Source organism: Rhipicephalus microplus, chromosome 5 (assembly GCF_043290135.1).
Source record: "Rhipicephalus microplus isolate Deutch F79 chromosome 5, USDA_Rmic, whole genome shotgun sequence".
Lineage (NCBI taxonomy): Eukaryota > Metazoa > Arthropoda > Arachnida > Ixodida > Ixodidae > Rhipicephalus > Rhipicephalus microplus.
In genome coordinates, this window is record NC_134704.1 from 165,355,287 (window position 1) to 165,499,465 (window position 144,179).

Below are 144,179 nucleotides of genomic sequence, written 5' to 3' on the forward strand. Positions count from 1 at the left end.
TGATGTGATTATGAAGAATGCCGTAGATAACGTCTCCAAAAATTTAAGCCACCTGGCCTTGTTTATTGTTCACCTAAATGAAAAATGCGAGCCTCGAGAATTCTTCGCTGTTTAGAGGATGCGACGGCATTGGCCGGAATTCAATCCTGTTACTTTCTGGTTAGCAGTCTGGTACCATAGCCACTGGACCACCTTCTAAGTGCATTTTTAATTTATTTTCTTAAAAGAATAGACTGTATACAAAGAATATTCTGAATATATTTTTTAATACTGTTCTCAACACGGATGCCGTTGCAGTGTGTTCGCTTTCAGCGTCTCGAGCATACCATTTCAATGTGTCGTAACTGTATGGTAAGCAATCCTTATTTTTTTAATTTGCATACTGCAGATTCAAGATGTTATTACTGGCACTTCTGCTTTCCTCAAGGGGAGTTGTGTCAGCCTTCGCTCGTGTAAGTCAAACTCACGAAACAGGCTGCTTGGTAAATGGTGCAATTTTGATTTCTTTGTAATAGGAGAATACAAATTAAATAGGATCTTTTAATCACTTATTCGGAATATTTTGTAGCTGATCAACGTAATAATGACTAGGATGCTTCATCAAAAAGGCCGCGAATCAGGCGTACTCGAAGTGCACACCTTCCTTTTCTTGCTTATATAAAAAATTTGGTTTATGCGTCTGACAAAACAAGAATTGTCCAATGAATGTTTTGGGTCAATATGTCCTCAATTATTCCTGTTTATTGGAGTAATAGAAGCATCTGTGTTCACTGGCAGTGTTACAGAATACATACTCCAATTGAAGTGGACGAGAAAGTGACTTCCATCACAGCTCATAAGGTTGCGTAATCAGTCGCGTATATCGAAGATGTTGAGTACTTATCCTGCCGACGGATGAGATAACTGTTTATCAAGTATGAATTTCAATTTAATTTAAGTCTTACTTATTACACCGCTGTTAATGAGAAAAGTTGATGCCTCCTTTGTCTTCCCGGGCTCAACTGTCTGTCGAATTGATTTGGTTGTGTCTTGTAAGAGCAACGAGTTAAAAAAAATTGGCCATCTATCGTACCACACAATCTGCTCCCACTGCAATGGCACACACCATACCAGCTGTCACAACTCAACACTACGTTGCACGCACGCAGGGTGATGTCCCGTCATACCGAGAGCCGTGGCCCATTCCGGCGTTTATCCAGACCAGCGACGAGTACTGGCTGCTGCGACCGTCGAACTTCACCATCAGTGTGCTCCCGAGGTGAGTACAACCTGGTCCTGCTGGAAGGGTGGTTGCCAGATTGCTAAAAGAAAGACTTCTACCAGGGGCGATGCAAGCGGGGGACGCAAGAGAGGGGGGGTGGAGTTCCTTTCTCCAAAACTTTCACCAGCCACCCAACCTTGGCCAGGTGGCACAGCGGCGTGCGTCACCCCATTCCCGCATTATGAGTGTGCTCCCTCAACTCGTTCACGTGCTCTGCACGCGCGGTTGTCTCGTCACCCTGCACGTGCAGCCTCCCCTGTGAATTCCTCCAAGGTTTCAGAAGGAAGGAAGGAAAAACTATTTTCGCAAGGGCTTGGGACAGGGCTCATGAGCTTGGTGGGTGGGGCCTCAAGTTCAGGGCTTTACTGGCTGCTGCAGCCTGCCTGACGTGACGCAGAAGTGCAAGCTGCACCTCTGGGTAACAGCTGGCGAGCTGTGCCTCCCATTCATCGAAGTTATAAGAGCTTGTGCTGACTTGAAAAGGTATGTAAACTTGGTGGTCCGTTTAGGTATCCCCACGAAATGCGGTAGAGTGATGACGAGCCACAAGACGGACAGGCATGCCCATACAGCGTTGAAAAAACATTGAAGGTTGAGAAAGGCTCCCGTTTGAAATATGCGGAGGTCAATTGCATCGTCCCCTTCAAAGTATTTGTGGGAGGAGCTGTATTTTTATCGCGGGCCTCGTTGGTTAGCAAGAATTTCGCGAGGGGCCATTCTTGTAGAGTCGGTATCCTCTTCGATAGCTTCCTTCTGGAGGGTTTCAAAGGATCGAAAGTGCTGTCGAGACTCTGCTCGGTTCGTGAGCCCTCGAGCAAAAGCGTCGACACTTTAGTTCCCCTGTAGGCCTGCGTGTACTGTACACCAGATCACCCTTTATTTGTTCGTTATTCTCCTGCCTACTAATTTGCCCATTTTTATTGAAAGGCGCCCTGTTAAAAAGTAACGGCGCGCTTCGTGCGAGTCGGAGAGAATAATTGTCTGTGGTTCATCTTTCTGTTCCAGCGCATTGATTTCAATAATAATGACAAAACATTCCGCCTTGGTGATCGAGGCTATGTACAGCGATGCACATGTCACCATACTGTTATCGTTGCTAAACACTGATGCAACTGACCATTTAAAATTATACAAACCAAATGTTTTGTATGTGGCCGCTTCGAGGTATAATCTTAAAAGGTTTGACCCAGCACGGTGGTCTAGTGGCTAAGGTACTCGGCTGCTGACCCGCAGGTCACGGGATCAAATCCCGGCTGTGGCGGCTCTATTTTCAATAGAAGCGAAAATGCGTGTGCTCAGATTTTGGTGCACGTTAAAGGACCCCAGGTGGTCAAAATTTCTGGAGCACTCCACTGCGGCATCCCTCATAATAATATCGTTGTTTTGGGACATTAAACCCCACATATCAATCAATATAATAATTTAAATAGGTTTCAGAATATTTGCGACATATAAAAATCTGTTTGTGGCGTCAAGCTCTCGTGAACCAAGAGCGATTCGTCGACAGCCTTTGCGGGACCGAGAAATTAAGTCATCAAAGAGGATGTGTTTCAGCGAGTGCAATGTGCGTGTCTATGGTCAACAGCCTTAATGCTATGACAATAATATTGAGGTGGTGGTGCAAATTCTGTGAGTATGTTACCGGTAAAACACTAATTTGCTGTGGCAGTCATGTCTTCTCAGGGCTGATGCCATACCACCATGCTTTCACGTGCGTTTGTATAGAGTGCTCGGTATTTGATTTCTTGGATGCCAAGTTTGTGGTGAAGCTTTAAATAGATGAGTATGAAGAGCATAAACCTACGTCGGCCCTTTGAGTCGCTTGGACCATTGAAATGCGCAGTGTTCAGTTTCATATGAGTTTCCTTTTGCCGTGGTTTTCATCGGAGGATAACAACGCCGTATGGATTTTTTAAAACTTCCTTTTAGTCATTTTTTCCAATTATTTATCTCCGGTTTTATCACTTACATATAAATATTTTGAACTACCATAACTTCCATTATAATTTTCATTTTGTTCATTTTGTTTTATTTGCTTGCTGTTTTTTCCTTAGTTGCCAATTTTTGTTCTATATTTTTATACATGAATTCACGGGAGGTCTCTTTGACAGTTTTTAGTTTGGGACCTCCTTCTGTATTATATCAACTTTTTACTTGCACTCTATTGTACTGAATAAACTTCAAAACTTCAAAAAAAAGCATGATGATGAGCACAAAATTGGCAGATCCCACGTACAGTGGGAATCGATGATATGCGAAGAACAAATGAGAAATGTTCATATGTCACTTTAAAATCAACACAACGTTACGAGGTGGAGATAAATAATGCCGCACATAACTTTCGTGTCATGATTATCATGTTTGAATGTGTCGTTTAGCTTCGTCCTCTATTCACGTCACGTGATACGAAATTAAGTATATGTGGAGCTAGCGAAACGGCCGCGACCACGCTATGAGCATGGTTTGTTGTCATGTTCTTACATGACACGCGTGTCATGATTATCATGTTTGCACCAGTCATATATTTCGACATCCATTGACGTTACGTAGCACCAAATTTGGTAAATGTGGAGCCAGCAAAACGGCCACCAGCACATCATAAAAGGCCCAATATACTCCAATGTAACATTGACGCACGCACGCCGGGCACAGTGACGCTACGTTAGAAAAACGCGAGCAGTTTATAGTCTGACCCCAGGCGCGACCAATGTTGATCAGCACGACCCGACGGCAACCAGCGCGTAATACGACATGCTGCATTTCGCGCCGATTGGTTACCGTGACAACACTGCGTCTCCCTCTTTTCGTGACGGTGGGACGCCGGGTGCGCTGAAACGCGCAGCGTCAAAGCAACTCAGCGTTGCGCACACCTGCGAGCATATGGCAGGACCAGCGCCTGCCGTGGCAACGCTAGCGTGACGCGACGAAACGAACGCCGGCGAGCACGTGCACCGCGTCACGTCGAAATGTTTTGGCGCCATGACTGTGACATGTAGTCATCTTCTCACATGACATTCATCTCATGATTATCATGTTTGTACCATTCACATACCGTTGTCACCTATTGGCGTCACGTAATACTAAATTTGGCATATGTGAAGCTAGCGAAACGGCCGCGAGCGCATCATCAGTGTGGCATGTGGTCATGTTGTTACATGACAAGCATATCGTGATTAATATGTTTGAATGTGTCATTTACCTATGTCGTCCGTTCACGTCGCGTAATGCTGAGTTTGGTACATGTGAAGCTAGCGAAACAGCCACGAGCGCATCATGAGCGTAGCATGTAGCCATGTTGTTACATGATACGCATATCAGGTTTGTCATGTTTGCACCAGTATCATAGCTTCGTCATCCATTCACGTGATATAATACCAAATTTGGTATAAGTGAAGGTATCAAAGTGGCCGTCAGCGCATTATGAGCGTCCCATGTAGTCATGTTGTTGCATGACACGCCTCTCATGATTATCCTGTTTGCACCAGTCACATACTTTTGTCATTCATTCACGTACTGTAATACCTAGTTTGGTGTATGTGGCACTAGCGAAACGGCCGCAAATGCATCAAGAGCGTGTTATGTGGTCATGTCGTTACATGACTAGCATGTCATGATTTTCATGTTAGGGTTGGTCGCTTGTGTTCGTCACGCAATCATGTCATACCATCCAGTTTTGCAGTATGTCATGTGGACGAAACCACCGCAAGAGCTGCAGGACCATGAAATGTAAATAATGACATTCTTCACTACATATCGTGATTTTCAAGTTGTGACTAGTCAAATATGTTTTTCATGCAGTGATTTATGCCATACTTAGTATAGCATAGATACCATTATCGACACGGCCAGGAAAGCTAAATGTCGTAGGCGGCTAGATAGATAGATAGATAGATAGATAGATAGATAGATAGATAGATAGATAGATAGATAGATAGATGGATAGATAGATAGATAGATAGATAGATAGATAGATAGATAGATAGATAGATAGACAGACAGGAAGGTAGACAGATAGATAGATAGATAGATAGATAGATAGATAGATAGATAGATAGATAGATAGATACATAGATAGATAGATAGATAGATAGATAGATAGATAGATAGATAGATAGATAGATAGATAGATAGATAGATAGATAGATAGATAGATAGATAGATAGATAGATAGATAGATACGCTCAAAGTCACCGAAGTTCGCTAAGAAATGCTTCGCATTTAAAAAGCATTTTACGCCGCTTTGACGATGTATGTATCCTGCAGCTCATGTTTCGTTTCGAATAATATCCAAGACTGATGACGCAGCGTGCTTGCCGAATAAAATGTTGCCTTAGTTGTTTTGACAGTTCGCTTGACCTTCATAACGTACAATACCCACTAGGATCGAACATGTTCATGGTTACATCGAGATTCGCCTCTGCTAACCAAGCCTGATTTCAGAAAACCTTCGAAAATGGTATTGCTGCTTTCGTTTTTTTTTCAGCTCGTATTCATAGCAGCGGTTGTATACCGCCCGTGGCTCAGGTGCATGTGAGGATATAATACTTTTCGTGGCAAAACCATAGCATAAGGAGGGACGCCATAGTGTAAGACTCCAGACTGATTCCGGCCAACTGAGAAAACATTTTCTAACGATGGAAATGCGAAGGTTAGGTTAGGTTGAGTTATATTAGTTTAAGCTATGTAGCGCCGTGAAACCACCAAAAACGACGTCATCTAAAGAGATAGTGTTGTTTTGTTGCGAGTACGAAACTGCGATAGGTGAAATATTGTGAAAGCACACAAAACGGCATGAACTAGCCACGTACTGCGTCTTGTACCGTTACAAGTGCGAAACTGCTATATTGTGTTATTCTCGTGAAAGCGCATGCAAGCATCGTGAAACCTTAAAGAACGATGTCATTTAGCGAGATACAGCGTTCTGTACTATACTAAGTTGCTGAAAAACTCTGAGGTCATGCAAATACCTTAATTGTGAATGAAACAGTGTAATAGAGCGTTTTTAGATACAAGTGCGAAGGTTAGGTTAGGTTAAGATATAAAGCGTCATAAAACCGCCTTGAACAATGTCAGCTAGTGAGATGCAGTGTTTTTCACCATTACAAGTCGGAAACTGCGATATCTAATGTGAAAGCGCATTAAACCGTTGTAATGTTGCAGAAAGCATTGTAATGTAGCGAGTAAAACAATTTCTAACGATAGAAGTGCGTAGGTTAGGTTAGGTTGAGTTATGCTAGTTTAAGCTAGGTAGCGTCGTGAAACCACCAAAAACAACGCTATCTAACGAGATAGTGTTGTTTTGTTGCGAGTATGAAACTGCGATAGGTGAAATATTGTGAAAGCACACAAAACGGCATGAACTAGCCAGATACTGCGTCTTGTACCGTAACAAGTGCGAAACGGCTATATTGTGATATTGATACGATGACAACAATGACAACAACGATGACATGATACGATGACAACGGACAAAAGGTGCGCATACACCAAGCCCCACTTCTGTTCACATTGAGCGTTATCCTAGCTTACGCTTCGACTATCCTAAACCAACAGGCCTTCTCTGCCATTCTTACGCCTAAATCTAAGCACACTGGTGTTAGTATTTTAAGGCAACGTTTTGGCTGCAAGACACCTCTTTTACTTGCCGAGCCTCTGCCCCACAACACAGGTCAGACTGATGATGATGAGTATGTACATGTGGTAAGATGACGCGTATGACTAATGTTCACACCTATTTCCCACCCACGCGTGAGCAGCCAGCCAGGACGCGTCTTAGACGGAAACGGAACGTCGAACGAATGGCTTCAGACGTTATAGGTGGACAATCTCCGAACCACGACAGCGATGATCCGAAGAAAGGTCGGTGGGAGTGACACGATAGTTCACTGGGGACGTTTGTTCATTCATTGTATAGGGCCCAATGAAGCGTGACTGAAACTTGTCACACAATCCTGGAGTACGAATGGGCGTCCAAAGCAACACTTCATCCCCCGGACTGAAGGAGACGTCAGGATGAGAGCTGTCGCAGCGTTGCTTGCGGTCTTGCTGATTAGCTTCTGTATTAAGGCGAGCTCGTTGCCGACAATCTTCGAGCCTTGTGATGAACTGCTCTGATACGGTTGCGGAGGCGTTGGTTGGCACATTAAGGAAAGTGATGTCGATGGTGAATGCCGGTGAACGGCCGTACACGAGGTAAAAAGGTGAGTAGCCAGTAGTTATTTGAACAGTGGTGTTGTGGGCAAACGTCACAAAAGGCAAAATGGTATCCCAGTTGTCGTGGTTTGGTGCGATCTACATCGACAGCATGTCTATTAGTGTCCGATGAAATCTCTCTGTCAGCCCATTAGTTTGGGGGTGGTAGGCTGACGTCGTCTTATGTACTGTACCACAGGTTGTGAGCAGGGTTTCGATTATGGTGGACAGGAACGTCTTGCCGCGATCACTCAGGAGAACGCGAGGTGCACCGTGACGCAATACAAAGGCGTTGAGAAAGAAGTCTACGGCGTCTGAAGCAGAACTTGTGCGTAGTGCAGCAGTCTCTTCGTACCTTGTCAGGTGGTCGACAGCAGTCACAATCCAACGATTACCTGCTGGCGTGATGGGGAGAGTTCCGAGTAGGTCTATGCCAATGATGGCAAAAGGAGTCTCGGGACACGGGATAGGTTGCAGAAGGCCAGCACGAGACGAAGTTGGTCGCTTCCGCTGTTGACACAGATGGCAAGATGCAACGTACTTGGCCACAAAGGTAGAGATGCCTCGCCAGAAGAAACGGTTTCTGATGCAGCTTTGTGTTTTGTGAAATCCCAAGTGGCCTGCACATGGGTCGTCGTGAAAGGCTTCGAGGACTTGATGACGTAGAGAACGCGGAAGTACTGGAACCCAGCGGTGTCCATCAGTAGTGTAAACGTAATGATGGAGCACATTCTTATCGAGCTTAAATTGCCGTAGTTGTCGGCGCAATCTAGCATTAGGAGTAGTTGATGTGCCATTTAGGCGTTGGATAATGCGATTGCACTATGGATCATCACGCTGGCGTGTGGCGAACTCGGTGTAGCGATTTGAAGCCGGCGTTTCGATAACCGTAAGGTGTGATAATGTGAGGGGTGACGCAGTGCCTTGCCCACCAGACGAGCAATCAGCTGACGTACTTGATGATGACAGTGGAAGGGGGCAGCGAGAGAGAGCATCTGCATCTTGGTGTCTTTTGCCAGACTTATAGATGACGTCAAAATCGTACTCTTGCAGGCGGAGCACCCAACGACCGAGGCGACCAGACAAGTTTCTCAGTGTCGATAGCCAGCACAAGGCTTGGTGGTCTGTAATCACTGTGAAGTGGCGTCCGTAAAGATACGGTCGAAATGTTTGTATGGCCCAAACCACAGCGAGGCACTCCTGCTCAGTTATGGTGTAGTTCTGTTACGCAGCCGTAAGAGCACAACTAGCATACGCTATAACTCTTTCCCGTACAGTGGCATCCCGCTGTAGAAGAACTGCACCAATGCCATGGCCGCTCGCGTCGGTGTGCAGACATGTAGGTGCGTTCTCGTCGAAATGACACATAACTGGGTCAGACGTTAAAGCATTCTCGAGGGCTTGAAAGGCACGCTCACCGTCGTCGTTCCAAGCGAAAGTTGATCCGGATGTCAGCAGCTTGTGAAGTGGCAACGCGATGGCAGCAAAATGACTAATGAAGCGGCGGAAGTAGGATGCCAGTCTCTGGAAACTTTGTAGGTGTTTCTGATTTTCTGGCCGAGGGAAGCGTATCACGGCAGCAAGCTTGTGAGGATCCGGACAAACGCCCTCTTTGCTGACAAGGTGGCCCAACTTGTTGGCGAAATGGCATTTTTTGTGTTTAGCTGAAGTCCAGCACTGGAAATACACGTCAAAACTTCGTCCAAACAATCAAGATGCTGACGAAAAGAAGATGAGAGAATGACGATGTCATCAAAATAGCAGAGACATGATTTTCATTTTAGGCCGCGTAGAACTGTGTCCATCATGCGTTCGAACCTGGCAGAAGCGTTACATAAACCGAATGGCATGACGTTGAATTCGTGCAGCCCGTCTGGTGTTGCAAAGGCAGTTTTTTCTTTGTCCGCTTCGTGCATAGGTATTTGCCAATAACCAGACCGTAAATCGAGGCTGGAGAAAAATTCAGCGCCTTGCAGAGAGTCAAGTGCGCGTCGACTCGTGGCATCGGGTAGACGTCTCTGCGCGTGATCTTATTAAGAGCTCGATAATCGACGCAGAATCGCACCGAACCATCCTTTCGGACTAGCACCACAAGGCGATGACCACGAGCTGGACGAAGGCCGGATAACATATCGTTTGAGCATATTGCCACCTGGCCATGAACTGCGGCGAGCACGAGCCCGCATCGAGGAGAAGAAACGAGGAAGAAGTTGTTGGGCTAGCGCGCTCTCGCCGAGGCTTTTGTTTTTTGGTTGTGGTGTCCCTGACCTGCGCCTCTGTGACTACGCGGTATTCTTTACCTGAAGTCCCTCTTGTTCACGCGCGACAACTGGTGGAGTCGCTGGGTATTCCCAGTCAATGATCCAAACGCCTCCTGGGAGCCCTATACCCGCAGTCGCAACACCTGTCCACCGGGCCAGCCGGAGAATCCGAGGATTGTCCCCCGAGCGTGAACCTCTACCGGAGATGGCATCAACTGCACCACCCCAGAGCGGTACGGAAAATATTCCGATGGCTAATTACACGCTGCAGAAGCCACGAGTGCCGAAGGTGTTCCGTGGCTCCATGTTGGAGGATGTTGTGGACTGGTTGGCTCACTTTGAACGCGTTGCGGCTTTCAACGAATGGACCGACGCCAACAAGCTGCGGAATGTATATTTCAGCCTTGAGGACGGAGCTCGTACTTGGTACGAGAACCGCGAACCCTTCTCGTCGTGGACGATGTTTTGCCGTCAGCTGCTGGCAAGTTACGCTGACCCCCATCGCCGTGAACGAGCGGAACGGGCCATCCAATCACGCATCCAAATGCCGAACGAGAGCGTGATGGCGTACGTGGAGGACATGACGAGCCTTTTCCGTCGCGCTGACCCAGGTATGGGAGAAGACAAGAAGTTGCGCCACCTAATGCGAGGAGTTAAGGAGCAACTCTTCGCTGGTCTCGTGCGAAGTCCCCCGAATACTGTGGCAGAGTTTTTAACTGAAGCAACGACAATGGAAAACATGCTGCAGCAGCGATCAGCTGTGTACGACCGCCACGTGAATGTTGCCTCGCCGGTGGACCAGATTGGAGTTGCGGGGAGTAACGTCAATCTCGAAGCTCTCTGCGACCTCATCAGATCGGTGGTACGCGACGAGCTGCAGAAGATTCACGGGCCGCCTCCACCTGCTGCGGGATCCATCTCCAGCCTCATCAGGCGTGAAGTACAGCAGGCTTTGCAAGTCCCGCTGTCCAACGATGCTTCCCCGCCTGTACCGATCGAGCCTCACCGTGCATCTTATGCCGAGGCTGTGAGCTGTTACGTCGCTCCTGCATCGTACGCCGAAGCTGCGAGTCGTTACGCTCCTCCACGCCGTTTCGTACACCCTGCACATCGCGATCCACTCCCAGCAGTTCAACCAGTCCAGCATTTCGAGAATCGGCAGCTCCTCCCGCGGAAATCGGACGTATGGCGCACACCGGACAGGCGGCCGCTGTGCTACCACTGTGGCGAAGCCGGACACGTGTACCGCGAATGCCAGTACCGTCGCCTCGGACTTCAGGGTTTCGCCGTCGACTCACCCAGGCCAAGATTTGGCGAAAGACCCAGAGCGATTGAGGAGTACCTGTCCGAGCAGCGCATGCCACTGCTCCCGCGGCGCCAGTCACGATCACCATCTCCAAGAAGGTCTTCGTCAAGTGTCCCGAACTACCCAGGGGCGGCGCCAGCACGGCCGCTCAGCCCTAGGCGGGAAAACTAACGACAGCGACCTTCGGGGGCGGGGCCGCTGATAAACGACACGAACAAGGGCCCCAATCCATGCGAGTACGTACCAGCAGTGGTTCAACGACGACAGCTCCCGAATCAGAAAGCCGACTTTCCCTAGATATACCTGTAGTGCTCGACGGCCGCCACGATATTACAGCTTTATTAGACACAGGGGCCGACTACTCCATCATGAGCAGAAAACTGGCGACGCATCTCAAGAAAGTGGGTACGCCGTGGTACGAGACACGAATCCGTACAGCCGGCGGGCACGTCGTCACCCCTCTCGGTATCTGCACGATTAGAGTCGGCATTCGCAAACGCACATTTCTCTGCAGCTGCCTTATACTTCCTGAATGCTCCCGAGACCTCATCCTAGGCGTCGACTTTTTACGTGAATACGGCGCTATCATTGACCTCCGACAGCGCACAGTGACGTTCTCTACAGACAAAGCAGAAAAGCCTGATGACAGCCATCTCAGTTCGCTTCGTGTTTCGGCCGACATAATCACGTTGCCTCCACGTTCAAGCATCCTGGTTGAAGTCGTGTGTGACGAGATACGTGACGGTGAGGCAGTCGCCGAAGGCAACTTGACACTTTTGTTTAGCATAGGTGTCTGCGCAGCCCGCAGCCTCATTACGCTTCACGACAGACGTGCCACGCTGCTTGTGACAAATTTTAGTAATGAGCAGCGGCACCTGTTTCGACGCACCGCTATCGCTTTCGCCTACCCCATCGAAGACGTTGCTGAATGTTTTTCTGCCGCATCAATAAATAGTGGGCTACAATCGACATCGACCGGCGTTTCTAAGGCTCTTGAAAAGGTGGACATCAATTCGAGCCTCACGCAGAAAGAACGCACAGCGCTGCAGGAGCTGTTGCTTGAATTTCAAGAGTGTTTCGCTTCATCCTCAAAGGTGCGTCAAACGCCCCTTATGAAACACCGGATTATTATACACACCGATGTCTCGCCCATAAAGCAACAACCCTACCGAGTTTCTGCCAAAGAACGTGACGCGATCAATGCTCAAGTCGAAGAGATGCTTCAGGATGATGTTATACAGCCGTCCAATAGTCCATGGTCATCGCCAGTCGTTCTTGTAAAGAAAAAGGACGGAACGTTGCGTTTCTGCGTGGACTACAGAAAGCTGAACGACGTGACAAAAAAAGACGTGTATCCTCTGCCACGCATCGATGATTCACTAGACAGACTACGGCGAGCAAGGTATTTTTCATCCATAGACTTGAAAAGCGGATACTGGCAGATTGAGGTTGATGAAAGAGACCGAGAAAAAACTGCTTTTGTTACACCGGACGGCCTGTATGAATTCAAGGTGCTTCCCTTCGGCCTGTGTTCTGCACCAGCGACATTCCAAAGAATGATGGACACTGTTCTTACCGGTCTGAAGTGGAACACCTGCTTAGTTTATCTCGATGATGTCGTCGTATTTTCGGTCACTTTCGAGGAACACTTGAAACGTCTGCAGGCTGTTCTGGAAGCACTCCACTCTGCGAACCTCACGCTGAAGCCAGAAAAATGCCACTTTGGCTATAAAGAACTTAAATTTCTGGGGCATGTTGTGAGCGCAGACGGTGTTCGACCTGACCCCGACAAGACAACCGCCGTAGCCTCCTTTCCCGTTCCCCGTGACAAGAAAGCAGTACGCCGCTTCCTCGGTCTGTGCGCCTACTATCGTCGCTTCATCGCCAATTTTTCTAGAATTGCCGAGCCTCTGACTCGTCTCACACGTGACGACGTACCATTCGTTTGGAATGAAGAACAGAACGCGGCTTTTATCGATCTACGTGAGCGTATGCAGGCACCACCAGTTCTTGCTCACTTCGACGAGGATGCTGCCACGGAAGTTCATACCGACGCGAGCAATGTAGGTCTCGGCGCCGTGCTTGTCCAACATCAAGAAGGCACCGAGCGCGTGATAGCTTACGCCAGCCGTGCCCTGTCTCGCGCCGAGATGAACTATTCCACCTCGGAGAAAGAGTGCCTAGCAGTAGTGTGGGCCACTATGAAATTCAGGCCTTACCTCTACGGTCGTCACTTTAAAGTAGTTACTGATCATCACTCATTGTGCTGGTTAGCCAATTTACGAGACCCGTCTGGGCGTCTGGCACGATGGAGCCTTCGTTTGCAAGAGTTTGACCTTACCATTGTCTATAAATCAGGCCGCAAGCACGAAGATGCTGATTCCTTGTCACGTGCACCTACCGGAGTTTGTGATCCCGACAATGACGATGACTGCGGCTTTCTCGGAGTCCTCACTGCAACAGACTTGATCGCACGACAACACGATGACGTCGAGATTCGCGCAATCATTGACCAACTAGAAGGACGCAACACACCCGTACCTCGGCACATCTCTCGCAATCTCTCTTCGTTCTGCCTGCGGAACGGTGTCTTGTATAAATCAAACTCGAACGGCAATGGAAAAGCCTACTTGCTAGTGGTCCCATCTGACATGCGAGACGACATTCTTCTGGCCTGCCACGACGAACCCACATCCGGGCATCTAGGTTCTTCACGAACTCTCGCCAGAGTTCAACAGGCGTACTACTGGCCGAGACTTGCTATGTACGTCAAGAGATATGTGAAAAGCTGCCGTGAATGTCAACGCCGCAAATCTCCGCCACTGAAGCCTGCAGGCCTGCTGCAACCAATCACACCACCAAGGTCGCCGTTCGATCAAATAGGCATGGATTTACTGGGGCCGTTTCCTCTGTCATCTGCCGGTAACAAATGGATAGTTGTAGCGACAGATTATCTAACGAGATACGCCGAGACAAGAGCCCTGCAACGAGCTACAGCTTCCGATGTTGCCCAGTTTTTCGTCGAACAGATCGTTCTTCGCCATGGCGCCCCGTCTTGCGTCATCACTGATCGCGGAACAGCTTTCACGGCTCAGCTCATTGACGATGTATTCAAGCTAAGCTTCACGAGCCATCGCAAGACGACGGCGTATCATCCGCAGACTAACGGCCTGACGGAACGACTTAACAAGACCATCGCCGATATGTTGTCCATGTATGTAGACGTTCAACACAAGACGTGGGATCAGGTCCTTCCATACGTAACATTCGCCTACAACACTGCCATCCAAGAAACGACACGATTCACACCGTTCCGTCTCGTCTATGGGCGTGAGGTCCAGACCATGTTGGACGCTATGTTGCCACACGATTACGACGGGTCGCTCACACCTGACGCTGAGCAGCTTGCTCAGTTTGCCGAAGAAGCTCGACAGTTGGCACGCCTGCATATTACGCAACAACAAACTGCAGATGCACGCCGCTACAATCTTCGCCATCGACAGGTCGAATACCACCCAGGAGATCTAGTTTGGGTATGGACTCCGGTTCGCCGCCAAGGGTTGTCCGAAAAGCTCCTGAGTCGCTACTTTGGACCCTACAAAGTAGTGCGTCGCATCAGTGACGTGAATTATGAGGTGGTTCCATATGGAACCATGTCACCCCAGCGTCGAAAGCACTACCCAGAGATTGTTCACGTTGTACGGCTCAAGCCGTACTTCGTACGTTAGTGGGACCGTACCTCAGCCTTGTTCTTTTGTTGTTGTTTTTTTTTTCTTAAGTGTGCCCACAGTGTGCATGTCTGCTTTACTTCCGCTTATCCACTACCATTCGCGCGAGCATCGGGGCGATGCTTTTTTTTCAGTGGGGGAATAATGCCACCTGGCCATGAACTGCGGCGAGCACGAGCCCGCATCGAGGAGAAGAAACGAGGAAGAAGTTGTTGGGCTAGCGCGCTCTCGCCGAGGCTTTTGTTTTTTGGTTGTGGTGTCCCTGACCTGCGCCTCTGTGACTACGCGGTATTCTTTACCTGAAGTCCCTCTTGTTCACGCGCGACAATATTAGCAACGTTGTCCTCGATGATTTTCCGCTCTGCGGACGACACTCGATATGGGCGGCGGCGTACGATTGTATTGCCTTCAGTTTTAATTTGATGCATGGCGACAGAAGTGCGACCCAGAAACTTGGAATATACATCAAATGAAGCGCTGTGTTTTTAAAGCACACCCAAAAGATCTTGCTTTTGCGCTGACGTGAGATCGGGATTTGTTGTGGCTTTTAAAGCACCCGTTGCAGCGTGGTCATCAGTACTCGTAGAAAAAGAGGGCGAGTCTCCGTGAAGGGGCACCAGAGAAAGTGGTTCGGTATCTGTGAAGCAAACCCCACTGGTGCCTTGGGGCAGTGCAACAGGCAATGAAGTGGGGTTAACTGCCGTAACTAATGCTCTGCCATCACGAAAGCGCACCAGGCTAGGAGTGATGGTAAGTCCACCAGAGATGTAACATTCACACGGTGCTAGGAACACATCACAAGTATCGATCTTATCTGATGTCAGGGTCAGAATATGCTCACTACTGGGAAGAATAAAACAGTCATCAGTGGTGACGAAACGCTGGCTATGGGTATAGTTATCAGACGAAAGCGCAGTATCTGACATGTGAATGACCCTCTGACGGCAAGATATCACGGCTGAAGCTGAGGAGAGAAAGTCCCATCATAAAATGAGCGGATTGGTACACGATGACAGAACAAGTAGCTGTATATGGTAAAGGATGCCCTCAATAAAAACTCGTAACGTGCAAACACCAGAAGACTGAACAAAAACCGCATTAGCACAGCGAAGGGGAGGGCCATCATACGGTGTCTTCACTTTGCGCAAACGGGCACACAAGTCCACACTAATAACTGAGAGCGATGCACCTGTGTCCACCAAGGCTTCAGTCCATCTACCCTCAACACACACTGAAAGTACATTTGAGGGGCGTTCCGGAGGAGTTCGATGCAGTCCGCCAAATGCAGCTTTCCCCCCTGAAGCTGCACTGTTTAGTTTTCCGGGCGATGATCAGACGCCGTGGTAGCCAGGCGAAGTGGTGACGAGGAATGGCGCATAGGTGACGGCGAGCGACAGCGCGAGGAGCTGTAGATACTGGCTGCATCGAAGTGCTGCGGAGAGGGTGAGCGGCGTTGGTAAAGTTGGTATGGGTGACGATGTTGTGGAGAGGGGCCAAACTCATCCCTCTCGTAGTCACCATAGCCCCGCCTTTTGTCTTGTTGACGTCGACGACAGAACCGTGAGATGTGGCCGCGTATTCCGCAATAATAGCAAATGGGTCGAGATGGACGCCAGGCTTGAAACGAAAGAGGCGTTGCTCTTTGGGCAAGGACATTCAGTGAAGGCTGCATAGTTGATACATACTGCGGTGATTGCTGAGGAGGTGACGCTGCAACCACCTGAGCGTACGTCGGCTTTGGAGTGGTATGCGAGCTCGGGACTTGCTCACACGTCATGGACGCTAGTTCCTCCCTCACAATGTTCCGGAGGCTGCCTGAAGGCGTCATGCGGAGCTCATAAGATGACGAGGTGGCTTGGAGTTGCAGCTCCTCGCGGATCATAGACCGCATCAACGCATGGAGCTCACCGTCATGCGTTGGCCTGATATCTGCTGTTTCAGGTTGCAAACGTATAGGTTGAAGGTCATCGAGTCGCTGACACGTACTGATCATATCGGCAACCGTGGTCGGGTTCCTTGCCGCCAGAGGGGTAAATGCGACGGCGCCTATGCCCTTGAGCAAATGGCGAACGCGGTCATGCTCCGCGATCGAGCTGTCAACGCGACGGCATAGGGCGAGGACATCTTCAATGTACGATGTATAGGACTCGCCGGAGTGCTGGACACGTTCAGCAAGCTTCCGTTTGGCGATGTCCGCACGTACAGAAGGGTTGGCAAATATCTGACAGAGCTGCTGCTTAAAGGTAGGCCATTCTGGGAAATCCAGCTGATGGTTGAGAAACCATGTCTTAGCGACACCCGTCAGGTAGAAAGGTACACGGGACAGCTTCACAGAATCATGCCAATAGTTGAGCGCACTCACACGGTCGTACTCATCCAATCAGTCTTCAACGTCTTCACCGCGAAGGCCGGAGAACATCGGGGGATCTTTTTGAGGGGCGGTGACAGTTCAAGAAGGCGTGGCCAAGGGTGCAGGCGGGGTGGATGGAGCCGTATTGTTGTGCTCGTCTTGCGACATGACCGTAGGCTGACTACGCTAATGGCGACCCGACCGGAGCTCCAGGGATGATTTGTTGTCGAAGATAACGAAAAGGCGCTGCAGGGAGAGAAGCAGGGGATCGGAAAGCACTCTCCACCACTTGTAAGGCAACGTTTTGGCTGCAAGACACCTCTCTTACTTGCCGAGCCTCTGCCGCACAACACAGGTCAGACTGATGATGATGAGTATGTACATATGGTTATGAGATGACGCGTATGAATAATGCTCATAGTATACGTTTCGCTTCTATGGAAACGCAGCTGGCTTATGCGGTAATTGAACTCCCTTCTTCGATCCTTGCATCGCAACACCTTAACCAGCTAACTAATGGGTGGTTGATGCTTGAAATGTACAGTGGTTGTCCATTTGCTGTAGCTTCAGTTTACAAACGCACTTCCTTTTTATATGAATCTAACCATCGTGTTTGTCCCATAAACAGTTGGTAATATTGTGCATTACAAAAAATTCTTGAAAGTGACGGAAGTATCGGCGAACTGCCATATTGCACTCTTGACGCCTTTGAAAACTTGACAAGCAGTTATTTCTAGCTCTCCGTGATTTTTAAACTATTGCAGCAGCTCACAATGCAGCAGCAGTTCGTGCCTTCTTTCCAGGATGACGAAGGAGAGGCGCCCTTAGCGTGTGAAATGTGACATAGGAGCCCCAAGGAACATGTTTTCGTGTGCGCAATAGGAAAACCAAGCAAGCGTGGGCTGTTCGAGCGACCGGAGTTTTGCCCTTTTTTCAGGGCGGTGGACGGCACTGTGCAAACTGAAGCCTGTCTACCAAAGCCCCCCCTTATGAACAAACACAGCGAAAACAGAACGCACAAGTTACTCGCCTTCGTGCCCCCCGTCCCCCCCTGTAGACGAACTTCTGACTGCCTGCAGTATTAACAGTAGTGGATGATTGAGTATGCTGTTGAAGGCTCATGATGAAACTGGCGAAATATGCACGAAGAGCTTCGTCCTGTGTTTTTCGTGCGTATCGCGCTACTTTGATCACGAGCAGATGAAGTATCCGGAATAGGGAATTGCATTGGTAAGCAGTCATGCTCATTGCGATTTCCTGGTGACGTTTCGTGTGTAGAGAGAAATCTTTATAATATTTTTCTTAGGCGGTGTGAGTGTTGTAGTTCCTTAGTGTTAGCTTAACATGCAAGTAAATGATAAAGCGTTACGTGAAGCACACGTGTGACTTTTGAATAAGTTTTATGAGCCTCACTGATATATGTTCATTAGAGGGTTGATGAAGGCAATATATTGCATTCATCAAGCCTATAATGCAAACACGCGCTAGCCCTTGTCATTAGACGCGTATCATATTGTGATGCGAGATGACGCACTGTGAGACGATGAAATACGTTTGTGAAACTAATAGTATTCTGTTGCACTGATATAGTATAGCGTCATTTATTACAAATAGTTGGCTGCAAACTAGGGAAATCTATAGTTTGAGGGCAGCTGACATTTGTACACATATACAGGTCTTACTTACAGGATTTTAGCTCCAGCAGCAGGAATCCAGATATTGCCACGTTCCATTTCACAAGTTTTTGTTATCGTTCCGAAACACCACACGATTCTTGGCGCAAACCGCGCCTGCAGGTTTCGAGAAGGTTCCGGACTGTAGTAGATCATTTCGATAAGATCACGCCCACTGTGCGAACGGTACAGATTGTTCAGGAACCTACGCCACCGCCAGCGATAACGCTAGAACATTCGACGGCTATTGTATAAATGCCGACGCACTTCGCCGCTTGTCAGTTGTTGATCGAAGGCCGACGCTGCGTTCACCGCTATCAGTCCGAGACTGCTATCTGTGCAAGACTGCTGCTGTAATTAGACTTTCCCTTTACCGGGCACAGGTTCGCCCAAATAAACAGTTAAATCCCAACACGAAGTTTTCTGTCTTTGGCCACGTCACGACCTCGTGACATCTGGTGGAGGTGCTGCTTCGTTCATGTACCGGACGCCCCCGTCAAGCAGTGAACCCAGCCCTCGTCGCGGAAAAGACACCGACGCCAACCAAGAGCAGCGAACGAGCCGCCGACAGCAAGCTCTCCCACCGAAGTACGGCCTTCTACAAGACAAGGTGCGGAAGACCAAGACCATGACCTCGACTGCAGCGACAATGAGAAGCGGAGCGTCCCAGCCCGCGATCGTCATTCATCAACCCAGGGAACCACCAACGTTCCATGGCTCATCGTTTGAAGACCCGGAAACCTGGCTAGAAACGTACGACCGTGTGGCCGCCCTCAACCACTGGGACAACGAAGAAAAGCTCCGTCTTGTGTACTTCTACCTGGAAGACACCGCAAGGACCTGGCTAGAGAATCGGGAGTCCACGCTCCGAACATGGGATGTCTTCTGCGGCGCATTTCTGCAAACGTTCGCAAGCGTCACTCGCAAAGAGAGGGCCGCTGCTCTGCTCGAGACCCCAATCACGAAACATCGAATCATAACCGAAGAAAATGCCAGACCACTCCGTCAGAGACCGTACAGGGTTTCGACGCGAGAACGTGAGGCAATGAAGAGACAAGTTGATGAAATGCTGCGAGATGACATTATCCAGCCGTCCAAGAGTCCGTGGGCATCCCCCGTGGTGTTAGTGAAGAAAAAAGATGGGACCCTACGTTTCTGCGTCGACTATCGCCACCTGAACAAAATCACAAGAAAGGACGTGTATTCTCTCCCACGAATAGACGACGCACTTGATCGGCTCCATAACGCCAAGTACTTCTCGTCAATGGAAACCAAGACTGGCTATTGGCAAATCGAAGTCGACGAAAGAGACCGAGGGAAGACGGCATTTATAACACCGGATGGCCTCTTCAAGTTTAAGGTGATGCCCTTCGGCCTTTGCTCAGCGCCTGCAACTTTTCAACGCGTTATGGATACAGTACTGGCAAAATTGAAGTGGCAGACTTGCCTTGTGTACTTGGACGACGTCGTCGTGTTTTCCTCGAGTTTCGACGAGCATCTTCGGCGCCTTGAAGCTGTACTTCAAGCCATCAAGACGTCCTGACTCACACTGAAGCCAGAAAAGTGCAGATTTGCGTATGAGAAGCTCTCATTTCTGGGGCACGTTATCAGCAAGTCTGGAGTTCGTCCCGATCCACGGAAAACAGCCGCCATCGCCGACTTCCCGCCGCCCACTGACAAGAAGGCCGTGCGCCGATTTCTGGGCCTGTGCGCCTATTATAGGCGGTTCGTGAAAAACTTCGCCCGCATCGCCGATCCTCTCACTAACCTTACCAAGGCCGACTCGGATTTCAAGTGGGAAACGCCACAGGAACATGCTTTCCAGGAGCTTAAACATCGCCTCCAGACGCCTCCGTTACTTGCCCATTTCGACGAATTCGCCGAGAAAGAAATACATACTGACGCAAGCAGCGTAGGTCTTGGCGCCGTTCTTGTGCAGAGGGCTGACGGACTTGAAAGGGTTATTAGTTACGCCAGCCGATCACTATCCAAAGCAGAAGCAAGTTATTCCACAACAGAAAAGGAGTGCCTCGCCATCATCTGGGCTACGTCGAAATTTCGCCCCTACCCCTATGGCAGGCCCTTCAAAATTGTGAGCGACCACCACGCCTTGTGTTGGCTAGCCGCCTTGAAGGACCCTTCAGGTCGCCTCGCACGATGGAGCCTGAGACTTCAAGAATATGACATTACTGTCATTTACATGTCCAGCAAAAAACACTCCGACGCTGACTGTCTCTCTCGTGCGCCTGTCGACCAACCGCTACCCGGCGACTCGGATGACGACTACTTCTTGGGAACGATAACTACCGACGACTTCGCTGAACGACAGCGGGCCGACCCGGAACTTAAAGCCCTAATAGAATACCTCGAAGGCAGGACCGCCGAAGTCCCGAAGGTATTCAAGCGCGCCCTTGCGTCGTTCTTTCTACGAAACGGTCTTCTACAAAAGAAAAACTTCTCACCGCTTCGAGCTAAGTACCTACTTGTGGTGCCTTCAGCTCTGCGACCAGAACTCCTGCAGGCCCTGCACGACGATCCGACGGCAGGGCACCTCGGTGTTTCCCGCACGCTCGCGAGGATACAAGAAAGGTACTACTGGCCACGTCTTACCACCGACGTCACTCGTTATGTGAGGACATGCCGGGACTGTCAGCGACGCAAGACACCGCCGACAAGGCCAGCGGGACGTCTGCAGCCAATTGATCCACCGTGCCGACCTTTCCAGCAGATTGGTATGGACCTACTGGGGCCGTTCCCGACGTCGGCTTTCGGAAACAAGTGGATCGTGGTAGCTACCGACTACCTCACCCGCTACGCCGAGACAAAAGCCCTGCCAAAAAGCAGTGCATCCGAGGTAGCGAAGTTCTTCGTCGAAAATATCGTCCTACGTCACGGCGCCCCGGAGATCCTTATCACCGACAGAGGAACGGCATTCACTGCCGACTTAACTCAAGCGTTCTTGGCATACAGCCAAACAAACCACCGCCGGACGACAGCGTACCACCCACAGACCAACGGCCTCACCGAGCGGCTTAACAAGATGATCGCCGACATGCTGTCAATGTACGTCGATGTCGAACACAAGACGTGGGACGCCATTCTTCCGAATGTGACCTTCGCATACAACACGGCGGTGCAGGAGACGACGCAGATATCTCCATACAAATTGGTCTACGGAAGGAGCCCGGCAACAACGCTCGATGCCATGTTACCCAACGTCACCGACAAAGAAAACCTCGATGTGAGCGAGTACCTTCAACGCGCCGAAGAAGCCCGACAACTTGCGCGTCTCCGTATCAAGAATCAACAGACGACCAACAGCCACCGTTACAACCTTCGACGACGCTTCGTGGAATACCAGCCCGGTGAACGTGTTTGGGTGTGGACGCCGATACGCCGACGTGGACTAAGTGAAAAGCTTCTGCGACGGTACTTCGGACCGTACAAGGTGGTTCGACGTCTCGGCCCACTTGATTACGAGGTTGTCCCCGACGGCATCACGAACTCTGAACGACGCCGATCGCGACCTGAAGTCGTCCATGTCGCGCGCCTCAAGCCGTTTCATGCACGTTAACAAATTGAAACAGTGTTTCTTGTATTATTGTTGTATTGTAATTTATTCATTGTACTTTCATCATTATTGTATCTTCATCTTTAGTTAAAGCATCGGGACGATGACTTTTTCAGAGGGGGGCAATGCCACGTTTCATTTCACAAGTTTTTGTTATCGTTCCGAAACACCACACGATTCTCGGCGCAAACCGCGCCTGCAGGTTTCGAGAAGGTTCCGGACTGTAGTAGATCATTTCGATAAGATCACGCCCACTGTGCGAACGGTACAGATTGTTCTGGAACCTACGCCACCGCCTGCGATAACGCTAGAACATTCGACGGCAAGGGTATAAATGCCGACGCGCTTCGCCGCTTGTCAGTTGTTGATCGAAGGCCGACGCTGCGTTAGCCGCTATCAGTCCGAGACTGCTATCTGTGCAAGACTGCTGCTGTAATTAGACTTTCCCTTTACTGGGCACAGGTTCGCCCAAATAAACAGTTAAATCCCAACACGAAGTTTCCTGTCTTTGGCCACGTCACTACCTCGGGACAATATTATATTCGTATTGAAGCTGGTCTCGTCACCTAATTTTGAAACCTCAATATTTTTTGCGCAGGACGCCAACTCAGGCATGCATGTCTTAATCCGTCTCTTTTAGAGCAATGTTCCTAATGGCAACAGCAAAAAAATATAAAACATGGAAATGAGAGGGACACTAACACAAAGTGCCTCGTGTCACTCGCACAGTTGCTCATATCGTGTGGTGGCCTTGAACGATATTGTAAGGTTGAGAAAAGCACGCTTCACATTCCGCTGCAATCGCTGCAGCTCACTGAAGCCTGGCACTCGGTGTCCCATCGTGGAAGCTGCTGCTGTGCGCTACGAGTCAATATTCAATCGCGCCGAGTGCCTGCGAAACTCTGCCCAGGTGAGCCCACGAGCATGTTGCAGGAACTTTACTCAAGACTATATATAAAGCTCCACCTAATCTTAGGTAATAGACTACCTGGTCCTGCTCAACTTGATATGCTAGTGGCGATTAGTGATGTTGCTGGAAAAACTTTTCCCTAACCTGCAAAAAGTTGGGAGACAATAATTTGTAACTTGCGTGTTTTCGTACGTTTATAGAGCACATCAATCAAAATCCAACTACAGCAATACACTTGTCATACTATTGTTGTTCCTTCTCATTGAGAGTGGCCGTATTTTTTGGCCTAAGCCCCGAATTCCATGCTTTGTATTTGCTTCACCATTCAGTTATACTAACGTTATTTATTTTGACCAAGGTATGACAAACACGATGCCCCTTTATTTATTTCATGAAGGTGATAAAAACCAGTTTGCGGCCCAACTTACTATATCACACTTTTATCTTGCGCGCAGTGGCTGTTTACGTCCATGCTTTTGCACATGCTTGCAGGCCGTGGAAGCGTACCGTCAGAAAAGCATCGGTTACCTGAGCCACCTGGTGGTGACGCTGCTCGGGGCGTGCGAAAGATTTCCCGAGCCGCTCATGGACGAGCACTGTGAGTGTAGTTTTCTACAATGAAGCTGCATACGGCTAAGATGAGGGCAGTGTGCAGGAAGCCTTGCTTCCTTAGGCTCGCCGAGATAGCGGTGGTCATCCTAGAAGGATACACGCTGAAGTTAAAGAACCTTAGCTGCTACTACCACGCCGGGCGTGCGAATAGTTCACAATTAATAACATAATAATAAAGTAACTTTTTCCGCTAGGGCGAAGCTATGAATGTGATAGCCCCAACTTGTAACGTAAAGCTGAGAATAGCAAGCAGATTGAAACGCACTGCGCGCTGATCATTTACAAATAACGCATAAAAATAACACATACTAGACGAGAGCCAACTAACAGCGTTTAAAGCTCGACACTTAACGCGCCGTTTAAACACAAACGAGGCATGAAACGTGATCACCGGTACATTATGAGTGTGAACTAACAATTACGCCAGCTTTTACTTCACTGTCTTTAAAAAGTGCGCTCTTTTCGCAAGCGGGCCTGTCCAGCGAGCGAAGTGATCTTTGTGCGCCCGGCAATTAAACGCAATTGTTCCAGTCAAAGCCGAAAGCGTGTGATTCTCCCTCACCGCAGGATAAGTGCGCAAATAAGGCCCCTCTATCTCGGTGCATCGCGGTGAGCACGGAGAAAGGAAAGGTAGGGGAGGGAATGTCCAGCCGGCCAACGTTTCTAGACTTGGTAAGTTGCGAAACTCCCCACGTTTCACTACTCATCACACGGCGCAGGAACAGCTTCCGGTTTGGTGGCACTGGCAGCGCAACAAGCTTCCGCTAGCCGACGAAAACGCGTAGTCGTCGTGGCAAGACGCCGTGGCGGCCGTTCTGAAAGAGCTTTTCCAACAGTATATTATTGTAATTTGTTGATGCTGCCGCAGAAACTTAATACTGCGTAATACTTAGCGGTGTAGGGCAAATACAGTATAATTATGGTTTCCTGAACTGCCCACAACGAACAACGCTTGATATATATAACATACGAGTCTGTCGGTTAGTTGCTAGTTGTTGTACGTTTGCAATAGATTTTTAGACGCAAAAAACCCAATTACAATGTCTCGTATTCTCTTTTGTGGCTGTGTTTTTCGGGCTTGAAAATAAATTACAACTATGTGGCACAATCTCGTGGCTTTTGTCTGGTTATGTAGTCAGCTTTTTGTTTTCATGTCCGTCACATTCTTTAGCAACTTAGACCGTCGAAAAACAACGCGTGTGGCCATTTTCTTCAGCATGTCTTCCCTCTGCTTCTTCTGGAGTTCCTCTAATGAAACCCGTTAACACAGCTGCAGCCAAAGCTTCGAGCCGAGAACGCACATTGGGGTATCGGTGAGCACTTCGTAGTCATTACTCACGAGTCTGCCTGCTGACGCATTGGGACAACATGAACACAGTTGCAGCTTTTCTATGTCCTCCAGAAGTTCGGCCCATTGGGTGATGGTATCTGCATTGCCAGGCGACTTGGCTAAGAGATGGTGACGGCTGCTAATGGTGACTGTCATGTATTCTGCGACGACAACGTATTTATCCACAAATAGCGCTTTTTTTTTCTTTGAGCCCTACAAACACCACAAGACAAGACGTCTTGAGGTGTTTCTCACCATTTTTAACATCTTTCCGCTAGCATGCAAACAAGCGTTGTCTATGTCTTGAAGCGAAATGACGCCACTAGTTCACGGCATGTCGGGACTTCTTTCGCTGTCTTCTAGCACAGTGCTCGGAGATAGTCTTTTTTTTGCCTATTATATTCTGGAAAATACCACACTCCTATCGGGCAGCTTTCGCTTCTTTGTCGCGGGCCCCGCGACAAATGTAAGAGGGCGAATTCGGGAATATTCGTGGAACGCATCTTTCGACGTGGCTCACTTTCCTCTTGCGATTTGTACCTTCTTACCATATGACGTGAGTGAAAGTCTTTAGGATGTCCTTCTAATGAAAGGGCATATCACACACACGTGAGGTGCTGGACAGTTTCTTATTCGCACGACGAATAACGTGGTGCCATACCTCTCGCTGCTCAGGTACAGGTGGGCACAAAATAAATGTCGTGGTGTCTCTCATTTCCTGTAGCTACTCTACAGGCGAGAACGCAACATCTGGGCATGATGAATGACGCAACACATACAAAGCAGAACAGGGTGCGCTGAAGTACAAAACTGTTCACGCAGAAAGAAGCCTCCACAGATATCAACGCACTGCAACATGCACAGGCGATGGAGGTTACGGGATTGACACGAGTAAGCTAGGTGTTCTGTGAGCGAGCATGCAGTGAGTGAATCTGGATGCGACAGCGCCACATTTGTCGCTGGCAGCGGCGGCGCCGCGCAACATCGCTCAGTTTTGCAACTTACCTAGTCTAGAAACGTTGCAGCCGGCGCGTTGCACGAAAAGTGTGGAGGAAATAATATCATAGCAGCCATATTCACCGGGCACAATGGCGGCGTTGCTACGATTACGTGTTGCTCAGTAGAGCCGGTCTAGCAGTGAGCGGCCGCGGCTGGCGGTGGCATGTGTGCCTCCCCAGGTCTCGTGCTGAGCCGTGACGGACAATATCCATGCTCTGCGCCGCGTTATTGGTTACGTAGTGTTCTCTTGGCAGTTACTGTATTCTTAGCAACGTTTACAAATCCTTTTGTCCATCAAGGGGCTTCAACAGTGCGTAAGACGAGTGCATATCAATGTGTCGTGCGACGGGTGCCGCGGATGAAGCAATTAGTGTTTAGCGGAATTGCATTGGGCACCATGACGAAGCGGAACGACGACGAACGCCTTGCAGGTCAGCGACGGTTGGGCAGTGCTCCTGCTTGTGACAATGAACGACACAGCTGAGCCCAGCAAGACACAATGAGAACCATGTGCACATACGTACTTTCGTGTTGTGTGTGTACAATAACAACTTGCATGTGCGTATTAACGCACCTTTTCTGTTCCACTTCGTATACTCTCCCCCAGCATTGCATGTAATCTGAGCGTAACAGCAACCGCGTTCAGGTGTCACTTGCACCGTGCTCAGTCACGACGGTCGCAGAATGCTGACGTCGGCGAGTTTCACGCGGAACACGGACACAGTGGCTGGACGCTGCGTCGGCCGCGTGGCGGAATGCAACCGTAGAAGGCGCACGACCACTCGTGTTGTCTGTGCAGTTGCCGAATTAATTACGCGAAAACACTCGCCGTTGTGAGTGCATCAAGCACGCGTTCTCTTGCACTTGCTTCGTTGTCGTTGAGCTGTTACTCCCTGGTAATACTCGGACGAAATGATTTTGCCGAAGGTGTCGCACTGGCCCAGCGTGGTGAGCTCCGTTCCATTCGTTTCGGATCGTCACGACACGCGCGCTGCGCAGATTATGTGCTTTCCGAGCCGGAGAGAGAGTCGTGCCTTCTACTCACATTCGGATGTAAACAAGAGAGTACAAGTTGCCCAGTCAATGTGGCCGACTTGCGGCTTCATCGCGGCTTCACAACGAGTGACGTCAGGGCCTCTCCTACCTTTTCTTCCTCCGTGGCGGTGAGCTGTGCGCCAAACTTTACTCTGAGCTAAAGTCCCTCTATCTACGACCTTACTCTGAGCGCGCTCGTTGCGCCACCTTGCTGGTAAGGCTGGAAACACGCTATTTCTCCTACGGGCTCCAAGATTGCGGGCGCATGATTGGTTTCTCCCTGGCCATCCCAATCGTACGGAGAGCACATGTTTCTAGAGGTGGGCGTGGCCCGCTGTTTTTTCGCATGGCGGAGCTCTTTCTTTCGGTCGAAAAGACTGCCCCGCTGTTGGTAAAATTTTTACGTGGCAAGGAAAAAATGGTTTCGCGCTTTTATATAACTTTGTGCTCATTTAAAAATGTTGAGCCAAGGTGTACGAGACGCGAAGTCAATGCTTGGGCGTATATATTCTCCAATTGACTTGTTTTGCTGTAGACTTGCGCCACCCATATTAGAGCGCTTATAGTTGTGATACCTCCGCAAGAGATCCTGATGTGCTGGAAAGTTACAGTACTTCGAAGTTTGGAGGTTGTATAGTAGAGAGGGCACTGACAAAAAAAAAAACTGACAGCGTAATCAACAAGTGAATTCAGAAGAGTACTACGCTTTATTCCCATGGGTTACACTCGATGAAAGGGGTTGACTTTTCTTTCCTTGAATCAGCGCTGCTCTTCATTATAACGCTATTTAAAGAATCTTCCTACCGAGCCGCAGAAGCAGGATACAGGGAGGAGGGTGCAGTGGCTGTCATGCGTCTAGACTATGTCAAGACTTAACGTCACCAGTTCTGCGACGACCACTGGCTGGTTACGGGCATGTTTTAGTCATCTATGGCCCTGTGAATTTTAGGGTGTTCAATGAACACGTTGGACAATGTAAAAACGAACATCAAAATGCTTTGCTTGTAGTCTACTTCAGCGAATACTTAGTTGTCATTAGAAAGACGCTATTTTGCTACTTGTTTGACCCTTGGATTTGTATGCAGTCGAGAGTACTGATATTGCTATTGTGTGACCAAAACATAATCATAGTTCAGATGACAAAAAAGAGACGATCACAACTCAGGCACCTTCAGGGTTAAAACGTGGGGTGTAAATGTAGGTTGGCTAATCGAAGCCTTCTACAATATTCTGGCAAAATTACTTTTCACGTACCTTACTTCAATGACAGGAACTGGACACTCAGTCACCTAGAGCGTAACTGCGCTTCGGTTGACCACCTCCTAAATATTCGTGTGTGATATAACAGTAAAATTATGAGACAGGATTCCAGAACAATATAATCAACTTTGATAATTAGCCCAGTTTTTCCTATAGAAGTTTCCAGATAGGAGGAATGCTAGAATGCCTCTATATTTCTTAAACCGAGGTGTTTAGCAGCAAGCCGGAATGGACCGTAATGAAAAAAAGTAATACTGCCACAGACGAATTAATACCTCCTTACAAGTACTTATCAGGAAAATCCTGCAGTTTCCGTGCTTTTCTTCGTAAATGGGACCTAAATAAATGCAGTAGCGAAAAAAAAAATACCTTCCTTCAGTTCAACCAGAAGATTCTGGCGGTGATTCTTGCTCGTAAGCGAAAAAAAAAAAAATGCGCCCACTGGAATCTTATGCGTTTTGCTGTCTGCCATGGTGTCCGCCGAAAAATACTTTTCTTCGGTTCATCCCGAAGATTCTGGTGATGATTCTTGCTCGTACGTGGGAAAAAAAAAGAAGAAAAAAAAACACGTGCACGCTGGAATCCCATGCACTGTGCTGTCAGCCGCGGTGTTCGCCGTTGCCAGAATCCGCGCCCTCTCGCGGTATCCAGGCGCGCAAGGCGATACTGGTCTATTTTGCTGGGGAGCGCGGTGATTGGAACAGCCGGAGAGAAACGCGCGCGCGCCCGCTATCTCGGAGGCCATGTTTCTCTCGTGGTAGCTTGCCGTTTCAACGTTGAAGGAGGTAGTTCGTGACTCAGCGGCTAACGCCACGCGCTCAAGAATGAAAGGTCGGGTGTTCGATTCAGCACCCCGAAGTCTTTTTCTGGATCATTTTTGTTGCTTGCGTATTCATATATATAGATCACGTACATATACAGTGCATGACGCCGACGCCGGTGGCAACATCCAGCCGAGACACTTCATATAATTGCTATCGTATTAAAAAGGTCCGAGTCCCTAGAGCCCTCATGTCTTAATACAAAAAAAGATACGTAGTCCATAAAGCAAGTCTTACCAGCAATGCATCTGTGTGAAAAAAGAAGCCGACTTCAAACCTTTTGGACACGGATCAAGATTGATGACGCCTAAATAGATTAAACATACATAATTTCATGCGGAAGTTGTGTACACCTATACTCAAACAAAGTATTAGCTAATAATAAACTACAGAAAATTTTATAGCATTTTGTAAAAGAAAAATTTTCTACTCCTTCGACAGTCAATCATGCTGTAGCTATTCCGTTCAAGAACAAAATCAACAACCGATTGAAATTAGATACGATATATCGGTACATTCAAATTAGATCGGTATCTAATTGCTGCAAGCGTTCGAAAATTGTAGAAAAAAACTGAGTCCCGCCAAAGCACTGTACGTCCACCGTCTCTTTATACATTGTATGGCATTCAGCAAAGCGGTTGTGTCTAGCAAAGTATCTCAACGAAAAGTGAATCAAACTAACTTTAGGCAAGAACAATAATCAGTTTACAATCAGTTCAGTGTTTTTGGTCACCTTTGCCAATACTACCCTGAAGTGGCAGAAGTAAGTTGGGTCTTCAAATGAGGACACCGAATCGCAAAAGGTTTATTTGACCGGTATAAGCTTTATTATAGCATGCAAGTACTCATTGGCGGCATGGTGCCTTATGCGTACTTAGAAGCACAAAGATGCAAGGGTAAAAAGACGCGTTGACAAGAGAGGGCTTGACAGTTGAATACCAGTATGCTAAATCACAAGGTTTATAAATTGATTAGTAAGAGGTGAATGAACATTAAAGAGTAATGTGTGAGATCATTCTAGACCTCATGCAACGTGCCTTGTTATTAGTACATTTTCTTACTTCGAAGTTTGGAAGCTGGCTCCCATAACGTCGTTCCCCACATCCTGTGGTGCAGAGAACCCTACTGATGAAGCGAGCAATCACCTACGCTGAAGTACAGTGACATAACTGAAACCGGCAGGGTTTGGGTGCAGCGTCCCGTACAAAAAGGCTTAAAGAGATGAACTACAAAAACTTTTCTGTCCTCTATCTCTCCTAACGTTTTTGTGCTTGGCGCTGCATGCCCAGGCCCTACAATGAAATACCAGCTAATCTGAATTGACATTCTTGAAACCAGGAGATCGTGAGTAGCGCATTCTGTTTCTACTCTGCAGCAGCTATGGGAAGGACCGCGCATATACATGAAGAAGTGTAAAAAAAAAGACGTAACGCTAAAAGCCATCATTAGGTATAATTTGAGTATAATCGCTTAATGTGCGCCTCAATGGCACTGTGGTAGCCCATGTGTCTCTGCACACTCTGTGCATTGTTTTGAACTTTGATGGACATGCTCACAACCTGTTCTTTCATATCAAAGTGGTATCCGCCATGTTACTTAATGTGGTATGCTACGCAGCTTCGTTGGGCATCTAACTGAACAGACTCACATTTGTTCCTAAATCTGTCGGCATAGTTTTCTTTCAGGCAGTGCGGGCAAAAAATCTTAAAGTAGCTGCTACCAGTAGAATGGTTGAAACAGCATTGGAGCGAATGTAACCGCATGTATTTTCCTAAACTTCTTCCTTTGGTTTGTAAAGCTCGTCATTTTAGGATTGAAAGTTTGTTCTTTCTGCAGTTCACGCTGCTTTATCAATTTAGGCACAATCGGACGATACACTCCTCAAAAGGGGCGTAGGAATTTCGGCGTTTAGAATCGATTAAAAAATTTTGCCAATGAAGACAGAAGCAGCTTGTTAGTATTCAGGGAAACTAAAGCAGAATAATGACTGACGACCAAATCAAGAAGTCAGCAAAATTCACTTGCTCATTGTGATCACAATTTTAAGCTTAACGGCAACATCTTTACAGTAACCCTTGGCTAACATTTGCGGGAAGCTTAGTAAAGTTCAGTACTTCTTGAAAGTTCTTGTGGCAATGTGTCACAGTTCATCGTTTATTCTGTGCGCAGATATCCTGCGCATTACCTCTAAACCGAAGAAAAACGTACTGCTCGCCAACTCACCATGGGGTCTCCTTCGAGGCCTGGAAACCTTTTCTCAGCTTGTATACGGCCTTTCCAGTGACCTTGTAAGTGTACTGCTGCTTGGTTTATTGGCTCGTGAGGAAGCTGTGGAGTCGGGGCGATGTACACTCCCACTATATACCTGTGGTTTGCCGTATGCTTTTATATATAGTACGAGACAAGAAGCTGACGTCACAAGGTGACTTGTGTTAAAAATACAGATATACTTAAAATAATAGAAGCGGAGTAGAGGTACTTCCCGATAAGAGAAACAGCAGAAGCAGTTGCGAACATTTGTTAAGTGAAAATTATAACAGGGCGGTTTGCAGGTGTGGGGTTCTCATAGACCTTGGTTAAACATAGGATTTCATGTAGTTAAAATTCTACAAATATATTTTTTCTCTTACCTTCGGTAATGCCTATCACAAATAAACATATTTAAGCGGATGTCAGCAGGTAATTACTTAGCTAAAAGCTTGTCGAGGATTTCAGTCACAGCAGAAAATTTTTAGGCTTAGCGGTAACGATAATATTTCCATTCCTGTCTTCAAGATATCTGAAACCAATGCTGACGATGATATTGACCAAGTGAAATTTATAGTAATTTTCCTTTTCACAGTTCACAACGAAACTCTCGCGAACTGTTAACGTCACCTGCCAGACTGACAAACATTCAGCGCCTGCATGAGGTTTTATTTGGCATGAAGGGGTTGCATAAGCTATTACATAATACACAGCTGTCTACTGCATGCGGACCGGATGGTGTTCCGGCAGCTAATTTTCAAAATTGTGTTGGGAAATTGTTTTTACTCTTTCTGTTCACTTATAAATGATTATATGCAACTTCAATGAAGCATGATTGGAAGCTGGCACATGTTGCATCAATTGACAATTGTGGGTCGGAAAATGCACTGTAAATGTAGAGGCCAGTGTGTTTGACTAGTATAACATATCAACTAACTGAGAACGTAACTTACACTTCGATCATGTCATATTTAGCAAAAAAACAAAACAACCTTTTGCGCTCTTATCAGCGTGGTTTTCGACAAGGGCATTCATGCTTTGCCCAAACGGTCAGATTTTTTCACGTTTAGGCTTCAGCAACATATAAAACGCCAATAAGAGATTGCATATTCCTGGATTTCAGAATAGCTTTTGTGGCGCAAAATTTCAGTGGCGCACAATCTTGTAATTTCAGAACTTCGATTGTAGAAGCTGGACGATAGTATGGGTTGCCGAATATCTCCGTTCAAGGTGGCAGTCTGTGCTGCTCAATGGTTTCTCTTTTGCATACGCTCCAGTAATTTTATGTGTTCCGCAGAGATAAGTTCTCGGTCCGCTTCCGTTTCTTTTTTTGTTGTAACGACATCCCAAAAGACATCAAATGTTTATTTAGAGCGTTGGCGGATGGCTGTGCAATCATAGAGTTAGACATAAAGTGGCATTACCTTACTTCAGGCTGATGTGGACGTAATATTATCAAGTAGCGATAAAGAGTAAATGTCCTTATATATACAGAAATTCGCTCACGCCTTCTTTTCAAGAAAACGTGGATTTTGGTCCTACACATATATAATGAATAGGATCACCTAAAAATGCGGAAAATTATCAATATCTTGGTAATCTTATATCTTCTGATTGAGGGTGAAATAGGCACATTTCGCACTATAAGAATAAGGCAATAAGTCCGCTGAGTTTTATTCACCGTAATTGAGGTCAGTAACCAGAAAAATTAAAATAGCAGCTGTATTTTACGTACGTTCTCAGTGTACTGCATTACGGGTCTGTATGATAGAATCGAACGCAGCTGTTCTCGCGAAGAAGTTTGAAAAGGTGCGAAGTAGGATAGTAAGGTTTGTTCTACAACCATAGTAGAACCCTATGTATGATGGAAAGCAGACGTAACTTATCATGGCAGGCTTTGAAAATTAGGCGGGAAAACCTAAGACTAAAATGTTTTTACGGTGTTTATCATTATAAAACTGCCATTGAGCATGAAACACGTACCTAGTTGCACACATATGTGTTGTTGAGTCGTGACCACGCACCGAAATTTCGTAAATTTCTTTTGAAAGGTGAAGTGTTCAGGCATTTTTTTCACTTGCCATTGGAGAGTGAAATGGTCTATCGCCTGATATTGTGAGCCCTTTGAACAATTAGGTGTTTTACTACACTTTGTGCGTGCAATTACCTAGTTCCCTTTTTACCGTAACCTATCCTTCTGCCGTAATGCTCTTTGGGTGACGCAGGTATGTAATCAATGAATATAAATAAATAAATAAATAAATAAATAGGCATATTTATGAATGATTCTATTTTCAGGTGGGAAAGCAATTGTTTCAGCAGCACAGCACTCGATAAAGCTTTTCTTTAAAGAGCGTGTAGTACATTGAGAAAACGTTTTCTCTACAGTCTCGTGGTCTAGATTGAATGAAAGCGCTATTTCACCAGAAATCTCATTAATACTTTAGAGAGTAGAGTATGTTCAATTGAGGCACAAAGTTGGGAGAGTTTTTTTATGCACGCTATGGGAAAGAAGCAAACAATGACAATCAAGGTGAACGACTTGAAGATAACTTCTTAAGTTGACTTGAATGATTTGCTTTTTGTTTACACTCATCTGCAGTTCGCTGTCAATAGCACCTACATACGGGACTACCCGCGTTTCCCTCACCGTGGCCTTCGGATCGACACTTCGCATCATTTCCTCTCCCTGAGAGCCATCAAGAAAACGCTGGTGGGTGCTGTGATAATCTGGGGCTGTGATATAAATAGAACGAACGACAAGGTTGTGTGAATTAGGGAGTTTTCGAATAAGGGCCCCAAATGTGGGGGGCCCCAAAGCGCTTTGCGTATGAACGCTTTGGGTCAAGCAGAAGAGATGAGTTTTCGAATAGGGTCTGTGGCGCTTGGGACACTACCCCTATTTCGTGTCACTTTAGTTTTGGCCAAGAGCTGTCACTTCAGCGGTTTCCGTCACGTTTGTCTGACCCAAAGCTTTTGGGGCAGGTTTGGGGCTCCCACTAAATTAAAAAAATAACGTCGCCAACCAAAACCTAAACGCGATTTGGGCCTTGCGCAGTGACCTTGACACTCAATCTTTGGGACCCGAAACATTTGGGGCCCCTATTTGAAAGCTCCCTCTTAACAATGCACGACGCTAGGGTGCACAAACCTGCTTCTTGCTTTTAATGAAAGAAAGAAAGAAAGAAGGAAAGAAAGCAATAAAAGGCTATGTAGGACACAGAAACGATAGTCCTTATGTGTGAAATTCGAAAACATAACAAAAAATGCTCACAAAAACATTTAAACAGCTACAGCTATCGACTATACGTGAAAACTTGTATCTCCAGAGGGACACTGAAGATAAACAATGAATTAAATTACTTGGGTAACTCACGTTCTAAAATTCTGATGACGTCAATTTCGCTATCATGCATTCATTGATACCGGATAAATGAAGGCTAAAGGAGCACTTTTCAATATCGCACTAAAATTTCCACGCGCGACGTCGCATTCGTTAAAGTACTGTTATGCCGACATCGGCTGAACAAAATTTTCAGAAACAAGATAGGTATTTCCAGTCTCTGGCACCACCGGAGGGCGTCCTATTATACGCAGCGTCTGAACGAAATTGCCAAAAACAAGACATTTTAAGTCTCTGGCACCATCGGAGCATGCCCTAATATACGCGGTCGAAAGTTGTAATGACACGGTAATTGGCGCTAGAAGTTCAAGGTGGCGTCACCGCCATCATTTTCTTATTGAGTGTTCTATCGTTTGACAAGCGTGTTCTCTCGGCAAGCGTGGTGATTTTTGCATTGCGAAAGAGTAATTTACTCTGATGGGTGACATAATTTTTCTGTTTAGTGTCATTCTTAATTTCTCTGTTCAAACTGACGCAGGACGCCATGGTGATGAACAAGATGAACGTGCTGCAGTGGAAAATGGTTGGAAACGACTCGTTTCCGCTGAGGATGACCAGCCTGCTCGAGCTGAGCTCCAAGGTGAGCACAGAGATGTGTGAATACACTGCACTTCAGTAAAAAGCAAGAAGCAGAGTGTACTGCAGGCACGTTCGCTTCAGGTATGAAACTGTATAGTATTCTGAAGCTGCTGCATGGTATCACTGCCTATGAGCCAAAAAGAAAATGAAAATAATGAATTTCACGTGTTATTTGGCAATTAGCGTTTCTGAGAACACATAGTCTGGCTCTTTGTCTCCTTATCATTGCCGTTTATTACCATGTATAAATTTGTCCTTTGCTTAAATGAGCAGAGAAAGTAAATTTTGCTCAATACAAGACAGAAACATTGTTGCTTTATGATGTGTAACGCCAAAAATTTTCGAAAGATGCCGTGAATGAAAGAATAAAACGTAGAGGGCTTGTTACTGTTTATTTGACACAACCTAGTGAGCACTAGTAGATTATTAATGCAATGAAGACGTACGGTTAATTAAGTTTACTTTTTCAGGTGTATTGTTATAATTTCAATATACAGGCGGATTTAGTAACGTGAACACAAAGACAACCTCCCACCTTCAAGGACTGAATTTATGACCTTTGAATTACTGACCCAATGTCAACTTAGCTACGGCCAGCTGCTAAAGAAGATAATGTTCTACACTCGCCGTCATGTGTACGAGCAGTAAAGACTAATACTTCTGCGTTCGCGTGCACGTAAATAGACCTCACAATGTGGATGAGCATGCGACCGCCACTGTGGCTGAACTGCTAAGGGACTACTAGGGAACTGCTAAGGGCAATTGAGCTGTATTTTCGATTTTCATCTACTTGAGTTTCTTCACTTCTACATCAAAATTACTATGAAGGACTTTTCAAATAGTGCAATATACGTCCTAACCGAAAAGACTATCGACATCATCGGACGTTGAATTCTTTATTATTAAACAGATTCAAGAGCAAAGACCATTAGATTGATTTCGAAAATTGCATTATTCTTGGCCTAACATATCTCAGGGTGTTTTGATTTCTGTGCACTCCACAGTCTGACAAAGTTGATATATGTCAATTGGAATACGAGCTAACAAGAGTGTCATCCGCAGAATTTTCCATTACATTGCTCGTTATCTAATTTCTCTTGTTGTCTTATCTCAAAATACAACACCTATATTGTTGCGTTGCATCATTCGCGTTGTGGCTAACTGCTCGAGTATATTTTTTTTCATTCGATACTGCTGCGTCATATGTTAATAATACTCAGAACGCAATGGTTTCCGATTCGTTATAGCAATAAACTGCCATTTATCAAGAAATAATTAGAGGAAATTAAAGAATATGTAGCTATAATAAAACTTAGGGTGTTGCACTTCTGTGTGCCTTACCATTACCAGTCCTTCAGTACGGCGTTCCCCTACGACACGGTGTACAGAGAGACTGGCCATGAATTTTGGGAACCCGAGGTGTTCTTTAACGTTGTGGTAATCGACAAGACCCTCTGCTTTGGTGTTTGTCAGTAAATCTCTCTGGAGTCTTTATGGGAGCTCAGCGCGGTGCCATACCCAACATGGCGTGTGTTCGAACAGTCCGAGAACAAACGTCTGCTACTCTACTCCTCTTCGTCTTTCAGTTTGTGTCGCGTCCGATTTCCTACATCCTACGCCGCAACGATTTCACTAACCTCTAACAGGCAGCCTTCAACTAACCTTTAAAAGGCAGCCTTTAACTAACCTTCAACAGGCAGCTTTTAACAGTCCATTACGTTCTTTCTCAAATTCTCCCCACAACAATTAGCGCTCAGCTACGGTTTTCCCGTTATATGCACGAGCATAGGAAAGCCTTAAAATAATATATCTCAACGGCATCTACGTCAGTTAATCACTAACTGTCTTGAACATTACAACCTTATCGGAATATAAAACTATGCGTGAAAAAAAAAACGGGAAGCCGTCAGAGATGCGTTATTCCTGTGTCACTGGGCAGTTATGCACAGCTCTAATAGACACACGTTTAACGATTGCAATATAAGCTTTCACGGTACAGTATTCTCCCACGAACACAGACAGAACACTGTTGACGTTGTTGACTTCACAGCTGCGACCGGGACACCCTATCTAAGGTGTTGTTGCTGTTGAGACAGCATTGAGTCGAAATTTCGAGCACACACCACGTGTCTTGAGCACTTCCTGACCACACTGGCCCTGTCGAAGTAGCTCAATTATCACGTAGCTCCTCGATATGATCAATACCACGATCATGAAGAATGTTCTAGCAGACGTCATGCGAAATAAGGTGTGTGCATCACTCGTCTGGGTGCCGCAATGTGTGACCTTTCACCTTGCCCGTAGTAGTTGTGATGGCGACAAAAGGTTAGGCACAAACAGTCTCGGTCATCAACTGCCTTTGAAAGCTCGTCCTTAAAGAACTGAAATGATTTATACGAAGAGGCGCAAAACGCAACTGAAGTGCTTGTTGTGTACCTGTTTCGTGAATAACTTCTTCCAACTTGCTATCAGCGGTGATTTCTTCGACACGTCTGTGCTTGTGTTGCTTCGTGGGATTGCCGTAATGTTCAATGACTTTTTTCTTCATTTTGTCGTTATGTTCAATGTTGACATCAAGATTGTCAACCAAGTTGCGCTCCTCTGATGTCCTTGATAGCGCAACTTCATCGCGACCCTGTTGGAAATTGTAAATTACGCTGAAATTTCTCACATCGATGTCTTCTCGCTTCAGGCTCGTTTCTTCAACATATGTACAGTCTCAAGGGCATTAAGCTCCGAAAACCGTTGTAATAAAAAAGGGGGTCCTTCTTCCTGTGCACACGTGTTCGTAAGACGCACATATGACCACCTGCATACTGTCTGCATTGCTCCTCAACGGATGATGGTTCTTGGAGAGTCCACCCCATTTTTGTTCTGATGGCGATTAACGCTCTGTTATCGAAGGCCCACCGGACTGCGCTGTTATTTGGCATTAAATATCACAACTGGTCGAATCTAATTAGAAGACTTACTCCGGGTTAACCGGTTACGCTTGAAAAAACAACTGCATCCAGCAATGGTTGACCTTCTGCAACGATGACTTCGTGAAGTTTATTCGTCTTTGAAGATTGGCTGATGTCGTTAAAGGTGAAAGGAATGGAGACAGCTTCTACCTGCACTTAAGTGCTGTCGTATTGACTCCGAAGTGTAACGCTGACAGCCTTCGCGTGTCAAGTAAGTTGAGGTTGCTCCGTCCAAACGCGCTTGTGACCAAGCCTATCTCCTCAATAGGAGTGAGCTTGAGCTTCCTGTAAACGCCTTCTCGTAGGATTGTTATCAGACCCCCGTTATCCAAAACACCACGTACGTAACATCAATGTCCCGATGTCATCTGCCAAGTGCGAACAGTTTGAAAGAGAACGTCAGACAAGAATGTAGGAGATGGTCCGTTCGTAGGGATATGCATGGTAGCGTCATAGGCACTTTCGATTTTTGCACGAGTACTGTAATTTGCCCCTGTGGCACAGGTTGTAGACGCATGACGACCTTCGCATACCTTGTATTGTACTCTGCGGCGGCATTCTCATGCCAGGTATCCTTTGGCGGTACACTAGTAGCAACGACCATTCTCTCTGAGTGATTCTATGCGACGCTGATGTGGCTATTGCATTCTTCAGTAGTGTGGTCAGTTGCCGCACAGAAAACGCAGGTCATGTTAGAAACACTTGTCCTATTGTGAATCATCTTCACAGCCGGAGGTGACGGAGGCTTGCGAAAGCTCTGAGTGGTATCGCTACGATTGTTCATAAAACCTCGAGTCGATATCAGTGTGCGTCTGTCGCGACACTCAACTTAAATGTGAAGATATTGAAGCAAGTGATCGACTCGTCACTTCTTACTAGGATTGGGTACAGCTGGCCTCCGTTGAGACTAAACCTGAGCCTAGGCTCTCGTTTTTGCATATTCAGCTACGCTATCTGCGGGAAGGACTTTCAGCGGTGCCTCGTTCAGCATGGGAGTGTATGATGTATTGCTCACTCCAAGACCAGCAAGTCTCCTCTGATTGATTTGAACCTCGTTGTACAACTGCCGTAAGGCGACCACATCGCTCGATGACCGAACATACTTCAGGGGGCGGAACCTTTGAAGATGTTTCTGCTCAAATCTCCTCGAACTTCCGAATCACCGTTTCAATATGTCAAGTGCACCGTGGTACGTTAAATCCGCGAATTTACGCCGGGAACGGCTTGAGCAGCGGCTCCGTCACGTAGAGAGACCCAATAGTGAAACAGATCTACATTAGACAAGCTTGTGCTATCATAAATGGAGTGGCGGAATGTGCTCCAAAATGGCTGCCCCAGAGTTTAGCTGCCATTGAATTGCAAGAGATCTAGCTCAAGCAATCTCACACGAAACTCAGGTTGAGGTCATGGCGTGGTTGTTGCCGAGGTCGTTGGCGCGTCCCCATCAGCAAATTCGCCGTCGAAAGGAGGGCGGAAACCTTGAGCCTGTCTGTGTGATGCTCCAGCAGGGCCAACGTGCTGGTAGTAGCGTCTTCATATTCAATGACGCCATTGCAACCGCCTGCCACTTCCTCTTCTGTCAGGAAAGCTTTCAGCTCGGCGTTCAGCACGGCTAACTCATTTTGGGCCGCCTTTCATCGGCTGTAGAGCACATCAAGCGTCGAGAGGTTGAACTGTTTATACGGTATTAGCTGGCTCATCTCACTGATAATTCTCGTACTCTGCGCTCGACGAGAATCTCACTTGTTCTTTGCACGCTCCATGACGGTATGGCAGCAGAAAGACGTCCTAGGTCAGAAGCAACAGCTCGGGGAGATGAAGGCCTGCTTCGCGGTTTTTTGCACCAAAAACGATGTGGGAACATCTGTGTAGAGAATTTTTGACGCTCAGTGCAGTGCTCGCAAAGAAGTGACTTATATATAGGGCCAATTGGGACGAAAATTGGACGCGATAATGACAACACCTGCATTCTTTCAGCAGTTGTAAAAAGATAGAATATAACTAGTTTACCTATAACTCAAAAAGTTTTTATTATCTATATGATCGGAACTAAAATATTGTTCGTGTAATTTATTGCTGTGCCCAAAATGAAATTGTTTTCAATGAGCGCAAGGGCGTTTTGATATGGCGGCTGGCATTTCGCATAGCAGACGACACCATTGTCGTCTGATTATGCGTCGTAGCTATAGACTCCGTTCGCTCAGCAGGCCCCTTGCTCAATTTCTCTCGTTTGCATATAAGTAGGTGCAGTAAACTACATATACAAGCTCACAAGTATCTTGCATACTTACTTTAGTAGGTAGTAATGCCGCATAAAGGCCAAGCGAAATGGCAATGCTGATCACAAAAGCCTGCAGCGATAAATAATTTTATGGTGAGTCAATCGGTCGATGTTTAAATAAAATAAAGGCCACGTAAGTACTGTTTTAGCAAGTTCAACAGTGAACAATATAAATGCATCAGCGTTCATGTGCAAACGCGGTGCGTACTACGCATAGCCCCAGCGCAGATGCCCGGAGCACAGAAGCTGTCCAGCGCTGGTTGATATTCCCATCGAACTGCACAAAACCTTCGCTGGTGTAAGTAAAGGTACACCGCTAACGTCCCTGCACTTGTGTAGATGAAGATGATTTCACAACAACTCGTCGACAGTGTTCGGTAAGCTTTCTGTAATTGGTATCAAAATATCTGCGTGCCTTTCACGAGCAGTGCAGCGCGACTATTTGTTTTCTGGTCCCTGGTGCCACCTAAAGTGCGTCACTTTCCAATTTTCTACACGTTCAAGGTATGCCTGCTTCTGAGTGCCTATAATTAAATGAGAAATGATTTTTATGCTAACCACTTTCAAGTATTACAAAAAAAAATGGTCGAAAAAAATGTTTCGTTCGGTTCCGTTTACCTACGCATGGCAGTACGCTGTCGTCGTTTCTATGGGGGTGGCACATGAAGGCCCGGGAACGAAGCTCGTAACATGCCACTGGCTTGGTGCTGTCCCTAATGATCGAACAGTCCGAGAACAAAGAACAATCTGCTCCATTACTCTTCTTCGTCTTCAAGTCCGTGTCGCACGCGATTTTCCACAGCGGCTTTGCACCCAGCTAGCGTGATGTACCGTTACGCACGGCTCGGCCGCCGGGAGCAGGCGTTAGACGATCACATGGTGGTCATGACTCATGATTAAGACGTCGTGCCTCATCATTCGGTGCAAGCCGTGTTTCCATCTTATCGGCGTTCAGATATCAAGGCGATGCACTGCGCACGCCGCATTGTTACTGCGTTGCGCCTGCCCTCATTGTACCTCAATACAAGTTCACAGATATTTTGCACTTTAGCCGCTCCTAAATGCGGTCGGTCAACTTGGCTTTCTGAGGGAGTCGGTTGAATGCATCAAGATGTGACATAGCGCAAGCCATGAACACGATCATCATGGCAGAGCGCATAATGCAAGTGTAAGGGCTTAATTATCACACCATTCTAGTCGTTAAAGTAAACAGTACGTAAAAGGAATGTTTGTGAGTATGGGTTCAATTATATGTAGGAATCAATTTCTATTATTTTTTGTACCTACTCCTGTAAGAGCCTGTAAAGGCTTACTGTATGCAATAATAATAATAACAACAATAATAATAATAATAATAGTAATAATAATAATATTAATAATAATAATAATAATAATACTTGTACTCAGAGCAATGCTCTGTTTCCTTGAATTACTGACGCAGGGTGCCTTCCGCCTTGGTTCCCACGAGTACCGGGCTGAAGACGTCGCCAACGTGATCGAGTATGCGCGACTGCGGGGCGTGCGAATTGTTCCTGAGGTGCACAGCATGGGTTCGTGTCCTTTCCTGCCATTCTCTTAAGCGCCTCTCTCTGGGAACTTAAAAAATTACTGAATTTTCGGCACTGACGGACGTCTAAGAAGCACGCTACTTTTTATTTTTCTTTCATCAGTTAGAGGCAGTACTAAGCTTAGCTGACGAGCTAAATTTTCTGCCAGGGGATAAGTGAATTTGCCTATTATTACGCTGAAGTCACCATGTACGACTTTTAAAATGATGTGAGAATTCATTGACATGGGATTTGCTTTTCTGTCTCTTTTTTTCAAAAAAGTAAGAAAATAGTATTCGTGCATTCAAACTCGCTGAATGAAGAAAATGTGTGCGGAAAGAAATGCGCATGCCTAAAAATGCAGCACGCGAAATATTTCTAGTTTACAGGACAAGAAGTACTCTACCTGTCATTTGAAAATGGGCATGAATCGCCACATCAGATTTTGATATAATTAAGGTAAATGGTAAGAGAAACATGCAATATCGAAGCAATGGTAAAACTTTGCAACATGCTGGTGTTCCCGCTGCTGGCTCCCGTTACATGCCGAGTTCAAATCATTTTCCATGTCGTCATACGTACCAACTTCCTTTAGCAGAAGTGGCACAATAATTAAGTTGTTTAATATACCTAGCCAGCTATTGAGGCGGAAACTTCAAAACACGTAAGTTGTTTTTGGAAGTGCACCGTTAAATCGTTTATTCTATCTGAAGCGCTTATTTTGAGATTGCTGTAATTGTAGGAATTTTTGGCTGTCTCTGGAGGAACTCCAGGGCGTGGGTTCGAATCCCGGCTGCGGCGGCTGCATTTCCGATGGAGGCGGAAATGTTGTAGGCCCGTGTGCTCAGATTTTGGTGCACGTTAAAGAACCCCAGGTGGTCTAAATTTCCGGAGCCCTCCACTACGGCGTCTCTCATAATCATATAGTGGTTTTGGGACGTTAAACCCCACATATCAATCAATCAATCTGGAGGAACTCCCAGGCTTTCGACGTTGGTAGCTATTGACACCACAGGTTCAGTATTTGCTTCACTTCAACTGCGACGGGGTGATGCTTCATTGATAAGCAATTTTAATGCCGTCACACGTTATCCCTGACGTCAGTTGGTGCAAGATTATTACGTACTTGTCACCAAAAACTTTGAATTTTTTTTGTGTTAGTTGAGCGTCTCAACTACTGGCTCTGAAAAGACAGAATTTTTTAGATGCGGAGCATCTTATACTCGCGCCTTGTAGTGCGCCGTCCGCGCCGTCGGCACCGCTTCTCGAACATTCGACAGCTGACGCGCGCGCATGCGCCGTCGCGCCGTCGCCCACTCTTCCACCATCTGTGCATCCCTTCCTCCTCTACACACCGCGCGTGCTTCACTCCTCCACCATCTGTGCACCCTTCCTCCTCTACACACCGCGTTCGACATCTACAATTCTCCTGATTCTCCAGTGGACGCGCATGTGGCGTCGCGCTTCGAGAACATTCAACAGCTGACAGTGCATGCGCCGTCGAGCTGTATATATACTCAAGGTCGGCGCTCGCTCGCTCAGTTGCCGCTCGTCGGTTGGTTTGTACGGCGCGTCGACGTCCAAGGTCGCGGTGAAATGAATTCCAACGAATCCACAAACACAATGATCGACGTCCCTTCGACCAGCGCCGCCCTTTCGCATACGTGTGTACGTGTTCACTCATTTCACACCCCCTCCTACAACCACGTTAACCAATTTAGCCATCGACCCAAGTAAGTCGCAATTTAACACCCCATTTCACAACCACGTTAACCAATTTAGCCATCGACCCAAGTAAGTCGCACTTTAACACCCCGTTAACCAATTATATGCTCCGCATCCTCCTCAGTGTTCCCCCGAGGGAAGCTGCGGGCAATTTTTTTTAAACAGCAAAGTGGAAAGTCTGCCCTACTTAGCAAGCAGGGCATACTTAGCCAGCCATTAAGAAAATGTTGATTTAATCACGAAAATTCTCGCAGTTTGTGCTAAAGATTGATATGTGAGTTTTAACGTTCCAAAACCACCATATGATTATGAGAGACGCCGTAGTGAAAGGCTCCGGAAATTTCGACCACCTGCGATTCTTTAACGTGCACCCAAATCTGAGCACACGGGCCTACAACATTTCCGCCTTTATCGGAAATGCAGCCGCCACAGCCGGGATTCAATCCCGCGATGTGCGGGTTAGCAGCCAAGTACCTTAGCCACTAGACCACCACGGCAGTGCGCAGCTTGCGCTAATTGGTTCAAGGCTGGGTCACAGCAGAGCTGATAGATACCTAGCCACTTCTGGTTTGGCTAGGCTTTCACCATCTCTTTCGCTATGCTATATAATGTAATGTACTGTACTGCACTTTACATTGATACGCTAGCTCGTTTTCTATTTAGTATGTTCCTCTACCTCCGTAAGTGTATTTATTTGCCCATTCTTAACAGGAACGTGGAATGCCAAGGTCTATCATAATTTTAGGGACGTATTTTCGTCACGAGTATGGCTATCATAAATTGGGTGCTACCAAATAAAAAAAAACTATGGGGAAGACTTTCCCAGCCTGGAATGAAACCTCTCACTGCCTGGCCTGCGATGATAAGCACCCGGTGCTGTGCCCATGGAGCTATCTGGGACATGCGAGGCGGGGAACAAATGCTCCTTATATTTCTGACCTAATCCCGACAAATCAGTAAATAAAGATTGCGTGGAGCCGACATTATGACAAGCTTGTTAAAGCGTTGGCTTGACGCAAGCCCTTTTTGCGGATTTTTTTTATGGCAAGCTTCCACTTTCCCCCTCCTACCATGTTTTTTTTTCATTCACACATTCTCTGTCGCACAGTGCTCTTTATTAGCGCAGGGGCGGTGCCATCGTCTGTGAGTGATTACGAAAAGTAAGGTGAAATAATAGTGGCGCTGACGAAGAACGATGTGTCGATCATGCCGTTAAAGCATTGCGTCCGAGATTCTGCACCAGCTTGCAGTCCCAAACGTCATGGTGAATGCGTCTCGATAGCCACAAAAACACAGGACGCCCTCGCATTAGAGAGTCAAGAAGGGCATGCCGTCGAGTACCAGTGTTTATTACGGTCTTGTCGATGCCACCTTTGTGGGGCATTCACGATACGCTGTGTTCAGGTATAGGTTAACGGCTTCAGCTACCACAACAGATAAATCATGTTCATGAGTGTTAGTCGTTGTGATGAAGATGTACCATTAGGCGTCAATAGAGATGCATTCATTTCAAACAATGCCGGAAACCGATATAAGCTGTAAAAACTCCTATAATCCCTAGATATTGAGCACTGATTCTGTAAGAATAGTTTTCTTCTCTCCTGATAACAATTTGTGTGAGAGAGAGATTAGTCACATTATTTTTTCTGCCTTTCTTTTCTCTCATTCTCTTTCTCTTTAGGTGTTTCTTCTACACTGTGTAGTCGTTCTTTTGTCTTTTATCTTCTCTTTATATATATTTCTTTTTTTCTGCCTTTTCTCTCGTTCTCCTTTATTTCTTTCTCTTTTGCTCCACGTAACATTCCATTCGCTCCCCCTTGCTATGCCATAGAATTCAAGGCGGGGGTGACTGCAGGGCTGTGCGTTTAGTTTTTGCTTATTAACTACGACTACGGAATTCGGAGCTGATTGAGTGCATGCCGGTTCATGATAATAATTTTGTATATACAAGACATGGCAAACCTTGACCGTAACAGCTCTGCTGCCAAGGATTTGCAGTGAGAAGTATAAGAAAGTACATATGTGTAAAGCCAACCTGAATGTAAAGTTGGGAGTGACAGGGCAGGTGCAGTGCGCAACTGATCTGCGAACTTTGGGGGTTCATTCGATACGCTCAGCAAGAGAGAAACAAATTTAGCAGACATTGTATACTAACTAGATATTATTGTCGAGATGTTGTGGTTTGTATGTAGTCGTCCTTTTTGAGCTATTATTGTCCTTAAGCACAGTGCAAGAATAACAGTAATACCTGGTGATTTATGCAACAATACTATACGAATATTAGAGGCGTTGTAGTTGAGGGCTTCGGAGATTTTGGCCGTTTGTTGTTCCATAACGTGCACTGACAGCCCTCAGAACACGGGCTTCTAGCCTACCGCCTCAATGGAAATGCGACTGAAACCATTAGAATAGAACACGCGGCTTTCAGGTGAGCAGCTGAGCATCATAAGCACTTAATTATCCGCAGTGGCGAACGAGCTACAAAAAGTGTGGTAATATACCGCATCCATAATGTGGTTTGGTTAGCGTTGTGTGTGGCTAATTTGTCAATCGCCTTCATTGAAATTCTTTCGCTGCATAAAGAGTGGAAAGCCAAGCGTGACGGTCCAATAAAAATGCCTGCCTTTACTGAGCCTGTATGTCAGGCTACACAACTACCTCTATATTGGATACAGCTTACGAAAGTCGCCCCAACCACTCAGTGGCATTTTGAAATGGCTTTTTGATTACTGCCTTCAACAGCATTTATGCTGACTGCAGAATTCGCACTAACGAGTAAGTACATACAAAGGGCTCCAGACGGGGGAAAAAGTAACAGAAAAACATCTTGGATAGCCCAGGTGCTTTTCGCTCAGTCTGTCGTTAAATTATTGGTTAGTAACTCACGTAGAACTTCGCTATTGACGCATTTTATTCGTTAAGCGAGTTTGAATGCACGAGTACTCTTTGGTGACTTATTTGAAAAGAGGGAAAGACAGTCAGCTCTTAAGTTCTTCTGTTCATTCACCTGAGACGACTCGAAAGTAAACGTCGTCCTCTTTTTTTTTTTCACGGAAAGCGGATCAATTCGCTCGACACTCTCCTCCCCCTGAGAGCTTTCTGCTCCTCAACTGCTTTTGCGTTGCCTCTGGGGTCAACACACTTTCTACAGTGGTGCAATTCTGTGTGATGACATAATTTTCTGACATCATAATTGCGTCACAATGAACAATACGTAATGTCAAGATGTATTGTAAATGGCGCAGCTAAGAATGTCACCTTAAAAACCGCGTGTACCTCCCCCCATAAGGTTACGCATCACAATCCACAGAAATACGAGGGATGTTATACAGCTACACGTCACAAGACCGCATAACTGCAGAACAAAAACAACAACGAAAAAAAGAAGCAACCACAGGAGTGTGAAGTTGCCGCAGACTGGGACTGTGCCACTATATCTTCGAACCAAGCAACTATGTCTAAAGACGTCGGTGCATAGATAAGTATTGACAGTACGCTTGGTAGAAAACATAACCATAACGTGCTGGCTCGTGCCCACAAATATTAACTAAACAACGACAAAAGTTCGCAAGAGTTCGCTTACTTTGCCATATGTTCGTCAAATATTCTATTATTAAGAATGCTTCATATCATCTGAGCACTTAATGTTCTCAGTCGATTTTGAAACTACTAGTAGATTTCTGAGTGGTACGTAGGTAAATATTCAAGTAATCTGTTAATCTGAAGTGTTCCAATACCTGACTGTGCAAACGTGTTTTTTATGGCCGCAAGTAAAATTAAAAGTACAGTTCAAGCATTGCATGGGGTAGAGTGATGTTTGAGTGTGGTAATGGTGTTGGTTTTGCGACACTTTGCTTAGACACCTCCATGCACTGCGTGGTGCAGATAGCATGGCTTCAGTGGGGCGTAGCCACCCAGAATTGCTGTGCAATGACTCTGGCTTGCTGGACCCGACCCACAAGGACGCCATAAGCTTCACGCGCGTGCTGTACGCCGAGCTGGCCCGCCTGTTCCCCGACCAGATGGTGCACCTCGGTGGACAGGACTTCTCGCCCTCATGCTGGTCAGTAGAAACTGAGTAGCACAGTAGAGCAGTCCACCTGGTACCGCTTCATCATACACAGTACCAAATTAATGCGGAAACTAAGAAATATAAAATATGGTACCCCTGATGACCCCCATGCATAGGTGGTTTGTGACAGCATCAGTGGTCCCACGGAGAAAAATGTTTGAGACCAGTAACGTCTGCGTAGCTCGGGAACGTATTAAGGCAAACTAAAACAAAGAATAATAAAGTGTGGGGCGAGTGGCTACTGAGATGTTAGCGGGCCACGTGTTCGAAACTCCTGTGCTATATGATCTAGTTGTTAAAGTGAAAAACTGTGGCAAGAAAGATCAATGAAAACAAGCAATGCTCTTTACCTGTTTGGTCTTTCTTGTCTCCGTTACTTTGCGCCGTTTTCTGTTATGATACTCTATACCAAGAAGTAAGCACCTGAAATTTTGAAGTTTTATCTGTTCGCTTATCATGGCAGTACTGATACAGATACTATGTCATCGATTTGCCCCCAGGAATAACGCCATCCCATGCATTTTCGAAATATAGGTGCCAGCCACAAAGTCAGTTTGATGCTCATCAGCACCAGCGGCAATGACCCAGTAAAGGAATCGTAGCAGGTGACTCGTCCGAAGCTGCACTTGTCAACTGGTTGTCCTTGCAACGCTAGCTTTATCAGGCACCAAAGGTGGCGCCCGTCGGAGCGCTTTCACGGGCACTCGTGCTCTCCTGAGCAGTGAATAGAACCCTACCTAGTATTTACCGAAAAACGAGTTGCCTTTGCAATTACATTACTTTCGAAAACAACCTGTGCACACACAACGTAGACATCACCGGTTAGAAAACTCCTACGCACGTTGACTCCTGGTGTCACATGAAGAAATATTGAAAGATATTGCCTGATTGCTTTGTGCGCACCGAACGGAATAATGCGAATATTGCGACGATTCCCAGGAACAACAATTCTGACCTGCAGAGACGGATTGAGGAGTCCAGAGGGAGCGTGAAGGCGTATTCTACGCTCTTTTTTGACTCGTAAGTTTTTATTCAGTGCTTCGTTTGATTTTTGTAATATATCAGACAGTAGGCTCACACAGCGAACAAGGATCATTCGTGTTTCTATGGAAATACAGTTTGACAGTTGAATGTCAGCATGCCTATTTCTAGGAAGAATATAACGATATTCCTGTGGAATGCAAAGTATAGGATGGTATGTCTGATCAAGTTCTAACTTAATTTTAGCGGACTGGGTACAGCTTGTAGTAATTCAACAATTTGTTTTCAAGGCGGCAGTAGTGTCACCGGCAGATATGTTCAATGTGTTTATATATTCGCCGTTGGAAGACGTGCAGATTGACCTAAGTAATTTTTTTCGATATTCTGAGTAGCAGTACATATTTCACAACAGCGGTATGCGAACGATACTATTTTTTTAGAACAGTAAGTCTAGCTTTTTAGGTAACATACAAGTTTGCGGTCTTTATTGCGAGTCTGAATATATAGGTTAGGCAAAAATATTGGGGAGGGTAGCCGTTCGCACTGATGTGCGAAGCATGTAACGCTCATCTCTGCAGTGATAACTGTCACTGTGTCTTACTTACCAAAGCTATGTTTCTGCAGATTATTCCAGATTCCCAATCGTTTGCACAAGGCCGCTGTGGTAGCAGACGAAATTATTGAACGCTGGAACATAACGGTAAGTTGTCTCCGTCACGTTTCTAATTATAGAATTGACAAGTAGTAAACACAAAAATAGCTGAACGTTACAGTAATACACGACCAAATGCATCTTCAGGGAATATTCAACAAAGCTTGAAGGCCTGGTAAATGTGTAAGGAATATACCGCGATAATTTCAACTCGTTCAGCCCGTACTCAAGAGCCTCAAAGATAATCTCACCAGATCCAGAAGACGTTTGTAGTGGATGTTGGCGCATAATAGAAAAGTGAAAACGAAAATAAAATAAATGCCGAAAGAAACAAGCGGAAGCTAGCACAATGCTTCGAGTTTCGGAACGAAAACTGCAGCTACATCTCACGTGTCTAAGAGGTCCCAAAGCAATTTCCGTCACACATGACGACCGTACCAATAGACGGCCACGTCTTCAGTAATCATATCGATCCCAGAATTCCTGTCCTTTTATGAGTACTTGTAAATCCCTTCAAGTGGGGAAGCTTCAGATTTACTGCAAGTGTATTTACTAACCTGATAGTATATGCTATCACTTTTTAGTCTATGCAATAATTTCTGCGATTAAATTATGAAGAGCCTTCTTGAAAATGTATGGCTATTTGCTGGTCAGCTGCTAAACAATGTGAAGTTATTTTTTTCTGAGAAACCTGTGTGCTTCTTTGAGGGAGTATGGCAAGATAGATGGATGAAAAAAGCGATTTTTTATTTTTTAAAATAACAGACACTATGACGAGCAAAACTGTACATTGAAAAGAGCAGTGGAGGGCTCCAAGTTCTTCAAAAATAGCGCCAGAGGTTGCGCCTCCCAACGGATACGTGAGCTCTTTTCCTTCATTCTTTGTTCATGTATGCATTTTTAACAATTATTAAGGTCTGGTCGGCGGAATATATTCACTTCCTAGCGTTTGCATACTTTCCGATTGTGAATCTTTCCATCAAAATGCATTTTTAGATTTTTAGCGGAAATATGGCTCCATGCTGCAAGCCATTTCACGCGTGTTTTCAATCACTAAAGTACATTTTGTTCCCGATCTGTTTTTTGAACTCTTGCAAAGTTGACTTACTTTTTTTAGTGAACTATCTGACGGATTCCACTTAAATCTTTTGAGATCGTAACTGTAGCCTTTGCAAATAGTCTGAACCTAAATCTTTCAGGAACTCCTTGAGTTACACTTAGGGAAAAAAAAGATTATTTGAAAAGTCTCCCTTATGATACGTCATCAGTGTTAACAATATTTCTTTTCGTTGTGAGACGATTATGAGAGCCAGTCTTGTATTTTCGATTTATTACCACTATTTTGTTGAACAGGCATGGCAAATATCATATTCATGCTGTCGTTGGTTTTTTAAATAAAGTACACTGTATTCTGCGCACTAGTCTGAGTTTCGTGCTTCATTAGAAGCAACTACAAAAAGATAGAGGGTTAAAACTTCACATACTGAAAGCCATTACCATTCTTTTTAGACACACGAAATTTCACAGCAAAATATAATGCAGTTCTGGAGGTTTAAAGCCGAAAACAGGATGACCTGTTTACTCGACCAAACCACTATAACAAAATAATGAAAACAGGCAGATGTCAATTTTTGTTTTCCAGTCGTTTAACATTTGAGACCCATTTCCCTTACTTGTATTCAGTAGCATGTCGGCTTTATCAGTATGTTGTTTCACGGTACCTCTGTCTGCGTTCCTGTTCAGGTTGCAGAGGTCACTTTTCGCTTTATAACAGGCAGCGTCATTAATCTTTCTTCGCTTTTTTCTTTGCCATCATGCTAGTCTCTTACATGAAATAGTTACAAGCAGCACACCTGACTGCATAACTTTCCCTGTAGACAGTAGCACAGATAAATGTTTGGGGGAGGGGGGTTCAGCTGTACCTAACATGAGTTTGTGCGTATGCTTGTATGTGTGCCTGTATAATACACATGCGGAGTTAAATTTTAAAGGGTGGGCGGGTGGGGGGTTAAATGAGAAGGGGCGCAAGCATAGCCCCTGCTCGACGTTTTGCCTGTATTTTGACAGCTGATCTTAAACAATAGTTCGTCCCGATGATCTCGGCGCTCAGGTACCCCGAATCATGCTCGTGGAAGTTCCGTCCTCTCGAGTGGCCGGACGCATGGGTCCAGTCACGTCGGCTGGCCACCGAGCACTGGCGTTTTGTGATGGACTGCTGGAGCACAACTGGACCCGCCTCTACACCTGCGATCCGCTCGGGTTCGAAGGTGGGCCTCCCTGAACTCCAGGCATCCAAGCATAAAGAAACACAAAAGATAAACAGTTCCCCTTTCTTTTTTTTTCGATGTCTTAGGAAAAAAGAGTGCAACGAGGCCAGAAGCAGCACTGCCTAAGAATTCAGGAGTTACACACACATGATTAGACAAGACTGTGGGTAAGAAAACAATGGTGTTCACTGAAAGTGGCAGAGTCAGAAGTAATGAAGCATATGTAACACGCCTATGCTTCCGAAGCTTTGCTTTCATGACGTAGCGGTTCATGTGTCAGGCCTCTGTGCTCGAGAGCCGTGAAATCAGGGATTTGACCTTGCGGTAAAGTAGCTTCGCCGGCTACATTTCTGAATTTGTTATCGGCGCTTTACGTTTGCTTTTACTGACTTGACTCACATAACGTTAGATGATGCAAGTCAAACAATGGTCGATACCAACGAGACAGTGCGATACGGATTATCATGTGCTCTCGTTTTTTGGATTTTTATGTAGCAGGTTATATGTGTCGCCACTGGTCTATTCAGGCCATTGCGCTATGTGTTAGAAGATTTCCGATTATTTGAAACTGTTCTGCTGTGATGCAAAAGAGTTTAAAGTAATCTGCTTAACAGAGGAGCTGACGTATCTGCTTTCCAAAATTGTGATATGAATATGAGAGACGTGGTAATGGAGGGTGCCGGAATTCTCGACCACTTCGTGTTCTTCACGTACACCTAAATCTTAGTACACACTGGAATCTACAATTCCATAAGTATAAATGACGGCGTACCTTTCTGAACTGCTGACGACCAGTGGCTATATGCATGTCGATATCGCTGTCCTCAGTGCGATTACTCGAGGCACAAGTTCTCCTCAAACATTTTCATCTTTAACGGCTCAAGTAGTTGCTCTCTTCACTACCACGGCCATGGGACAATATCAATGAAGAGTTACTCGCAAAAGTAGCCATAGCAACGAGCGCATGATTAAGGAAAACTTTGATTGGCTCTGATCAGGTGGTGGTCTTCAGTCAGGCGTGAAAGTAAGACACTTGTTGGGCGCGTTACCTTCGCGCATTCGAAAGACCGTGCGTTTATAGTCTTGGAATCTTATCGCTGGTAGGATGAGGGTGAACCCTTGGTGACCTAGGGGACCGATGCACCTTGGTTCTTGTGAGATTGAGTCGACAAACAATGCCTGTTGTTGAAGTGAACTTCATTGCCAAATAGGTACAAAACATAAACAGCAAGGATGAAGGAATACAAGTGGCATATACATAGTTTGACTGGTTATGCCTCCCCGAACAATAAAAGCAGCGGCAACATTAAGAAAAAAATCACTTGTCACAAGAATAAAATAGAAATACACAGAACAAATCGATTAATTATTGCTACCTTTAAACGCCGTATAAGTCACTGACCAACAGTGACTATTGATAATTACGGTTTGTCGCACCTTGGTGACAAGAAGGGCGGGGTTTAATGTCCGACTCTTACATTTTATGACCTCCTCATTAAGAGCTATGTGAATGCGCGGGTAAAATATGCTGCGCTATTGAGTTCCACCCACTTCACAAAATCAAGTTCAAAGGTTGCTTTTGTGAGGTATGTGAGACGTGGATAACTGTAAAAGTACATAGCTTGTCCTTCCCTGCATGTCAGTTGGACACTGACAGTGAGAGGAAAAAAAAACAACTTTTGGCATAGGTACGTAAAGCGGCCTTTCATAATGAAACAACTAAATCTGCTCGTACCAATTCTATTGTGTGGGTGTTTGGTGGGTTTCAGGTGCAGAAATGTCCACACCTAAATTATGAATATAGTGTTTTGGTGGGAAAAAGATTAGCACACAAGTTAGTGATAACCGCAGCCCCAAAATCAAAACAAGCATTGAAAATTAGGGGTTTATGATGAACTGCTTTTGTCGGCCACTCCCACCTAAAACAGGCAGACGATGTCACTAGGCGCACACTATTTGGAATGCTAGGGAACAAGAAATTTTGTGTCGTGATTTTACCGCGGCGGTATTTGGTGTTTGTGCTACTTTCTGATATCGACGACTGTAATTTTTAACTAGCGTGCGTGAGTAGTGACATTTCTGTGCGTCATCTCCATATGGTGATATAGGGCGGTGCAGCGTACTACAAAAAGCCACAAGAAACACACGAGAGGGACGAGGACAAGAGCGTCTAAGCTGCGCTTTGTGGGCACGCATTTACTCTTACCCTGTCGTCACCTTGAAACAATCATGTGGACGTTACGCATAAAATTGTCACTGCCCGTGCTCGCTATAGTAAAATATTTGAGTGGCTGCATAAAACCAGGGTTTATGAGCGAACAATGGTTTTCAAACAATCTTTATCCAGCTATTCACACAGTGTATTGTTCATCCCCCAATAAATTTAAAACTAAACACCACCTTCAGCAGTCAAAGGTCGATATGATTCGTACTACATCAATTCGTCTCCTGTCACCATGCGAGCAGCAATGAAGATGGACCTTGAAATCATTTCAATTGAATGAAGTTACAAATGCAAAGTAATGAAGGCAGTAAGAACAAATCCAAATGTTACACGAATTAAGGCTATCAGCTCAATCCCTTAGCATCCGATCAAGAGTAACTCAATGAGATGCTCGCGTTAGGGAAGAGGGCAATGCTTCGAGTGAAGTGAGCTTTGTGATGTCCACCGCATGAACGCAAGCGATGCAGCACGCGCAAATATTTCAGCTGTAAGCTCATTCCTGCCAAGAAAACGCGTGCATTAACACTGATGCCAGATTTAAGTAGCCAGCACCATCTCATTGCACGGCAAAAGACAGCCGACGCATTTACTCTTCGCTTGAGTGGCGATCGCCGAATTCTCTCACATGCTTTCGTTCGGTCATTATAGAACATGCGTCACATAGGGGCCTTTACTGATTTAGACTTTACCCGAAAGTGGTGGAAACGGCAAGAATACGCCTGTAGTGTACATGTTACTGCTATCACAATGAAAGTAACTTCTGGAAGGTAAGGCGAAGGTTAGACCAACCCACCTGCATCAAGTTTAACACCTTCTCTGTCTTCTATTCCGTAACAGTGGTAAATGTCATCCCACACGCTATATCAGCGGTTACGGGGCTCAGCTGCTAACCTGAAAGACAAGGGTTTGAGAGCAGCCGCGGTGGTGGCATTTCGGTGGAGGTGAAATGTTACAGGCTCATGTACTGTGTGACGCTGTGCAGGTTAAAGAACCCCAATAAGAACTATAGTTGTTGGGCGAGTTGGTGTTACCTAAAGTAGTGATTTTAGGAATAAAAAAGCTAAAAAGATGTGAGAGACTGAGGTCGCTAACCGAAATTCGCTGTCATGTCTCTCACCTGTGCGAGTCCTTTTTTAGCACTAAACTCCACATATTAAGGAACACCAGATGGCTCGAATTTTCGGGGCCCTCCCCTGCGGTGTTCCACATATTCATATTGTGGCTTCGGGTATTGAAACCTTACGTACCACGATTAGGTTTTCACATTTCAATTGAGTACAACAATGACCTTCCTGCAACATTTTTGAGACTTCAGTTTGCTAATTAAACTTTCTTAAGGTTGCCTTTATTTAGAAACGCATATCGCGCATTGCTTACTTGCCGCAACTAAATCGCTATTGCCAAGTTTTGAAAATTATGTTGTGGCCATTGTGTCGTGGCTACAGTGTGTTCTATTCACTGTATGGGGTGAAAACTTGTGTTTCAGGAACTGAGGCACAGAAGAGGCGGGTACTAGGTGGCGGAACAGGTCCAACGGGACAATACATAGACGGTACTAACATCATTAGCAGAACCTGGTAAGAGACCCTATCGGTGGCATCAAGGCACTTTATATATCAAGAGAAATACTAGAAGTGTACTGATGTGTTTTTCATTCTGATTTTTAACGAAGTGAGAAACGTTTACTATGCAAATGGTGTGTTTCATTTGCTAAGCTGTTGCATGAAAAAGTTACGAAGATAACAGTGATTGATGCATCTCATACAATCCACGGAATCTAGATTAAAATAAAATGTAAATTACAGTGCTCAGTAATTAGACGGCAATGGTGGTTAACAAACAATGTTTCTAATGTGCACGTTTGAGCTGGCTGATGCTGTTAAACCCGGATACGTAATCACATAGGTCTATATATTAAGAAACGGGGTTATCCGAGCTGAGTTAACCACATAAGAAATAATTTCGTTATTCGGAACAAAGCAACAACAAAGAAACCAACATCTACAAATAAACGTACCTTTTCCTTTGAACTTTATCCAAGCATTCACCGAGAATTCAGTAAAAAGCGAAGTATTTCAGTATTTTTTTTGAAAGATTATCGCGATTGCCTAGCAAAAAATCACAAATATTTTCTTTCTTCCTTTTCAAGTCAAGAATTAAGAGATTGTGCGCATTAGTTTGTGCAATTTATAGTAGTCTTTTCAAAACCTCCTACAGACGAAAGTACTTGAGACATCTGTACAGAGGCGTATACAAGGCATAGCTAGTTTGATGCTATAAAAAATTTAAGAGCAAATAAAGCTATTACGAGAATGAATTATATCTATATCTTCAAATAGACTGAAAGGTTTGTACACTTAATACATAAAGCCCCTGACAACATAAAGTCTGGCTCATAATTATTAATGCCGACGATGTTGTGGCCCTAAAACAACCACACTTACTTCAACTAAGCTTGTTACATAATATATTCCAAGGGTAGCGAGTCACAGATAAAGAGTTTTTGTAATGAGACAGTTTTTCGTTCCTGAATGATAGAAAGCTATAATGAAGTATTTACATGCAACCATCAAGTTTAAAATTATGCAACTGAATAACAAGAAACACTGTCTTAATGGTCTGAAGAATATTAGTCATACCTATAGGTGCTCCAAAAATAAAATCGAGCTAGCGAGTTGTGGCCAAGATGCGCAAAAGTGAATGCCGGCGAGCTCCATCAGAGAAGTGGTGCTTTATTTTTATGTGGAAAAGATGGCACTACTTTCTGACCCGTTTCCGTATAAAAACAAAGAACCACTTTTTTGGTGGAGCTTGCTGGCATTGACTTTTGTGCATATTGGTCACAACTCGTGTGCTCTGTTTGACTCTTGGAGAACCTGTACAAAGGGATCAAAAGTTTCACACAACGCTCTACAACATGCGAGCAATAGTTTGGAAAGACGATTGCACTCTTCAGCAGCAGAGGGCCTCGCATACTCATAAATTTGTAAATGAATTTTGTGGTTCTAGATGCTCGAATGGGTACAAATTATCAATGCTTCATATAAGCTTATAGTGTGCGATGCCGTATATTTCTATTAATTGTTACTTTGAGTATTTCATCGCGCAAGAACTTTGTCCCAATAATTCGAATTATTTTGGGGTTGGAATTTTCGCACATGTGCAAAACATTGCGCCCCTATCTTTGCGAGCAATTGGTAATTACGTAGAACATTGCCTAAGATTTGTGAATCATTTTTTTAGGAGGAGAGGGGGTTGAGAAGAATTCCCAGTTTATCACAAGCAAAAAAGACCCTCTTGAAAAGCGCGGTATTTTTCTTTTGTTTTGTTTTTTTAACAAGAGAGATCCCAATTCTGTTACCACAACGTTAACACTGCCCAGGCCATGGGCGTCTGCCGTGGCTGAGGCACTCTGGAGCCCCCGGAAGCACAGGGATCTGCTAGGCGTCGAAAGAAGGCTGGCGCAAATGCGTTGCCTTATGCTCAAGTAAGTAGACGCCACTTCATGCACTGACTGTCCCCAATGCAGATTCTATTGAAACAAAGTTGTAGCTATTCGGGAAACTTGTGATGTGGGCATACGGCTACATCACATGGAGCGAAAAGGTCCTACAATGATCGAGATGAAGTACGAGAAATTAACGAGTTCCACGGGACACATCACCGGGTAAATACTTTTGCATACATGCCCTTGGTTTTCTCGAAAAGAAAAAAAAAAGAGTTATGTGCTGATATAAATGTATGGTACATTTTTTTTTTGCTGCAATAGCGTTGTAATTTGTCGCTTAACATAATGATGGGTCGATTTGTTTTTACTTTAGCAGTGAACAATAAAGGTGCCTGAGAGTGGAATGTAAACGAGAGAGAGAGCAAAGGAAGGCATGCTAACCTGTTTGGCGTGGGCTGTATGATATTGTTTATTAAAGACGGCCTTGGCAGGCCAAAAACATTCTTGCGGTGTAAAATTTGTTCGCGGCCCGTATGTCAGCCTAATGACGGTGGGAAAAAGTAACTTGTATGGCGAGAGCCACCGAAAATTAGAAATGCCGCCGTTTATAACATCTAAAAAAACAATCTGGCATCGGGACGCTTTACAGAGTGTGAATGGGGAGTGAAAAGGTGAGCGAGAAGAAACTCTTAAGAATAGGCACAATACACTGGGTAACTGTTTATACAGACCTCATGTTAAACACGTAGTGAGATCAAAGTTATAATCCTGACCACCTCTATTGTCGCTAATTTTGCCAGCATAAACTGACCGTTACGAGAAAAGATGCATACGGTTTATATTCTATTTGCATCCGTTTCCTTATTATGTAACATGTAGCATACCTATCTTGACTATCTTCTCGCTGCACTGCCGATTAGTATTTCGGAGGACAGGTAGAGGGAAGAGCGTAGTTCAAATTTGCTCCACCAGGTACGACAGTGGTCCAGGTAAGGCACTGATTTAAAAGAACCATATGCCTTTTCGTTTGTTATAAGACAGTTAACTGCTTCAATAACTGCCACATGCTTCAATATCTCATGTATTCAATATAGCTCTCAACTTGAACAAAAAACTACGGATTTCCGACCCGTTTTGTTATTTAAGACTTTTTGTGAATATACAAAAAACCGGTAGCAAGTGCTTGACCGGTAGCAAGTGCTTGACCGGGAGCGAATTGAAGGAAAACGATCGCATTGCTAGGTGTTTGTGCCACATGAACTCGTTACTCTTGAGAATCCCGGCATTTCAGACTGTGAAGCCTGCGAAGCAAGAACCGCCGCGTCAATCTCTGTTAAGCGCTGCCTCCGACTTTGCCTAACGCCTGATAGGTACGAGACTAAAATGTATTAAAATAAAGCAACTTCGAAAGCTTCTCAATGTCTTCACGAGTGCTTAAAAACCTTGGATTTTTTGCGGTGAGCTAACCTAGAGAACGAATAACTGAATTTGTCAGCGGTTGACATTAGCAAGATGTCTGTCTCTAGGCTAACGACAATGAATTGGTTTGAGCTGGAAAATAGCGGAAACCGTTTCCTTAAGCAATTATTCTTTCTGTCTTACTTTTCAGGAGAGGATTTGCTGCGCAGCCTGTAGGGCCAGGGTATTGCCCATGCGACCTTCTTTACTGAGCAGAAGAAAATATCGGCTGCAAGCGAACTACTTTGAATAAAATTAATTATGCGGGCAGTACATATGTCTTGTTACATTTTATTGCGGCTTCTGTTGCACGTAGAGTGATAAAAATGAGTACAAGAGACACACAAGTAAGATTGCAGGTAACAAAAAGACACCAAAAAGATTCAAATATTGCACAGTGACACGCACAATTCTTCGGCTTACGATAATGTGCCTTGCTATTCCGGCTGCCCACTTGATGGTGGTTATGATAATGAGGATGATGATGGTTGAAATAATTATTGATTTCTCATATTCTGTGGATCTACCTATGCCAATTATTTCATGAAAGGAGCTACATATCATTACCGCTTATTTTAGAATGTCGAATAGCTTATCTTTTGTATGACAGGCGAAAATAATAAACGTCATACGGTGCCTTAAGAATTCAGCTAAGAAGACTCAAGGCGCGTTCACACTTGGCCTCGAAGAGAGCGGAACCGACAAAAATTTCCAGAAACTGGCTCATTTCGCCACCCAAGCAGCCCGAAAACCACGCCACACGGCCGGCGTGCAAGAATCGCTCCGAGACCTATTTTCCCGCCACGCGAAACCGGATCCAGTTTACGCTTCACCGCCTTGGCTACGCTAGATTAAACAACGTGACCCAACTAGCCGGCCGGAGATTCAACATGGCAGCACAGGCGTCGGCGGCGGCTCGCGTCGGTTCAAATCGCAAACTACCCGTGCAGCACGACGAAGTTTGGTGGCATCAATGAGGACGCGTTCATCGAGAGCCTGACTTGTATTACAATTGCTGAGAACTCTGGAAGCGAACGGTGCAGTGGCAGCGAGGCAGCATGCCCCAACATGTTTCGCTTTTGTGTACAGCCGGTTGAAACCGTGCCGCCGCTGCCCGTGCATTCGCTTGTGTCGTTTCTGCTGGCGTATCTCCCGAAACAACGTTTTAAAAGGTGCGAGCTGTTTCTTTTCGCTACTTTGTGTCAATAACTATAATACGAACTGTCGTTCTCAGAAAGCAAGCAAAATCAAATTAATCGTTAAGGTAGCAACAGTAGCAGCGGCGGGATGGGGCAAAATGAATGTGAACAACGACGCGCGCGCTCGTGGCTTTGTGGCCGCTCTAGCGTTTTCGTTTTCTCTTCACTTCTCAAGTGAAGAGAAAACTTTTTTTTTCTTCGAGTCGGCCTTCTTGATTACTCTCTCCTTTCCTGACAGCTTTTCTCTCGTTACACGGCCAGGATCGTAGGCGTTACAAGCTTTCTGCACGTTGCGTGGTATTGCAGTGCCCCCAAGACCAAGGGAGGGTGTCACGTAATGATGCCATCTTGTGACGTCACGTTCACATTATGAAGTTTATCATTTTTTACGTGACAGAGCGAGTTCATCCCGTATTATTTTGCGTTCTTCGTGTTGACGCGTGCCATGGTTAATTTTCTTATTTGATGAGGCATCTAAGGGCTTCGCATTAAAGGAACAAGCAGTCATACATAAGTAGATAAAAAGGTTTCTTCATCTCATGAGCAACCAAAGCACTGATTTCTTTGTCTTCTGTAACTAGGCATTCGGATATGTGTATGTATGTATGTATGTATGTATGTATGTATGTATGTATGTATGTATGTATGTATGTATGTATGTATGTATGTGTGTATGTATGTATGTATGTATGCATGTATGTATGTATGTATGTATGTATGTATGTATGTATGTATGTATGTATGTATGTAATTATGTATGTATGTATGTATGCATGTATGTATGTATGTATGTATGTATGTATGTATGTATGTATGTATGTATGTATGTATGTATGTATGTATGTATGTATGTATGTATGTATGTATGTATGTATGTATGTATGTATGTATGCATGGATGGATGGATGGATGGATGGATGGATGGATGGATGGATGGATGGATGGATGGATGGAACGTAGTCGAGAGTTCGACGGAATACCGTCTGGTCACGTAAAGGCATTGTTGAAAAAACAGGTCACTGACCAATGTCAAACAAAACAATGACGTTTCGGGACCCGTACGGGTCCCTTGTTCACAATGGAAGGACGGCTGAGCAACAGGTTCTTATGTAACGTTGAGCGCATGACGCAAAGTCCGGGAGTACACGTGGTTTAGTGTGCCAGATGATCTATTGATTGTGTTACTTGTCGTCTGAATGATTAGTGATTCGAAAAAACATGGATGGATGGATGGATGGATAATTGGATGGATGGATGGATAGATGGATGGATGGATGGATGGATGGATGAATGGATGGATGGATGGGTGGATGGATGGATGGATGGATGGATGGATGGATGGATGGATGGATGGATGGATGGATTTTACTAAGGTCCAATAGGTCGTGCTAGTGTCCTAGCCTGTAGCGGGTCACTCCCATGTTGGAACTGAAGTTTATTACGTTTTATGACTTCATTACCGATGCGAAACTAGCATGTTAAGATTTTTTATTAAAATATTTAATATTATGCATAATATTAAAGACTCTTTAGACAATTACGCTTGCTTCCATATTTAGTTATCACCCAATGCCTCTCCACTATGAGTTTTATAATAGTAACAAAACCTTTCTATTCTTTCACAATCGCCAATACTACGCACGAGTCGTTGCTGCTCAGAAATGAAGTGGAAGAAGAAGATAAGAATGAAGAAAGAAGTCCCCACGGAATAGCACTTGTCATGGCCCACTTTCACAAGCGTTTCAACGAGTCACTCTCATCGGTGTCTCCTGGCACTGTGCGTCGAATCGGGCGCGCCTGTTTCCTTCGACTCTTGCTCCCGCTGGCAGCGTGGGTCCTCATCTTCGTGGTGGTGATCCGTCATGGCAGCGTGTACGAGCGCACAATTGTGACCTCAGTGGTCGGGGTCGATGTGTCCAGGCTCTGCGATCGCTTCTGCGACCCGCAACGGGTGTGGGGCACCGAGGCTACCATAGACACTTTCAAGCTGCCGGACACCCGCCAGGAGAATGTTTGGAAGATGGAGGTGTCCGGTGGAGTCCCAGTGGATGGTTTTCAGCTCTTCAGCGGCTCCTTCTCGGTGCGCCTCAGGGAGACTCAACGCTGCGAGGTGATCTGGGACGCCGTGTACTGCGTGGGCCACACCATATTCTGCCTGCGTTCGGTGGTTAACACGGCACTGGAGCCGTTGCAGCCCGCTGGCGTCAACGTGACGCAGGTGGTGCGACTTAACATGCCTCCATCTGTCGCATTTTGGTATACAGAGAGGGCGATACGGGCTCACGAAAAAATGCTCAGGAAGTCGCTGGAGGATTGACAGTGGCGGGATGACCACTGTTGCCGAGAGCCGCGAGGAACGGGTTCCTGGACTTGAAAGAACATTACAGTTAAACGAAGCAAGATACCTTGCTTTTATTGTTTCGTGAATCGTGTATCACATAGTAAATTAGATGTTTTAGTGTTAGGAGTATTAGCGAGCAAGGTGTTCGCACACACTTCATCATGCTATGGTGTTCACGGAAAAAATTGCTCCTGTTTTGGCCTATATTATTTTGGGATGAAGCTGCTGATGTGTATGTAACATTTTTTCACGAACCTTTTATAGTTCATTAGCTTAAAATTGGCATGATTATCAGCAGTGCGAAAAGCTTAGAGGCCATGAGGCGCAAGAAAAAAGCCGAATATTCTGGCTGCTTCGGCAGGCAGCCTTGAATTGAGGCTTTCGGCATGTAGTAAAGCACATTAAATCACTTAGAAGTTGAAGCAATTATCGTCTCATGTTACCCAGAAATTCGAGGTTTCCACACACCTAGTGGTCCCTTAACTTTTCACACTGGCTGGAGATACTCAACAAATAACTTAAAAAAGTCGCATGACTGTACCAACCGCTGGGATGTCCTAATTGAATCAGATTCATTGTGTGAGGTCTGTGGAGGAGTGCGCGAAACAAGGGCACCTCGTCGAGGAGACTGGTGGGCCACTGCGCGAAGGACCTTCACTGCAGGGCCGGAGAAAAGAAGTGGAACACAACGGCGTCGCGTTTGGGTGCTACGTGCTCGCTTTGCGTAAATCATCCATATCCGATGAAACAGTGTTCCCAATGCCTCTCAGTGCCTTTTAGTGCACTGGGCGGCACTGGAGAGCTAAGAAGTATGTTCCATTGCCTCACAGCACGCCGTGAAGCACTGGAACACACTATACCGTGTAGCCAATGCCACCAAGCTCACTCAACTCATAAATTCCCACTGTCTTATATGTAGTACGCTAAAACTTTTCAGTGTAACTCGAACGTTTTTTTTTTCTGTAAGAAAGGTAGCGCCATCTGAGGTGTATTTATGATGACCTGTCTTCGTGACATAAAGGTCTAGGTGATCGCTGGGCTATAAATAGCCACGTGCTTACAGTCAGAAAATGGCTATTTTGAATGCGTGCAGCTGAGCACCATACCGCGAAAAAAAAAGTAATATAGAGTCAAATTGTTTTCGATGCTGCTGATAATTTTGTCGATTATTCGTCAGTTATTGAGTGTGCAGTAACTTTCGTATGACTAATGTTTTTTTTTTTCATGGTGTGTCAAACATTCGTGTCCTACATACAGGATGGCCCCAAAATTATTGTTTAAAAGTAGTTTTTTTAAAAAAAGCTCTATTCTGTTTCCTGACGTCGTAGAAGCAATTATTTTTTTTGGGGTAAATAAATTCGTTTTGTTAATTTTCCTTAGTTTAGACTAACATGGGTTGAGAACACTGCAAATGCACAGTGTAACCCAATGTCTTCTAGCACACTAAGTAGCACTGACAACACTGCACACAGTCTGCCCACGCACTGGGAACAGTGGCAGCATATTGAAAATAAATTGGTGGGCTGGGTGGGCATCGAATAAAACTTCATATTGGGGGCGCTATGCAGAATCGCCCAGTTTTTGGCGAAACTCGGGATCAGCTAGGGATCTTTTGGCGCTCTGACGACATCCCATTTTAACGTGTTAGCGTTAAAGAGGTCGTTGCGTTACAGAGAAAGACGAAAACAAAATAAATAATAAAAAGAAAAACTCGGCAGATCCCACGTACTTGAGAATCAAGGTTATACGAAGCATGCGAAGGGCAGGTGACCGCGTTGCTATTTTTAATTCAGCGACACGTCATGAAATGACGCTAAATATATCTACAAGTGTTACACGCACAAACATATGTCTAAGTGTTGCAGATGTTTATATAACCAGATATTTGCACTTGCGCAACGATGCCAACTAAAACATGCTTATTAGCAAGACCAGAAGCTGCAACGAAGCTCTGATCCTCGCGAGGATAGTGACACTGGACACTGCTACCTAAATTAACTTCAGCGCATGGCAACAAACTATGATTGACGTTTCCCCGACGTGACGGCTGTACCAAAGGAGTACATATTGACACGAGCATGTTGTGGGTTTCTGGCTGTTCAAGCTTGCCCTCTAGATAGTCGATGATTAGGCGAAGTTCTGTGTCATCACGCTGTTCTTGAGCCAAGTCGGAGGCTGTGACGGCTATGAGGAAACTTTCGTCGTCGGTTTGGTCAGGAGGAATCGACTCGACTGGGGCACGTTATAGGCAGTCAGCATCAGTGTGCTTGCGTCTTGACTTGTAAACCACCGTAACGTCAAATTCTTGTATGCGGAGACTCCATCGAGCTAGGCGGCTAAAGGGGTCTTTGAGGCCTACAAGCCAGCACAAGAAATGGTGGTCGGTGACTATTTTGCATGGTCGTCCGTACAAATACGGACGAAACTTGGCTATGGCGCACACGACAGCTAGGCATTCCTTTTTTGGGGTGAAATAGTACTTTTCAGCCGATGATAACGTACGACTAGCGTAGGTGATCACTCGCTCGATACCTTCCTGCCATTGCACAAGGACAGCTCCAAGGCCGACATTAATTGCACCTGTTTGCATTTCAGTGTCGGCATTACCGTCGCAATGACGCAAGAATCGAGGAGTCTCGAGGCGTCGTCGTAGCTCGCGAAAAGCTTCGTGTTGTTCTGGGGTCCACACAGCTTCGTGTTGTTCTCCGTTACAATGAGTGCAGAAATGCACCCATGCAATAAAATTGTTCGGAACTTTTCGTGATGATATTGTTTAGAGGCACGGTGTGTTTAAATTTATTTCGAAGCTTTTAATTCCCGCACTAGGTCTGTTTTAATAATTTAGATAAGCAGAGTTGGCTCGGAGACTAGTTCCGGCCAAGCATATAACATCACAACTGCAGCTAAACAAGACGCCAAGTGCTAATTATCATGGTTGGCCTGCACAATCGAGTGCTCTGCAAGGCCGGTTCGCACTTTATTCGTTGCTTTCCTCACCTTCTAGCACCAGAGGACATGCATCGGGATAATTTATTATTTTTTTGGGCAGAATACGTGCCTAGTTAGGCCCGCACATAATAAAACCAAGCTAATTTCGCCAAGAAGTCGGGGTATGGCCGGGGTAATTTTGCAACATCTCAAAAAGATTATTATAATGAAGCCATGTAAAGTTTAGACCGCCTAACTGTGTGTTTACAAAAAACAGGTAACGGATTAGAGTGCCAGGTACGCTACTATGGGAGAGCTGAAAGCCGTCCTGTGGACCTCAAACTTGATGAGGCCGTATCGAAAAATTGAGGGCTTCATGAGAGCACAAGGACAACAGTGCTAAAGCTTGCTAGTTGATCAGCTAACTAAACCATGCTTGTTAACGTGACTGTATTTATGAACACGTTAATTAAAACTACGCTAATTATCCCTTCCTAATATAATGATGACTAGGATAATGCTAATAATGATTACGTTTAATAGCTTTATACATATCATGACCTTGTTATTGTGCCAGAGTAATTATATATTAATTGAAACCTTGTCAGTGAAGACACATACGTTCAGCGTAATGGTCATTACGCTTCGTGTAATTAAAATTGAGACAGAGCTGATGCGGCCTTCACTTCGAAGCCGACCAAGCAGACAACCGGCTTAAAAAGGTTGAAGAAGCAATACGTTATCACAAACTCCTCTATGGCTTTAGCCTTGCACAAGACCGCATGAAATTCTTGACAGTCACACTGGTACCACAATAGTCACGAGTTGAACTGGGGCCTTCTCAGTATCACCGAGTTTCTATCCGGGTTCTCGCGTCAATCAGATTGATTGAGAGACTCCTGCAGCGGAAATCGGGTGTACCCACCGCGTTTGCATAGCCGAGGAGGAGCGCTCACACTGAGCTGCACAATTAATCTGTTAGCTTTATCACACAGACTATGCTCATTAGCAGGCCGACTTAAAAGTAATATCACCACGCCGCTACGACGCCTTGCTTTCATTTTCACTGGGCTCACCATGCATTTACTCACAGCCACGGTACCGCCACAACGCGAGCGCCCCTAGCGATTTATCTGCAATATTTGACAAAAGCGAAACCAGTGCACCCTTGCTGCTTTCGAGAGTGGAAATGTCCATGCTGCAGGTAGAACCAAAGAACCTGCCCGAGAGGAGACAAACGCCAACGAACACGCCTGTGGAAGGCACGTGTTGAGTTGACACAAAACAAAATTGGCCCGGTATCTGCATGTTAATCTGCAAATGTTGTCGAAATACGATAGTCTTGCATGTGAAGAGAGTGAACAAAACATTCATTTGATGTTCTGCGCAAGAAAATTAGTGAATGGTATTCTGGAGGCACTGCGTTAGAGTGCCTCGAGCGTGCAGCGGAGGTGAACGAGAGCATCAAGTCACGTCACACGTGAGAGATCAGCACCATCTGGCAGTTTTCTTGGAAAAAGAAGCGCGGGGCTCTGAGACGGGTGTGCGCGCACGTCTCAGAGGTGATAAGGTTTAGAAAGCAAGGAGACGGGTAGGTGCCACCACCGTCTCGTCTTAGCAAAGCGTTGGGATTGATTGATTGATCGATATGTGGGGTTTAACGTGCCAAAACTTCCATATGATTATGAGAGAAGCCGTAGTAGAGAGCTCCGGAAATTTCGACCACCTGGGGTTCATTAACGTGCAACCAAATCTGACCACGTGGGCCTACAGCATTTTCGCCTCCATCGGAAATGCAGCCGCCGCAGCCGGGATACGAACCCGCGACCTGCGGGTCAGTAGTCGGGTACCTTAGCCACTAGACCACCGCGGCAGGGCGAAAAAAAATAGCGTCGGGAACACTCGCCTTTTTGGGCAAGCGTTGCATGGCCAGCGCGGCGTGATAAGCTCTACGGTTCTTAAAATTACTTATTAATGCCTTTTCTAATAGAAGACGCAAGTTCAGAATGTATGCGTGTTGCTATGGGGCCCCAGGCGTGCGCAATATTGGCTTTTTATATGATAATTGCGCAAGTATGAACGCTGAACCTTGAGGAACATTGGTGGGTGCTGTGGATGGGGTCGGCCGTTTCAAGTACCCGATGCAGATAAGAGTGGACAAACAGATGAATGTACAGACAGACAGACAGACAGACAGACAGACAGACAGACAGACAGACAGACAGACAGACAGACAGACAGACAGACAGACAGACAGACAGACAGACAGACCAAAATTTTTGCGTTGAAGGTCCCCCAGAAAAACTGTCGTCTTTAAAAACAGCACGACAGTCCCGCTGACGTCACTGCACTGTTGCAGTGTTGACTGAGTCACGCCGCTGACGTGCTCACACGTGGTACTTCTTTGATAACCGGAGCAAATGTCCCATATGTACTTCCGATGCCACACTCATTCTTGTAGCCATTTTTATCAACGCTGTTATGCGCTCCGCACTGTCTTCATACCATGGCCGCCGAAGACCGAGCTTGGAGCTAACTCGTCTGCCCGAGAAGCTCTGATCATCCTGCATAGCACCCTGGATCATGAGATGTCGAGCGTCTCATTTATTGAACATTTCGAAAGTAATGTTCTTTGCTGTGTGTAAAACCTACCTTGCTTTAGTGGTAGTCACGCGTCGCACTTATACGCTCAAATAATCGCTTCCAGAGCACACGCACACACATTTTCGAGGTCTGTACATTCAGTGTTATGAACTGAGTTTGTATGACTGGATCAAAAAGCCCTTATAATGGCCAACATATTAGGTTATAAGTGTGGGTACAATCATCACCATGAGCATGCTCTAGCAATCGGTCCTGCCTAAAGTGACCATATTCCACAGAGACCAAAGCCGGATGTGGAGGGGTGGTGATGTTGCGGAATGATAGAAGGATAAACATGTCATACAACTGAAACAAAGAATTGCCCTTTCAAGAGGGCAGCTGTATAGGCTTAGAGTAAGGCCGCGTAGTGTGCGCGGAAAATCGGGAGAAGTTTTCAAAGCGAGAGAGCAGGGCAAAAAGGAAAGATAGAGGATGGTGCGCGTCATTGCTGCCGCTTGGGGTAGAAAATAGCAAAGTTTAAGAAAACAATGAGTGCTGAGCAGTATTGTACGCGTTCCTCTACAACAGGAATGGAAGTGCGCTCCTTGTTTCTTCCCAATAGTGCAACGAGTTCTCGTTAAAAGTTCGTGTAAAGCGAAAAGAACACGTTACAGTTGCATATAAAAAATTGGAACGCGTCATTACATTAACGTCATATCTGACGTTTTTGATATGAAAATGTTTTTTCACTTAATCCTGAAGGGAAGTAAAGTATGCTCATATCTGCTGTAAATAGAACATGAATTTAACATGGAAGACAGCTGCTTATACTAGGAGAGCCCAAACAAACGCTTCGAGTGAAGTGTCTAGAAAGTACCGCCCATTCTACACTATTAGACATCTCTATTTGCTAACTACAGCTTGCGTGGTCGTCAATTGGAAGTCCCACACATAGGGCACTTTCAAAGGCGGTATTCAAAGGTACAGTCAAGAGACTGCCCTATAAAAAGCTGCACTCTCACCAATATAACTAACTTTTTTTAGCAGAAAACCACATTGAATAAGACAATACATAAGTGTTCAGTGAGCATGCCGATTCAATATTTCAGTCTGAGCAGAAAATATTCCTCGAGCAATGCATTAGTAACTTGGTGAAGTCTCTTGTTTGCCGTCGGTATACACTTTCTGAGAAGTTCTCTCAGTTTTTATGCATTCCCCCTTTTTTTCTGTCTTGTTGTTTAAGCTTTCTCTTTCTCTATACATCTTTCTTTCTCTCTCTATCTGTACTCACTCGCTCACTTTTGATTTTCTATTTCTTTCTTTCTAGCTTTCTTTCTATTGCTCTCTTTCTTTCTCACTCCCTCTGCGTCTCTTCTAATATATTCATTCTCCCCTCTTTCGTTCCTCTTCATCCTCACTTCACTTTCCCAACTCACTACTTTACGAAGCTCTGCTATGCTCTGCTAGCGTGTGTGTATGTTGCTGAGAAACGTATAGTTAATAATTTGATCAACATATACATAATTAGTTCATTAGGGTTGATAATTCAGCGAAGAGACATATACGAACAAAGGAGAAAGTCATTGAGAATGCTATTTTTATTGGTAATGTGCCTATATATTCTTACCGCTGTTGTAGAGTTTAATTAGAAAAGACCGTTACTTGATATATATTCGCTCTAGAGACGAATGATGATATTTTATGGCTATATGTTCCTCGTTGGGCGGGGATACAAGCACGGTGCACATATAAGTTCCTGATTCCTGATTCCTGAATATTCCTGAATATTCCTGATTATTTCCTTGCTACGACAGAAGGCGAACCTCAAGGAAATGGGCTCCTCTGAACAGAGAGAACTGTACCTTCAAAACGCAGTAAGTATCGGCGTTGCGCACATTCCTGTGCCTCCGGCCGCGGGCGCCTTGAAGTGCAAACCAGGACGCAATATGGTCAGGTGCATCACTTGGCCAGCCATCCACACTTGTCTGCATGATGTGCTCAGTGCGCGCACGTGCCTGTTGAATGCCGTCGTTTAGAAAAGAAACGCCATTCCCCTGCCAATTCGTCGGAACAACCAGGCATCCCACAAGGCAAATCGACTAATGAGTGGGTTGTCCGATGCTTCAACCAGCTAGAAAACTTGTTCTTGATCACCTATCAACTGTGGCACACACGTACTTCATTATGATGACGCCTCCGCTATGGCTCTGGGCCACTCAGGGGGATTGGCCAAGAATTGAAGGCATGAACTTTTATGCTTTTCAAGTCATACGTAATCCTAAAAAGGGGGGAGATAGCATACGTAAAAACTGAAACAGAGCAATAGTCAATTTTTGCCATTTCAACCAGATAGTATAGTCTATATATTGAATGTAAATACACTAGTTTCAAGCACATCCGAAAATGATGTTTTGACATTGCCTAATGATACTATATAGCTCGTATACAAATAGGAATTCAGAGACGCATTGCTTTTGTTCCAAAAACATGACTTCAGATGACATCAAAGGCGTTCCTGTGGTTGTAGCCCAGAACCGGAGCACCAAAAGTGAGAATACCGTCAATGGTGAATTTCAGCCTAAGTTTAATGAATGGGAGGACAACGAGACGTCTTCTTAACAATCTGTAACGATGACATGAAAACAAAAATAGTGATCTATTGATTTCGTGCCAGAACAAAAGCTGCATAGGGTAGATATCACCAGACCAGCCCTGTTGGAATACAGATTTAAAGGGAGCACGCAGCATCGTAATCTAGTTAGCATTACTTGTAGTTGTTGTTTCCCTGTGCAAATGGCTCGTACCCAAAGGAGGGGATTGGCCGATTATAAGGTGGATTCGCCCTATACTTTCAGCATTGCGTCATTCCTACAAAACTTTTGTAACTTAATTTTGATTTGAAATGCCGATATCAAGTTCGCAGAAAAAAATAAAAAAATAGTGAGACCGTAAATTAGCAAAAAAATTGTTCAGTCGCAGTGATGTATTCCTGAACGGTGGTGAAAACGTATCTATTTATTTATTTACATGAAATTTTCTGCGGAGAAGCTCCGAGTATTCGGAGATGCTTGGCTTGCGGTGGGGGGGCCCTTAGTCCAGGGCTCCGCTTGCAGCAGCCGCTCTGCGTGCTCGGTTGATCAGACTCAACTGATCTTCCAGGTTGTCGCTGGCCAGCAGCTCCTCCCATCTCTCCGCTGTTGGATTTCGTACTGGTTGTAAGGCCGTAATGGCCTGACACTCCCAAGTGACGTGGTACAGAGTGGCCTTAGCTGAACACCATGGGCAGAGAGGAAAGTATGCCGAGGGGTGCATTTTACTCAGGATGCACACAAGAACACTACGTACTATGTTGACGCCTCCAACTACGACCATGCAAACAATAAGGCTGTAGCCACAGTCGTGATCCACACACTCACAGAACGTACCAGCGCTTCCGTGCGGTGCCACAACATCACCGATGCTGAAGAAACTGCCATCGCGCTCGCTCTCGCCCTCGGCTGCAGACAACGAAGGTCGCTGACAGTTCTCACGGACTCTCAAGCAGCTTGCCGCAACTACCTACAGGGGCGCATCAGCCAACCCGCTCTCAACGTCATCCTGAGCGTTACAGACACTGGCAAGCATTCCATTACACATCCACTCAGAATTCGGCATCGGATTATATGGACTCCGGGCCACATGGGACTAGAGGGGAATCAGGCAGCGGATAGGGCAGCTCGAGGGTATGCGAGCCGAGCACCTTCCAACTCCGCCCCTGAGGAACTCGTTCCGGTCCCTTGAGACTATTCGGCCATCCTAAACCATTACAGAGGACTTAAGAAAGCTTATTCGCTACCACACCGAAAAGTAAATAAAGATGAGTCGGTCAGCTGGAGGCAAATTCAAACCGGCACGTTTCGAAATTTGCACATCCTGAGTATTCCTGAATGGCGAATAAAACATCCCTGTGGCTGAAACCCAGTGTAGAGGCTCCAAATGAAAGAAGATCAGGTTGTGATAATTGCAAGCCAAGTCTTTGAAGAGGTGGTGCTAGTATGCTTTGCCTGAATAAATCAAAACGACGACAATGTAATAAAAAATGACTGATCGTTTCCTCTTGATTATCGTAAATGCACATAGGGGAATTCAATATACCTGATCTATGCAAGTAAAAATTGAGGGAGGTAACGCGGCAACGAAATTTCGTGATGACAACTTCCATCATCCTTGAATTAGACAGTTTACTGCGCCGGGGAAATAACAAGTGGTTGTACTCTGGAGAAGCCATAAGTGCAGGGTCTGATAAATTGTGCCTGATTTAAGTGTGCGAAATCGCGCCACCGTATTGTATACTGTCTGAGAAAAAATAGGAATGATTGGTGTCGAAAGCGATGCCTTCGCCAGAGAATCGGCTATTTCGTTTAACAACAAACCTCTGTACCCGGGTGTCTAGATTAAATGAATACTTCGCAGATGACAGGGAACCAATGATTTAACAAGTTTCAGTATGGGTGAGCGACCAGATGTGGACGGAAAAGAGCACACGGATAATGAATCAGTTATGGCTGCTACGACTGGAATGGAAATATTTACCTTTCGCAAAGTTAACATTATTGCCATGAATTCAGCCAGAAAGACAGGAAGAAAATCTGGTAAGCGAAGTGAAAATGACCAATGAAGTACGGGGCAATATATTCCTACGCCTGATTTTTCATGTGATTGAGATGCGTTCGTTGTTATATTGACATTTGTTGGCAGAGTAAATAAATGGTCCTGCAATAAACCATTTAAAACGCCTGTAGGTAATAGTTTAGCGTGATTTGGGAAGATATCATGGTAAACAATTTCTGGAGAAATTTGTTGCTCAGTTAAAGGAATCAGATCACGAACTCGTACATTTAGAGGCTCAAGTAACGATTGAACAAATACTATTTGTGGTTTGTGAAATCTGGGCCAATGCACGGAGAATAATACGTCCGGACAGGGAATAAAAATGATTTGTTCAGCGTTAAACGGTGCTTCATATAGCCGTAAAAAGGTCTGCACAGTAAGAATGTTAAAGCGACATAATAAGGTTGGTATCCATGCTTCAAGGTATAACATTGCATTTGCGGTTTACTTTGGAAGTCCTGAGCAGAGCCGTAAAGCCTCTCTTTCCAATAAAATGAGCGGCCGGAGTTTGTAGGCTGGTGCAACAGAAAAAGAACGCAGCCAAACTCTAACACAGGTCGGACATACATTTTATTTATAATCAAAAGTGCCTTCCTTCTCATACCTGATCTACAATTGCTCAACCTCCAGAATACACCCATCGCGCGTAGTGCTTTTGTCGCGATGTAATCAATGTGAGGGCGCCAATTTAGATGTTCATTATACATAACTCCAAGATATTTCAATGATTGTACTTGTGGAATATCTGGAAGCTTGTAATTAATAGATATGTGCACGGGATCTTTGATAGGAAAAACGAGAATAGCACATTTACCGGTATTCAGGTTAAACATCAATCCATCCAGCCAATGTTCTATTTCATTTAGATATGCTTGCAAGATAGTGTAGAGACAGTGGAAGTCATGTGCCATAGCAAAGAAAGCAATGTCATCGGCATAAACATAGGTTGTCACATCTGGATGAACGGGGATGATACTAAGCAATATGTTGAATAATACCGGGGAAAGTACTGACCCCTGAGGCACACCTCGGGTTTGCTTTTGCTTAAAAAAAGAAAATCCGCCTTGATAACAATAGAATTCTCTTCTACTTAAAATTTTCGTCACCCTTGCTACTATATAAGGTAGAAGTCCATGACTCCATAACTGATTAATCAAGATAGAATACGCTACACTATCGTATGCTTTACATATGTCCAACGTTACTAAAGCCGCAGACTGCTTTTTGTTACGGGCAATATGAATACGACTTTCCAGATCTAAATGTGCATGCCTTATGGAATATCCAGATCTAAAGCCAATTTGGGAAGTACTCAACAGTTGTTTCTCGTTAAGAAACCTAATTATACGACCATGACGTACCCTATCAATACTTTTTACTACATTAGTTGTTAAGGCTATCGGTCGTATGTTGTCTAAATTATAGCCTGCCCCCTGTTTCTTAAGCAATGGTATAATATTCGCGATCTTCCATTCAGAAAGGATCCATGCTCTTCTAAGGGAATAATTGACGAGACCTAACAGATCATTGAGATATTCCCTGTGTAGTATTTTTAGCATTGTATTTGTTATTCTATCGGGGCCTGGTGCTGCATTTGGCAATCTTTCCATAGCCTGATTTAATTCGGAAGTCGATATTTCTTTGTAGTCATAGATGGTTGTTGTGTAAGCAAAATTAGGAAGACGCGTTGAGACGCGTTGGGAACCTGTTTTCAAATCGTTCAGCCAATTAATTGTACGATTCCTGTAGTTCCTGTGAGGTGTGAACTACTGATTCAACCTTTCCTGGTATAGGGGTCTCCTTCCTACCACGAAGGAAATTGAATAAAGCACGTTTGTTATTTGATTTAGACGGGTACTGGAAATGTTTTTGGTCATATTGCTCTTTCGTTCACGATACAGTGCGTTGAAATATTGCCGCAATGAACTGGTAATCCTTCCAATTTTTTAGACTCCGATTACATATAAGTCTTTTCCATGCAGCTTTTCTTCATCTATAGTCTCGTGTGCACTCATTATTCTACCATCTACTAGGTTGGGTACTTTTGGATGACGACGAAGCAATTAAAAATTCTGAAGTGTTCTTGGAGATTTTTAAAGCGGAACAGACATTTCTGTTGTGGTCTTCATTTTGACCACTGAACACTGCCCTAGTGTTGGAACGCAAGCAGTCTTTAAATTTCTTGTAATTGATCAATGTTTTCTCTGTCCTTTCAATGAATTTCACGGCACATGAGATTTCAAAGTATACAGGAAGATGGTCACTGTTCGAAGAGAAATCAATTGTTTTCCAAGACTTTATTGAAACACTTGGGCTGCAAAACGTGAGATTTAATGCCGATCGTGTCCATCCGCGAATAAATGTAGGCTGTCTATTATTTAGGCAGGTAAGATTTTTATTATACATCCACTCCCACAGAAGAGGACCAGAAGGGTCTGGTCGAAATCCCCATGAAACGTGATGTGAGTTGAAATCATCAGTCAGAAGGAAATCATGCTTGCAATTAGCTAAAGCAGTATTTAATTGTTGAGTATTATGCAAACCTGTTGGAAAATAGGCGTTTATAAGTGAAAAAGGGTGGTGCCCTGGCAGACAGAGGTGTATTGCTGAAATTTCACAGTCTGTGGACATAAGCTGAAAAGTTATGCTCGCTGTGTGGCAAAATTTAATCGAGACTAGTATAATCAGACCACCTCCTAGTGATGGATGGTCTAATTGAAATGCTCTAAAATTGTTTAAGTGATAGTTCTTAACAGGGTTAAGCCAGGTTTCTTGTAATAAGATTAAATCCGGATATAACTGATTAATTAAGCAAAGTAAGTCAATAGAAGCAAAAATCAGAGTCCTACAATTCCACTGTACTACTTTCAAGGTATCTACGTTGACAAGCGAAACACTTCAGCAACGGCAGCTTCTAAAATACTCTTCTTAATAAATGCACTGGCATTTTCGCTGCTCTTTTTAGGTTTTGTGTTTGGGCAAGGAGATTTTACAGGAGATCCAGTGTGCTTCTGTGCCTGAAATCTTGGCATCCGTCCATTTCATTCTGATCTTCCGTCTGGGTCGACGTAGAAGGTACAGACAAAATTGGGGTTTTCATTTCTTGGAATTGCCGTTGTGGGGCTGAATTCTGTATCTCTTCCACTGCACGAGGAGCCGACTTGGCTATCGGTACTGCTACTGCAGTAGTTCACATCTACTTCAAAAATAATTCTTCATCGTCGTCCGCCACTGCAAAAAAATATTCGACAAAATTACTAGCAAGTGTGTAGCGGATGCCACGCTTCTCCGAAGAATGACGAAGGATCGCATAGCGAATGCTGGCCCACTACACAAAAGATATGAATATTTACGGTGTTGTGGGTACCCAGCAAGTGTGCTTGATTGGATTGATTGTTATGTCCCAAAACCACTATACCGCAAAACAACTATATGATTATGAGAGACGCCGTAGTAGAGGGCTCCGGGAATTCGGACCACCTGGGGTTCTTTAACGTGGACCCGAATCTGGGCACACCCTCCATCGGAAATGCAGCCGGAACACAGGGATTCAATCTCGCGACCTGTGGCAAATGAGCCTGCAGCAGTTATTGAAAGATAGTTTAAAAAAAGCTCTGAAAGGCCGCTCTTCTAGATTTCGCTGCGACTGCGTGGCGCCTTCCGCGCAGGCCTGGCGTTTTTTTTTTCTTATTTAGTTCGATAGTGCTTACGGACACCGGCAGCAGCGGCGGTGGTGGCGGTAGGCAACTACGGCGCACGCGGTCCTTGCTGTAATCTCTAAAAAGTTTCACTGTAATACAATGGTTTTTATTTTAGGCAGTACAATGAACAATCTTTCCGTTAGTAGGATAAATTTGTGTTCCTACCCTACTTCCGTTCTATCAAAGGGACACAAAGTAAAAAAAATTGCTTCAGAGTTAAAGCTCAGTGTACGACATCTAAAACGACAATATTATGAACAGCAGGGCCCTACTTAACGAGAAATCAAGTAAAATGCACAAGAATACTTGCGCCGCAGCAGTACATTTTCAAAATGATCCCAATGACAGCAAATGAACCGCCTACACTCAATCACTTTTGATTGACGTAGCAGCACTAAATTAAGAACAGTTCGTCCATCAGCAGACGCAATCAAGTTCTATTTGTTCGTTTCTGTTAGATTCGTGAAAAAAATAAACGCTGGACGTTACTATGAGGAATAGGCCTAGTGGTTCAAGAATTCAATTTTCATATGGTTAAACTGGTTTGCACAGACCATCGAGTGGGACCCAGTTGAACGAAAACACATCTGTCATCTCGGAGCCAATAGCAGAAAAATGATCAATGGCTGTTGTTGCTGCTGTGGCTCCCGCTGCTTTCGTTCTGTCTACCACTGTCAGCGACCGCGCAATAAAGCCGGGCAACATTGTGCACGGCAACAGTGACGCGAGCTTGTATTCAAGCGCGTGCTTAGCGCCTAAAACACGCTAGGCAAACGATTTTACAGCGACAATGAACAGGAGCTCGCAACAACAGCCCATTTTGGTGGCGTAGCCGTCCACCGCCGCCGCAAGTCCATAGCTGCTACAACGCGAAATAAAAAAAAACAAGTTCACCAATTGTTTCAATGCTCCCTAACGCAAATTATGAATGCTGCTTCGTGTAGTGGCAGCACCGATTGTGTTTGAAACTTTGACTATTTGATGTTCTAGCAATGTAACATTTGTTGCATACTACATCAGAGAGTACCACTGCTTGAGTCCTATGCACATTACACTGTATATTGCAGGCGGCGCGGACCGAGCGAAACCCGACAACCGCGTTACGACAACCAATTCCAGGCAGGTGCAGTTATTATTGAGGCAAACCTGATAGCGCACAAGCTCCGACCGAGGGGCCAGAACGCCTGATGGAAGAAGAAAACGGGGTTAGACGATCGTGATAGCGACAGTCTACACATGCGGTATTCTTCGTACTCAGGCGCTCTATCGCTTTCGCCAATGACGCCAATGGTGGCTCCGCTCAACGCAGCTATGGGCCTAAGTGCTGTGCTCTAAAACATTCCCATGATAGAGCGGGATTTGAATCCGGGCCCCCAGCGTATTAGTGGAGATTTCAACCATAGATCCACGCTAGTATGCTCGCAGCTCGTATGCACAAAATCCTATACAGGCGTTGTGGTGGCCAAGAAATCACGTTAACAGCTGCAATGAAGACGCTAACAGGCGCTAACAGAGCGGCTCATTGGCCGTCATGAAACAAAGCTCCATGAGCAGTGATTATGATGAAATAACTTCATTCAAAATCTGGTGAATGGAAGGCCCGCGCCTGGGGCCGCTTAAATGCCGCTTTGCGCTGTTGTTCCTGCGCTGTTTCCAGGGCTCGCTGGACGACCCAAAGTTGGCCCTCAAGTTTTGAGCTTCCAAGCGGCCGACCACTGCACCCACAGGTCTTCGAAGTAACCGCCGTTTGTATAGTGGGCATCTACACAACATGCGTTTAAGGGTGTCTCTACTAGAAATGCATAGCTGGCATGTGTCACCCTCGTATATGTCAGGGTAGGAAGTCTTTGTTTTCAGGGGTTTGGGGTATAGCTTTCTGTCTCTAATCACCTGAAGCAACGGAATCTGCTCTGTTGAGTTTAGCTTGAGGTGGTGGATTTCACCTATGCATTCGACAGTACTTGGTTATATCACTAAATGTCGTTAGTTGATATTTTCCCTATATATCTCCTCCACGTTTCGCTGACCGATAGAAGTCACTCCTTGCTCAGTTCGGCGAGTAAGGCCTCGAGCCTCGCAGTGTGCTACCTCATCGAGGTTGACTGTGAGAATGTCTGGAGTTGAATGCGCTGGGAACAAGAGAAGTTGTCTGTCATTATTTTCTACAATAGAGAATAATGTTTCAATTGCACTTAATACGCGCTACGCCTTCGGGGAAATCGAATCCTTAGAGTAAAGAGAGAAAGAGAATTTATTTACAGAAAGGTATAGAGGTCGGCCGAACCCTTAGAGTAATTTTAAATGCTCACCTGTGGCTCACTAATATTGTATTGAGCATTCGTGTATACCACTGCTAGTGCAATGTCTACTTCCTCTAATGTCTTGAAAAATTTGGTATTGATTGACACGCCGGTAACGATATTTTGGTTGTGATTTACGACTACCGCCACGTCCCTGATTGCGTATTCTAGCACGTCTATGGAGGCGGCTATGTCGTCTGATCCGTACCTCTGGATCAATATTTCGGCTCTACTTGTGCGTCTACCCTTGTTGTAACATGGGTGCAAGTTCTTGGGCATTTTAGGTATTAGAGGTTTCTCACAAATTTTTACTCGTGATCGTCCTCTTTTCTCTGTTTTGATTGTGGTAATTCATTCCCAACTTGCGTAGTATATTCTGACCAGTAGAAGTCTTGGTTTGTAGTTCTGCCTGATGAATTTGTTGTTCTTTGAGTTTCTCCAGTGTGTTGAGGAGGCTTAGCTTTAGAAAAACGTCCATGCTCGAACTGATGGGAATCCCTTATAGCGCTACTTTGTACACCTTGTTTATCAGGTTGTTAATTTTGGTCTGTTTAGCTGCAAACCAATTATGGAAGGTTGATATCTGTGTGATCTGACTGATTACAAAATATTTATGAGCCGTTTGATACTTTCTTTCTTTATGCCCTGGTGCTTGTTAGTACTTCGTTTGGTTAATCTTATAATGTTTCTTGCATTTGTTACTAATTTCTTATTGTTTTTTTTGTTTGTAACTTTGTTCCCGATTACAAGGCCCAGTACTTTGAGCTGGTTGACTACAGGAATATTTAGGTCATTTCCTGTATGTACCCTAAGATGGTAGGCCACCTACAAAAGTCAATTTTTTCGCAAGATCAATTTTGTTATTTTTTTACGCACACCTGAACATTCAAAACTATGTAGGAACAAAAAATAATCCTCCTATTATCTATAATTTGCGAGAAACACCTAGATTTTTGCACCCCATGCTCGTATACCTAAACCAAAACCACAATGTGTTGACTATTAAAGTAAGTTTTATCTATATTATTATTATTCAAAATACTTCATGGACTTTATGTTGACTGTTACATGAGAGGATGTCATCATATATAAGTTTGTGCTTCTAAATGTTTTTCAGTCACTAAAAGCGGTCGCAAAGGGACGCAAGATGCTCGTGGAATGTTTGTTGTTTACTTTGGCTGGGATACATCAGGCATCGTTTTGCATTTCTTCCACGTGTCAACGCTGCAACGTGTGCATTGATGAATATGTGGCATTTAACGTCTCAAAACCACCATATGATTATGAGAGGCGTGGTAGTGCAGGGCTCCGCAGTAGTCATGTAGGGCTGTGGTTTTTCAACATGCGCCCAAATCTGAGCACACGGGCCTAAAGCATTTTCGTTTCCATTGAAAATGCAGCCGCCACAGCCAAGATGCGATCTCGCGACCTGCGGATCAGCAGCCGAGTACCTTAGCCAGTAGACCACCGCGGCGGGGCTTAACGTGTGTGTTATTAGGCCCTGTGTACAAGAAATATATTGTAACAGAATAGAAAGTTGGGTGAGTTGGTGTATATTCATATTCAAAGAAAAGCGGCGCACCTATCATATTATATCATATATAATATGAAGCCTATCATATTAACAAGTCACGTGATGCTTGCGTAAGCCAGACCTCGGTTACATTGCACAAAAAAGAGTTCACTTTTATTGATGAGCGTATCAATTAATCTCGTTGTACCTCACTTGTCATGCAAGGCTATTACTTTTTAAATTCTTGTTGCTCGGATTAAACTTTCCTTTGTGAGTGCAGCGCTGTGTGTGGTTCTCTTCTTTGTCTCCGTCTTTTTTGTGCGCCGCTTTTCTTTGAATATGTTATTAGGCCACATGGACGGACCATGTGCAGACCAGCATGGCTTAGTGCAGAACTCAGAAGACAAGAAAGTGCAAGTTTGGCAGGAATCGCAGCGCTATGATGAGGCTGCCTCCTGACACAGCGCGGGTGTTTCGGTGACCGTGAGGAAGCTTGCACACATTACGAAAACGTACGAGGCTCCAATGAAGAATTCTTCTTTCCAAGGGTATAGGCTTGTGGGCATTGGCATTTTTTTTTCGGTGTTTTCATCACTGATATGCCCTGAGTACATGAACCCATCGATGAAGCTTGAAGAACGCTCTCACCAAGAGATATGCTGAACCTGTGCGGTCGTGTGTACTGATTGTGGGTTCGAGCATCCATTCGATACGTCTAGAAAGCTGGGACGCACTGATGAAAATAATGTTCGTCTCGTTGATTGGATGCGCCACTTCGGAAAAGGGCACGCAGGTGCGGAAACGTTTGGCGAAATTCATGAACATGCCCACTCTTCCACGTCACTCCGCCTACGAAAAACTATCGCCTTGGCTTTCTGCAGTAGTAGAAGAAGTGGCGTTAAAATCATGCTACTGGTTCATGCTACTGTCGAACTTCGTCGTGTTGTGGGCAGTGCCGAGTGTGGTGTTTCAGGTGACAGCACGTGGTACAAGCGTGAGCATTCATTTTTGAACGAATGGGTGCCTGTACTTTCTGTCGGCAAGAAAAAGTCATAGATTTGTAGGCCCTTTTTATCTCGCGTAAGCCTTGTAAAACAAAAAGGAACTTAAGGCCAGAGTACGTGAGTGAGTGAGTGAGTGAGTGAGTGAGTGAGTGAGAACCTTATTTTGGTCCAAAGGCGGCAGAGACTGGACGGGAACGAAGGCCCCGCTAGCTCAGCCAGGTGGCTCCGCCCAGGATGGTGCCAGGCGGTGGAGTCTCTCGGCGATGTCCCGGGCTCTCTGGGCGACCAGGAGTTGGTTGTCGAGTTCCGTGCCGCGCGTGGCAGCCTCCCAGGAGGTTTGGTCTGGTAGTTGTGACCCCTAGTTAAAGGGCCACCACCAGAGCATGGGTTCGAAAATACAGTACTCGTGATGACAGTGCGGGCAGTAGGGTGAAAAATCTGGGTCGAGTCGGTGTAGTATGGTTGGTGTGATGTATGTTTTCATCTGTAGTTGCCGAAGTGTAACTGCTTGTCCTTTATTCAATTTAGCATGTGGAAGAGAGAAAACTCTGCGCCCTAGTTTATCTAAGTTTATCGAAGTTGGTCTTCGGACTGCAGTATGTCTTAAATAATTTTTTTTTCACACTTGTTGGACTGTTTTCAGAATTGTGTACCAATTTACTATGCGGATGAATGCTTTCTATGTAATTAATTCCTGCCCACCTGCTTGGTCTTCGGACTGCAGCATGTCTTAAATAAAATAAATAAATAAATAAATAAATGAAATAAGCTCTGGTGATCTCGTGAAATGTAATCAATTGATCCTTGAAGCTCATACATCCCCGTTCGCTACCCCTCTGAGAGGGCCACTCGCCGCCGCGGGTGGCTAGTTCGCGCGCTAGCTGGTGAGCCCTCTCGTTCGGATTGCCAGTTGGGCAACACGAGAGATTACCCATATGGGCCGGGAACCATGCAATATGTGTCAGTGGAACTTCCACTTCATTTTCCTGAGTAGGTACATTATTCGTGATGTGAACAGCCGTAGTAAGACGAAGCCGGATGAGAATGGCCGGATGGCTGTTCTTGAGTCCGAAAAGATGATGACATCCCTTCTTCGTTCGTGAAGAGCAACCGCGATTGCGAGTTCGTCGGCATCGTGAGTAAATCTGGTGATTGCCGTGGCAGCATTCACTGAACATCCTTCCTCAATGACAACAGTGATGACATACGCACCCTTCTTCCAGTATTGGGCTGCATAGACAAAGAGGGCAGCTGAGCTTCAGCGCCCAATCTTCTTCATGATGGACTCGGCTCTTGCTCGTCGGCGCCCTTCGTTGTGCACCGGATGGATGTTACTGGGAACCGGGTCACACATAAGGCCCCTCTTATTTCAGCAGATATACTCTGTTTTTCTGGTGGCATAAAGAGGGGTTGTAGCCCGGCTTCTGAGAGGATTCTGGTGCCTGCTTTGGTAAGTGACAATCGGCATAGTTGCGCCGTTTGTTGAGCTTCAAAGAGCTCCGTTGCTGTGTTATGTAGTCCGAGCTGTAAGAGCCGCTCCCTGTTTGTGCTTTTCGGAATAATAAAGACCCGCTTTAGCGCTATCCTGATAAGGGCGTCAATCTTATTAGGTTCCTTCTTTGTCAGTTTTAGAAAAGCCGCGGCATAAATAATGTGGCTGAGAAGGAACGCATGTATGGCTTTTATGAGATTATCCTCCTTCAGCCCCTCTCTCTTGTTGGCAACTCTAGAGATGACCCTACTGAAGCTGTGAGCGCTCTTCTAGAGACGTCTGAGTGCCTCTATGGTGTTGTTGCTGTACTTTCCAATAGTCATGCCTAGAACGTTAACTGATTCACAGATGTGAATTGGTTTTCTACTTCTAGATCGCAGAAAACAGGCTTCCCATAAATCTCCGGCCCCCGCCTCAGAAAACACTTGTGCAGGAGAAGTTCTGACTTATCAGGAGATAGCTCCATCCCCGTGCTCGTCAGAAAGTCCTCCGTGACATCGAGTGCTTGTTGTAGATTTTCCTCCAGCTTCCCAAGAGGGCCCTCCGCGGACCATATGGTGATGTCGTCCGCGTATATTGAAAAGCGGGGACAACACAGATCCTTGCGGTGTGCCAACGTTACCCAGTGTGTACTCTTTGCTCTTGATTGGGCCGATGCTGGTTGTAGCTTTCCAATCTGCCAAGAAAGTCTTGACAAAGTTGTAAAAGTTTTCACCGAGGCTCAACTTGGAAACCTCATTAAGAATGTGCTCAAACTTCAGTGTGTCAAAGGCCTTCCTCAGATCGAGCGCCAATATCCCTTTGATGTCTAGCGACGTGTTATCGAGTATGGCCCTCTTGATGAGAAGCCTAGCGTCTTGTGTAGACAGGGATTTTCGGAAGCCCACCATATTGTGACGAAAAAGACCTTCGTCTTGGATTTGTCCGCTAATTCGATTATGATTGACATGTTCCACGAATTTCCCAAAGCATGATGTAAGTGATATCGGGCGCAAGTTTTCTGGTCCCAGGGGCTTTCCCGGTTTGGGTATGAGTACGACCTTAGCTGTTCTCCGCCCCTCCGGGACATTGCCATCGGACCATACATGATTGATGTTTTCTGTAGGGACTTCTATTGCTACGTTGTGAAGGCTTCTAAGAAGTTTGTTTATATTCTGCCTGGGCCGGGCACCGACCGTTCGTTGAGGTCCCGCAAGGCATGAAGAATCTCAGCAACTTCAAAAGGCCGACTCAAGGCTGACTGTAGGGTTCCCTGATATTCAAATGTGGGGTTGTCCCACGGTATAGATTTTCCTTCAAGTTTTAAGTATATGCCCGCCAATTTGTCAGCAAAGGTCTGTAGATCGCAGCCTTCCGATGTGTTCATGTGGACAAGTCTCTCGCTTTCCAACCGGGTGCTGCTTTTGGATGATTTCGTGCTGTCAGTAAACAGATTCTTGAGTAGGGCCCATTTGCTTCCATTGCGCATTCTGCCGTCTGCTTCGTGGCAGGCCTCATCTCTTTGCTGTGCAGCGAGTTTTTATGCTGTTCTATGTCCTTGTTGAGTTGGGATGCCTTGGCTCTGAGCCGCCGGTTCAGCTTTTGTTTCTTCCATCTGTCACAAAGTGCGTTCTTGGCCTCCAGAGATGTGCTAGCCTAGAGTTCATTGCAGGTACCTCCAACTCCAAGGAGATTTCTTTGGTTGCCTAGTTAACCGCATCCATCGGATTACTCACGAGGTTGTCGAACGTTTCTCGAGGCCTGTCTTCATTTTTTCTGATCTGTGAAACATATCCCAATAGCGTACGTGTATTTTCTTAGCGGGGGTTGAGTAATATGTACGTTTATTTCCGTGATGAAGTGGTCGCTACCCAGGTCCTCCTGTAGGTTGTCCCACGACCCTTCTACGTTGCGCAGCAAGGCTAAGTCGGAAGTGATATCACGTTGGACAGAAGTGCCCTTGCGTGTCGGAAATCGAGGGTCCGTGATGAGTTTTACACCAAGCGTATCCACACACGCAGCAAGTTTAGTTTCTTCGGAATCATTTTTGGAGTAACCCCATGATTTATTATGCGCGTTGAATTCTCCTGCAAACTTGAAAGGCTTATTTTTGGCCTGTTTTGTAGCCACCAGGAAGAGGCTGTTGAAGTTTCGAAGTCTGTCCTTTGGTGGACTGTAGACGTTTAAAATGAAAATGCTGGCTTTGCTAGCACGACCGGGGATGATTTCTACTAGCTGTGATTCCAGGCCTTGCATGTATGCGAGGGTGGTCTTCTCCACAAAGATGATGCCTTTGCGGACAAGGGTAGCTATACCCCTAGCACGTTTTAAGTCAGCAGACAGAGTCGGCCTGGTTACCCTGTACCCCGGGAAAGTTAGGTTTCGTGGAGATTCAGTGACTCCGCTTTCTTGCAGAAGAATAACATGTGGCTTTTCCGTGCATGATCTAATAAGTTTTGCTAGACTGTTTTTCCTCTTGGGAAATGAATTGCAGTTCCACCGCCACACTTTAAGAAGCTGCGGTGAACTATCCATGATCTGGTTGTGTGAGTGTTACGACCCTACTGGCACAATCCGCATCAGCTTTGTGCGATTCATTGGGTTCATGTGGTGGTATCACTGGTCTTGGAGAAAACTTAAGTACTGCTGCAGAAGCTGATGCTTGTTTGGCAGTTTTCGGGTGTGCCACTGGTCTTTCTAAGTGATCCAGACTAGAGTTGATCTGTGCGATCACCTCTTGTAGCTGTTTTAGCTTGGTGCTGATGGTGCTCAATGTGTTAGTACGGCTCTTGCGGCGTCGAATCGCGGAGTTACCCTCACCAGCTGAGACGTTGGAGGGGGCCTCGCTGATGTCCGACATGCAGTCACTAAACACACCCTCGCCTTCGTCCGACATAGGTGCCACTGCTTTCAGCTTTTGTGTGCTCCTTTGTGTGCTTAAGACAGTGGGGGAGGGGGTGCTGATAAGGTGGGTGGGGTTGTGCAGTGCTGTCTCGAGGGTCGCAAACTCTTTTGATCATTAGTGTCATGAATTCTTCTAGTTTATACATTAATTCTCTGTTTTTGCGCCCTGGGACAAGGATGCGCTTCTCATATTCATTATGCTCTGGTTGTGCCTTACCTATAAACGGGGTCGAGGGTAGGGGCTCAGGACTCGCTCCGTTGGTGTTGTCGCCGCTGCTGCTGCTACCACTTCGCACCTTATCAGCCCAGGTCAGCTTGGCCTCGGACAGAGAGCGGCTCCTGGATCGGCTACCGGCAGATCTCCGGGAACCGCGTCGGTTTCGCGAGCGCCCTCGAGAGCGCCCATGTGCACATGTGTGTTCTCGTCGTTCCTAGGTAGATACTAAATGTCAATCACCTGTGGCACATACTCGCATACCAGTGGCACATACCCGTCCTTGGGTATGTGCCGCTGTCTGACGGGAAGTGTTTGACGACGTAGGTGACGGGATTGTGAGATTATTCATGTCTTTCTTGACCAGCGCGTCATGTTCGTCAAGCCATCTTACCCTCCCATTTTGGTTCACGCCAAGTTAATAGGATGACCACGAGAGCACCCAAACGTAAGCGGCTAGACAGATAGATAGATAGATAGATAGATAGATAGATAGATAGATAGATAGATAGATAGATAGATAGATAGATAGATGCGCTCAAAGTTGCGGAAGTTCACTAAGAAATGCATCGCATTTAAAAAGTGGATATGAATTGTGGCGCTTCTGCTGCGCCGGAAGAGAGTCCACTCCCTGAACTGCATTGCGTCTAGGACATATAATCTATACGTAATTGTTGCTATTGCCTTAGTGACTTGTTTCATCATTTCGTCTCATTTTTATTTGATTTCTATGTGTCCTCGAGGGTCTTTTGTATATCAGCAAATGGTTTATCTAACGTCGCGTCATTTTGTTTACCATTTCTCGCTGGGGCCTTGCGTTGAGACGAGGAGAACTTTTCCCATCTTTCATCGTGTTCTTCGGGATTACAGTTAATTTTTTGTGCTCGCATGTGGAACGCGAATAACATGGCTTATTGACATTTTTTTTGAGGCCTTTGATTTCATCACTCATGCATGCTTGTATTATCCTCAGCTACGTGTTCTCCTGTTTTAGTTCCCTTGGTGATGGCAGTTCCCCTTCAAGCCATGGACGCGCGCCCTCGACCAAGTCTGCCCAGCTATTCTTAAATTTCGTGTTTTCTGTAGTGAGTGGCCTTGTTTTGTACCTAGACTTGAATCAGGATTGGCATCATATACCCTGTTTCCTTGATTCCGACTGGGATGAAGGTGGGCGGGTTGATGCAGACTTCGATCTCATGCTGAACCTTGTTCTTGATCTGGAGCATGGTCGTTTGCTTTTGAGAGGCTACATTTTCTGCAAAAATCTCCCTTATTTTCTCTTGATACGGAGTATTCATACTGTTGTTGTCGCTCTTGTAACAGCTTTTGCCCTTGGCTCTGCATCGCCATGAAGGGCTTCTTGAATAAGGCTTTGCATGTCTTGTCTGCGGCCCGCGCTACATAGCCGGCATTTGAATTCACACCGATTACCTTAATATTGGTATGGTGTTCCAATACTGGCAGAAAGCTTGTTGTCAAGATTGGGACAATTTTTTTTCCGGTGCCCAAGTCTGTTGCATTCGCGACAGAAATTCACTGGTTTCCGGTACTGTGGGAATCGGAGCAGCGCCGTCCTGTATCGAACAAACCTGGGCTTTTTGTGCCTGTGAAAGAGCGCAATCATTGTGGTGGTATTACTCGAGTATCTTCGCTGCTATCGCCGTTAGGTTTTTGGTTGTAACAATAGCTACTGTGATGTCTCTTGGACCCTCTTCGAGTGGCATTTCTCTGATGACTCCTTTGGCTTTTATGTCTGGCGCTGTCTCGTAAAACATGTCTTGAACTTTGATACGTCTTATAGTCTCATATTTGTCGGCACGCTTCCGGTCCGGTGTACAAGTGATCAAAATTATTTCATAGTTGTTGGTACAGATGACATTCTCCTCCAATTCCTCTAGAGGGATGCCCACCATATCGTGCACTACCGCTGTTAGTTTATTTCCACCTTGCTCAGATATTTTGATTTCTTCATTTATTCTGATCAAAACCTTGTAATCCCCTGTCGGCAAATGTGGCACCCTTGCTGGCTTTGCGTATTTCGTCTAGTGTTCCTTTCGTAGAAGCCTTGCCGGCTTGAGGCTCTAATCCTAAGCTCTTTCCATCTCTTGCACTCATCCATTTCTTCTCTGTGACGCTGTGTCTTTCCACGGTGACTTCCATCATTGTGTCAATGTTCAGGAAATGTTGACAAAATGGGCTCTACAGAACGCCAGCCGAGGCCACAGCTGGAAAGGTGCGTCGCTGCTTCCAGGCGTGAGTAGGAAGCCTGCAGTCATGAAGGCTCCCTAGGCGCGAGGCTGAGCGGCCAACGCAGCATCAGCGGGAATACTGGAGGCACGCCGACGGGCGTGGGGCCAGGCTTCTTGCTACGCGTTCAAGGTGTTACGAAGCGCGCCTCCGACGACGCTACGAAGGGCGCCACGAATCTCACCGCAGCAACCACTGTTACGAAAGACGGCGACGCTAACACGGTCCCGAAGGCGCCACTGTTCCGATCTCCGCCAACACGGTCACCAGCCATTTGGTAGCGTAGGTTTCTCAGCTCACGACTGCTTCTGCGCAGAGCTGATAGACGAGCGGACGAGACGATGGTGAGTTAAACAAGGTTTATGTACATCATATGTACAGAGGTGTAACGAATTCGGCACTGGGGCCGACAGCTTAGAGACCCGAAGAGCCGATCTCTCCTCTCTAACACATAGGTCTACTGCTCGCGATGCGCCCCAGGGCTTTTTTTATATGCACCGGGTGGATTCTTTGAGTAACCAAATGTCCAACCAGAAGCGCTGCTGGTCGTGAGGTCAGAATCCTCCAATGGTGTCGCCGCTGGGCTGCGTCATTCTCATCGAATCTGGAGCCGCTGCGCTGCACGTGGCTGCACCCAAGGACGAGTGACTTCGCCACACATTGCGTCAGACTCGCCAGACAGGAAGGCGCCGCCGTGTGATGAAGCCGTTGAGTTGTTCGCGTCAGGCGGGCTCGCGTGCTGGCCTTGACACAGATTGCCTTTTTCGGAGGCATGGACGTTCGATGTGGACTTGCAGGCATAACAGCACCCCCGCCGCCAGACAATGCGCCGGAAAGACGAGCTGCTTCCACGTGGCTTGGATGTCAGGCGCGCTCGCTCGCCAGGCCCCTCCAGGTTCGCCTCCAGGGTCATGGGGGGAGAATGCAGCTCCAGACTCCGTTCCGGGAACACATCCCATTCTTGAGGAATGACCCCAGCTCCATTGGCTTGTCGCCACAACTTGTCGACCAGCTTCACTCGTCTCTTCTAACGATCTTTGGTTTCAGCACTTGTCGATGGTTCTGCAACTCGTCAAGAACGATTCGACAACAGACAACACACGTCACAACCAAGTGCCCTCGGTCACCCGACAGAACAGCAGACAAAGTATATTACAAGATATACCTAGCTACGTGTCTATCGGAATTTTGTTCCCTCTACATCAAGAGGCACATGTGGGACACAAGACTCTTAAAATGAGAACTCAATTTTTTACACGTACAACAACGTAACGATATAAAATAGAACAAAAAGTTGGCTCCTTCAGCTCATTCCGGACGAGAGCACTCAGCTAAGGCCGTGATGAAGACAAAAGTTTGCCCCGAATCACCAGCGAGAAACCGAAAATTGGAGAAGGTACTAACTAAACGCACGGCTCAATGCGTCTGCATTAGCGTTTAGCTTTCCTTTTTTGTAGCGAACGTCAAAGTTGTGCTGTTGGAGCACCACGCTCCATCTCAGTAACCGGCCACTTTCAGGCGACGATACCTATGCGGTACCAAGAGCGGCTGATACTTGCGACGTTGCACAGGGGAACAACGATACGGCTTGCTACGAATTGGCTCCTCACGAGTTAGCTCGATATCGTGTTCAATCACCGCCATGTTTTTGAGACGGTCCGAAAACACGTCTTCAAACTCGAAAACAATCTTTCTCAGGTCCTCCTTCTGGACTTCACTTAGTCTAGGCTCTAGGTTCAACTGCTCCAAGGTTACCTCCGATCCCCTTTCGATTACGCAACTAAAACTAAAAATTTCTGCTCCCTCTTCCTCTGAAGCACTCAACAGCAGATTTACGACCGCTTGACGTTGAACGTATGGCTTCATCAAGTTACTGTGGTAAATTTTGTTTGGCCACCTTGCTAAGTTCACTTCATAATTGGTATCAGAAAGCTTCCATATTACTCTGGCGGGCCCTTCCCAATGAACCTCGAGCTTGTTTCTTTTGGACGGCCACAGCAGCATTACCTGACTTCCTACTTCAAAAGTGCGCTTCTTCGCCGATTTGTCGCAGTACTCCTTCGACAACACTTGTGCAGCCTTCATGTGGCTTTCCACAAGATCTTCTGTTTTTCAAAGCCTCTGAAGGAGGTCTAGAACATACGCAACTACATTAGGGTCCTCATCGAATCGCTCCCAGGACTCGCGTAGCATTCGCAATGGTGTTCTCAAACTCCTGCCATACACAAGCTGTGCAGGGCTAAAACCAGTGCTCTCATGAGGAGCTGATCTCAAAGCGAACATAGCGGGAGGAATACACGCTTCCCAGTCGCATTTGTGCTCGTAGCAAAGAGCTCTCAGTATCCGTTTCAGAACAGAATGCATATGCTCTAGCGGATTAGATTGCGGGTGATGGATCGAGCTGTGCACTACTTTTATTCCGCATTTATCCATAAAGGTAGAGGTAAGGCAGCTGGTGAAGTCACTACCATTGTCGCATTGGACTTCAGAAGACAATCCGACGCGTGCAAATATAGATAGCAGTGCATCCACGGCATGAGGGGAATTGAGCTCCTTAAGCGGTATCGCTTCCGGAAATTTTGTGGCTACACAGAGAGCCGTCAGGATATATTGACAACCTTGCCTTGACTCTGGAAATGGCTCGACGATATCAATTATTAGGCGCTGAAAAGGTTCTGTGATAATTGGCACAAGCTTCGTGGATGCCTTCCACTTGTCCGTGGATTTCCCCGCTCTCTGACAAGTGTCGCATGAGCGTACAAAGTCTTCGATATCCTTCCAGCATTTTGGCCAATAAAACTCAAGGGAAACTTTAGCCTTGGTCTTTTTTACGCCGAGGTACCCTGCCTATGCATTTTCATGCGCCAGCTCCAATAGTTGGCGGCGATACTTTTGTGGCACCAAGAGCTGCTCATACTTGCGACCTTGCGCATTTGTGTAGCTCCGATTTAGAAGCCCTGCTTTCTCAGAAAAAGAAACTTTCTTTTTTTTCCCAAGTTTACACTTTCCATTAGCGCCTTAATCGAAAGGTCATCACGCTGCTCTCGAATGAGCGTCTCTTTATCAACCCTCGACAGCTTACTTCAACTTTCCGCTACATGCGAGAGCGTTGCACCCCTCTCGCTCTGACTCAATGGCGCCATGTCGTCTCCTCCTGCTACGGAAACCGCGCTCGCCGCTTCTGCGACGGGCTGCTCGAGTGACTGCTCACATGACTCACACGGAGAATTTCCTCTCTGAGGTTTCGTCGACTCGCCGCCAAGGTCACTTGATAGTTCACCGCATTGAACAAGATCAAGCTCCTGCGAAAGCTGCCGCGCTTGCGATCGCGTGAAGGCCATGTGCGCTAAGTTGGAGAAGAACGATTTACCCTGGTCTTCGAGAAGCTGCTCTGAGTTGTTAGAAAAAAGATAAGGAAAACGATCGGGAAGCGCGGCAGACACAGCCGCTTCGGTGCGAAGCTTACCGAACGGGCCTTCCATGACAACCATAGCGATTGGTAAGCAAGCACTCTGCTTTTCGGCGACTTGCCTAATCCACGCGCATTCCCCTGTAAAGTCATTCGAAGACACCAACGAAGGATGGACAACGTCCATGGTTGCCGCTGAGTCTCGAAGTGCTCGACACCTTTTCCCATTCACACTAATTTCTTGGAGATACGGATCTAACATCCGCATGTTCTTTTCCGATTCTCGGATTGTTGCAAAAGCAAACTTTTGCTTACAGTTTATCGTCATGCGCCCTTCCATTTTGCAGTTGTAGCAGATTCGCGGCCTCCGTTTGTTGTCCGATTCTAAGATAGTTGCAAACTTTTGCTGACAGTTTATTGTGATGTGTCCTTCCTTTCTGCAGTTATAGCAGATTCGCGGCTTCTGTTGATCATGTTTCTTTGAAGAGCCCTCTTTCCTTTCATCCTTTTTAACGCGCACTGCCCTGCTATACAACTTTCGGCGGATATAATACTCCTCAGCTAACTCTGCTGCCTTGTTTAGCTGTACTTAACCAAGTTTGTCCTGCAGCCAAAGCTTGACATTCTCCTCGATGCAGCGGTAGAATTGCTCCAATGCAATGCATTCTACCACTTTATCGCGATCGTCATAAACACCTTCCTTCTTGAGCCATTCAATTAAATCGGCTTTAAGACGAAACGCGCACTCAAGGTGTGACTCATTTCCCTTTTTAGCAAACAGGAACCTTTGCCTGAAAGTCTCGGGTGACAACTTATAACGTCTCAAGAGCACTTCCTTAACCTCGTCATAGCTCTCAAACGCTTTCCTCGACATGCAAGTTATCGCGTCGGACACTTCACCGTGAAGAAGAGCTAACAGGTTCTGCGCCCAAAGAGACCGCTCTAAAGCATTTCGCTTTCAGACGTGTTCAAATTTGACGAGATACTTCGCTATGTCCTCGTCTATTACGAATGGTGGCAGTTGGTCCCGAATTCTATAACCGCTCACCTGAACTGTCAGAGAAGCTACGCTAGGCGCCTCCGAACACTGTAGGATTGCCGATTCTATTCGTTTCAACTCGGGACGCTCCTGTCTCTCGGCCTTCTCACGCTCGCGATGTTCGCGCCTTTCAGGTTCTTCGCGTTCGCGAACTTCTCGCCTTTCAGCTTCCTCGCAGCGTGCTTTGATATCCACTCAGGTCTCATCGACTTCCTCAGCCGACACTCTTTCATCCTTCATGATCTCAAGGATCGCTTGCTTTTGTTTCGCACGGCGCAAAGTAATGCCGAGTTCCTCACAAATTTCGATGAGTTCCTTCACTTTAAGGTTCTACATCGTTCGCACTAGCCTCTTGCTGATTGCCCCTCTTAAGAATTCACTTGCCGTACCCACTGTAAGTCTACAAGCAAGACGCACAAGCAATTTTAACACTGCCATGTTTACACCCTCCGCATTAACTTTGGTTTCAAAGCGCACTGACTTTGCTTGAAACGATCAAAGCTCACTCTATTGCTTCACATAGCCATTCAATAAACTACTATAACCTGAGCTAGAGTAGTCTGGTGAACTGAGGAGAAAACATCAGGCACTCACCGCATCGATGTCGCTGACGCCGGCCGATCCCACCGCTGCCACCACTGTTACGAAGCGCGCCTCCGACGTCGCTACGAAGGGCGCCACGAATCTCACCGCTGCAACCACTGTTACGAAAGACGGCAACGCCAACACGGTCCCGAAGGCGCCACTGCTCTGATCTCCGTCGACATAGTCACCAGCCGTTTGGTAGCGTAGGTTTCTCAGCTCGCGATTGCTGCGCAGAGCTGATAGACGAGCGGACAAGACGACGGTGAGTTAAACAAGGTTTATGTACAGCATATATACAGAGGCGTAACGAATTCGGCACTGGGGCCGACAGCTTAGAGACCCGAAGAGCCGATATCTCCTCTCTAACACATAGGTCTACTGCTCACGACGCGCCACAGGGATTTTTTATATGCACCGGGTGGATCCTTTGAGTAACCAAATGTCCAAACAGAAGCACCGCTGGTCGTGAGGTCAGAATCCTCCAATGGGGTCGCCGCTGGGCCGCGTCATTCTCATCGAATCTGGAGCCGTTGCGCTGCACGTGGCTGCACCCAAGGACGAGTGACGTCGCTACGCATTGCGTCAGACTCGCCAGACAAGAAGGCGCCGCCGCGTGATGACGCCGTTGAGTTCGCGTCAGGCGGGCTCGCGTGCTGGTCTTGACACAGATGGCCTTTTTTGGAGGCATGGACGTTCGATGTGGACTCGCAGGCATAAGAATGAGCGGAAAAACGACCGTATTTTCGTAACAATCAAAAGGCGCATCTTGAGATTCGTGTCCACTGGTTCCTAGTGATGAGTTCGTAATGCTGAAGCAGAGTTTTAATGACGCTTGGTTATTTTCGCCACGAAAACATGCAAAAAATACTTGCAAAAAATACGCTCTGCATCCGCTTGCTCTGGTGATCGCAGTGCCTCCTTGGGCAGTGAAAGTGTTTTAGGGGTGAAGCACTTCGTGGCTTTGCTTTGTCATCGGCTCTTCCTGTCCGTGCACAGTTATATAGGGAATCATTGGCATCGTCGTAACATATGTGCAATTTAGGGGCGAAGGGCCCTATGCCGTGGGTCATGCGTCGGCGTTGTTTGTAGTAGTAGTAGTAGTAGTAGTAGTAGTAGTAGTAGTAGTAGTAGTAGCCGTAGTCGTAGTAGTAGTAGTAGTAGTAGTAGGTAGCCACCTTTTGTTTTGAGCTTGGAATGTCCCCTGGATGGCGGTACTTGTATATGATGAATATATGAGCAAAATATGCGAGATGGCGGTACTTGGAGTGTTCAGTCGATGGACGGATGAATGGACGGACGGGCAGAAGACGTACAATCAGAAAGGCAGACAGACGAATGGATGGATGAACACGCGGACAGACAGACAGACAGACAGACAGACAGACGCATAAACGAAAGCAGGGATGCACGGAAGCACGCGCGGATAAATGGATGGAGGGACGCACAGACGGATGGACTGACTGACGGACGCACGGACGAACGGAAAGAGAGAGAGACGCAAGGACAGAGGGACGGACAGACCAACAGACAGACAGACGCATGGACAGACAGACAGACAGACAGACAGACAGACAAATGCATGGACGGATGGAGAGGCTGGCAGACAAACGGAAAGACTGATGCATGGACGGGCGGACGCAAGGATGAACCGACAGACAGACGGACGCATGGACGAAATCACGAGTGCACGCACGGGCGGACATACTGACTTCCGGATGCGCGGACGCATGGACGGACAAACAGACGCATGGCCGGACGGATAGACAGACATGCAAACAGACACGCAGACGAACGGACGCACGCACGGACGGATGGACAGATGGACTGACTTATGGACGCGCCGACGAATGCACGGCGCAACGGACGGACTGACTGACGCTTCGCCCCACTAATCAACATTCACTTTGTTAGATAGTTCAGTTACAAGACTAGAATATTACAGATGGAGGTGTCAAAGTTTCCGAGAAACTGACAGGGGGACCTGCTAAGGCGAAATGATTGGGGTAATTACAAGACAGAAAAAAAGTACAGCAAAAGATGTGAATTTGTGAGCAATTGCTAACGAGCCTAGTTACAAATAACAATAGAATTATTACATAGGGTGATGGTAACACTCCTGGACAAATTAGACATGAGAATAATGAATAGCAGGGATTGAAACTAGAACAAAGCAAGAATAATGAACTGTACATGACAAATGCAACTAGTTTTACATCAGTTGCATGAATTGTACGGAGGCAAATGTTCTAACAGAGAACTGTTGAGAGCTATGAACTGTTAATTACACAAATCAAGTTAGTCGATAAATTCTTGAAGAAAGTGACCGCATGAATCACACATGTGACACGCGCACATTGTCAAAAATAAAGTTTCATCACTATAGGGGTGTCCTAGTATGTAAGCGCCGCCGTTTTTGGCAACCTCCCACAAGTGAATGACAGAAAAGAAGTCAAGCAACGAGCCACTCTAATACGAACACAGGGAGACAAAAAATTGGGGACCCTTAAGCGTCGACTTAATAGTTGAACGCTATAGCAAAGTCCACCCCCTAGTGCACCCTTCAACTGCGAGGTGCATACTTATATGTTTTGTTGCATACACACCGTCGGACGACGACGAAGTGATTGCTTAGCAGATCGCAGTTTCAGTAGGTGCTCTCTTTTTTCACCTAATTTTAAGTGAACTTCGCGAATATCACACCCGTGTCCGTCGGTGATGGACGTGGACCCCCACGGACGTCCGCCAGTTACGGCGGCATCGGCGGTGGCTGCATCCAGGAAGCGTATGGGACTATACCGCGACTACGACAGCGAGGGCACTCTTGTTTACTCAATGAGCAGCGAAGAGCCTTCTGACGACGACGATTTTAAGCTGGTGCTGAGCCGTAAAGCGAAGAAGCGGAACGTCAGAACATCTTCGTCATCGAGTACGTTGAACGACAGAGTGCCAAGGAGACCCGTGACAAACACTATCCTTTTTGTCCCTGAGGTACCGGACGGTAACATGAAGCGCCTCAACAGGCAAACTGTTTAGGTGATGCTGGAAGGACTCATGCCAAACGAGATCACAGACATCAGAGTGAACACGCGTAAGAACGTATTGGCCATCGACGTTTTGCATGCTGCGGCACTTAATGTACTGCGCAACGTCAACGAGTTGGGGAATATGAAAGTTCGCTCCTACATTCCTTTGAGCTCTAACGTCGTCACTGGGGTCATCTACGATGTGGATACTGCCATTCCCAGCTCCGACTTCGATGTTCTGGTCAAACCGGCAAATGAAGCCAGTGTCATCGCAAAAGTTGTCCGTTTGGGAAACTCACGCTGCTTGATGATCATGTTCAAGGGCGACTCTTTTCCTTCACACGTAAAGGTGGGCCATTTTCGGCATTCGGTGCGACCTTTCTTACCGAAGCCTTTACAGTGTTATAAGTGTATGAAGATGGGCCACGTGAGAAGCGTATGCGAAAATAGGACGGTGTGTCCTCGTTGCGCGGAAGCCCATTCTGCGGATGACTGTGAAGCAACTACCCTCAAATGCTTCAATTGTCATGGGTCACATGCAGCTTCGTCAAAAGAATGCCCCAAAATCCAAAGAGAAATAGCGGTATTGAAACAAATGGTCAGAGACAATTCGTCGCATCGAGAGGCTGCCAGGACCGTCCAAAAGAGGCATCATCGCCGCCGCAGTTCCTCAAAGAATGCCGCAGACGCTGCATCAAAAGCACCACTCCACCACCCTTCTCATCCACCGCCCTTGCCTCCCAGACCGAAGGCGGCCAGCGCGGTCAACAAACCAACGAGCAGCACTGTTGCAGATGAATTAGCTTGGCCTTCATTGCCGAAATCACAGCCACCTGCAAATCCCAAGCGCACATCGACAGTCACATCACTCCAGCCAGCCGCTGACAAGCTTCCTGAGGAGGACACAGAAGTCATCAGAATGTTCCGAACACTGCTGGATGCCATGCGAAAGCTGTGCAGTAACCTGAAGTCTCCACTCGCTCAGAGTGCACTACAAGTACTTGATGCTCTAAGTCCAGTATTTGCAAGTCTCCAGTAGCAACCATGGCTCGACAAATTTTCCCCTTCCACAACGAGGTCAGACAAGCGTCGATAATGCAGTGGAACGCGAGAGGCCTGAGATCCCGCATCTCTTCGTTCCGTCAGTATATATTCATGAATCGTATTCGTATGATAGTTATATGTGAACCAAACGTGCAACAACCTCCTAAACTATCAGGGTATGAATCTTTCGTTTCTTCAACGTGCGAGGAACGCAACAAGGTGGTTGTTTACATTCGCACAAATTTCACATATGTGCATCATGCAGTTCAACCGCATGCTGACAATCAATATGTCTGCTTACGTGTTAAAAAAGGAAAAAGTGTCATTCACACTCATTGGTATCTACATATCACCATCCTGACGATTTGAACAAGACCGACTACGAGACATACTGACAACAACTACGGGCCCGTGGGTTATAACTGGAGACTTCAACGCACATCACTTAATCTGGGGTAGTTCGACGATCAACGCTAAAGGAAGAAACGTCGTGTCATTCGCTTCCAAGCATGACCTATGTTTCTTAAATGATGGCAGTCCTACACACCTGCGGGGCCTTACGTACAGCAGTTGCCTCGATTTGACACTGGTATCCAGAAACTTCCGGTCGCAAGTGCACTGGTTTTCAGACATCGAAATGCATGGGAGTGACCACATTCCAACTTATATGCGAATAAGGGGTCTTACTAACTCCTTTCCTAAGAACACAATACGAATAATTGATTGGTCAAAATTCCAGCGACTCATGGAAAATACATGCCGTGAAGACTCTGACCCGAACTTGGAGGATGTCATCAAAGAGGCAATGAGGGAAGCTTCCTGTCTCCTCCCGTTCACCGGCAAGCGTTCAGATTTCGACGTTCAACTGGAAAAACTGCGCGCGCTTCGCCGAAGGGCGGAAAGAAGATACAGGCGGACGAAAGCAATATGCGACTTGAGGCTGGCACTACGCATACAGAAAAAAGTCCAACGACGTTTAGACAAACTTGAACAGGAACGCTGGAAATCATTCTGCGAATCATTGGATCCCCGAAAGCCATTGTCACGCATCTCGAGCACTATTAGTGGCCTACGCTCGACTCCCCAACAAAGACATCCTTTCATGGCTTTAGCCCTACATTCAGGCCACACCCAACTTGAAGTGGCAAATGAGTTTTGTACGCGAATCGCTGGTGTGTCCGCCTTGTCCGCTGGCACCATTAGGAGTGTCATCACTGAACCCCGCATCTACTAAATGGACAATCTTTTCACTATAGAAGAGCTTGACGCATCTTTGGCGGCTTCCCGAAGATAATCTTCACCAGGACCCGATGGCATCACCTACGCCGCTCTGGCCAACCTTCAACAGGAGGCAAGGGAACAGTTGTTAAGCTATTACAAACAGTCATGGCTTGCGGGCAATGTTCCCCAGGATTGGAAGATAAGTCGACTTGTGCCACTACTCAAAGCAGGAAAGTTGCCATTTGATTTGACATCATTTCGCCCTGTTGCCCTCGCAAGTTGCGTAGGAAAAGTCATGGAAAGGGTGATACTTACACGCCTAGACTGGTACCTCGAGCGCTACAACATATACCCAAACTGCAGGACGGGTTTTTGGCGAGGTAGGTCATCTCTTGACAACGTGATTAATCTCACAACATTTATCCAGCAACAGAAGAGCCTCAAGCGCATACCACTGGCACACTTCCTCGACGTCAAAGGGGCTTATAATAACGTAACACATAAAGCCATCCTAGACTCGTTGGAAGCTGTTGGAATCGGTGGTCGGATGTTCCAACGGATCCAAGATTATTTGACGAGAAGGTCCTTTTTTGTATGAACCTATGATGAACCTACCACCAATTACTATACCTCCCTTGGAGTCCCTCAGGGCGCCGTAATAAGTCCCACTTTATTTAACCTCGTGATGGTAGGACTTCGTGAAATTTTGCCAAGTACCATCCTTATATCCATATATGCTGACGATATTTGTCTATGGACTTCGGCTGTAACTCGTCTACAAGTACGTGCAAGAGTCCAGCAGGCTGCCACCCTGACATGCTCATATCTCCGCAAGCAAGGTCATTCCGTCTCAACAAAGAAATGTGCGTTGCTTGCGTTTACTGGCAGAGCCATGACACAATACCCCGTTACCATCAATGGACAAAATATTCCATACCAGAAGAATCATCGCTTCCTGGGTGTGATTATTGACAGGGACCTTTCGTGCAGTGCCCACTGCAATTACCTGAAGAGAAGGCTAACTTCCATCGTCCATATAATGCGGTTTTTCTGCGGAAAATCTTGGGGCGCATTGATAAGGTCAATGAAGCAGCTATACAGAGCACTGTTTCTGCGATTTTTGCGCTACAGCTTGCTGTTACTGGCAAGTACGTGCAAGACGAACATCCGCACTCTCGAAAGTCTGCAAGGACAAGCACTACGCGTGTGCTTAGGATTGCCGCGATCCACCTCAACCTACGGGGCAATTATGATCGCAAGAGAGCATCCAATTCGAACATACAACACCACTGACGATTTGAAAGCCCACATAAGACACCTCTGCCGAGTTCCTCGTCACCATGTTGCAGTGTTGCCATTTCAAAGACCACACGCGATGTTTTCAAAGATTATTTCTGCCCATAGAGAATGCCTTCCTTTTGGCTTCACTCCAGCAACAAGACCAGCGTCACCCCCGTGGTGCCTACATCAACCACAGTTGTGCCTCACTATTCCGGGAATAACAAACAAGAGCCGTCATTCAACAGTGGTCCTACGTCAGGTGACATTGTCGCTACTCAACGAAAAATAAGGCCAGAGGACCCACATTTATACCGATGGATCGGTCTCGGCTGACAGCTCCACAGTTGCTGTTGTCATCCCGGCGTACCAGGTCACTATAAAGCTCAAACTGTCACATAGGACAACATCCACAGGAGCGGAGCTTGCCGCCCTACGTGCTGCTATACTTTATATCGCGGAAGCCCGACCTCAAAAATGGGCTGTGTTCTGCGACGACAAGGCATCCCTTCAGAGCTTGCAATCAGCTTTACGACAGAGGGAGCATCAACAACTAGTGAACGAAATAAGAGAAGTGATTCACGAAGTTTTATCAAAAAAACATGACTTGGTGTTCCAGTGGTTACCGGGACATTGTGGTATTGTCGGTAATGACTTTGCTGACAATGCTGCCCGATCCGCCCACGCGGACGCCCAGACAACCTTAATTCCATTGTCGAGAACCGACGCTGCAAGGGGCCTTCACTCCTTCGCTAACACTATGTCAGAAACTGGGCTGAGTGACCCCAGTGTCAGGAACCGCCGCCTACACAAATTGGACCCATCGAGAAAGTTTAAAGTTCTATCGGACCTCTCCCGCCAAGATGCAACTTTACTGTGCCGCCTGTGGTTAAGAGTAGCTTTTACAAAGGCGTTCTCTTTTCGCATAGGAATGGCGGATAGCTGCCGATGTGAATCGTGCGACACTGACGAGACAATAGATCATCTACTGTGTTCATGCGAACGTTTTGCGAGGGAACGCAACTTGCTACGCGAAACGTTAGAGACACTAGACAGTAGACCTTTTTCCGAAGAGAAGATACTTGGCTCATGGCTCTACGCGTCGCTGACCAGCAAAGCGACGCGGGCATTGCTAAGTTTTCTAAAGACGACCGGACTACGCGACCGCTTATAAGCGTGCAATGGACAAAGTCACATCTACACACACGTTGCCCTTCACTTCTCTCTCTCTTCTCCTTTAATCTCCTCACCCCTTGTCCCAGTGCAGGGTAGCAAACCGGACGTGCGTCTGGTTGACCTCCCTGCCTTTCATTTTTTTGCTGCCTCCTCCTCCTTCTACATACACAACCAGGCACACAAACACACACACAGTAGATTGGACTAGTGCGCACTATTATCGCCGAATGGGCTCATTTTCGTCGTGACACCTGTCGAACAGAATGCGTTGAAGGTGCCCTGTAACACTTTTTCACGTAATCATGGAATTAATTCACTAGAATAGCTCATTCCCTCATAAATTCAACGCCGCAAAAATTAAAGAATCCATCCAGTGCAAGTGGAGCTACGAAGGTTTGTCACATGCTGCAATTGCATTATCTTTTCTCTTGTCCCGACGAAAGCGCTAGAAGATAAAAAAGGAAGGCGTGGCAGGGCACAGATTACCGCGCCTCGTGACCAGTAGCACTATTTTTTTCTTCGATTGCGTGGCATTTTCAGTGTGATCGCGCGCGCACGTGTGGACAAGAAGCGGCCTCCCGCGGTTATCTTGGTAACTAGATATTTCGGTCACAGACGCACAGAGGATTTTTCGCTCACAACCAACAAGGCGAACGTCGGCGGCGAGTTTTTTGCGACACAAGCTTTTTAACGCTGTCATGTTAATATGATGACCGGGAAGTGAAGCGTGGACTGACTCCCCAGTTGTAGAAATAAGACAGCGGCAGCAGTTTCGTGTTGTCACTACCTTCATAACCAGAACACATGAAATCAGATGATAAACTCTCACAATACAGGCAACAAAGACAGCATAGCACGAATCAAACGTGGTCGCTGTCCAGCCGCTGTAGTTCAGAGTAATTGATTGTTTGATATGTGGGGTTTAACTTCCCAAACCACCTTTTGATTCAGAGTAGCTTTTTAAACAGAAATTTTCAACCAGTCACGTTTGCTATTATACGTAAGCGAACCAGTATTAAGGTAATCCAGTAAAGAATCAAATATTTCGAATTGCAAAAGTTACGTATGCATGAGTTAACAACCCTGGCCTCCAGGCTCGACACATTTGGTCCGAAATCTAATGTGAATGTGTTTCAGGAACTCATTCGACCAAAAATGTCATATTCGTCTAATAGAATTCCTTTTCCCGTGCGACACCAAACAAATGACATTAAAAAAGAAGAGCATTTGCTGTAAATCACATCATATTTGCCACGTGAGAGGGTTATTCGTGTAGCACCCTACAGAGTGCAGTGCTAGAACGTGCTGACACCGCGCGGCGAGAAGCAGATGCAGTACAAGCGCCGCTATCAATTCATTTCAGCTGTCGGCCAACGGAAGCCATCTGCTAGAAATACAGCGGTGCCCTGTAGTTTCCAAGGCGATGAGGAGGTACCTCTCCCCTCAAGGACATTTGAGAAAGTGAGAGCTTGGCTCTCTGCTCGTACAACTGGCTCAGTTTTTCTAGGCACACTGCTTGCTATTGTGCCAACAAGCCAGTGGGGTGTCTCAGAAGCCCTATAAAGTATGTTGTGAGCACCCTGCGTTGACATGATATATACACCATAATAACTCTCTAAGCAATGAGTATAAAGGCCTACAAGTGCTGCTTTCTGTTTTTTTCCAATAGTACTTGCTCACGATGTATTCTACAACCGTGACCTGTCGTGGGACCGGCTGAAGCAATGCGCCTACTTCATTAAGATGGCCGCTTTAGTGCATCTAAACAGCGTCTACGAGGGAGTCCGTGCAGCGGGTGTAGGCGACGAGTTCGAGCTTGCGTCGTCATCGATTACCAATCGTGCGAATCTAACTCCAGTGGCTATCAACGATCCCTCATCATGCGCACATTTCGGCTGAAAATACGGGATGAGCAAATGCATATAACTTGCCTGCCATTTCATTCCGAAAGAGTTCGTGCCTGATGGGCATTGAATGTATGCTTTGTGTATTAGAACAAAATAACGAGGGCTGAACGCAAACATCACGTGATCGCTTTTTCATTGTAGAGCGTTGCTTTGTCGTGCTTGTTATGCTTTTTTGCATGAGTCTTGACTGCATCAGGTTTCACGTAATTGCACTTTACCCAACAATATTGCTCTCACTGACAATTTATCAATGTGCGCGTATTCAAGCCTACTCCTTGAGAAGCCACAACAAAGCCAGTCATACATGATAAACGTTTTTTTTAATTAGCAATGCCTTGCAAGGATCTCTGTTCTCCTTTCAGAATGATCTTATGATGGGTCCACTCATCAGAGCAAGCTAATTTTACTGTTATGGCAATGATATGTACGTTCTAGACACGTTTTTGCCATTGCCTTCAGCTTCCCTACAAGTTCGAAATTGACAACCTTCCCCCGTGCATCGTAATATTACCCGCGGGTAAAAGTGGGCCGGTGACGAGCTTGCTGAAGCAGACATCCAAGGAGATGGCCTATTTGCGTCCCTGGTTAGGTATATTGTGATAACATTGCCTGTACGTTAGAGCTGTCGTCGAATAGCCAAGCAAAAAAAAAACACCTGTCGTTGTCAACGATCATGAGAAGACGCGGGGGGTGGGAATGGGAGGACTTTCGTCAGAGCAGCAAGTGTGTATGGTCTTTCGGAAAAAGCGGTAGGGGTCGCTCAACTCGTACATTTTACAAAATGAGAATTTCCACGTGTAGTGGCTGTATTTTCTAAGTTGGTGGTACGGAGTTCTCAAGTTAAGCAATAATGGATTCAACAGAGTTTGCTCCTAGGCATTCTACGTATAACGTACGTTACGATTCACCGTTATTTCATTCACTCCTTCACCCTTACGTTGAAACTAATTTTTGTTTTGATGATCTTCTTCGTTCACGAATAAACGCTGTATATAATAAAACATACAATAAGAGTAGTGGTTCTGGCTTGTTATATTCAGCATTAGTAGTAATGGTCCGTAGGATCAAACATCTCAATACCAAAATATCATTATGACGACTGCCGTAGTAAAGGCTCCTGAAATTTCGATCACCTCAGTTCTTTCATGTGCTCGTAAACAGATCTCAATAATTTTCTCCTGCACGGAAAATGCAACCGCCAAGGCTGAAATGTCATTCCGCGACCTTCAATCAGCAGCCCGGCACCATAGCCCTAGACCACCATGGCAGGCATATTGATAATCATGGTTGCACCGTAAGTTACCTTACGATTCATAACACATTGCCGAGCACTTCAACACTCCAGAAAGTCTGAATTTAGGAAGCCGTATTAATGTCAAACACAGTTGCTATTGCTTACGCAAAATGTTTCTTCTTGATCGCTGTTCCATAGTTTATTGCTTGTTTTCAGGTTTTGCGATGGCTTCGTGAAACGCCTGTAGATGTTCGCATAATAGACTGCATGTGGCCCACCGGGTGGTACAGAGAAAGGTCGATGATTACAACTTTCTGTATAATTATGGGGGAAGGCTGTAAGTCGATCGTGTCATATTCCAGAACCCTTCATTCGTACTCGGAGCCCACTGGTTTTTGTCACTTTTCGCAGTAGTCTGCATACAGCGATCAAGAAAGGCAGCTAGATCAAACTAAATCAGATTTACCACAGAAAATTCATTTCTCAGCGCATGAGAGTTCATATGATGGGCTGGAACTCTTGGGAAGCTACAAATGATGCTTTGGGGTCGTGACAGAAGAAATTCGAACTAAACTGAATTGCATGTTGGTGCTCCTATGTTTTATGTGATGAGCTACTTTTAAATCAACTTTTGCGCGCAAATGAGATCATTCACATGTAACGTTTCATTTCCTTAATTTTTTAACTTTGTAGGCAATTTATTATTATGCTTGTATGTCGTATAAATTGCTAACTGCCATGACCACCATGATAGCACGTAAACATGTTGTTACTGTTGCGTGCGTTTTATTCTTGCATATATACTCTTCTTGTATTGCCATTGCATTACCTTGTTTGTACACTGTTTGTATTTTTAAAACTTCAGTAATAACCCTCATGGAGGGTCGACAGTATTCGGTAAATATGTACTTACCTATTTCACTATCAAATCCTAATCCACAACTCAACATGACGAGTATTACGTCATGTTCAGTTGTGAATTATGTTTTGCCTTCATTATTACTGCTTTGCGGTACTTGAATGAAGAGTCAATGGTTCTTCGATCGGATCTAGACTAAAGTTGGCAAAGACAACCTTTATACACGTCCCCCTTATGGTTGTTGGTTCTTTCTAGTCATGCGGAATGCATTGAAGCCAGTCGTCGTCACTGATGTGAACGTTTAAGTCTCCGACAAGTACGAAGGGGTCGGCGTTGAAACGCCGCTTGTGGAGCTCTCTGCTCCGGAGTAGCATGTCGTCAGCGGTGCCGTTGAGCCACCGCTTCCCACGCCCGACGTTTGTTTGCATCCATGGCAGAAATATAATGTTCCGTGCATGGTGTGCAGCATGCTTACATACGCAATCGCCCGCAGCGTCCTCTCGTGTATTCAGTGTCATCATCGCCGGGTACCTTCCATGTGCTAACACGCTTATTCTTAATCGTCATCAGCGACATCGTTATCATCATGGTGCATAGTGGGTACCTTGTATGTGCTGTGCCAAACAACGCACAGTGGACAAGCCCACACATTAAGGTGCTTCACCCCTAAAACTATTATATAAATACAGAGAATAGACGTTTGCATTATCTCTAGTAAACATATATACTTTTAAGCTTGTGGCTAGCTTGCTATGCAAAGCACCTGTTAACAAGCAATGGAAAATAAAATTAAATAAACATGCGCATGTCTCCGCATGATCGTAGGACATGTGCGATTCTGTGACACATACCTCCGTTCGGGACAACTGCTTAAGGAATTCCGTTTACCCTCTGCGTATAGAGCTTCGCATGTAAAAAGAAATTAAGGCCACTCAACTACATACATGCAAAGCCTGAATAAAGTACGTAACTGTACAGGCTCCTTTGTTGATCTTCGTTTTCATTTCTCTCGCCTACTCTGCTCCTTGTCCCCTATTTCATTTTTTGTTCTCTCTTTTTTTTCTTTTATTATCGACATCATTGTTTTTCTTGCTCTTTAAATTTTGCTGTTAATTTCCCCCTTCTCTCTTTTTACATTGTGCTTATTCAATTATTACGGGGTTTGCCTGCATCCTGTCAAGTGCACAAGATGTTTCTTTTCTGATGGTAATAAGTCGTCATCTTGAAGGCGCTCTAAGAACAAGAGGATAAACGCGCCTTTGGCGCGCGCGCGAACCTGCGCTCTCCTGTTATGATTGATTTGATTGATTGATATGCGAGGTTTAACGTCCCAAAACCACCATATGATTGTTAGAGATGCCGTAGTGGAGGGCTCCGGAAATTTCGACCACCTGGGGCTCTCTAACGTGCACCCTATCTGAGCACATGGGCCTACATTTCTGCCTTCATCGGTAATGCAGCCGCCCCACCCAATATTCGAACCCACGACCAGCGGGTCATCAGCCGAGTACCTTAGCCACTAGACCACCGCGGCGGGGCCTCTTGTTATCATCAAGCCAACCGAAGATTATGAGGAAGGAAGCACCTTATTGGCAAGAGCACGCGCTCAATACGGTACACATGGAGCGCGACACGAAGCCACAACAACAGCATACTACACCACACGACAGTGACAGCCCGGCCCCCGAAGTATAGTTTCCTAAAATTAACTGGAGGGTACATGGCGCGGCGATCGTACATCCACCTTAGGAATGACGGGTGGTACAGAGACTAGCCATATTAGCGCTGGCGGGCTGTGAACGCATTTGTGGCTTTTTTACTGCAGTGTTTCGGTTTTGTTTTGAATAAACGAACGGTTCATTAGAAACTTCTTCACCGTTATGAATTGGTGAGCCTGAAAAAAATTAATGGGGTGAAGTGCAACTGGCGAATATTTGCTGAATTTGTTTTCTTTACAAAGCTCCAACTCACGCAAAGCCAAATAGAGCCAGAAGAAGGAAAATTAGACAAACCTGTGTACTACGCAACATTTCCATGCTCACTCAAGCACCATGAGTTGCAGCTCGCAGGGGCACTAGGAAAAGAGCTCCCTCTTGGGTATTTATAGGAAACTCTGTTCCCTAAAGTGTGGCGTTCCCTTTAGGAAACTCTGTTCCCTTAAGTGGAAACGCACGTTTCCTTTCGGAAAGGTGCGTTCAGCTCCGGGAACCATCATATCTGATGCCACTATATCTGACATTTACTCTTGCTTATAAATTTTACATTATCACTGAGGACCCCACTTTATTATTATTACCGAGATCTAGGCCACAACATAAACTCTTGTTGCCCTTGCTTTTTAAACTTCCAATATTACTCACAGTGCACTGTCATGAACACCACCTAGTAAATATTTATGAGAATACCTAAGAAGTGTTACGCAAAGCAGGCTCAAAGCATGGAAAAGCGGTGTGAACCCATGCTCCGCATAAAATTGCCCTCAGCATTTCAAGGGATCTGCTAAAATTTTTAATTATTATCTCCGATTCCCTTGTTGTCCTTTGCCACGTTTTCTTTTTATTCGCAGCCGCTCACAGCACATTCAGCTCAGGATCGTGCCAAGGACCCACGCACATGTGTGACCTTGGAATTTCAGTGTGATAACAATTATTGTCAATGGAAGCCACGGTGTTGCTTAATTTGATTGGTTTAATTACTTGCGCGCTGAGCATTGTCACATGAGATTTTATTGCCATAGCAATTATAGGCGCACTCTTTGTTGGATTTGGCTGCTGGCATTGGCGTCGATGTCGGCATCGATGTCTTGCACTATATATATATATATATATATATATATATATATATATATATATACATATATATATATATATATATATATATATATATATATATTGTTAACACGTTTATAGGCGGACACTCGCAATGCGGGGACCGACTCTCTGCACGAGCTGCTCTTCTTCTTATGAAAAGTGCGACCCACTAGAAAGCACTGGAGAGGACGATCCACTGTTTGAAGACTTTGCCACAACTACCCCGGGTACGAAAAGGGAGCCGCCTGGCGACCGCCCAGGTAGTTACAATGAGCGGGTCATGGTAGACCTTGAGGCGCTCCACGTTAACAATGTCGCGTCCTCGACGGCGCATGTCTGAAGATGGTTCGATTGGTTCAATCAAGTAGTTGACAGGGGAAGTGCATTTGACGACACGGCAGGGGCCTTCGTATTTGGGCAATAGTTTTGAAGATAGGCCAGTTGCAGTGGTAGGGATCGAGAGCCAGACGAGCGCTCCAGGGAGGAACGTGGGCGCAGTAGTGCTGGCGTCAGCGCGAATGCTTTTTTGCCGCTCTTGATCATGCGCAGTAAAGGTCTTTGCAAGCTCTCGACACTCTTCAGCAAGCTTGGCTGTAGCAGAAATGGGCGCCCACTCAGACGGATCTGGCTTGTACGGAAGTATCGTGTTGAAGGTGTGCGACGGGTGCCTTCCATATAATAAAAAGAAAGGTGAAAAGCCAGTGGTGCTCTGAGCGGCGGTATCATATGCGTAGGTGACGAAGGGTAGAATGGAATTTCAATTTGCGTGATCAGCGGTGACGTACTTGAAGAGCATGTCACCGAGCATACGGTTAAAGCGTTCGGTGAGGCCATTCGTCTGCGGGTGGTAAGCAGCAGTTTTATGGTGAACAACGTTGCACTCTTCAAGAACGGCTTCAACGACTTCCGACAGGAAGACGCGGCCTCGGTCACTGAGCAGTTCCTGGGGTGGACCGTGTCGCAAAATGAATTGTTGGAGCAGTAAGGAGGCCACATCAATCGCTGTAGCCGCGGGGAGAGCGGCCATTTCGGCGTATCGCGTGAGGTGGTTCACAGCGACAGTGGCCCAGCGGTTACCAGCTGACGTCAGTGAAAGTGGCCCATACACATCGATGTCAACGCGCCCAAAGGCCTGGCAGGGCAAGGTAGAGGTTGCAGACCTACCGGTGACAGGTGCGTAGAAGATTTTCGGTGCTCACAATCTATGCAGGAGCGAACGAATTTCTGCACGTAGCGGTACATGCCGCGCCAAAAGTACCGTTGGCAAATGCGGTGGTAAGTCTTCGATACCCCGGAGTGCGCACATTGCGGATCGGAATGAAAGAACTCGCATATGGCAAAGCGCATACTGCGAGGTATGACTAGTAGCCACTGGCGGCCGTCACCCTTGTAATTGCGCCTGTGGAGGAGGTCATCGCGAACGGCGAAATGGTGGGCTTGACGACACAACGCTCGAGTGCATGGAGTGGATGGATCAGCCAGCAAGTCTATCATTGAGGCGATTCATTGATCCTTGCGCTGTTCAGTAGCAATGGTATAAATGCTAATGGAAGAAATGGCAAGGTGAGACGCTGAGTTGTGGGCATTGTTGTCAAGCAAGAGAGAGCGTGAAAGGGCGTCGGCGTCAGCATGTTGCCTTCCATTGCGGTACAGCACGCGGATGTCGTAGTCATGCAGGCGAAGTGCCCACCGGGCGAGAAAGCCTGAGGGATCTTTCAATGACGACAACCAGCATAGTGCGTGATGGTCGGTGACGACATCAAATGGGCGAGCATACAAATAAGGTGGGAACTTTGTAAGGGCCCAGACGACTGCCAAACATTCCTTCTCGATGACGGTGTAATTAGTCTCGGCCTTAGTAAGCGTACGGCTTGCATACGCCAGGACATATTCCGGGAACCCTGGTTTGCGCGGCGCAAGGACAGCGCCAAGGCCAACACCACTGGCATCCGTGTGTACCTCTGTAGGGGCCGTAGGGTCGTAGTGGCGGAGTATGGGAGGCGACGTCAACAAACGACGGAGCGTTGTGAAAGCGTCGTCGCACTGTGATGACCACGAATGGAGAGGCCCATTACTTTCGAGGAGCTTCGTCAGCGGCGATATGATGGACGCGAAGTTTAGAATGAAGCGCCGAAAGTAGGAACACAGCCCTACGAAACTGCGCAGTTCCTTGACGGATGTCGGCTTGGGGAACTCGGCTACGGCCCGAAGCTTAGCTGTATCAGGGAGAATTCCGTCCTTGGACACGACGTAGCCGAGTATTGTCAGCTGCCGAGCTGCAAATCGGCACTTCTTTAGGTTCAGTTGCAGACTGGCATCACTCATACGCTATAAAACATGCCGTAGGCGTTGAAGATGCGTCGAGAAGTCCGGAGCGAAAACAACGTCATCGAGGAAGCACAGGCACGTGTGCCATTTCAGGTCACGCAGAACATTATCCATCATGCGCTCAAAGGTGGCGGGCGCATTGCACAGCCCAAACGGCATGACGTTGAATTCGTGCAAGCCGTCGGGGGTGACAAAAGTCGTCTTCTGTCGAGCGTCCTCAGCCATAGGCACTTGCCAGTACCCTGAGCGCAAATCGAGGGATGAAAAGAATTCTGCTCCTTGCAGGCTGTCAATCACATCATCTACCGGCGGTAGTGGGTACACGTCCTTACAAGTGATCTTGTTGAGGCGTCAGTAGTCCACACAGAACCGCACAGAACCATCCTTCTTCGTGACGAGAACGACAGGAGACGCCCAGGGGCTGCTAGAGGGTCGAATAACATCACGTTGAAGCATGTCGTCGACATGCTCGTTGATCACATGGCGTTCTGTTGGAGATACGCGATATGGACCTGTCCACAGTGTTGGCTGTGTGCCTGTGTCGATGCGATGCGTAACGGTGGATGTGCGTCCGAGAAAATGTTGGGCGACATCAAAAGAAGACCAGAATTATTCCAACAGGCCCAGAAGCTGGGAACGCTGGCCTGGCGTAAGGTTGTCGGGAATGAAGGGACCGACTACATCATCGGATGATGAAGCAGATGTCGAAACAGCACTAAGCGTATTGGAACTTGAGCAGCTCATGTCATCGGGTTGATCCATAACTTGTTCGTCTTTGATGGGTTCCACGCTGCCGAGACATTCCCCTCGCACCAACGTAACGCTGTACGGGAATGAGTTCACTACAAAAATAGTGGTGCTGCCGTGAGTGAGTTGCACGGTCGCGAAAGAAACCAGCAAGCATTTTCTGATGAAGACACGATGAGATGGCGAGAGGAGTGCAGCGGTGTCAGAAAGGCTTGCGCAGTAGACCGACACCATCGCGGACGAGTTTGCAGGCACTTGGGTGTCATCTCTGACGAGTAACTTGCTTGCAGCAGATAGACTTTCGGCCGGCGTCAAAGAATAGAATTGTGTGAGTTCTATTTCTGCTGGTGCGCAATGAATGACGGCGTCATGGCAGGAGAAAAAATCCCATCCTAGGATGACGTCGTGAGAGCATGAAGGAATTATGATGAATTCGACCGCATACATCACGTCCTGAAACATAAGGCGGACTGTGCACATCGCCGTAGGGTGAATGCTTTGGGCACTGGCTGTACGGAGGGAGAGCCCGGAGAGTGGCGTGGTCACTTTGCGCAGTAATCGGCTAAGTTTTGTGTCCATGACAGATACGGCGGCTCCAGTATCTACAAGGGCAGATGCACGAACGCCATTTACAAGTACGTCTATCACGTTCGATGGGCTTTCCGGAGGGCTTCCGCAGTTCGACAGCGTCGCAGCCCTTGCCTCGTGGGCTGCGACGACTAGCTTTCCTGGTCGCCCTCGAGTGGACGTGGTCGCATCGGCGACAGTGAGGGACGTCGCGGAGATGGTGAACGGCGGGTAGACGGAGTGGGGCAGGACGACGTTGACATAGGCGGTGGTTGGTCATAAGAGCGGCTTGGTTGGCTGAGAAAGTTCGAGGCGACCTGCAGTTGCTGCACACGATTGCACTAGCGTGCTACGTGACCGACGCAACCACAAGCAAAGCAGATGGGGCGATCGTCAGAAGTGCGCCATCGGTTCGCTGGTCACACCCAAGTCGCAGAACGCAATGGGTGAGGCGGCTGCTGATATGACTGCATAGTTGGCGGCGCTCGGTGCACATGGATGGCGTCGGCATATGTGGGCGGCACAGTATCTCCGAAAGACTGTGGCCTGGTGGTAGTTTCGGTGTAACCAAGGGGGCCAGTCACAGAAATTGGTAGGGGCGGCCTGGCTACAACTTGGGCGTAGCTGAGTGGCGCAGATACAGCAGGCGGCTGGTGGTATTCAGGAATGACCTCCGCGATTTCCTGCTGAATGGCTTGGCGGAGCGGAGGTTGAAGTGTGCTTGATGACTGCTGCGCATGTTGCGGTGGAGCAAGAGCCAGTAAAGAGACCTGGCGGGTAACTTCCTCACGCACGAATGACTTGATTTTGGCGAACAAGGTTGTGTGGTCAGGAACTGCTGACTAAGCCGACAGACCAGCATCACGTGGTGGCGGTCGACGGGTCATCAAGCGCTGCCGCCGCAGCTCGTCGTAACTTTGGCATAATGTAACCACTTCTGCCACAGTGTGAGGGTTCTTGGCCAGGAGCATGGGGAAGGCATCGTCGGCGATGCCTTTTAGAACATGCGTGATTTTGTCAGCCACTGGCATGTTCAGGTCGACCTTCTTGCACAAGTCCAGGATGTCCTCGATGTAACTTGTGAAGGACTCGCCGGTCTGTTGTGCTCGTTCACGTAAACGCTGTACGGCTTGCAGTTTACGCATGGCAGGACGGCCGGACACGTCAACGACAGCGGTCTTAAAAGCAGACCAAGTCGGGAAATCAGATGCGTGGTTGTTCTACCACATTCCGGCCACACCCGCGAGGTAGAAAAACAGGTTACCGAGTTTAGCTGCCTCGTCCCAATGATTGCGGACGCTCACGCGTTCGTACATGGCGAACCAGTCCTCGACGTCAGTGCCATCTGCGCCGGTGAAGACAGGAGAGCCGCGGATGCGGGGAACACCGGGACATGGTGTCGGCGTAGGAGGGAGCGTTTGCTGAGCGACGTCCTGGTGCATGGTAGAAGGCACGGTACGGGATCGAAGCTCCAAGGGCATCGAATGTGAACCAAAGATGTTTGAAGGGCACAGCACACTCAGCACTCTCCACCAAATTGTTAAGACGTTTACTGGCGGACACTCGTTGATGATGCATTACAGCGACAGTCAATGCGCGGACCAACTTTGTTTTGTTTTGTTTTGTTTCCCTGGGAGGTTGGCTCATACCCACTCAGGGGGATTGGCCAAGAAAGTGTAGTGCAGTTTTTCTGTAATCATTTTAACTATGTGTACTGAATTGGTATTATAATAAGACTAATGTAAAAATAAAATCAACATAAAAAGAGCAAACGAAAAAAAAATCAAGTTGAGCAATTTTGAGATTTGAGGGGTTATGTTTACCACTTAGCTGCGTTTACTTCACTCTGCCCTTGGGAGTAATAAATAATTTTTTTTTGTTTTTGATTGAAGATCACAAAGGTATACGCTTGGTTGCCTGAATATAATCGCAAACGGCATTGAAAGCATCCCTGTGGCAATGTCCCAAAGCTGAGGCGCCAAAGCTTAGCGCCGTTTCCGCCGTCAATGTAAGGCCTATTTTCCCAAATGGCATAACTAGTAGCCTTTTTCTAAGTATCTCGTAGCGGCGACAATACAAAAAATAATGATCTAGTGATTCCATTTCTCCGCAGAATGCGCAGAGGGGTGATGTTGTCTGACCAGCTCTGTGTAGATATAGGTTTAGGGGGGGGACACGACATCGAAATTTAGTGATTAAGACTTCGATCTTTCTGGACTGACTCCAGTGGGGTTGCCATAGAAACATGAGGTGGTTATAGTCTGTCCATGTAATTACTTTTTCTATCGTATCAGTGGAGATTGCTGATTTTCGATATCTTATAGCCGTGATATATTTTACATCTGGCAGTATAGACAAAACTGGCCCATCAAGTGCGGCTCGTGCTAAGGAATCGGCCAATTCATTTAATCTTAATCCACAGTGACCCGGAACCCATAGTAATCTCAGGAGTCTCAACTGCGGCGGTACTAATGTTTTGAATGTGCTTAGAATTCGAGAGTTCTCTGAAGCTGTCAGAGCTGCACAAACTGAAAGAGAATCCGTCATTATTATTGCATTGTTTTGATTTGATGGAAGTTTTCGAAGAGCTAAAATAATCGCCAAGAGCTCCGCTTCAAAAACTGGAGTAAAATCAGGCAGTCTCACTGAAAAGGACCAGTCAAGCAAATCAGAGGCAATGCCTACACCTGCCTTTTGATTATTTACGGAAGCATCTGTGGCTATTATATTTTTAGTTTTTACATGCTCCAAGTAATCGAATAATATGCTATTTAAAAATTTGAGGGATTGTAATTTGGCGTTTTGCGGGAATATATCATCATACTCAATAATAACATGACAATTCGAGTCATTAGTCTCAATTACATTTCTAATGTTCACATTTATACTTTGTAGATTTTTTTGTACAAACTTTATCTGAGGTGTGTGAAACCGTGGCCAATGAGCAAGAAAGAAGGCGTCTGGGTTTGCGATAAAAGCATATTGAGATCTTCTTGCCGGTAAGCTATAAAGTTTTAAAAATGCTTGTACGGTCAAAATTCGAAATCGACAAAGCAGTGTAGGCAGGCGCGCTTCCTGGTACAGTACGTTGATAGCCACAAATCTAGGGAGTCCCAGACACATTCGCAGTGCTTCTCGCTCCAAGACAACTAGAGGTTTCGTTTTATAAGCAGGGCCACCCGAGAATAATATGCAGCCGAATTCCATGATGGGGCGCATGTACATCTTGTACAACGTTATCAAGGTGTGCCTCCGTAACCCATATTTCCGGTTACTTAGCTTGTGTAGTAAGCCTGAAGCCCGCTGTGCTTTGGTAGTTATATACTCTATGTGTGGACTCCAGTTAAGTTTGTCATTATAAATGATTCCCAAATATTTCATAGAGTCTACTTGCTGGATGGGTTCCTGTTTATATAGAATTGAAATTAAAATTGGTTCTGCAAGCGGAAACGCCATGAGCGCGCTTTTGTTGACATTTAACGATAACGAAATCGACTGCAACCAAATTTCCAACATGTTAATATATCTTTGTAATTTAAGCTGTAATGAGTAAATACCACAGTCAGCAGCAAAGAGTGCGATGTCATCAGCATAAATGTAGACAGTAACTTCTTGATCTGTTGGAATTGTGCTCATTAAAGCATTAAATAATATTGGAGATAAGACTGCTCCTTGGGGAACTCCGCGCGTTTGTTTAAATCTAGATGAGAAACATCCATCCTTGACGCAGTAGAATTCTCTTGATTTTAAGAATTCTGCCACCCACTCAATAAAATATTGTGGGAAGTTCAATCTCTCTAGCGTATTTAACAATATGAAGTGCTCCACACTGTCATACGCCTTGGCTATGTCAAGCGTTACTAAAGCAGCGTATTGCCTTCTTTTACGCGCGAGCTGTATTCGGCTCTCTAAATCAGCATGGGCACACCAAATTGAGAAATCACTACGAAAGCCGATTTGGTTCGGTTTTATTACTAAATTGTCGGCCATCCAGATAGTTACTCGGCTATGTAGGACCCTCTCTAGTAGTTTGACCATGTTAGATGTTAAAGAGATTGGTCTGATATTATCGACGGTTAATCCTCCACCCGGCTTTTTTAGTATAGGAATCACCTTTGCTATCCTCCAATCCTGCGGCACCCATGAGTTTTTTAAGGAGTAGTTAATAACATTGGCGACGTCTCGAGGCGATAAATTGAACAGAATTTTAATCATGGGTACTGTGATTCCATCTGGGCCAGGAGATGCACAGGGTAAATGTTTAATCACGTTGGATACTTCAGTCTGTGTCACTTCTTCAAAGTCAGACTTTGTCGTAGACTTGTGCCAGTTGTTTGGCACTACTGAAGTGAATCTGCTTTCCAGACCTTTACCGATAGCCTCTAAGGTAGTGGTCATTTCTTGTGCCGACAGATTATCACAAGCTACATTAACTGGTGATGGCAAGATTTTCCGAGCTCTCATATATCGGAACAGTGCTTTCATATGTTTAGGCTTCGACAGGTATTCATAATGTCTTCTGTCATATTCTTGTTTAGCCTGAGCTACCGTTCTTTTAAAGCCCGCCGCAATGAATTTATAATCGGCCCAGTTTTGTGGGGATTGATTATGTAAGAGCTGCTTCCAAGCTGCCTGACGTCGTCGGTGCTCTCTTGTACATTCATCATTCCACCAACGGCTAAATACTCTTTTTGTGGATTCAACAGTAAATTCGGCTCTTTTGTAGGATCGTTTAATGACTGCGTTTATTTTCAGTGCTTTTTTATCATCGCTCTCTTCCGAGTGAAAAGCCAGTGCGGACTTCAGGTCATTCCTAAATTTAGTGTAATTTACAAATACTCTTACATTTGAACAAGATGGAATTATCGGACAAGAAATTTCAAAACTTATCGGTAAGTGGTCACTGTTGGTGCCACAGTCCAGCGCTTTCCAAGACGAAGTACTAATGGCTGAACTGACAAAACTTAAATCTAAGGCCGACCTGGAGTGATTACGAATAAATGTGGGGGTTCTGACGTTGAGGCACGTCAGGTCATTGGCCATTGTCCACTCCCACAAGCGTTTCCCACTAAGATCAGTTCTAAAACCCCAACTCGTGTGTTGGGAATTAAAGTCTCCAACTAAAACTTTGTCTTTGCACCACGATTTTGTAGCTAGATCCAAACTTCGTGTGTCTTGAACTCCATCCGGAAAATACATATTAACTAAAGTGAAAGGAGTGCAGTTGGGCAGTGTAATGTCTACTGCCAAAATTTCGCATTCTGGCGACATATGTTTGTATGAGCATTTGACTTTCTTACTAATTCTATTACTAATAAAGAGAGCTAGACCCCCACCTCTCGATGGACGGTCTAATCAAAAAGATTGGAAGTTATTTAAATGGAACAAATTATGTACAGATAGCCATGTCTCTTGTAATGCTATAATATCAGGAGCGAATTTAGAAGTCAATTATACCAAATCCGTAGATGCAGAATGGATTGATCGGCAATTCCAATGGAGAATCTTAAGCGACCCTATGGTTTCGAAAGAGCTGCTTCTGCTATACCTTTCTCTAGAATGCTTTCTTTCAAGAAATCCCTCTTTGAAAGGCTCTCCTTTTCTTTCAGATACTTTTTGTTCTTTGTTTGTTTCGGTGAGTTAGTTTTCCTTGACACAGGGGATCTAGATCTCTTCAGGGACCTAGGGTCCAAATCCATGTCATCGGAATCTATTGTATATGCAGCTTTGTCTTCACTTACGCTCTGTATATCTACTGCAGAGGGTGCTGTAGACGGAGAATACGATGGTGCGGTTTCAAATTCCTCATTTTGGCTGTGGACGCCTATTGCAGAGGCTCCTGCGGGCTGATAATACGATGGCGCAGTTTCAGATTCACCGTCAGCTATTGGTCGTGAACTCTCAACATGTTGGGATACTAGGCCTGACTCTCCCGCTGTACCAAATATGCGAGTCATCTGATTAGCCAAAATTTGAGATAGAGAATCGCAAAGGTTAGAAGTCATTCGTTCCATGGCTTTTTCTAAAGCCTTTTCTATGGCCTCCGCTATATTCAGGGAAATCGACCCATTTATTTCCGAGAGATGTCGTGCAGCAACACTGGCATACCCCTGAGTTCTAGTCTGTATTTCCGCTAGGGCTTCTCGTCGAGAACAGCGCCTACGCCCTATAATTTCAAGAATTTGCATTTCTCGAGCCTTTGCAGAACAATCAGGATTATCTGCACAGTGTTGTTCCTTGCAGAGACAACATTTCTCTTCTTTAGCTTTGCAGTAATTTGTTTCGTGGTTGTCACCACACACTCGGCATCTGAGTTCTGACCTGCATCCTTTAATAGTGTGACCGTATCGCCAGCACTTCGTACACTGGAGTGGTCGCGGTGATAGCGGTTCCACTCTGTATATTAGTGGCCATGCCTTGATTTCGCTTGGGAGATTCACTCCAGCAAAGGTTACAATTACCGACTCAGTCGGCGTCTTCTGCTTCTCTACTAGTCGTGCACACCTATAAACGGAAATAGCACCAGTCATGGCAAACATCTCTAATACCTCAGACGGGGTCAAGTTAACATCGACACCGCGAACAATACCTTTCACACATGCCAGATGCGGGGGAATAAAGGCGCTCACCGGATTGGTCGCGAAACTCGAGCACTTCAATAGGTCTTGGATACAGAGCTGATCAGATGAAAAACATAGAACACCACCTCTGCTGAACTGGCGGACCTCTGTGATGCTGTGAAAGTGAGACGTCAAGGCTCTAAGCTCCGCCTGGATCACTTTCGGATTCTTCATCCGAATGAAGCCGTCGTTGCTAGGGACGAGGGCCACAGGAACTGCGGGAATGCCGTTGCGTAGAAACTGATCCACTGGTATATCCTGTGGCGGAAGTGAAGCAGACCAGGGGCAAGCCCCTGGTCCAGGTGAAGAAAACTGCATCTAAGTGAACTTTCTAGCGCTAAAAGCGCTTACTTAGCTGTAAAAGCACTATAGGATCACCTAATAAAGACAAAGAAACCACAACCACTACACAAACTTAGGCCAAAACCCCAGAGCAAGCACGACCAGCTACTTGCGTGTTCGAGCGGAGCAAGCAGCCCTCAGAGACCAACTCTCTGCACGAGCTGCTCTTCTTCTTATGAAAAGGGCGACCCACTAGAAGGCACTGGAGAGGACGACCCACTGTTCGAAGGCTTTGCCACAATATATATATATATATATATATATATATATATATATATATATATATATATATATATATATATATATTTATATATATATATGAAAACGCAAAAAAAATAAAAAAAAATGCTCCGGCACGCGGAATCTAATGTGGGACCTCTGCGTCGTGAGAGCGAGGCGTTAAAGTTACCCCGGAACACATCCTTCACCGTTTAAACGGCAAGCTACCTATATCTGCCACTTACCGCTGCTCACGAGCATCTCGGGAGGGGGGGGGGGGGAGGGAAATCGTGTTTTCAGCATTGCCAGCAAAATGGTGCGATGAGAGCACGTCGCCACATCGCGCGACGGCGCTCGCTATATTCTCCTACGCGTACTTTGCCCGGCTTAGAGATGGAGAGCGACGCTCCCTCGCCCGCCCTTATTTTGCGATGGCAAGGAGGAGAAGGTGGTAGGCCTTGGCTGGCCTCGGGCTTTACAGGGAACAACTCTGCTGTAGTTATCTAGTGCACAAAGGTCCCTGCAACCATTGCAGTCTCCGCAGAAAGCGCGCGCTTTTCTGACAGAGCAATGTAACAAATGAGACGCTTATTCGCGTGCATCTGTACCTGTGAGTACGTTTTGTGCGTCAATTGTGCGTGATGAACGCGGGGCGTGTTTCGATCTCTTTTTCATTCTGCGCGTGACCTTTCAATTCGTTGTTATCGCGTTCATTGCTTCACCTTTCCGGCAAAGCTGTGACCTTTTTTTTCACAATGAAAAAAAAAAGAAAAATGAATATAGGTGGGCTTCAGTCATATAGGGCTTCATAGTGGGCTCTGGCCACAGATACAGTAGAACGAAATAATCATCGTCTTTACAGAAAGAATAGGAAGAAGAAGTTGGAGAAGCGGCGAAGTGACATGCCACTGTGGAACTGCGGAAGATTAGCGAGCACGTATTCAAAGTGAGAAGCGGCCAATACGTTCTAGCACTGCCGAAGCAAGTTCGGGTTCTACGATCGTAATCAGTGACGTTTCGGTAAGTTACTATTGTATATGATCTTCGGGTGTCATGAAACTACATTGTTCTCTTTTTCTACGAATCAATACAAATCTTTCATAACAATCTTCCATGTTTGCCCCTTTTTCACGAAACTGCTAGCAGCGCACTAGGTGAGATAACTTGTCGAATTGCCTGTAAAGGTGAGCATTCTACCGCACATACTTGCGACAATACGAATAACGTATTTTGTTACTTAGCGTTCAGCGAGGATTCAAGTTTATGAAGTCGACTTTTCAGCGTTCATGAAAATGGTTTGAATTAACCGTGTCATTGCTAAATTTGTGACATTAGGTGATCACACGCTAACATGGTTCATTTAGGAGGAAAACCAGACATGGTAATCGACTGGCCGCACAGAGATTGTCTAGCCCACTACAGTAAAAGTTCCCGTGTTCACCTCCAAAGGCCAGGTCGGAAGTGTCGTTGTGACCACGGCATACCCAAAGATCAAGAAAAGGTAACTGAAAGGGACAAGAGGTTTGTGGAATCGTTTGCGTCATAGAAAGAGGTACGAAATTTCTTGTAACAATAAATTCTAGTCTTCAACGTGTTAACAGCAACATTAGAGATGCCGTAGTGGAGAGCACCAGTAATTTTGGCCGTCTGATGTTTTTAACACACATCGACTTGGCACAGTACAGAGACCTCAGTTATTCACCTCCATCGTAACGCGAGTACCGCGGCCGGTAACGAACCCACGACTTTTGTAGCAGCAGACGAGCAAAGCAACTTCTGGGCCGCCGCGGTGGCCTTGGAATGAATAACGCGAACATAACCTCTTGCTTCTGCGGTAAGTTCATTTTGACTCTAAGCCATGTACATACAATTTTTTAAAGGCTGTTTTTAGAAATTTGTATACTATGAATGAGGGCAAAAAGAGATGAACAAACTGGATTCATGCATAATGACGGGATATTGCGTCTTCGTTGGGTCAGCATTATGAGGTTCCCAGAAAGGGAAGAGGGGTTGGGGTGCAGGTAATACTTTTGGGGAGGGGAGACCACCCTCTGGTTTCGACCCCTGGAATCACGTTCACTAACACTGGTAGATAGGAAGTTCATGAGGGCACATGATTACAAACAGTGCTAGATACCGAGACGCAAACGAATAAAGCACGTGGATGGGTGTAGTTTGTGTCTTCGTTTGTGTCTCGTATTCTCGCGCCATATTTACTAGCGAACCCACGCCAACTCACCCAACTATCTGTGTTACTGATACAACGTGATTACACGTGACTACGCGACTTCTAGAACAGCGTGAACGTGTTTTCTAGTACAAGTTTCGGCAACATCGCTCAGCTCGGGTGCCCTCCGTATTGTATTTTTCATTTGTGTCCACTGTGCTAGCTCCATTTTCATTCATGAGCCCTTAGCATCCAGTAACAATGCACGATAAAAGGGGCTCGTGTCAGCGTGTGCGGTACGTGGAAGGATGACTTCATTACCTTTAAGGTGACTCGTTGCGCACATCCCGATACCACAGGAAGCCAGTGAAATAATTTCCCGTTTTTTGTGAAAATCGCAGCAGTCATGCTGAATGAAAAATTGAAAGGAAATATTTGCCACATTGTAGGGGATGTCAATAATGATTCTGTTTTCTTATTACGACCAGAACACAGTGGTAACAGTGCACTTTTGGCTTCGGCGATTGGTCTTGATCCATGCATGCAGCAAACAAAAGTATAGCCCTTGAGCTTCGTTTCTCGCGTTTACACGGACTTTAAGAAAAACCTACTCGTAATGGCGCTGAACGAATCGCCCTAATTTTCGTTCATAGATATATTGATCGATTTATATACAGTTCACTTTTGGTGTTAGAACTGGAACCCACGTATAAGAAGTGCACTGACAACCCATAATATGTCGTGCTATTTAGTTGTGTAGGAACCCAGGCGCTACTCATAATTTTCGTAGCCGTGAAACGCTGAGACAGATGCATGATATTGTTTCCAATGTGTATGTGTACGCGTGGGTGTGCACTTTCACTGATACCATTGTTTTGAAAATGGCTACATGAACGTCCGGTCGGACGTAATGGGACTCATGGATCCCTGCATGCACACGACGCATGTCCAATTTATGTTCCACCTGGACCGGAATCTTGAATGCCTGGTGACATTTTCTTAGATTATGTACGTTGTTCGTGATTGAAAAAATAGTAAAGTAAAAAATTTTCACTTCAAGGAATTTTTCTAAAACAATGACCCTAAAGTTTAGAAGCGCTTGGGGGGGGACTAGTTCACACGTACTGTCGGTAAAGCGAGCGCTGCAAAGTTGAGAACAAGAAATACGCTTTGTCTGCAAAGTGTAACTTTTCTTTCTGTTCTCAACGTTGCAGCACTAGCTCTACATAGAGGCCCTAAAGTTAATAAACAAAAATATAATAAAATAAATCTGTTATTTACTCACTTTGAACTTACTTTAGTGGCGGTAAAATGTTCCGCCAAGGGTATTTACGGCCACGAGCCTGATTATCATATCGTTTAAAAAACGTTTAATTATGAAAAGAAAAAATGCTGTATAGACCTGATCCACTCAGTTCGTATCGTTTGCGAAATGGCGCCCATTAATTGCTGAGAAAGTGCACTTGAACTTGAGCGTGTTTTTTATATAGCCTACTTTAACAGGCAGTCTCAGGATAGCGTATGAAAAGCTTTGTGTTCACACCTGTCACAACTGCGCATGCATCTTAGGTTATCCTGCTGCAGGCACCTGGTATATGACGAAAAAGCTGGTGACCTCAATAGCCGCTGTCTTTGCGTACGCTATTCTGAAACTCCCAACACACAAATGACTAGAGAGGTCAAGTAGTGTATTAAATTTTCTGTTACTGGTTTCCTTAAATTACGATCCGCAAACATTACGTGTGTTTTTATGTGTCACATAAATGCCATAAAAGAATGAAGGAGAATCTGAGGCTCTCGTTTTATTTTTCTCATAAACAGTAACAAATAGAACTTGAATATAAAAAATTAGGGAAAATATTGAGCTAGCACTCCATAGTTATTATGGTGTAAATGTGAAAACAGTAAAGTGCACAAAAGTGTGCTTACTGCTGGTGGCAAGTCATTTTTCAGGCAGTTTATTTTCTTTGCAATTTTTCCCCATTGCACCAGCAACTTCTTGCGCATAGCAAGGCAAATTGGACCTTCGTGAAGTTCTCCTCCCTATCACTGATGGCGCTTTGCTTGTCCATCGCCCTATACTTGCACGCTCGGAATGACCAAGAACCGACGAATACTTCTAATGCAACAGGTGAGAATACGCTTGCTAAAACTCAATAGCTTCTAGGCGATAATTTTAGAAAAAAAATTCTTTTTACCAGTTTTTTGAAGTTGCGGTGTGCATGCAGAAAAACCGCACGTGGACAGTTTCAGGTAAGCTTAACACCTTATGTTTTCACAACGACTCTTCATTTCATCTCGCTGTACCGCGTACTACTTCGCGCGATAACTTCGCTCAAGGTGAAACCATATTTGACAAAACGTCAAGGCAGACTGTTGTGCCTATCATGTGCATTATCTTTTAACCAGAGATTTTATCAATAGCAAGAGCCCCGCCATGGTGGTGTAGAGGCTAAAGTACTCGGCTGCTGACCCGCAGGTCACGGGATTGAATTCAAGCTGTGGCGGCTGCATTTTCGATGGAGGCGAAAATTCTGTAGTCTCGTGTGTTTAGATTTAGGTGAACGTTAAAGAACCCCAGGTGATCAAAATTTCTGAAGCCCTCCACTATGGCGCCTTTTATAATTATATGGTGGTTTAGGACGTCAAACCCCACATTTTAATCAATCAGTCAGTCAGTATGCTTCAAGATAAACTGGTGTGCGCAGATTACTGTTTCATCAGTTACACCAGAGTCATTCAATAATTATACCGTTCATGAACTTTCACGCGAAAGTTTGATATCTGGACAAGTGCAACCGCTAGGGGTGCCCTCACCCACATGAGACATCGGAGTGGCCCCATCGCCGCAATACCATAGCACGCGTCAGAACTGGAAAATTTGAATAAATAATAGCTTTGTTACATCATCAGAGCGATCTTGCCTTCAAGAAAAATTTGAGTGAAGTCTAATATTGTGCAATTCGGTGTACAAGGAGGCCTTGAAGATATACAGATTCGATGGCAAGAAACGCATGCTGTTTCCGCTGTGAAACCCGGTACTCCTATAAAAGCAGGTTTCTTTTTTGTGAAGCATCTACGAAGTGTAAGTTTCTCGACAGTGTAGAATCCTCCAAGAGTTCTCGCGAATCTGAACGCGCCACGGACGTGCACGTGTTGCAGCTTTTGACAGCACATATAAACCATCGGGCTTTTTATTCATGTCTTTGTATACGAAGATACTGTCATGAGTCCATGACGTGGACGAAGGGAGCATTCGACGTCTTCAAGGTGAAACTCTTCATTTGACCGAACTTGGGGCCACGAAACAAACTCAAAAAACAGGAAGAAGTGCACGTTGTACACTGACATAAGCGCCCAGAGCATCGGTGATCCATAAACTCGTCATCGTTGGAACGCGTCGTCTAATATATACCACGCATCAAATTTTCCCGCCTTATCAGTGGTCAAAACTTATTGTTGGGCAAGTTGGTGATTACATAGCATGGTGATCTTTACTCTACGAGGACGAAGAAAAAATATTTAAGCTGGCAGTGCCAGAGAGCCCTTATCCCCACCGTGCTGATTGACATCCTTAGTCCGGGACGCCACTAGTCGAGGCTGCCACCCGAGCCCGCTGGAGCAGAGTTTGCTGTTCAAGTGCCCCGGGCCTGTTTGTGGGGGTTGGAGATGTGGGTTCATTTTGGGTTCATTTGGCAGACCCAGAACATACGGTAAGTGTTGGCCACTTCATCACAGTACTGGCACTGCTCACTTATTTCTGGGTCATAATCTTTGAGTATGGCTGGACAGAGCAACGTGTTTGTCCGTAGGCGCCGCAGTACGCGTTCCTCTAAAAGACGTACACATTTGAGAGACAAAGTACTGAGACACCCAACTAACGACTGATTTATTGCAAATGTAGCAATGAAATAGAAGCACAGTGGCGAGCTGATGCATTGAGCTCATGTGATCGCATAGCTCATATCTGGCGTTATAAGTTGCCTGATAAGTGGGGTAGCCCACTGCATCTGCGCACTGCATGTGTCCACTGCATCTGCGCACCATTGTGCACAGAGAAAACCTACGGGTCCGGCAAGTTGTCTGTGGTTCGAGCGTTCGTACGATCCGTACCTTGCCATGTCAAAGTGGAACCACCCTGCGACGCTGAGCTATTTATGCGCCCGTAAACCGTCACGCTATCTTTGCTTACATGCCTCTTTTGCCTAGCTGTCCACATGCTTGCCGGCTTTCCTTGGCTGAGTTATCGCGAGCTAGAACCTTCGCGGACACTGTAGCTGAGAGGTGACGCGCCGACAGGGCAGGGCTGAATCACCACGTTTCCCATCATCTCTCTTCTCCTTCTGTCCTACTCCTCCTCCCTGTGCAGCGCTGATCAGGTGACCTCCACTGAGACACGGCACTGCACTTTTTTAAATTTTTGTCTCTTTCAAAGTTATTCAACTGAGACTTCTGCACACGCACTCAGCGGCATGGCTGCAAACGGACAAATGACATCCCCTGACGGTGCTCCCAACGGCGCACACTTTTGGGTGTGACCTAAAGACGGAAGTAACTAACAGAGCAGCACTGGAGACGTTCCTCGTTTCTCGTGGTGAACGGTTTTTTTTTTTTGTTTCACCCAGCCGCATACAGCTTTCGCTGTAAATTAGGTCAGGCACGTGCCTACCAAGATTACGTTGCTCCCTGTTTCTAGATAGTCGAGGAGTTACTAAATTTTTGATCTTGACATGAAATACTCATTAGCATTGCGAGAAACATCACCAACAAAAAATTGTCGCCGGAATTCTTTCACGGGAAGGACTCGAGTAATTGTGTCAGAGAGTTGGGGGGGGGGGGGGTATCGCGTGAATGTGGCAGAATTGTGCATGGACCGGGAATGCATAATTGTTATTCTCGTCTTTTTTATTCCTATTTATTGAATGAAGTAGAAACTTTGCCCTCAACGTCAAGTTAAAGCCAAGTAAAGATCCTCTTGACTGAATTACGAACGCACGGTCCCTTTTGCCAACAAAATAGAAGAAATGGGCAATTGTTTCGCCTTGGATGCTACCGATGCCACAGACACGGAATTCAGTAATATCGACATAAATCCTGCGCTGTCGACCACTAACCAGTTTGCACTGCGCATGCTCTTGTTTGAATTCCGGTCCTGCTTCGCAAGTTTCTCTAAGGTGCGCCAGACATCCATCACACAGCACAGAATAATCACGTACGACGACGAACGCCCGATCAACCAGCATTCTTTCCCCGTCTCGACAAAAGAACGCGAAGCGATCCGCATGCAAATCCAAGAGATTCTTGAAGATGGTGTCATCGAACCATCCAACAGCCCATGGTCGTCTCCGGTTGTCTTAGTCATAAAGAAAGATGGGACACTATGCTATTGCGTCGACTACAGGAAGTTTAACAACGGGACCAAAAAGGACGTGTACCCGCTGCCGCGTATCGATGACAGGTTGGATAGACTTCGCCATTCCCAATATTTCTCTTCACTGCATCTGAAAAGTGGGTATTGGCAAATTGAGGCAGATGAGCGAGACCGCAAAAAAACAGCGTTTGTGACTCCAGATGGCCTCTACTGCTTTCGAGTGCTGCCTTTTGCCTTGTGTTCAGCGCCGGCAACCTTACAGCGAATGATTGGCACTGTCCTCACAAGTTTTAAGTGGCAGACTTGTCTTGTCTACCTTGACAATGAGGTGATCTTTTCTGCCACGTTCGAGCAGCATCTTAACCGCTTGTGCAGTGTGCTGGAGGCTATCCGGTCGCCAAACCTCACTCTAAAACCAGAGAAGTGCCACTTCTGTTATGAGAAACTCAAATTTCTTGGACATGTAGTTAGCGCCGAAGAGGTCCATCCCGATCCAGACAAACTTGCCGCTGTTGCCGAATTTCGCGCTCCTGTTGTTAAGAAGGCCCTCGGTAACTTTCTTGCTTTGTGCACCTACTATCGCAGGTTAATTAACGGCTTTTCACGGATAGTGGAACCACTGACTCGCCTCGCAACGAATGACAAACCGTTTGTGTGGAAAAACGAGCCACAAGCAGCATTTGCTGAACTACGACAGCGCATGCAATCAGCGCCCGTTTTCGCTCATTTCGACGATGATGCTGGCACGGTGCACACACTGATTCCAGCAACGCTGGCTTCGGTGCAATGCTCGTTCAGCGTCAAGATAGCACCAAAAGAGTCATAATTTACTCCAGCCACTCCCTATCCAGTGCCGAGGCCAATTATTCCACTACAGAAAAAGAGTGCTTCGCAGCAGTGTGGGCAATCACCAAGTTTCGCCCGTAACTTTATGGTCGTCCCTTCAAGATAGCGGCAGACCACCTTACCCTCTGTTGGTCTACAAACATGCAAACTCTTCGGGACGACTAGCACGGTGGAGCTTGCGGCTGCAGGAATTTGACGTCACCATCGTTTATAAGTCCGGCCGTAAGCATGAAGACGCTGACATACTGTCACGCGCACCACTTCTTCTCGTCAGTCAGGGAGCAGAGGATGACGAAGGCTTCCTGGGAGCCCATAGCTCATCGGACACAGCGGACGACAGCTCGACGACGAAGAAATTCGACCAATCTGTGATCACTTGGAGGGGCACGACATAACCAAACCACGTCATCTCTTTTGCTCGTTGACGTCGTTTGCCTGCGAGAGGGCATGCTAAATGAAACCAGGAAAACAAAACGAAGAAAAGCGTGACTGAGCAAGAGCTGCACAATATTCTTTTGGAAGCGCCTTCAATGGGAGTTTTCATATTAAGGAAACCTGCTCAGCGAGAGAACAGGTGCACGGATGTCAATGCGCTCAATAGCACGAACGTGGCACAAGTGCCGAAAACACCGCTAAAAGATCAAGTGCAGTAGAAGACCCGGCTGACACTATACTAGGACTGACGTGGAACTCTTACTAATACTGACAAACATTTTGTACTCGGAACTCATGTGAGCATTTAGTTTTCTTTGTCACCTGGCGCCACTGTGGAGGGGCTGAGAATCTTGAAAATTGTGTACACGATTAGGAGCGACGTCATCATGATGGGGGATGAGATTACTGTGAGAATAAAGAGGAGGTCGACTGTGGGCTTCACGATGGGCACGGCGGCTCATTTTTTTCTCATCACCATCCTCTATATACCAGTAGGGAAACAAGCAAACTTCCTCGCCGTGTCTCATGACTCGATTGTGGCGTTTCTTACTGGCATCACTGCCACCCGACGCGTCCACGTCAGCTTCCAACGCAACCTCCTTGCCGTAGATGTGTGGCCGACCGCGGACCCTGCGCAGCTCCTCGGTGTTCAGCAGATATGCTCCCTGGACGTCAAGTCCAAGCCCCTCACGGACAACACCTGCGTTGGACCTGTCTACGGGGTTAATGAAGACTTGCATACCACTAACATCACGGCCAACATAGACTCGGTCGTTCCGGTCATCTCGTGTGCATGCCGTAGCAAGTGTGTCACCATCACCTTTCAGAGTACCGTGCCCTGCGGGGCGCCCTCACTGCATTAACTGCAGCAGCACCCATCCAGCTAAAGAGCCGCACTGCCCTTCCCGGCAAATTCAGCGCAAGGCCGCCATCATCATCGCCTCTTCGGATGACCCCGTGACGCGCCGCAAAGCACTGGAGAAGGCCACGACCGCTGCCAACAACATCGGCAAGCGACACGGCGCGGCAGTCGTGAAAGGCTGCTTTTTTCGGGACGCTGTCACCTGTGGTGATCGATTGGCATTGGCATCCACCCCCCGCCCAGCTACCAGTGTGCCTCCTGCTTCTGCAAGCACGAGGAACCCATCATCTTCTCCTCTGGATAACGTGGTCCCCAACGTCGACCCGAAGGATGTGGTGAATAATGCACTTGTGGCGGCAATCTGCACTGTGATTGTTTCTGCCGCTGGATTCTCCGGCTCGTGATCTTTGTGCTGCGGCTCTGACCGCTCATGAGGCCATCGTCCCTGCGAATTAAGGCGATTGGATTTTGACATCGAGTCCATCGGGACACTAATCGGTGTGTTTAGCTGACTTTCCATTTCTTTTAGTTGAACTGAACTTTTTTTTCCCCCGTGCTTGGGCTACATGCCCAGGCAAGTGTGTGTGCACTCCACAGCTGGAGTACTTCATCGAGGCCAACAGGATGTTGATCTGTGAGTTCAACTGAAAATTTTTTTAAGTTGAGCTGAAATATTTCTGCTTTTTTTCGTGCTTGCGCTACGTACCCAGGCGAGCGTTTCGCACACTCCAGTCCCTCAATGCGCCCCTTCGGCTCGTTATTATCTTCTTTTGCGCGAATATTGTTTCCGGTCTTCACGACGGCTTTTCCGGGTGGTTGTGGGTGCTCGAGGCGGTTAGGGCGCGCGCTGTTTGAGAACAAGCAAATGTTATTTCTACCTTTCTCCTATCTTTTTTTTTGCTCACTTTAATTCCCATTGAGCCATCCCCTGTGCGATGCTGTGGAGGTGTCCTCCATTGATAGAGGCAATAACAGCAACAAGTTTATTTCTTCCTTTACACCTTTCAAAGCCACTCGCAGCTTATGATACATGCATGCTTTTTCATTATATTACCTGCTCGTTACTGAGTAAACGGTAATATTGTCACAACGTCATGATTGGACGATTGGGGCAGACTGCGGGTCGAATAATAAACTGATAGGAGCGAGCAGAGCGTCAGCCGTCGATCAACTGACAGGTGGCGAAGCGTGTCGGCATTTATACACTTGCCATGGAACCTCTGGAGTTATCTCTAGTGGCAATGTAGATTCCAGAATAATCTGAAAGGTTCACGGAGTGGGCGTAATCTTAACAAAACGATCTATTACAGCTACAGTGTGTAGAAATATACTGCCTAGTGTGCTGAGTGCGGGCTAGGAGATGGCCCCGCTGCTGATGATTGCCGGCAGCACCCGCATGGTGCGCTGCTGTGCGAGTGGGTGCATTTGCGTTCAATCCTTGCACTCCGCAAGCGCTGCGAAGCCTGCAGGAGGCCGAGCCGTGCGTGGCCAAGTAATAATTTCCTGCATTTTCGGAGTGTTTTTTTACATAAAGCTTTATTGTATAAGAACTACTCGATTGCTTTCACAGTACTGGCATTTTGCAATACCAAATGAAGATCATTTCGTGGCATATATTTCGCCATCCGCTACTGCCCGCAAAAAAAAAGACGCATATCCCACGTAACTTGGGAATCAATGCTAAGCAAGGTGACTCTATTGTTTTTTTAAAAGTGAAACATTATGAAGTGGCGCTAAATATCTGCGAGAAATTGGATAGTCAAGACTGGAACCAGCACTGGCGTTTCACGAACTTTGGCTCTTCTTGCAAAGTATTACGAAGACCCTAAGTTAAGGGGGTGATCGTGAGAGCACACAGACGTAGGTGATCGGATAGATAAATAGATAGATAAATAGATGGATATATAGATAGAAAGATAGATAGGCTGGCAGACAAACAAACGGACGGACGGACGAATGTAAAGAGCGACAAACAGACAGACAGACAGACAGACAGACAGACAGACAGACAGACAGACAGACAGACAGACAGACGGGTGGGCGGACGGATGGACGGATAGAGAGACGAACGGACAGACGGACAGACAGATGGATGGATAGACGGACAGAAAGACAGACAGACGGATGGACAGGCAGATGGACAGACAGGTGGACGAATAGGCAGACAGACAGATGGACAGACAGATGGACGGATGGACGCACGGATAGACAGACAGACAGATGGACGGATCGACAGACGGATGAACAGACAGACAAATTGACGGACGGACGGACAGACAGACAGACAGACAGACAGATAAACGGACGGACAGATGGACAGACAGATGGATGGACGGATAGATGGATGGACAGATAGATGGACAGACAGACGGACAGGCAGACAGACAGACAGACAGACAGACAGACAGACGGACGGACGGACGGCCAGATGGACAGACGGACATGCAGACAGATGGACAGACGGACGGGCGGATGGACAGATAGACAGACGGATGGCCGTATGGTCAGATGGACGGACAGATAGATAGATAGACAGATAGATAGACAGACAGACATACAGATAGATAGATAGATAGATAGATAGATAGATAGATAGATAGATAGATAGATAGATAGATAGATAGATAGATAGATAGATAGATAGATAGATAGATAGATAGATAGATAGATAGATAGATAGATAGATGCTCAAAGTGGTTGCAGTACGCAAAAGAAATAATTTTAAAAACCATTGACAGTATAACCACCAGACAATTTCTTAAAATGCGCTTTGTTCTTGAGAGCAAGAATTATCACAGAAGACCCTAAAACCTTTACCTCTTAGCCTGCATTCTATTAGGATTCGAGTGAAAACAAAGAATGATAACATGCCAATGAATAATCTGACACTCGCCGCATATGATACTCAAGACGTTGTTTGAAAGGGAGTCTGACGATGACATGGTAGAAAAACTGTGTCGATAAAATTCGAAAGGGTCTTTTCGATTTTTTAGATAAATAATAATGTTTGAAATTTTGCCTAAACGGCGATTTCATTCCTGACACCGTTCACCCTAATCCTAAAAGACAGTTCGGTTGAGTCACTCAGAATGCTTTTCTCACACAACAGCCTTCGGATTCAGCCTTCTGTCTGCCCTTTTGATCTTACTTTTTCATTCAGGAAACCGTGTTGGATCCGTTAGTGCGGGAAACAAGACACCTTTTTCTTCTTCGACCAATAACTTCTTTGACACAGCGGCACAATACATGTCCTTTCTTCGCATTGCCGCTTAGATTTTAACATCTCAGGGTGTCGCAGTGTACATATGGCGCCGTCGAACTTCACAGTAAATCAGATGGCAGTTGTCACACATTGATTTTAAACGTGGCGAGGCCCCGGCAGCAACAGGACGAGAGGAATTTCGTGCGTTCGTGCACCCTCTCGACACGCAGCGCCGCTTGTGGCATCTGAGTGCAGTCATCACATGGACGGCCACCCTCTCTCGTACGGAATGCGCGCGCTCGGCACACTAGGCACTATATTTTTAGACACTGTACAGCAGCCTTGAAGCTTATCTAGCACCGTATCTAGGCGCAGTTTGCGCTGACGATAGTGTAACGGGGCGATAAAATAAAATAGGAAGACTCTTAAGCTTCGCCTTTAGGAAATGAACGCGACAGCGAAAACACACACACACACACACACACACACACGCACGCACGCACACGCGCGCACACAAACGCGCGCGCATGCGTCGTTTATGCCGGGATAGTGCAGCCAAAAGGCCGGGATCTAATGCAACCGACGGACGTGAAGCGCTTAAACGTCTCCTTGTGGTATTCAGGAATGCATTAACGCTTGCGCGATGCCACAATTTAAAAAAAAAAATGTTGCTCGGGCTTTACTACTGTATGGGCAGTTTTGTTATGTACTCTCTTTGCGAGCGACATTTTAGCCTCACGTAGCGCAAGAACTGCGAGGCGCGGTATTGTTTGCGCGCGCCGTGCTGTCTAGTGGAAAAGGTGTTGCAGGTGTGACGAAAAAAAAATTAAATTGCGCGACGTTAGATTGTGCCCAACATATGGCACTTCTTATTTACTGTATCAAATTACACACAGGTATTGTTAGCTATCAATAAAAGCAAAGGTAGAGCAAATGCTCATGCCTTTTTCTAACGTGAAATGTCTCAGTGGTATTTCCGGAGTTGTCATAGTAGATATACTGTTTCTGAGATTTTGCAGGACCATGACAATCATATTTGTGGCTGTTTTAGGGGAAATGTATATACTTTCTTGCGCGTGTTCTTCGGTTTTAGGATTCAAAACAGTGTCGTCTCACGTCATGTAGCAAGTTCTGCCATGGATAGCATTTCTTCAGTATTTCAGTGTAGCTGAATCTTCAAATAAAATTTAGTTGTAAATTAAGCTTTTGGTTGCGCGGTTCTATATTCTTTTCCTCGAGTCTTTTTCTTATAGTTTTGCTAATATTAAAGAAATACTATCCTCTAACCCTGCTGTTGATTCTTCTACATGAAGGTCTCGCCTTCTTAGGTGTAACTGGTGAGCTGGTTCTCTGCATCACCTCCTGCCATGGTGCCTCCAGAGACGTGGCGCTAGTGCTTCGCGGGCGCGCAGGCTCAACTGATGCCAAGGAAGTGCAAGCTGCCTCATACGCGTTGCCCTGGCCCCGGTCGTATCCGAAAGAACACCGCGGGTGGCCGCAGGAACCATTCAATGGCCCCTTCGTTGCACTGGTGTCCACGCGACCGGAAAACAAGGAGAGGCGGGAGCTCATCCGCAAGAATTGGGCCAAGCCGTCCCTCTACCCAAAGGGAGCATTCCGGCTGATATTCTTCGTGCGGGAGCCAGGACCCAGAGAAAAGATTATGTACTTTTTCCGGGGATCCCTGCTGGTAAGTCATTAAAGCGACAAGCTCGATCATTCAACCCGATAGAATTGACGAGCTCATTTTGCAGTAATTCTGGCATCGCCCTCGGCATCAGCTTGGGTGTCGTTGGTTGCGCGCAAAAACACACCATTCTGTCTGTGGCGAACAAGTTGAGAAGGATGCGAATTGAACAAATAATGGAAATTCTGGTCTCCGAGGGAGGATTGAAGCAAAGCCGTCTGCGTGCAAGCAGGTGTTCTGCCAGAGAGCCACAAAGATTGTTGAAATTGCTTTGAAAAAAAAAAGAACATCATATGAATGTCATCTAGTGGCAGTGGCGTACTAACTTTTTCGAGAGTGGGTGGAGGGCAAACATTTATATATATATATATATATATATATATATATATATATATATATATATATATATATATATATATATATATATATATATATATATATATATATATATATACATATATATGATAACGTAAACAAATGGAAAATGGACAAGCAGTTTTTATTAACATGCACTGGGACAATACATGCGTGTCATGTATGCAACAGTATAAAAGCGACGCTTTTTATGCATTACTTTAATTTCGGCATGAATACAATTACTTCAATGGCAGCCTCCTAAACAGTATAAATTGTATCACTCAACGAAATTTTAAATGCGAAGCAATCCTTCGAGAACTAGTGAAACATTGAGCAATTCCATCTACTTATCTATGTGGCCAGCTACGTCTTGCTGCTCTCGTAGTTGCCTCATCCCTTTAGTATAAACTAAAATCGATATAAGATGGCAAGGCGGTATCAGAAGATATGTTTCGTTCTGACATAAATAACCTAACAACTATGTCCTATATGTCATGAAGCTCTTTCTTTCACTCATTTGTGTCACATACCCACACACCATGGTCAAAAGTATGCGGGTCGGCGGCTATGCGCCTTAAAGTTCGTATCTATGTAAAAGCGTCGACAACAGTCGTCGGTAATTTATACGACAGAATCTTTAAAAAATCTAGCCTTGACAGCACTGATTCGATGACTCCAAAGAAAAAACAGGATCTAAGCAGGAATTTAACCAAAGAATGTGGCAGTCATGTAATCTATCAAAGAACAACGCGAAGTCTTGATTCTGCTTTGCAAAAGGCAGACATCAAGTCGGTGCAAAGTGAATATGCTTACAGCGCTAGCTATCTAAGTTTATAATAAGGAGATAAACGTTGCTGTGCAATCCTACGTTGAACTAACCCTCTTTGATTCTATTCAAAGTGGTTGTTAGCTGTATATGATAGGCCTAAATACGCTGTGTCATGCAAACATCACCAGCTCGTGCTGCGAAAAAACAAATGACGAGAAAATTATCCTTCGAATATTGGTAACTTATGCACGACAATGCAAAAATAGGAAAATTACCTTTTTTTCTCACTACGGCATATTATTCGCCATTGGTTCTTCGACTTTTAAAATTTCTCGGTGTCATAAATTTGCCAGTTTGTTACATAAGATCACAAATCTATGAAATGTTGTGGTGTTTATTACAGCGCATGCACAATAAACAACACATTCTAATGCTGAAGAATACCTAAAGCTTTGGAGTAGCTGGATAGCATCTCCTTCAAAATTAAATTCAAATAGGCTAGCTGCCGATGACATTAGCAGCGTCTACTTATAGCAGCTGGAGATATGTATCATTAATAGTACAATAAAATGTTTTTACCATGCAACATAACGGTGTTTAACAGCTTCTGTGCATGTGCATCTCTGTGAGTTCATCCATACCGAGTAAGAGAGAGAAGTAAGGAGCGTTGCACGTGTGCTTCTTTGCTGTTCAAGTTGTTCCTTAAGATGTTAAAGACAATTCATGTTTATTGAAAACCAACAAACCAACTAGTCCGACTCATGGATTTTCACCTTCTTCCTGGTCAAGCGGAAGGCAATCTTAAAAGCTGAGCTTCTGACTGTGCTGCAGTTCTTTATTCGTCACCACTTCGCAAGCTGGCGACATCGCTGCAAGGTACTGTAAACAAGGCTAATAGGATTTATCAGAGACTGAAGTGGAAAGTTTTATTTTGGCACTTCCAGTACGGCAAAACTGAATTATTTAAAGTATTTGCGACACTCATCGGCTCTGTTGTGGCCGGCGCCAGAGCTTACGAGGGAGCGGCACTCTTTTAATCCTCAAACAAGTACGCGACCGGCCGGCTGCCTATGCCCGCCAGGTATTGTCCCTCCTGGCCGGAGGGTGAGACGTCGTGTCACCATGACGCCGTAGGCCGTTCGAGAAAGGACAACAAATACAGCATCTTCCTTGGAAGAGACCGCCGCGGCCACAGCAAATCGCCCTGCTAATTAAGCGAGCAGTTCAGCGGACCCTTTGATGTATGCTGTCATGAGCTTGGGACCCCTCAACCAGCGGCACACACATGACGAGGAAGAGCCCCACTGGCGCCACCTTGGAGTGCAGTGATCACGCCTCAATATTTGACATTCACGGGGGCCGTGCATGCTCGTCCCCCTCGCCGGTAAGTGTTATCTGTGATTGGACAGTACCCTCTGCACGTGTTTCCTGATCTAGGAATCTGGGGAGAACATACCCTTTTAACGAGCCACCCGGCTCATTCGAAGGAGCACCATGTAGAGGAACGCCTGATTCGAGAGCTCTCCATGTAAGAAAGAGCTCGTCATGTACGAGAGCACACCATGTACATAATGTAAATAAACATTTTTCAAGTATCTCTTCCTCCTGCCGCGACAACTCCATCCCGAACCTCCGGTGCTTGCAAACCCCGGTCATAACAACTGGTGGCAGCGTTGGGATGTCATCAACCCACATTTATAACTCTGGTGGCAGCGGTGGGATGCCATCAAACCCGAATTCCTAACAGTGATGGAATGCCATCAACCCACATTTATGACAGCTAACATCAGCTTCGACAGACCAGCTGTGATGCTTTTCCTTTTTGATGAAAGAAAACTACTTTCCGGAAGCAGCAAACGCTTTGGCCAATCGATAAAAAGTTTGCTGGTTACCATCCGTATAGCTGCATCAGTCATTAACGGCAGAATAAAACCATGAACAAGTGATGTAATGCTATAAGGCCCCTGTTTAACGCTAATGTTTTCTGCAATGCTATCGCACAATGCGAAAAAGCGCTGCATTAGCAGCCCGTACCGCAAAAGAGCCTACAAGGAAAATTGTCACAGCAGATATGGTGGAAAATTTGACTTTGTTGTAACGTTCCCTCGTAACGTTTTCATTTCCTCGTAACAATATAATTGAGCGATTAATGTGGTGAAAGAAAACTTCGCCTCATGTGGTTTCTTCAGCGTGCAGCCAGTAGAAACCTCTACCGAAAGGAGGAGGGGGGCTCATCCCTCTTAGTTGTGCTCGGGGGGGGGGGGGCTCATGGAACCCTTGCCCCCTCGACTGATACGCCTAAGTCCAGTGGTATAAGTATCCTCAATGCATTATATATTAGGTAGCAGAAGCATAGAGTCACCTCAGGTATGAAGAAAAAGTGAATTGAGCAACGAAGAGAGAAGCTCAAAGGCGCCACCATGAAATTAGTTCACTGGAAGAGCTTATTACCTCACAAATTCAATGTTGAAAAAATTTTAAGAATCCGTCCAACGCGAGTGGAGTTAAAAAGGTTTGTCACGTGCTGCGACTGCATGCTGTAATTGAATGAGAGTGCTGGAAATGAGCAGGAAGAGATGACAGGGACACAGAAAAACGTCATGCGCGTTTCGTGACTTTGAGCACTTTTCTTCTTTTTTTTTGTTTCAATGCGTTGTTTTTTTTCCTTCAAGTAACCATGAAATTAGTTCACTGGAAGAGCTTATTACCTCACAAATTCAATGTTGAAAAAATTTTAAGAATCCGTCCAACGCGAGTGGAGTTAAAAAGGTTTGTCACGTGCTGCGACTGCATGCTGTAATTGAATGAGAGTGCTGGAAATGAGCAGGAAGAGATGACAGGGACACAGAAAAACGTCATGCGCGTTTCGTGACTTTGAGCACTTTTCTTCTTTTTTTTTGTTTCAATGCGTTGTTTTTTTTCCTTCAAGTAACCATGAAATTAGTTCACTGGAAGAGCTTATTACCTCACAAATTCAATGTTGAAAAAATTTTAAGAATCCGTCCAACGCGAGTGGAGTTAAAAAGGTTTGTCACGTGCTGCGAGTGCATGCTGTAATTGAATGAGAGTGCTGGAAATGAGCAGGAAGAGATGACAGGGACACAGAAAAACGTCATGCGCGTTTCGTGACTTTGAGCACTTTTCTTCTTTTTTTTTTTTGTTTCAATGCGTTGTTTTTTTTTTTAGTGCGATCGCACGAGCACGCGTGGACAAGTAGTGGCCTCCCGCGGTAATCTCTGCAACAAACAAGCGCGACACGTTCCAATCAGCCAATGGCTGATAGATGGGTTGTTGAAGTGTGATATTTGGGCAGATAACGCAATTTGTCGACAGAAGAGAAAGCAATTTCAAAGGTGAAGCTTCTTAGGGTGTGGGTCTGTCCTTCCTTTGTTGTTGTCGTACGTAGCCACAAGTGCCACATACCCGCTCTAGAGCGCGTATGTGCCACTGGGGATGCGAGATGGGAGATGGCGGTACTTGTGTATTTACTAGATGGACGCACGGACGGACGTACAGGCAGACTGGAAGACGGATGGACAGATGGACGGACGCGTGGACGTACGGACGGATGGACACGCAAATGGACGAAAACACACATGGACGCATTGACGGTCGCGCGGACGGACGCAAGCAAGAACAAATGGACGGACAGAAGCACGGACGGGCTGATGAATTCTTCGCCCCAATCATCATGATTCACTCCGTAAAACGCTGTGATTTTTTAAGCTCACTTTGATAATTTATTGTGAGCTCCAGGCCACGTGCTGTGCTATAATATATGGCTCGCGTGTTGTCGGGAGCCTCTATTACCGATTGGCAGCGTTTGCTGACCATGTTCAGAAATTGTTGTAGGGCCCCTTTAGGATTTCCGCTGCTGAAGTAGCTGCCTGGCAATCAGCGGTTCTGCTTAGGAAGAACAAACAAAGCGTAGAAAATAAGAAACGCTAAGAATATTTATCTCAACCCTTGCTTAAACTACGTATATCCTGGTATAGCAGAACTGAGCCATTGATATATTTTTATGTCTTTATTTGCATCGAACTCGACATAGACTTTTCTAAAGTCAACTAGAGGGAACTTTGGTATTGCGATCGTTCAGCGAACGTGAGAATGATGAGTAAGTAATACACGGATTGGCCTAGAAGGTACTAACGTGTGAGGAGTCGCAGTTGTGGCTTCGTTTATTGCTGTGTTTTGCTTCAGTTTCGAAGAAAAAAACGGGCCTTGTGAACTTCAGGACTTGAATTCAATCAATAAGCCTAAACAAATAAGGTGGTGAAGCGCAACCGCTGAAGAATCGCTAGTTTTTATTTTGTGACAAAACTGCTCCAAGCCACACGAACACACATAGAGCCAGAAGTACAAATATTAGGCCTATATACGTGTACTTCCCATCATTCGCATGCTCGCTGAGGCACCATGCGTGGCAGCTACCATAGACACTAGTGCCAGAGTTCCCTCTAGTGTATTTTTAGGAGAGTCTATGTATGAACTCGAATGATCACGTATAAAAAAATGGCCGCCCGCGTCTTACCACGAGGGAAACTCGAGCAAATGCGTCGCAGAGAGGGGAGGTATTTCGGTAATTGGATAGGCTTCAGTACAATTTAGACGCAGACCATAAGAGCCACACAGAACAGAGACGAGCACTGTGTGTCTGTCTCCTATAGTCTTCGTCTGAATCGCGCTGAAGCATACCAACTATGTACCCACTCGCCCAAGCCAAAGTTCCAAATCTGGGAAATGTTGCGTAATTGGATATGGTTTGGAAATGTTTAATGTAAATTATTATTATTCATTGAATCAAGGAGAAACGTTGCCTTGAACCAGTGGTGGGACGCTGATGTGCGATCCAGTACCTACATAAACGGGGTGGCCAGCGACAGGTTCTGCAGCTCGAGTAGTTGGTATTTTCTAGCAGACGTGGCCTGCGTCGGTGTTGCGAGATGAGTGGGGGAAAGCTGAAAGTTGGCACGAGAAAGAAGCATGTGGCGCAATACGCGAGGCGTGAACCTGTACAGTGACGGTGTGGGCATCACCGCCGACGCACGACACCGGAAATCGTGCGACTAAAAAATGCTCCGCACTTAAAAGCCGATTTTTCGCACACAACAAAGTACTCATCGGCGACACTGGCGCAAACGACGAAACTGCAATTTCTTGGAGACGATCTGTATAACGCAATCACGTTATTGTATTTTACCATGCGTGAGTTCACCGAAAAATTTTTTTCAGCGCGTGATGGTGTGGCTATGCGGGGAAACCACTGAGTTTTAAAAAAAGCCTACACTGCCACCAATCAACCCTGAAGGGGACAAGCACATATATACTAACTATATAACCTCATTTTTTTCACTTTCTAAGCGGGTTATGCAGTTTTGTGTTGGATAAGCTTAGTAAGTTTTACGAACAAAAGTATTTTGTGTATTCCTAATTCGTCCTTTTAAATATTCAAGTTTGCTTTGAACAAACAAGGGATACTGTTCACATCATAATTGTTTCATTCGTTATAACAATATCACGCCAGGCAGTTGCGATATGACCACCAGTGGCGTAAAACATCAGGGATAGGTCAGGGGGGTCAGGTCACCCTGTGTTCCGGCTGGGAGGACACCCCAAACAAGTGTCCCTCCTCGAGATTTATTTTCGCAATGTCCAATTTGAATTTTTCGACAGTCAAGGACACCACGCTTTGCGTAAAACTAATTCTCAAATCTTAAGCACTTTCATTCACGAGAAACTATGTATTTCTAAGCAGTTTCCACAATGGGCAATACCTCTACAAGTTAACACAAAAAGGGTTACAATTTTTTATTGCATGCTTTAGGCAGGATGATGAAGCTATTGAAATGCTAGCTCCAGCCTTTCAGTTAATAAGAAAAACTTCACAGTGTGAGGTTATTTCTTGTGACCAGGTGTCAATGTTCATGGTTCATCATTATCATCGTCGTCATTCATACAATAATAATTTTATATAATTGTTATTATACACCGCAAAATCTCCTATATGCACTTGGGATCTGAAATGGCATTGCTAAATCTGACAGTAACCTCTTTGAGCGAGTTTAGAAAGACAACTCACGTGCATTTACAACCATTGCTTCGCTAGAAATTCCTCTGGAGCTCGTTCTAACACTGCTAAATTGTTATCGTTTTCATCACTTTCTTATCAGCGAAATCACACAGACCTGTCATTTTTTGCTAGTTAACGGTATTATATCCTGCCCTTTACTTCTCAGTTGTGTAAATTTTCAAAATCAGCGAGCGTTGACCAGAGCAAATTGACCATTTCATGTTCCTGTCAACTTCTCTCGACAATTTACCGTTCGCGTAACAGAAAGTCGATAATGTTAACTATCATGATGCTGATATTTTCACAGTCCACTCTCATTGTTTTCATATCAGCCTTGCATTGTCCTAACATAGTTTTTCGCAATGTACAGATTGTTCACTTTTTCTTTTTTCAGAAAGGCTTGTACATATTTGTGTATATTGCCCTTTATTTTCACTCTCATTCCATGTTTTTCTTGTCTTTTTATTCCTCCTATTAAGTGCTGATATTTTCTTGCCAGTGCGCTTTCACTATTTTTATTTGATTTAGTTTTCTGAAGACTGTATTATATGGTTTATTTTATTGTTTTATTTTTGCATGAGCCTGCACTACAACCATGTGGTTGATCCGGGGCACGTTAAAGAAGTGATCGTTTACAATCAACATTATTATTGTTATTATTATTATTATTACTTTATAGAATGTGATAGAATGAATTTTATGTTATTAAAGATAAAATCACCGCCATTATAAGATTCATGTGCCCTATTGTGGTCTTGATAGATTACTAACTGATCATCATCGTACTTCTTTTCCTTTATAATTTATATTTCGCTAAAGTCTTGAAACGCACAAATTCGTTTTTATAACGAGTTTGGAGAGTGTTCGCTCATTTTCAAGAAACGTATGGCTTTCGCCAAACTGTGTTCTGTCACGCCCTAGAGTATATATTATTCGAGCTATTTGACTCAATATGATTCGAACAAATCACTTTTTATTTCCAGTTCACTTCTAACCTCAATTTCGCCATGTTGGTTCACTCCTACTAAATTGAAGTGTTCAAACGGAATGCTGAATTACTATCGCACGCCATATCTCGGCTTCACCATCAAACTGTGAAACATTACGCCAGTCGTTGCAGCACCGCACGCTGGCATGGCGTAGTGCAAGTGGAAGGCGATGCATCCGTGACAAATTTAGAGGGCGCTGAGAGTCTAGTTTGTATGTGGCGAAAGCTTGAACTGAGCTCGTTAGCCCGAATAGCTGGCGCATTATCGGTGAGCTATATCACAAAGTGCGAACTATGTAATACACTGAATTATTGTGGTCATTTTCGCTCGTTGGTTTGAGGTTACAAAAAAAAACAGCGCTGTACGACCGGACGGACGAAGGAGGCGGAGCACGGAACTGGTGAACGAAACTTCCTAAGGATAAAGATTGCGAGTGATGGTATAGCATTGGTGTAGTTCGCATAGCGAAAACCTTTGACGGGACGTACAGTAATTACACACTGTTGCGTGGGAAACTTTTCTCGCGCGCTCCGCTAATTCGTAGCGCTATACAAGTTACAGCTGCATGATAACATGGCTATTAGTAAGTGTCGTGTTCTGTGCCCTGTCTTCATCCTCTCAATTAGCGACTTTCTTTATCGGCTTCTGATCTAACAAACATTGCCTCTATGAGGTCACAGTCGACGTGTGTTTGGTTGTTCATCACAATGCTAAAAAGCTGCATTTAAGGCTTGTTCTGTCACCACGTTGACTCTATGATGTTGCAACCAACAACGCTAGTCATTAACGTGTCACCTCTCAAATCAGACTACAGGTATACTCGCTGCGTCTTGCCAACTATTACGGTATTGAAACTTGATGCAGCCATTTTTTAGGAGCTCATAAATTAATCAGATGGCCTAAGTTGCTGTTTTGTGTAAGATTGAAGGACAGGCACAAAAAGAAAGTGTTAGGTCGACGCCCACCAAGGTGAAGTGTGTGATCGAATGTTTAGAATTCTTGAAAAGCATTCTTGTGGATGACTACTTAACACTTGAAGCGCAACGTTAAGCTCTCATTGGTCATGATTGCTCAGTGCTTCTACGCAGAAGTGACTGCATAACTCAGCTTGAAGTTGATCGCAGCGAATCGAGCATCACTCAACTTTGAAAGCTATCGCGTTCAGCTATTCGCGAGGATGCAAGTCAGAATAATTTGGGATAGTAATCGGTTAGGAACTAATCCTACAAATTCCATACTTTGCAGCATACATATCAGATAATTTGGTTGAATACTATGCAAAGAAGCGTGCAGTCTTGCCAAACATGCATGACAGGGTGGCTACGCAATATTTCATTAAAGGCATTTGAGTGGTGCTTCAGCAGATGATGTGCGTATGTGGTGGTGAAAGAACGCAACGTAAGTCCAAGGACGTGACTTTCCGGATGTCCAAACATACCATAGTCAGGAGGCAGTGAACATATTGTCCCATGCCATTTAATTCCCAGTGACAAGTCCTTTTAGCAAAATGGTAACTGCTTTCTGACTGTCGCTTGCTGCAGTCAGATTTGTGTTCTTTCTCCGAATGGTGTGACAACAATAACTTTTGCGTGAATACCTCAAAGCCCAAAATCTTAAGTATATCTCGTAAAACATGCATCATGTCATTTTCATACTAAGTCAATACCATGCCCTTATGTAGGTTGTACAAATTCACTGATTTGGTGTCAGTTTTGATAGCATGCTACATTTTTCTGCTCACACTAAACGTACTCCCATTCGTGGCCTTCGTGCTCTAGGCTGCATTTGCAGAATATCTCGAGCAGTCAGATCTCCTGCAGCCTTCCACAAATTGTACACCGCCATTAGTCTTGCTCAACTTGAATTTGCATCTGTGATTAAGAACGGCATTGCTAAATCTGGCAGTGCCACCATTGAGCGAGTCTAGAAAAATTTATTAGCCTTCACAATCATATTTTCCCTAGAAATAACTCTGGATCTCGTTCCAACACTGTCAGACTATCATCACTGCCATCACTGCACTGCCAACGAAATCACGCTGACCTATTATTTTTTTACAAACAGTTCACGGAATGCTATCGCACCCTTTACTTCTCAGTTGTGTACAATTTCGGATTCCGCGTAAGTTAACGAGAAAAATGAACCATTTCGTGTGCCTGCCAGCTTCTTTCAGCACTCTACCGTTCACCGATTACAAAGTCTCTGTAATGTTCACTTTGATAATCTTGATGTTTTTTACAGTCCACTGTCATTGTTATTATGAGATCTCTGCACTGTCTTAACAGAGCTTTTCCACAATGCACAAATTCTTCCCTTTTCGTTATTCAGAAAGGCTTCCAAATAGTTTTGTGTATTCCCTCCTATTTTTCATTCCTATTTTCTGATTGCCTCGTCTTTTTAGTTTTTCATTATCCTCCATTTTTTTTGTCTGTGCATTTTGCCAGTTATTTAATTTTCTCAATACTGTCTGCATTGTATTGTTTATTTTAGTTGTTTTATTTTCTGTGTACACCTGCACTAACATCTCACGGTTGTTCGGGGGCGCGCTTAATGCATTATTATTATTATTATTATTATTATTATTATTATTATTATTATTATTATTATTATTGTAATAATAAAAATGGCAATCGTTAGCCTGCTGTTCAAAGCAGGAACAAAGATGATATAGAAAATTACATACCCATTTCTATTTTGACTATACTATCCCAGATACTATAAAAAATTGCTTCTGTGTATGATGTCCTTCTAACAAAAATTTTCGCTACTAACGCCCCGGCAATTCGAACTCATTGCTAAGCG

At 45.8% G+C, this 144,179-nt stretch overlaps 2 protein-coding genes and 1 long non-coding RNA gene across 3 annotated transcripts; all 3 read left to right on the forward strand.

Moving 5' to 3' along the window:
• Positions 1–392: 392 nt before the first annotated feature.
• Positions 393–23,317, forward strand: LOC142818014 (uncharacterized). Its single transcript, XM_075896175.1, has 3 exons — positions 393–452; positions 1,149–1,258; positions 23,153–23,317. The coding sequence occupies exons 1-3, from the start codon at positions 396–398 to the stop codon at positions 23,298–23,300; spliced, it is 315 nt and encodes a 104-aa protein (XP_075752290.1). The 5' UTR covers positions 393–395; the 3' UTR covers positions 23,301–23,317.
• Positions 23,318–23,738: 421 nt separating this feature from the next.
• LOC119173641 (beta-hexosaminidase subunit beta-like) lies at positions 23,739–61,082 on the forward strand. Its single transcript, XM_037424438.2, has 12 exons — positions 23,739–23,850; positions 31,479–31,597; positions 34,159–34,269; positions 35,438–35,539; positions 42,224–42,332; positions 47,940–48,117; positions 49,066–49,146; positions 49,732–49,807; positions 51,870–52,026; positions 55,737–55,827; positions 57,633–57,737; positions 59,308–61,082. Exons 1-12 carry the CDS (start codon positions 23,838–23,840, stop codon positions 59,366–59,368), a joined length of 1,203 nt encoding a protein of 400 aa, XP_037280335.2. The 5' UTR covers positions 23,739–23,837; the 3' UTR covers positions 59,369–61,082.
• Positions 61,083–119,473: 58,391 nt separating this feature from the next.
• LOC142817429 (uncharacterized) lies at positions 119,474–122,911 on the forward strand. Its single transcript, XR_012895228.1, has 3 exons — positions 119,474–119,639; positions 119,984–120,120; positions 122,779–122,911. It is a non-coding gene; the product is annotated as an uncharacterized LOC142817429 (long non-coding RNA).
• Positions 122,912–144,179: the final 21,268 nt, after the last annotated feature.

Bases quoted from the DNA above. Each gene is read 5' to 3' on its own strand.
- LOC142818014 (XM_075896175.1), top strand. From the start codon at position 396: ATGTTATTACTGGCACTTCTGCTTTCCTCAAGGGGAGTTGTGTCAGCC. The intron at 453-1,148 runs GTAAGTCAAACT...GCACGCACGCAG, and splicing joins TTGTGTCAGCCTTCGCTCGT to GGTGATGTCCCGTCATACCG. The intron at 1,259-23,152 runs GTGAGTACAACC...CAATCGCTGCAG, and splicing joins ACCATCAGTGTGCTCCCGAG to CTCACTGAAGCCTGGCACTC.
- LOC119173641 (XM_037424438.2), top strand. The intron at 35,540-42,223 runs GTGAGCACAGAG...TTACTGACGCAG, and splicing joins TGCTCGAGCTGAGCTCCAAG to GGTGCCTTCCGCCTTGGTTC. The intron at 42,333-47,939 runs GTTCGTGTCCTT...TGCGTGGTGCAG, and splicing joins TCCTGAGGTGCACAGCATGG to ATAGCATGGCTTCAGTGGGG.